The sequence below is a fragment of the Rhinoraja longicauda genome, chromosome 3 (assembly GCF_053455715.1).
Source record: "Rhinoraja longicauda isolate Sanriku21f chromosome 3, sRhiLon1.1, whole genome shotgun sequence".
In the NCBI taxonomy this organism is placed as follows: domain Eukaryota; kingdom Metazoa; phylum Chordata; class Chondrichthyes; order Rajiformes; family Arhynchobatidae; genus Rhinoraja; species Rhinoraja longicauda.
The window spans coordinates 38,595,412-38,739,590 of record NC_135955.1 but is presented as its reverse complement, the minus strand read 5'-3'; the positions used below and the strand labels follow the sequence as shown (position 1 = coordinate 38,739,590).

The 144,179-nt window shown below is 41.5% G+C and overlaps 2 protein-coding genes across 2 annotated transcripts; both read right to left on the bottom strand.

Annotated features, from left to right (window-relative positions):
• Positions 1–24,348: 24,348 nt before the first annotated feature.
• LOC144592366 (putative pancreatic secretory proteinase inhibitor) lies at positions 24,349–29,404 on the bottom strand. Its single transcript, XM_078396922.1, has 4 exons — positions 29,350–29,404; positions 26,958–26,986; positions 26,752–26,864; positions 24,349–24,394 (listed from the first exon to the last, which is right to left on the bottom strand). Exons 1-4 carry the CDS (start codon positions 29,402–29,404, stop codon positions 24,349–24,351), a joined length of 243 nt encoding a protein of 80 aa, XP_078253048.1.
• An 18,757-nt stretch (positions 29,405–48,161) lies between these two features.
• Positions 48,162–137,436, bottom strand: cenpe (centromere protein E). Its single transcript, XM_078395958.1, has 51 exons — positions 137,140–137,436; positions 133,910–134,013; positions 131,630–131,719; positions 129,041–129,159; positions 127,360–127,476; positions 126,940–127,021; positions 122,527–122,594; positions 118,742–118,792; positions 118,117–118,168; positions 115,165–115,252; positions 112,375–112,507; positions 110,584–110,703; positions 108,344–108,493; positions 105,680–105,800; positions 101,284–101,440; positions 99,256–99,373; positions 96,921–96,992; positions 96,593–96,829; positions 96,102–96,176; positions 95,848–95,976; positions 94,240–94,347; positions 91,863–92,040; positions 89,830–89,984; positions 88,247–88,450; positions 87,421–87,589; positions 85,997–86,127; positions 83,786–83,977; positions 82,290–82,415; positions 80,459–80,605; positions 76,567–76,821; positions 76,094–76,354; positions 75,630–75,890; positions 75,221–75,481; positions 74,775–75,035; positions 73,689–73,946; positions 73,248–73,508; positions 72,811–73,071; positions 72,368–72,619; positions 71,904–72,164; positions 71,441–71,695; positions 69,661–69,834; positions 67,542–67,763; positions 66,140–66,370; positions 60,272–60,487; positions 58,999–59,220; positions 55,900–56,103; positions 54,234–54,346; positions 54,042–54,139; positions 53,438–53,603; positions 52,131–52,498; positions 48,162–49,939 (listed from the first exon to the last, which is right to left on the bottom strand). The coding sequence occupies exons 1-51, from the start codon at positions 137,193–137,195 to the stop codon at positions 49,842–49,844; spliced, it is 8,508 nt and encodes a 2,835-aa protein (XP_078252084.1). The 5' UTR covers positions 137,196–137,436; the 3' UTR covers positions 48,162–49,841.
• Between the last annotated feature and the right edge of the window lie 6,743 nt (positions 137,437–144,179).

Here is a 144,179-nt window from a genome sequence, read left to right as displayed (position 1 = left end):
CTTTAATCGGACTTTGTCAGACTTAATCATGCATTAAATAAGATACGCTTTATCCTGCATCTGTCCACCGTGGACGGCTTGATTGTCATCATGTATAGTCTTTTCGTTAACTGGATAGCACGAAACAAATAAAACTTTCACTGTAACAATGTACATGTGGATAATAATAATGAATTAAAGTAAACCATTGATTCACTTTAGGAATGGGACTTAGAAATAGTCAACCGCCTTGTATATATAATATAAGACTTCTCTCGTGTGGATACAGTGCGGCCAAACGCAAAGTCCGACCACCGATATTCGCGTTGTCAGTCTAATCCGTGTATCAATCACTGGCTGTGTGTGATTCGCTGAGAACAGGATGAAGGATGGGAGTGCTCGCTGTGCGCGGATACATAAGGAGCCCCGGAGATCGCCGCTCAAACTGCACCCGTGGAGTGAAGATGAAGTTCCTGCTAACGTTGACCATCTGCGCTTCAGGTACCGGCTCCTGGTGGCGGCTGTCTGAGCGGACAGCTCCGGGACGGGAGATGCACAGCCGGGACTGAAATCTATTTCATCTCAGCGCTGCATCCGCAAATACCATTCTTTACAGAAGTTGGGGAGTTTTATTATGTTTAATGGTTCATAGAGCAATATAGACCAGGTCTGTGAAATTACAAGGATATCAGTACCCGACCTGTGTGCCCATTGAACTCGGAGGTAGTATAATGCAATTCTCGATAAATGGGGTTAGGTGCTTTTCAGATCCAGGTGTGATTCTTTCTGAATGCTTTGAAGAGTGCGGTTTACAAAGATACTAATGAACATTTTGACTGTTTTCCAGCATTCTTTGCTCAACGAGTCGCCACTGTGACAGCCGTAAGTTACTGAGCCTTATACTTTACAATGGACTGATGTAGAGTTTGGGCGCTAGTGGTGGACAGGACAGGCAGGGTTAGTGGGAGGGAACGGAATGTTTCAGGTAGGTGACCTCTCATGGAAAACCAGGGTTGAAATGCAGAGAGAACTGGGAATTGTAGAAAGAAGGAAACGACAAGGGGGTGGTGGTGGTGGTGAGGGGTGGGGGGCGTGGGGGTGGGGGGTGGTGAGGGGTGGGGGGCGTGGGGGTGGGGGGGTGGGGGGTGGTGGTGAGGGGTGGTGGGGGTGGGGGGGTGGTGGTGAGTGGTGGGGGGTGGGGGGATGGGTGGTGGTGTGGGTGGTGGTGGGGGGATGGGGGTGGTGAGGGATGGGGGGCGTGGGGTGGGGGGTGGTGAGGGGTGGGGGGCGTGGGGGTGGGGTGGTGGTGGGGGGTGGTGAGGGGTGGGGGGCGTGGGGGTGTGGTGGGGGGGTGGGGTGGGTGGTGGGGGTGGGGTGGGTGGTGGGGGGGGGGTGGAGGGGTGGTGAGGGGTGGGGGACGTGGGGGTGGGGTGGTGGTGGGTGGGGTGGGTGGTGGGGGTGGTGAGGGATGGTGGGGTGGGGGGGGGGTTGGTGAGGGGTGGGGGGCGTGGTGGTGGGGGTGGGTGGTGGGGGGGGGTGGGTGGTGGTGCGGGTATAAAGGAAAGTTAGAGTCAAAAGAGTTACAGTGAAAGATAAGAGATCAGTTATATACACTAAAACTCTCATTTGTTTGTTTGTTCGTTCCTGAACTACAGCCAAAACGGTACACGATAGCGTGACAATTTTAGGCCCACCTTACTCACCATCGTCCCTTTGGTGCGAATGGAAGAAGTTTCATTGAAATCAGTGTTATATTTTTAGTTATTCACATTTTAAAGTTTAAATATCTCCTCGAGAAGGAGGGGGAGGGGGGAGGGAGGGGAGGGAGGGAGGGAGGAGGAGGATAAGGGGAGTTGAGTGGGGGGTAGGGAAGGGGGAGGGAGGGGTGGAGGGAGGGAGGGTGGAGCGGAGGGTAGAGCGAAGGAGGGGAGGGAGGGGGGAGTGAGGGAGGGGGAAAGGGGGGAGGGGATAGAGGGGGAAAGGGGAGGGAGGGGAGGGATGTGGGGAGGAGGCGAGAGGTGGAGAGAAGGGGGGGGGGGAGGAGGGGAGGAGAGGAGGAGAGGAGGAGAGGAGGAGAGGGTGCTGCACCAATGCAGGAGAGGTTTGGGCCCAAGGGGTCCACTTAGTCTAATAAGTATATAAAACGTCCTGAAATTGTAGCGCAACGTTAAATTTTACTGCGTTAAAAGTACTCTATAAATGCATGTTGCAATTGATCTGAAGACACGAGATTGGACCAATATTAGTTTCTTGTCAGATGCCACTTCATTTAGGTGACTGCTTTTATTTATAATGCTCACTTTGTTATTTGTTTACTAATGTAGTAAGCGTTTGTGTGGTTTCAGCCTGACTGCGGGAAATATTCTGCCCCTATGTGTTCCTTGGCTATCAATCAAGTCTGTGGAACTAATGGCGTCGTTTTTGGCAATGAGTGCTTGCTGTGTACGTACAACCGGTAAGAAACCCTTTTGTTTTTAATTCAGTCTTTCGATATGAGCTTTCATGGCAAGTCTACCTATGCTTCCTTTGAGAAGGTGGCAGTGAGGTGCCATCTTTAACCACTGTCGTTCATGTAGGGAAGATGAACTTCCAGTGTACAATCCAACAGCAAGGGAGAACAGGTGATGATCGTGATGCTTTGGTAGCCTCTCTAATGCTACTATCGTATCTCCCTACTCCACTACCACTGGAAGTGCTTTCCAGGCACCCGTTTCACTGTGTTTAAAAATGAATGCCCTGGACATTCCCCTTTAACATTGCCCCTCCCACCTTAAAGCAATGCTCTTTCATGTTTGACATTTAAAACCTGCGAAATAGGTTCTGTCTACCATTTCTATGCCTCTCCTAATTACATATTCTCAACCTCCAACGTTCCTGCGAAAGCAATCCAAGTTTGTCCAACCATTCCATAATGCGAATACCTCTAACCCAGGTAGCATTCTGCTAAATCTCTTCGACACGCTCCCCAAAGCTTCCACATCCTTCCTGTAACGGGTAACGAAAACTACACAAAATACTCCCAATACAGTCTAACAAAAGCCCTATAAAGCTGCAACATGACTTTCTGACTCTGAAAACTCAATGCCTCGATCGATGAAGGCAAGCATACCACATGCATTTTTTTACCACTTTTGCCAAGGAAGTTCAGGAGGATTATTTTTTGGTACAGCAGGTTCTCGTAAGCAGTGTCAAATTAATTTATATGTCTTTAAGTAAAGTTGTGTCATCGTTTTATGCCAGCAAATAATTCCAGGTATTGTTTCAAGATCATTGTCCAAGCCGAGTCAGTCCTTTGATGTTTTGTTTTGGTTTCCTCTGCCTCCAGCGAGAAGAATAAAAATGTTAAAATTAAGAACCACGGATCCTGTTAAAGTGAAAATGCTGGAACCAGGACACTGGAGAACTTTGCGTTATCACATGAAGATTGATGCCGTTTAGTCGATGGGCGACAGTCTACCGACTCTATCCCTTTAACATGTTGAGCTTTTCTTCAGAACAGGAGGTGGATTTGCTGACTAGGTGTCCATGGAGAGCTGATGAAGACAGTAGTTGTCCTCATGTTCTACCTGATCAGGGAATCAGCCCTCGCATAGCGTTTGCAAAGAGTGAACAGGTCTTTCAATAAATAATGTCAAAACACTTGTCATTCGTGTGAACAAATACTTCCTTCAATGGTATTATAAATAAATGAGAGGTAATGGCCAAGTGTCCCTCCACACAACTCTACTTTTCTTTCTTCAGAATTATCGATTATTTAAAACCTGGAAGGAGGCCATTTGGCCCAATGAGAGTATAGCAGTTCGTCCCACATCCCGGCCCTCCAGATTCTAGTAATCTTTTCCTTTCAAGTCTTTATCCGTCAGTCTTTGAATACCATAATCAAACCAGTCTTCACTGTGAGAACATGAACATAGAGGAGCACGAAGCAGGAACAGGCTCTTCAGTCCATGATGTCTGCGGTGAACATGAAGCCAAGTTAAAATAATCCCCCGTCCCCTTTTGACTTCTTCCCATCTCTGGCCTTTGTCTCTTCATCTACCAATCAAAATCTCCCTCACCTGCATCCACCTATCACTTGCCAAGCTTCGTCGTGCCTCCACCCCTCTTGCCCTTTACTCCCCTCCACTGCAATCAGTCTGAAGAAGGGTCCCAATCCCAAATGCTACCTATCCATTTTCTTTGGAGATGCTGCCTGGCACGCTGAGTTGATCCAGCACTTTGTGTCTTTTCCAAATAATTCCCTTCTGTCTACCCATGATCCACTTTCGTCCATTACCTGAATTTTCATGTATTTCCGTCAAAGCCTCTCAAACACCATGATCATATCTGCTTCCAGCAACACCTTCCAGACACCCACCACCGTCGGAATAAAATAGTAAACCTTGCACATCTCTTTTACGCTTTCACCCTCTGACTTTAAAGCTATGCCCTCTAGTTTTTGACATTTCCACCCTGGGAAAAATATTCTGACTGTCTACACTATCTATGCCCCTCATAATTTTATAATTCAATTAGGTTCTATTGGGAAAACCATCCCAAGATTGTGCAACATCTCCTTATAGTTAACACCCTCTGGTGTTAAATATCTTCTGACGCCTTTCCAAAGCCTCCAGCTCCTTGTAAAGTGGTGACCAGAACTGCACATAATACATGACAGACTCCAGCCACACACTGTGTAAAAGATCTTTTAGGTTTTCTTATGTCACTTCTGATTCTTTTGACAGTCACCTTTGTTCTCTGTCCTCTGGTCCATTAGCCTATGTGAGTGATCAATTTTTGGACATTATTGATTTTTAAAACATCCATTAAAGCCCCTCTCAACCGGGACTAGCCAGCTTTTCCATGCTTTTGAATCTTCTGCCCGACAGGAGCAGTGGAAAAGGAAATATCCAGGTGAAAAAAAGGTCAATGATTATGTTGGCTGTTTTCCCAAGGCAGCATGAAGTATAGATGGAGTTAATGATGGGGAGGGCTGGTCTTTTTGATGGACAGAGCTACATCCAAAACTACATTACAGACAGTAATAGTTGTGGGTTTGGCCAGAGCTATTACTAAGCCAATCTGTGATGCATTCTAAAAGTATGCTTTCTACTGTGCATCTGTGGCACTTGAGTAAGAGTTGTTTGGGACATGCTGATTTCTGAGGGAGTAAAGATATTGGTGTGCCTTCTTCACCGTAACTTAAATGTGGTTAGTCCAGGCCAAATTGTTTGTTGTATTTATGCACCAAGCTTTTGACCATCTCCTCTGAGGCACCAGTGGGTGGTAAATATTCATGTGTGATAGAATGGGGAAAATGGAATTGATGCGATTGCACTGAAACCTGGCATAGACCCAATGGGCTGAATGGCCTCTTATGTCATAACTAAATCTGAATTATTGTATGAAAATATATAAATCTGTCCTAATTGGTCTATGAGACTGTAGACAGTAAGTACTGCTGGGCATGTACTGTAGGAAAATAATTGCAGATGCTGGTACAAATCAAAGGTATCACAAAATGCTGGAGTAACTCAGCGGGTCAGGCAGCATCTCTGGAGAGAAGGAATGGGTGAGGTACTGCTGGACGGTTCCTTGAGACTGACACTGTCATTGAAATGCCTCATTACCAGTATGTTGATGCTGAGGAGATTCTGGCTGAAGGCTGAGTCAGACCTTGCCTAACTTGAACTATTTTTCAAATTGAAACAGGGCAAATTAAATATAAATAGTAAGATCAGCAGCAAATTAAATGTAAATAGTAAGATCTTTTTTTGTAGAGAAATACCTATGTCGTTAAACCTGTTGAAAATGCTGCACAGTGGTCCCTTCGGGTTTGTCAGGCTAATTAATGCTGACTATTTCACTATTGTTGACCACAGATCTTATGTTCATTGGCAATGTCAGGCTGCTCCCTGCCCTGAAGCAAGAGCAAGATGGATCCTTAACTCCCTGGTCCACTCGTCCCTTCCTACCCAAACCACCCCATCCCCGGGCACTTTCCCCTACAACCGCAGGAGATGCAACACCTGTTCTTCCTCTATCTTCCTGCCTCCACCTATATCCTTCCTTTGTCCCGCCCCCCTGACATCAGTCTGAAGAAGGGTCTCGACCCGAAATGTCACCCATTCCTTCTCTCCTGAGATGCTGCCTGACCTGCTGAGTATTCCAGCATTTTGTGAAATAAATACCAGTGTTGTAGTGCTATTTCTTTAGATGCTGGAGCTGTCAAACAGGTGTCATTTCAGATTTTGCTGGGGGTGGGGTGGGGCAAGCTAGTCTCCCAAGAGGGTCAAACAAGATTATAGCCTATCACTACATCCCAGTGTATAACTAGTACAATAAAACATATAATACTGAATTTAATAATATGACAAAATATTGCAAGGTTGCACTCACTAATTATCAATAGATGCTCAGCAATAGTTGCAGCATCTATTTCAAAAAAACTATTAGGGCGGTCTTGCTGCTTCGGCTTGTTATATCATCAATAAGAACAGAAATTGTTCAACATGTAGAGCAGCAGTGTGAGCTTTTGATATTTTGTGATTAACAATTTTTTTTCTGAGAGCATGTACTTCGATCGGCTCCATAAGACGATATTTGGTACATTTGCCATCCCTTTGACAGCCTCAAACCCTCAGAGGTGAAAAGTGTCAGATTTGCTTATGTTTGCACATACTTTACACCCAAGTTTATCATTCTTGAAGTCTAATTGGGGATAAAGTTTCTTTCTTTTTTCTTCTTCCACATTTCTTCAGTCCAAACACCTGAAGAGGGATACAAGCTTGACTTTGAAACATCATTACTTTCAGAACTACATTTGGACCCGGTTAGAAAATTTGAACTAGAAGCAGGCGAAACACAGCTTTTATCACTTTTACTATTATCAGTCTCTTGTACGTTATTCTTGTTACACTCCTCAGCTTCTTTACAAAAGAAAGAAGTTAACGTTGTTTGCGTAGAAGCCATAGGGTTGTTAGTGAGAAAAATTAACTTTAGTATTAGAAAGTAATCTACGGAGTGGCAGGGCCTACCACAGATGTAGCCTTACTAATGAGACTGAGTCAGAGCAGACAGCAGGGCCTGCAACGCTTAGCTGTCTTGCTAAGCTGCAGTTATAAAAGTAACAGAATTTACCGAAATAAAGCAAATACGTTTTTTTGCATTTTAGCCACCTAAATTGGAACCAACTCAACCAAGTAATCAAGTATGAAAAAAGAACGTCTAATGAACTATTGCTAATGTCACGAATATCGCAGAGTATTAGTATCAAAAGCGGTAGGTTGGCAACTCTGCCTCGTACCATTTCTCTCACAGAAATGTTTGGACAGGAAGAGTATGTGTCGATACTCATAATATCCTCACACGTGGGGTATCACATGGTTAGTAGACCAATACAAATCCTGTTTCGTTTTTAGATTTGTAAGAAGTTAAAGAAGGTTGAATCTTTACATAAATTATTATCTTATCTACCCCAACCTTCCCTTCCGTGAAATCCCCTTTATTTAATATGCGGCCGCTGTTAAATTCCCTGCTAGTTAAAATATCCCGCTGTTTATTTTGGCTTTTTTTTTACAGAGGTGCCGGAGCCGCGCTCCGGTGAGCTCCGGCAGCACTGCACCCCTGATGTACACCAAGATCCTTTGTTCCTCAATACTCTATAGGCCTCCACCATTCATTGTGAAAGCCCAAGTTTTATCACTCCTCACAAAACGCATCACCTCGCACTGATCTGAAATAACTTGCATCTGCCAGTGCTCTGCCTCTCTTAAAAACTGACAACTTTATTTTGTACCAAAGCCAATCCACTTCACTATCCACAACACAATGAATCTTTGACTCATCTGTGAACTTACTATTCTTACCATCTACATTAGCTTCCAGCTAGATGCAACAAACTGCAAGGGTCTCAGTACTGATCACTGCAGCATACCACTGGTCACGGGCCAAAGCACTCAATTACATCACCCACTGCCTCTATCAGCAGCCAATGTCATGTTCAATTTGCCAAATTGTCCTCTATTTCATGGGCTCTTACTTTCTGGACCAGTCTCTCAACAATCTTGTTGCAGTCCATGTAGATTACATCAACTGCACTACCCTGATCAACACATTAAATCAACTGTTCAAAAAAAATTAATTATATTAAACTGACAGAAATTATCCTTAACAAAGTCATGCTGACCATCCCTGATCAACCCCTGCCTCTCCAACATGCACATTAAACCTCACAATTTTTTGTAATGATTTATGTTAGACTCACAGGCCTGTAATTACCTGACATATTCCTGGTGATCTTATTGGTTTTCTTCTTTTAGTCACTTCTTGCCAGAAGATATCAAACAATCTGAGTCCCAGCAATCTCCTCCATTGTCTAATGGGACAGTCTGGGATAAATCGCATCGGGCCCTGGGATATATCCAACCTTAATCTACTAAGGCATCTAATACCATTGTCTTTATGATGGTAATTTGTTTCAATATTTCTCTGTCATTCTGTCTAAATTTTCCAAATGCAATATCTTTCCCGCGTAGCTACCTGACAAAACAGGTTCTACACCTATGGAACTTATACATGAACCCCTAATTATTTAATTCAAGTAGTCTAATTACATGGGTAGAGGGGAGTACTTCACAAACACTAAAAACTGCAAATGCTGGAATTTTGAACAAAACACAAAATTACTGGGGGACCTCAACAGATCAGGCAGCATCTGTGGAGGGAATGACAGACAATGTTCTGGGCTGGGACCCTTCTTCAGACTGATGGAGTTGGGGATAGAAAGCTGTGAACGAGAGGTGCGTCTGAGATGGTGGGAGATATGTCTATTGCATTTGGTGCTCCTGATTTGGCATCCCTTATGTTGGCGAGATCAAGCTCAGTTTAGTTTAGTTCAGTTTATTGTCATGTGTACCGAGGTACAGTGAAAAGCTTTTGTTGCTTGCTATCCAGTCAGCGGAAAGACAATACATGATTACAATTCAGCCATTTACATTGTAAAGGGAATAACATTCAGTGCAAGGTAAAGCCAGCAAAGTCTGATCAAGGATAGTCCGAGGGTCACCAATGGGGTAGATAGTAGTTCAGTACTGCTCTCTGCAGTGGGATGATTCAGTTGCCTGATAACAGCTGGGAAGAAACTATCCCTGAATCTGGAAGTGTGTTTTTTCACGCTTCCATTCCTTTTGCCTGATGGGAGAGGGGAAAAGAGGGAGTGGCCAGGGTGTGACTTGTCCTTGATTGTGCTGCTGACCTTGCTGAGGTAGCGTGAAGTATAAATGGCGTGAGCAGAGGCTGTTTTACCAAACTCTTGTGTTCTGTCGGTCAAGGAATGGTGGAGTTCTCAGTTGACAACCATTTTTATTCCACTTTTTATTCCCATTCCCATTCGGACATCTCTGACCTTGGCCTCCTCCATTGCCAGAGTGAGGCCGCACACAAACTGGAAGGACAGCATCTCGTACTCCATTGGGCTAGCCTACAACCCAACAATGAATTCTCCAACTTCAACTACCTCCTACCATCTCTTTCTCTCCTGTCCCCCACCCCCAGCCTGGTGAGCACCATCTCCCACCACCCTGGTCACCCTGCTCCTTTTCCATCATCATTACACTCATCTCCCATCCCAAGCCCCACATTTCCCCTTTTATTCCACCCTCTTTCCCCTCTCCCCTTGCCCCCTTGCCCCCTTCTACCCATATCCCTCTCTGGCTTTTCATTTCACTTCTGCTCTTCTCTCCTTATGTCCCTTTTGTCTCCTTTTCACCTCCAGCCTTATTCCACCAAGGGAATGGACAAGATGGCTGACATCTTTGACAATAGTTCCAGACTTCACTGTGAAAATGGAGTAGATGGATGGGAGTGACTAACCCGTGATGGACTGGGCTGTGTTCACGACCCTTCACAAGTTCAGGCAATCAGGAGCAGCGCAGTTGCCGTACCAACTTGATGTGCATTCCCTCTGAATGTTTTTTTAGCGCATCCAGAAGTTTGAGAGAATGCTTGTTGGCATGCCAACTCCTCAAAGATGCCTGAGATAGTAAATACCGCAGCACTGTAATGGGAGCAGGATGTGTTGCTGATGATATGGTGCCTAGCAAACGGAAGTTGCTAATCTCTACAGAAACTCTGCTGATGAGGACAGGGATGTATATTCACCCCCTTGTTGCATTAAGTCAACAACCAACTCTTTAGTCTTGCTTATATTAAGAGCTAGGCTGTGGTCCTGACACCATGCTACCTGACCTATTGTGTGCTTCCAGCATTTTCTGTTTTTTTTAAATTTCAAAGCTACACCTTGGGTGATTCACTGGCAGATTCCACATTAAGTCATCCTCTCTGAACTGTTTCAAGAGCCTGTAACATGGGAGCCATGATGGTGCAGGACAGGAGGCATGGGTGGGCCAGGTGAATGTAGACAGCAGGCTGCCTTCTCTTGATACTGAGCTGCATGTGTGGGTAGGGCAGTGAAGCACAGGCTGCATCCTCCAATACTCAGTAGGCACAGTATAAACATACATGTGTGGATGGCATGTTAGTTTTTATATACGAGAGGGGTTCACCGACGGGCTAACTAACTTACTGATGGCATACTGGCACCTAAGAAATCAGCCGTTGAGATAACCGCCAGTAAGTCCTGGCTCTAAAGGGGCTGCTCCTTGCCTTTTGGCTGCATTTTTCACCCACCATCCTCATCTTTGGACACCCTGTGCGTAGGGGAGAGGGTAGGGCTGAGGATGTCCTGGTTGGGTTGCTCCTGAGCCTGGCCAAGCTGGCCATCCGCGACTCGCGGCGCCAGGCAGAAGAGGGCTCTGCCCGAGCCAGCTGCCTACCCCTTTTCCGGGGTTACGTCCGCGCCCGGGTGGTGTTGGAGAGGGACTACGTGCTGTTCACTGGCACCCTGGAGGATTTCCGGGACCGCGGGGGATTGGATGTATCCTGGATGGGGGATTGTAATATAATTGTATAATAGTTTCAATTGGTATATTTGTTTGTATAATATTCTGGTGGTGGGTTCTGTTTTGGTTTTATTGTATTGTATATATTATTTTATTATTTGAATAAATATTTTTGATTTTAAATTTTTTAAAAAAAAGTAAGTCCTGGCCAATAACGCTGCTCCCAAATTCAAGCTATAACCAATGGCAGGGGACTGCATCCCAGTCACCCCCCGCGGGGGAAAAAGCGCGATCAGCCGCAGATTGATAAAGCAATACACAGCGCTGCAGACGGCGCACAAAGCAATACCACAAAGGTTCACACAGAGCGCTGTCGGCTTAGTGCCTGGGAATGTAAACAAAGAGCTGTCGGCTGCAGAGCAATGGGCTTTAAATATAGCGCTAAGGGCCACAGCGCTATGGGCTTTAAACATAACGCTATGGGCTTTAAACATAATGCTATGGCCACAGCGCTATGGGCTTTAAACATAACGCTATGGGCTTTAAACATAATGCTATGGCCACAGCGCTATGGGCTTTAAACATAACGCTATGGGCTTTAAACATAGTGCTATGGCCACAGCGCTATGGGCTTTAAACATAATGCTATGGGCTTTAAATATAGCGCTAAGGGCCACAGCGCTATGGGCTTTAAACATAATGCTATGGGCTTTAAACATAATGCTATGGCCACAGCGCTATGGGCTTTAAACATAACGCTATGGGCTTTAAACATAGTGCTATGGCCACAGCGCTATGGGTCACAGACTGTTCGGGCAAAATTGTCGTATAACAATACCCTACAAAGTGGCAGGCATAGCTGGGGCCCATGGCCCGATGTGATGTACTACCCCTACTGCAGATCTAAATCAAGTGTCTGGATCCCCACTGCCATGCCAACCAGTCTTTCAATGGGCAACGTTTATAAGTCATAGAGCCGCACAGCATGGAGACTTCTTTCGGCTCAACCAAGCCACGCCGACCAACACGCCTCATCGTGGCTACTCCTATTTCCCCACATTTGACTCGTGTTCCTCTAAACTTTTCCAATCCATTAACCTGTTCAAATGTCTTTTAAATGTTGATATTGTACCTCCATCAACTACATCCTCTGGCCACTTGTTTCATATACCCACCACACTGTTGAAGGAGTTGGCCCTCAGGTTCCTATTAAATATATTCTACTTCTTCTTCTTAAGCCCTTTGCTCCTCTAGGGAGCATAGGCCATTGACAAATGTCCTCCACCTCACTCAGTTGTTGGCGGTTCTTTCAAGATCTCCCCAGTTGAGCCTACTCCCACTTAAATATATTCTCTCTCATGTGAAATCTATGCGCTCTTGTTCTTGATTCCCCCATTCTGGGATAAAAATGATGTACATTCACTGTACCTATGCCTCTCATGATTTTATGATCGCCTCAGTCTCCTGAACTGGAATAAAGTCCTAGCCTGCCCAACCTCTCCCTATAGCTCAAGTCCTGGCAAAATCTTTGTATATCCTCTCTGCACTCTTTCCAAATTAATTACATCTTTCGTAGAGTGACCAAAACTGAACACAATACTCCATGCAACCTCACCAACGTCTTCTACCACTGTAACATGAAGTCCCAATTTCTATACTCAGTTCCCTGAATTATGAAGATCAGTGTAAAAAAGCTTTCTTCACCACCTGTGACTCTACTTTCAGAGAACAATGTATGGGTTCGCCTAGATCCCTCTGCTCCACAATATTCCCCAGGTCACTGTCAAGGTCCTGTTATTGTTTGACTTCTCAAAATGCAATACTTCACACTTACTTGAATTAAACTCAATTTGCCCTTCCTTAGCCCACTCGCTGGCTGGTCAAGATCCTGCTATACTACTTGATAATCAACTTCACTGTCTACGATATCAACTATTTTTTGTATCATATGCAAACTAATCTGTCCTTGAACATTTCCAATAACTTCTTCATAACCTCATAATTCTGCCTGACCTGCTGAGTATTTCAACATTTGCCCTTTTCATGCAAAATTTCTTACATCTGCATTAAAAATATTTTTTTGGGACAACTTTTCAGCATTGTGCACCACATTCCTTTGCTTCTTCTCACTGTGTTGTCACTGACAAATGCAGTCATTCTGTGCACTAAATGGTAATGTTAATTTGAACCTGTGTGCAATACTGGGTGGCACACAATCAGCACTCAAAGACCCAACAGCAACATACATGACAGTGCCAGTCCCAGTCCCAGTTCCAATTGTTGCCAATTTGCCCAGAGTACACAGGGTGCTTTCAATGGGAAAATGCTTCATCAGCACTTTATACACAAGGATACAGCCAGTTGTTACTATTTGTTACATTCAGCATTAGATGCACAAAGCTCACTCTGTACTGTACTCCAATGAAGAGAATGTGTTTCTAAACGACCCTCAAGAGATTGTATCCTTGTAGATTCATGTTGTGCTTGGACATATACACTGTTTAATACTGTAGCACTTGTCCAAGAGTGTTAATGTTAACTGTTGCCTCAATTACACTCTGGGCCATCCTTGTCCATCTTCACCGTATGTGTGATTCACATTGTTCAATGAGTCACACGGCAGCCATCCCTTTATATAAACCAGCTCCACCCTGTGCTGTGCAACAGAGTCAAGTGTCGAAATAAGGCGAGGACGGGACATCACCGACACAGGTTTCTGCTGCAGGAGAATGAAACCATTCTCAGTGTGTGCTCTTCTCCCCCTCTGCCTCCTCTCCACGTTGGGTAAATTACGCTTTGTACCATTTTTTATAGTCCAGGACTTCCACTGCCTCCCTTACTAGATTACTTTGCTTTCCGATTTTCATTTACCCAAGGCAAGGAGTGACTTATCTGTGAGCTACTTCCAGGAGCAGATGCAGGAAGTTGGTTTTAAATTGAGACTGTGAATGCAAGTGCTATGAGATGGCCTTGCCTATGGTCAAGCAGTGGGAGATGCTCAAAGACAGAGAAGGTACCAACGAATTAGGGCCAGGCTAAGGTTAGATTTGGAGATGGTGACTTCACTACCATACACAGTTGGGGTAGTTGCTGGAAGTTATAGTCAGATAAGGAGGTTTCATTATGGTTTTGACATGACCAATAGGCTAAGTTTTCACCAAGCAAATAAATAGGTCCATGGCATTGCAAATGGATCGTGCAGAGGCAGATTGACATTTTGAGGGACATGTCGAGGAATTATTGAGCTGCGGGCAGGGTGATCAGTGGGAGATGTGAATGGGATTGGATTTGAAGGGATTAGTCCATTGCAGGAGAGAAGAGAACAGTGAATTTGACATACTATTTGAAAGCATCGACAAGTACTTTTATTGGTAGATTAATTCTAACAATAACCTGTGAAAACTTTGTTTAAATAATTTTGCATAATTTTGACATTTTTGCAAAGTGATTACAATTTCATATATGCATTTATCTGATGGAAGTAAATGTCAATTGTGCAATAATTTGTCATTATTTTGTTTCTTTCAGTTGCAACGAGTGATCTAAAAATGGAGGTAAGATGTGCAAATGTTATTGCTTGCTTCGAATGTTTATATTGCCAGCCTGGATTTTGATATGACAGTTGCCTCTCTCTTTAGATCCAACCGTATTGTAAAGACATTCCAAAGAAAATCCCGCTGTGTGAGCAAATCTACGCACCAGTCTGTGGAACTAATGGCGTGACCTATGGCAATGAATGTCGACTGTGTGCTGCTGTTTGGTAAAACAACATCTTTCATGTCCTTTTGGAAGCAGGAACTTGAAGGGGATCTTTACACAGCTCAGAACGTACCCAGCATTGTAAGGGAGTGTTGATCAGATGCAAGGTTAAATCAATGGTTCCAGTGACTAGCACTAAAGCCAGGGGAATGAAAGCAGGTAGAATATTCACAAAATGCTACCAAATCACTACTATCTTAATTAAATAATTTCCCATGGCTTATTCCAACTTCAAAGTGACATGGTCCTAAAGGAATTATTTGATTGGCAGGAGAACAGACTGAAAATACAGTATTACTGCTCCACTCCCAGCCCATGATATATTTACATTTCTCAGGCAGTGCTCTTCTTATTTCCTTATGGCATAAAAGGAGGTATTCAGCCCAGTGAGTGTATGCCAGGTATCAGTGCTACCCCATCAATGCCATTCCACCAATTATTTCCCCACTAACCACTTTCTCCCACCTGCCCATCAACTATCCCATAATTCTCTTTCCACCCAACAATAACCAATTTACCTTCCAAGGCGTGTACCTTTGGGATGTGGGGGGAAACCAGAGCTTACTGAAAAAAAATCAGGGACAACATGCAAACTCCACACTTGCAGCGCATGAGGTTGGGATTGAACTTGGGTTTCTGGTGCTGTGGATACCCCACGTGGTCACAGGGAGAACGTGCAAACTCTACACTGACAGCAACTGAGGTCAGGATCAAACCCGAGTGTCTGACGCTGAGAAGTAGCAGCTCTACCAGCTCTGCCACTATGCCACCCTTCAATCAACCGTTAGCAACTGTCTTGCTACAATCATTGAACACCACTGGTGCCACCTTACTCAGCACTGCAATATTCTCCAACATCCTACATCTACCTTCTTTAGAATCAGTCAAATCCTTCAGATGTACGGCATATTTGGAATTATAAGACATTCTGGCTGCAGCTAAATTAATCTTCTCCAATAAAGAAATCAGTGTCAAAACGCTATTGTTGTTAACACCATTGGGTCCTGTTAATCTGGGGGCATGAATTGAAATTCTGCCTAGGTAACTGAGAAACCTAATTGCAAGCCGTTACATTTATCTGAGTTAAGAAGCTAATGTTTACCATACAAGATTGTCAGAAAATAAAACCTGAGTAACTCAGCGGGTCAGGCAGTTTCCTGAACCGCTCAGTTACTCCAGCTTTTTGTGTCTATCTTCAGTTTAAATTAACATCTGCAGTTCCTTCCTACACAAGACTGTCAGGAAGCAAAGTTCACTGATGTCCTTCAGGGAAGGTAATCTATCTTCCCTTAACTATTCTGAGCTATATGTGCCTTCATACCGGTGGCACAGCGGTAGAGTTGCTGCCTTACAGCGCTTGCAGCGCCGGAGACCTGGGTTCAATCCCGACTACGGGTGCTGTCTGTACGGAGTTTGTACGTTCTCCCCGTGACCTGCGTGGTTTTTTCTCCAAGAACTTTGGTTTTCTCCCACACTCTAAAGACGTACAGGTTTGTAGGTTAATTGGCTTGGGTTTGTATACTTGGTATAATTGTAAATTGTCCCTAGTGTGTGTAGGATAGCGTTAATGTGCAGGGATCGCTGGATGGTGTCTGCACTGTATCTCTAAACTAAACTATACCCACGGCGAAAGTATTTATTCACAAAATGCTGGAGTAACTCAGCAGGTCAGGCAGCATCTCAGGAGAGAATGAATGGGTGATATTTCGACCCGAAACATCACCCATTCCTTCTCTCCTGAGATGCTGCCTGACCTGCTGAGTTACTCCAGCATTTTGTGAATAAATACCTTCGATTTGTACCAGCATCTGCAGTTATTTTCGTACACTTACTATACCCACAGCGAGGCTCCTGACTTCAAACTGGCTTTTCAGATATATTAATAAGCCATGGAGGTCATGGGACACAACAATAGGGAATGAATGCTGAAATAATCAGCAACACACACATCTCCTCAAGGAATAAATAAAACAATTTAAAAGATCATCATTACAAGATGCTTTGTACAGCTCAGCTTGCGTTCCATGAAATTCCCTGTAAAGCCAAGGTCAGATGAAAGCTGCAGCCAGGAGGAAGCTGCTCATACTTTCCTGTGACCACTTTTTTGTATTAACTTTGTGCACTTTACTCTGCATGAATGTGCTATCAGGGTCAGCCTCCGGTCCTCATGGCAAGACCTTACATGCTGACTGGTCTTCCATGATTCGATGTGATCAGGTTTGAGTGATCAGAAGAAGCCTTGCCCACTAATGAGCTGAAAGAATCCTCAGCTGCCAGCGAAATGAGGGCAACATAGTGGCGCAGCGAGTGGAGCTGCTGCATTACAGCTCTGGCGATCCAAGTTCAATCCCGGCCTAGATCTCATTCAATCTCCCAACTGGACCACAGCTCAAAAGGACTGTAAGGGAAGCTCTGGCTGCTAGTTGCTCTTAGCTCTGCAGCGAAGCCAACTTGCCACAATTCCAATGTTAACTGTATTTAATTTCTTCTCTGATTTCTTTGTTTCCAAAGACTGTTAAGATGAGCATTCGTGCATAAATCTTAGACTGCTTCCACAATCTTTGAGTTACAACTACATGAAAGTTTGACATTTTGCAAAAACACACCATTGGAATAGCTTGTGTAAGAAGGAACTGTAGATGCTGGTTTAAACTGAAGATAGACATAAAACGCTGGAGTAACTCAGCGGGACAGGCAACATCTCTGGATAGAAGGAATGGGTGACGAATTGGGTCAAGACCCTTCTTCAGACCTTGACCGATTAGGGCAAGGTAGATTAATGCCAGTTTAAATGCCAAACTGGCACTAAACGTCACATGTGCTTTTGACCTCAGAAAATCTGATAATCATTTACTTTACAGGGCTACGAGAGTGAAAATCAAGATTCAAAAGTACGGGAATTGTTGAATTCTTTTCACTTAGATGAGTGAGAACTCCTATCAAAACATCAAATTGATGTGATCAATCCAATTGGCAACCATTTGTTCTTCAACAACGAATTAATGACAACAACAGTGAACACTCAATCAAAACCCTGTACAGATGGTTCAATGAAAACATTTTAGATATTGTTTATTTCTTAACATACACATTTATACCATTGTTGTTAATTGTTAGATACCTTTCCGGCATTGATTTGTAATTTATTTGTATGCACTGTTTAAAAAAAATTAAATCTTTGACAGAAGTTACTGTTTCAATAACAAGAGAAGGAACTGATCTGGGTGTATCATATTTCAGATATTTTTCACAAATCCTCTAACTTTTTCATTTACAATGAGCTACAGTCTCTATTTGCATTTGATGCATTTACAAGGCCATACAAACAGTTTATGATCTGAGTAAGATGTTCATCTGTTCGTGGTGTTGGTCCAGGAAATTCAAGCATTCCCAAACCTTCTTCAAATAAAATGGAGACACAAGAGACTGCGGATGCTGAAATCTTGAGCAAAAACAGAAAGTGCAGGAGGAATACAGCAGGTCAGGCAGCGTCTGTGGAAAGAAAAGGGCAGACAGTGCTTTGGATCGGGGTCCAGACTGATCTGAAGGAGGATCTCTACCCAAAACATCATCTGCCCTTTTACCTTCACAAATTCTGCCTGGCCTGCTGAGTTCCTCCAACACTTTCTTTGTTGATCTTCCTCAAATAATTCTGGGGCTCCTTTAATTACTTGAACTACACTTTGGAGCCAATAGAATGAAGTTTAGATAATGTTCTGTGGTTGTGGAAGCTGATTAAAGTGAAACGATCCATGGTGTAATAAACCATTTTTAACTATGTAGCTGACTGAATGGTTGAATAACAATGACTCGTTGATCTGCCACATTCTTTTGAAGTGTAGTCACTAGTGGGAAATTCACCACGCATTGTACCCACAACACAGTCCTCAATTGCATTCCCAGATAATTAATTGTGGTGATTTTGATTGAGGAATAAATATCAGTCACAACATTTGGGGATAATTCCCTTGCTCTTCTTCCAAATACCGTCAATACCTGACTTACTGGGTTCCTCCAGCGCTTTGGATCTAGGAGGATTGTTGGGTGTGTCCCTTTAAATGAAAGCATGGATTAAGTAATGGGCAACAATAGAACTATTGTCATTGATGTCCACAGTTCTGAGATTTACAAGTTCACAAGTTATGGGAGTATAATTAGGCCATTTGGCCCATCGAGTACTCTGCCATTTAATCATGGCTGATCTCTGCTTCCTAATGGCATTAGAAGTCTATAAGCACAATCTCTGGATTGACAAAAAGCAGACTGAGTTTTACCTCTGCGGCATTGTTTCTCTCAATTTCCTTAAAACCTACCTCTTGCTGAAACCCTCAAATTTGCCTTTCTCACCTCCAGATTTAAGTGTTTCCTCTTCTCTATTACAACCTCCATAAGTTCAAGGCCATTTGCAAAATCCTATTTTTTGCTGTCACTTCGCCCATCACCACTCCTGCTCTGATGCCTGAGATTTAAGATTCACCAAATGCCTTCAAGACTGCAGTAGTTTTAACTAAAAGTCATGGGCCTGCTAACTCTGTGTTCATTATCTGTGGATATTTCTTAGTCAGCTGATTGTTTCAACAATTTCCATTTTATTTCAGATTGATAGCATCAGCAGTATTGTGCTTTTGATTCCATAGCTCTTCCACAAAATATCTAAAGATTTGTTACTAGTCATTTGTGAGCTCTTTTTACTTACCATCTCCATGAAGCCCTTCAGCTCAACAATCCACTAAGGATGCAGTGTCCTTCCAAACAATTTAGTGCTGAAACAATTCCCTTCAACACACCACTGCTATTGTTTCAGCCATCGAGGCATTACATTCTGGAATTCCATTCCAAAACCTCTCCATCTCTCTGTTCATAGCGGCCCACCTTGTGCGTCACCATGACTTAGATGGTAGTGCTCTTGATTCTGCATTGAAAGTGCTAGGGAAATCCCATTACAGCGATGTGGGCACAAGAACAAAGACATAAAACATCAGTGCAACAGTGAGGAAAGAGCTGCCTTGAGAATGAGACCCCAAATTAGTGGCTCTTAGCTGCCTCAGCTGGATGTAAATGTTTCCATTGCTATTAATTCAAAGAAGAACAAAGAAATTAGATCCAGTATCCTGATCAATATTTATCCTTCAATCAAAATATCTAAAGATTTGTTACTAGTCATTTGTGGGCTCTTTCTGATGATCAATTGAGTGCATCCATTCTTCCATTCCAAAATAACATGTTGGTTGTAAAGTGTTTTGTGATGTTTTGAAAGGAATGCGAAAATAAATACAAGTTTTTTGCCATTCCTTTTTCTCTCAGGAAGTTATCATAAAGCACCTCAGATATTAGCTTGTGTTGAAGGAATTGTGTATTTGGAAATAAATGTAGCTCCATGACCTCCATCAGCATTTGCAATGGCAACAATCCTGTTAAATCGGAAGGGCTTTGGAAAAGTTTCACATGAAATGTTATAAGGTCAGAGTTGTTGGGACTTGCTGGGTAAATTTTAGTAGAGTTCCATCAGGCTAAAAGGAGGCAATAGCACATTGCCTTACATTTTAATCATAGTTGCAGTTTTGTATTTAAGTTCTTAGGTTTAAGTTTTAACTCCCACTCCAAAATAAATGAGGACTGTAAATCTAGTGCTCAGGAAATCCGCAAGCGAGTTTTGAAGAAATCCTCCCTACACTATTCAACCGACTGGAGTAAAGGCAGTAAACAACCAGAGACAATGTGTAAAATGTGTTGCATTAGTTCAGAACTAGTACGACAAGGTTGAGTTTCCGGTTGCACATAATTTCAACTCCCCTCCCCATTCCCACACTGACTAGTTTGTCTTCAGCTTTCTCCACTGCCACAGTGAAGCCAAATGCATACTAGAAGAACAACACCTCCGATTCCACTTAGGGAGCCTGCAACCCAATGTTGTAAACATTGAAGTTTCCAGGTTCAGGTAACCTTCACTCTATGTTTCTTTCTACTCCTGCCCTACCCACCCCCATGCCCTTCACCTTTTTGTAGATTTATTACTTTCTCCCACATGGTTCCATCTGTCCATTCACCCACACACTGATCGACCTGGGTTTCTTTCCCCTTGGCCTACTTTTCCTACCACCTTCTTTATCAGGTTCAATCTACCTCTCATCCCCTCCTTATCAGGATGTGCTTATCACCTTCCAGCCTCTGTCTCTACCTGCCCGATCCACTGCCCCACCTCGCTTTATCTGCCCATCATCCTCCCAGCTCATACGGTTCCACATTTCACTCCCTCCAGCTCCTGCTTCACCTCCTTTCAGCTCTTTCCACTGTCTCTCTTCCCTACATTCCCAGTCCTGATGCAGGGTGTTGACCATTGAAATGTTGACCATCTTTCCGCCTCCACAAATACTGTTCGACTTGCTGAATTCATCCAGCAGGTTGTTTTTAGGACCTGATGTTGAAAGCCAACTGAAGTTGAAGTCTTTACAAGCGTACATAGTAAAGTCTTTATTTCACTATGCTTCCTAATATGAATGTAGCAAATAATCACTATGTCATGCATCAAATGGCAATGAGGCTCACCGATACTACAATATATGTTGCCCAGCCATCTGGTTCAGCAAAGATATTGTGTTCCTTCATTTGTTGTTTTCAAAGAAACATAAAAATAATGAACAACAGTTGGCTATTCAGCTCTTCGAGCCTGATCTACATTCAACATTATCATTCCAATCGTTCTTACTTTATCTTCATGTATCAAGATATCTTTAATCATTAGGCATCTATAGCCCACTGGGATACAGTAGCTAGTCGAACTGGTGTCTCACAGCTCCAGTGACCTAGGAGCAACCCCACCTCTGAACTGTTTGCGTGCTACTGTATGTTTCATTTTTTTCCTTAGTACCTAATCAGATGTACAGCACTTTGGTCAACATGGGTTGTTTTTAAATGTGCTATACAAATAAAATTGACTTGACTTGACTTGACTTGATGCTTCCCATGTCCCATTCCCATTTCCTCTGTGTGCTCCATGTTGATGGGTTAATTGGCCATAATATGCAGGTGAGTGTTAGAATCTGTGGGGAGTTGAGGGGCATAAAATTAGATTAGGGTGGACAGGCTTCATGGTTGGCACAGCCTTAGAGGGCCATAGAGCCTGATGGTCGGATACACTGTTTTCCATGCTGTATGGTAATCTTTGACTCCACTGTACTTAATATCAGACTTCACATTATGAATTTTATATCAAAATCCTTCTTGAATATATTTAATGTTCTGGCCTGAAGCTCCTTCTCTGGTAGAATATTCCACAGGTTCACCTCTCTTTGGATGAAAACATCTCTCGTCATTTAGATTCTAAATGGCCAACTCTGCATCCTTAGGCTGTGATCCGTCATTCTGGACTTCCCCGCTACTGGCAGCATCTTTCCTGCAACTTGTCTGTCCAGTCCTGTCAGGATTTTTCTAGTTTCATTGAGGTCTGTCTCATTCTTCTAAAGGCTACTGAATATTAGCCCAATTATTCTGATCTCTTTTCAGACCTAACGCCTGATATCCCCAGGAATCAGTCTGCTGAAACCATTGCTGCAGTCCCTCCCAAGCAAGAACATCCGTCCTCAGATACGGATTTCCAAGCTATAGTCTCATCAAGGCCCTGTGCAATTACATTATCTGCACAATACGCTAAGTCTGAAGATAGACCGACATCTCCACAAGAACTGTGGAGACCCTCTTGTCAAAAATGTTATAAAATGATGCATCTCAGATAACTGTTTGATAAATATGGGATCAAAAAGACCTTTCCTTTCATTTTGCATCTCTGACCATCTGACACAGAACCAGTGTGGCCACAGTATCTTTCAGAATGCAACCGGCTTGCTTGGTGGTGGTGTTACAGAGTCACTGGTGGTGATGGTCACTCAAGACTTCACCTGTGTCCTTTCAGCCCTCAACAATTTTTCCATGTGATGTTCAACATAACAGTTAGTGAAGGGAGGAAAGAGTGGACAGAAGGCGGGTGACCATCCAGCAGTCACAGAGTCACAAACAGAAACAGGCGCATTTGCTCAACTCATCCAAGATGACCAATATGGCTAATCCCATTTGCACATGTTTGACCCATATCTCTCCAAACCTTTCCTGTCCATGTCCTGTCCAAAGGTCTTTTACATATTGTTATTTTACCTGCCTCATCTACTTCCTCTGGCAGCTCGTTCAATATACCCACCACATTCTGTGGAAAAGGTTATCCCTCAGATTCTTATTAAATCTTTTCCCTCTCTCCAAACTATACTTTCCAGTTCTTGATTCCCCAACCTTGGATAAAAGCTGAGTGCATTCACTCTATCTATGCCCCTCATGTTATTATACTTTATAAGATCACTTCCTGCATCGGTTATGCTCCTAGGAATAATGCCCGAGCTTGCCCAACCTCTCCCTATAACTCAGTCCTTTGAGAGCTGGCAACATTTTATTGCCTTTGTTGGTCCTACCTTTATAGATCTAGGGTTGATGTAGAGGATACCCAGGTCCCTCTCTCCGGATTGTGCTGACACTTGTTATTATTTTAACATGTCTCTTGCAGGTGGTGTGAATCAATTTTTATATGGCCTGCATTTTACTGCCAGGAACTAATTGTCCGTGTCTGATAGAAATTGACAGCAATTAATTTTCCTGGTCCATATTTGAAGACAGAATGGGTCTCATTTCAAATTGGCCCATATGGTGTCAGTTCATCTTTCAGCCCTTGGAAGTTCTTGTAAAATAAGCTCAACATTTTCCAAACTTCTAAAGCTTGCACTGAGTTTGTTTGTCCAGAATCAATCCTATCACTGGTCCTGGTTGATGGAAACACCACACTGGAAGACTAAAAGAGACAATTTTAGTCCCAAAAGTCTCCAAGGATGCTACATAAACAAATAGGCCTTTGGGTAGAGCCATTCTCGACATCAGTAGTCATCCTGGTAAAGGAACTCCCAGGATTGGAGTATGGAGTTTGTGAAACTAAGCCCAGTGAAGGAATGATAATATAGCTCCAAGATAAGGAAGGGAACCTGCTGGTGATATTATTTCCATGCATCCACTGGCATTGCCCTTCTTGGTGGTAGATGTCATAGGTTTGGGAGATGCTGCTGGAGTAGCCTTGGGAAGAACCTCATGGGATTGCTCCGGGATCAGACAGGTGAAGGTGTCTGGAATACAGGTGGACTCTACTTGTGATAGACTTTGGTATAACGTGACATTGGAATGTATTCCCAGATGTTAGAAAGGAAAACTGGAAATGTCGATTGGGTTCATTGCTTAACTTTGTTGAATATGATGCGTAGATTGATGCTGGTAAGGCAAGTTTAAAATGATTTCATCATGCATTTCCATTCATAGGAATCTGCACACCACAAGGAAGGTTAGACAGAAGGTTGTTTAATAAAGAGGGTAGCTGAGCCATTGATCATTCTACTAAAGATGGCCAGACATCTGAAGCAAAGTAAGATACAGGGAGAGAACAAGACAGGATCATTACATATTGCAATAGAAAAAAGACACTGATTTTGGAAAATTGTGCTATAAATTTCAATGGTTTGTCTTTTAATATTACATTTAATATTGAAACTCGTAGATTAAAGGTCAAGGAATTTTCCTCAGCTTGACAATATGTAACTTTCCCATATACACTGAAGAATGAATCTTTCATTCTCAGTTGGATCTGGCCGGAGTGATGTCAGTTCATCGTTCAGCTGAATGCTTAGATGTTCTTGCAAAACTGGGTTCAACATTCTTCAAACTTCTGAATTTTGATCTGAGATTTGGTTGCCCTGAAATGCAAGGATCACACATTACACTGGAGTCAGTCATTTAGGCTTGAATAGAAGTGGACTATTAAACAGCAGAGGGGAGGAGGGAGGTCAAAAGTCTCCCCACCAACAGGAAGGTTGTCCTGCAAAACCAAGCACGATCAGCTAGAAGTGCAGAGTCCCCCATCGGCCTCCTCCTGGGCTCCCCAGCGTCACAGAACCATTCTTCAGCAAATGTGATTCACTCCACTTGAAAAAACCATTGCCAGCATAACCATTTCTAACCATTACCAGCAATGGAACAAGAAAACATCCCAGCTGAGGTACTTAGAATTGTGTTCCAGAACTAGCTGCCCCTCCAGCCCAGCTGCTAACAAATGTAATGTATCCACTTAGTCTATTTTCAATTTCATCACTATGGTTTTTGGTAACTCTTGCTCTCTAATAGCCTACTCACCAATGTCAAATGTGGGATTCATCAGGACCACTCAACTTCAGACCTCATCACAACTTTGGTCTAAACATGGCCCAGAGTTGAGGTGAGAGTTACAGCCCTTGACTTTGAGGCAGTATTTAATTGAGTGTGGTGTCAAAGAGCTCTCATAAATCTATGGTCAATGGACATTAAGTTAACATCAGTTAATGGAGTCGTCCTTTGTACAAAGGAAGATGGTTCTGGTTATTGGAGGATAATCGTCCCAACCCTAGACTGAAGGGTCTGTTCCTGTGCTTTACTGTTCTACATGTTGTATATTCTATGTTCCCCTCCAAGTCCTTACTTTGCCAGGCTTCCACCATCACTTGATCTATATCCTGGAACTCCCTTCCAACAGCACGAAGGGAGCATCTTCAGCAGAAGGATTGTGACTGTTTAAGAAGGCGGCTCGCCACCCCTTTCTCAAGGATATTTAAGAATCTGCAATAAACGTTGGCCTTTCCACTAATGCCCAGATCACAAAACTGGATAAATAAAAATGGAGGCACAAGGAGACAGTAGAATCCTGATAGGGAAAGTCAACATTTACCCTCAGTGTCTCCAGGGATATCAGTGAGACATTGGAACATAAGAAAATAGGAACATGAGTAGATCACTCAGCCCCTCAAGCCTGCCCGATCATTCAATGTGATCATGGCTGACCTGCCCAGGTCTCATCTCAACTTCTGTGTCAGTTTCACATGCCCTCAATTCCCTGACCCTTCAGAAAATTATGTATTTCCTCTTAAAATACTCCCATGACATTCTAGAGTAGTGAATTCCAGAGATCCATTGCCCTCAGTAAGAATGTTTGGTTGCTGCTACCCTTTAGTCACACCAACTGGCAAAGATTTTCAACAGGATCACCTTTCAAACATTCGCCCAGAATAACTAATCTTGGGCAGCCAACACAGACAGCAAATGTGGCATATTGGTGCCTTCATGCAAACGTGGCCTTGCAAAACACCCAATTTATGATGGACATCATCAACAGTTTGACCAATACACTGGCCATATGTTTTTGGAGCTCGAGACTGATGACAATGAAAGGTCAATTGGGAAGCCCTGTTGCTACTCCTTAGTTAGCATTGCACCTGCTGGTCAAGTTGGAGCAGGGAGTGAGGAAAAGCTTTTGTGGATATAGTAGAGTGGGGAGATGGGGGAAGTTGCAAGCTTTTGAGGACATGGAGCAGAGAGGAGCTTGGAGTGGATTAGATTGATGAAGGAAATATGATGGAAGAGTTGGCCAGGAAACATGATGGAAGAAAGAAAGGAGAACCTATAACCCACATGTCACATCCAATATTCACTATGCATCAGTGCCCCTTTCCATGGGTCGGTAAAGAGCTCTTCACAACAATGGTCCCAGCTGATCTGAACATTATTATGGTATTATTCACAGAGTCGGAAAAACTTTCAGTAGTACGATATAATATCTACAATAATTAGATAAACATTGTTTTACATTTATAGAGTAGAAGTACAACAGTAAGATAAAGCTTGTTTAAAAAAATGCCTAATTTCATTGCCCAACTTACCTTTTCGACCCACAGAGTGTTGGAACTGTAGGAAGTAGGAAGAAATGTGAATTCTGCACAGGATAGAAAAATGTCCTGCTTTTGATAAAATATTTAACAAAAGTAGAGAGGGCAAGTACTGTATATTCCAAAGAGATGTTGTGGAAAGAATTACATGCAAATGACCAGAATCTAGGGGAATTGAAGAAGGGCCTCCTAAATCGCTGCAGTCCTTCCTGTATCCAGTGCATTTTGCTGGCACGTGCTGGAGTTCTTGAGGGGTGGAAGAACACATGAGGATCCTGCATGCTCAATTTTCACTTTGCCCTCCCATATTACATTAACCCGCGATTGCAAAAAGAACAAGTGCAAGAACATGTCCATACTTGATTTCGAGGCACAGGAAGCATTCGTTTTTGTGTGTTACCCCATCAGAATCACACACCGGTTCATATTTGGTGGGACATTTTGTATCACTTTGGATCCTCCCACAGAGTGGCTGAAACAGAGAAGAGAATCAATTACATCACCCAATCTCTCCAGAATGATAAATTCATGATGAAACTGAGATGTAAACATATTTTTAATTTACCTCTACGTAATTTCCAGAAGTTTCAACAGCTGCAGATAAAAGAGGCAAATAGTTAGGTGATTGGTACAGTGTCACTTTGCAGATAAATTTAATAAAATATATCTAAGGGAAAGGAAGGAAGACAGAAGAAAGGAAGCAAAATAGGAAATAAACCATTAAATAATTCAAATCCACATCAGTGTTTTTGGATATCAGTATCCAGTGTGTAACAGGAAATATGGCAACTAATTTATGCTATGTTCGAGAACCTGATGGCTGTGGGAAGCTGTTACAAGACCATAAGACCACTGCAAGCATCGAAATATAGCAATGTGATAATGACCAGATAATGGCTGTGAACTGTGTAAACAGTGACCAGTGCAGTTGGACGAGCTTTATTTCCTTTCTTCAGCATTATGCCATGTGCTCTAACTAGATAGAGATAATGGGCACCTATTGAACGTCTCACCTGAAATACATCACCTCCCTCGGAGTTGAAATCAAGAATGTTAATTTGCCACATGCGCCAGATATGAACCGGACAATGAAATTCTTACTTGTTGCAGCTTCACGGGCACATTAGACGCAACAGCAGCAACAATAAAAGATCAGTTTTTGTAAGTAAATTAGACCATGATAATGCAAAAGCCAAAGTACATAGAGCAATGAAAGTCATGCAAAATGCGTAATAGTTCAGTAGGGTTGAGGTGTTTAATGTAGGGTTATGGTAACATTTATGCATGATGGTTCAAGAACCTGATGGGTGATAGAAACATAGAAACATAGAAAATAGGTGCAGGAGGAGGCCATTCGGCCCTTCGAGCCAGCACCGCCATTTATTGTGATCATGGCTGATCGTCCACAATCAATAACCCATTTTCAATAATCAATTTTCCTCATCCCCTTATTCTTAAACTGTGGCCCCTGGTTCTGGACTGATGTTTTGCATCAGGACCCTTCTTCAGGCTGATTGTGGTTGGGGATGGAGTAGAAAGCTGGAAGAGAGGGACAGGCCAAAGTCCAGCAAGGGATAGGTGGATACAGGTGAGGGTGGTTTTTGATAGGCAGATGGTTGAACAAGGCCAGATATGAAAATCTGTGAAATAAGGATTAAAGAATTGTGAATTGTGAAGCAGGAAAAAGGAATGTAGATGGAAGGGGAGGGGGAGGGGAGAAATAGATGTGAGTGTAGGTGGAGCACAGGGAAGAGAGGAGCAGAAAAAAAAGAAAGGGGGGGAGGGGGGGTGTTTGGTAAGTTACCTAAATTTGAGAATTCAGTGTTCGTACCGTTGGGTTGTAATCTAATCAACGGAATATAAGTTGCTGTTCTTCCAGATTGCGTGCGGCCTCACTCTAACAAAGGAGGAAGCCCGTGGATCTAGTTTGCCAACATTGCATTTCCGAGAATGTGATTTTCTGCAATGATACAATGTGGCTTGAAACTGCTAGAATTTTTCATTTACTTAAAACTGCTCAATTACATTCAATATCCAATCTGATGAATGCAAGGAAGCTCTTTTACATGCTCTCGCTGAAGCAGAGTTTTACAACAATGTTTCTACTGGTTGCTTGTTCATTTGCTGCTTGTGGCATCTTGCAGTTAGCAAGTTTTAGTTTAGTTTAGTTTAGTTTAGTTTAGTTTAGTTTAGTTTAGTTTAGTTTAGTTTAGTTTAGTTTAGTTTAGTTTAGTTTAGTTTAGTTTAGTTTAGTTTAGTTTAGTTTAGTTTAGTTTAGTTTAGTTTAGTTTAGTTTAGTTTAGTTTAGTTTAGTTTAGTTTAGTTTAGTTTAGTTCGTGGAAACAGGCCGAGTCCGTGCCGACCAGCAATCCCCACACACTAACACTATCCTACAGACACTAGGGACAATTTACAATTACACCAAGCCAATCATCCTGCAAACCTGTACTTCGTTAGAGTGCGGGAGGAAACCGGATATCCCAGAAAACACCCATGTAGGTCATGGAAAGAACGTACAAACCCTGTACAGACAGCACCCTTAGACAGGATTGAACCCGGTTCTCATGGGCTGTTAGGTAGCAACTCCACCGCTGCGTTACCGTGCCTCCAGATGCCTTAAGCCAGACGTCAGATGCCTTATTTTCCCATGTAATAACAATGAGTGAGAGTCATTGGTGGCAAACCATGTACAGGTGGTAAAGCAAAGGAGTTACCGCAAGGGTAGGTTTGAGACTCCATCAGGATGAGTTGATTCTGTTTGTTAGAAGCATAGACGTCCATGATCAAGTAAAAGCTGCCAGAGACTGCAATGAAAGTCCAAAACCTTAACCATAATAACACAAAAAGTTAAAATCAAACAGCTGGGACCAGGCAGCGTCTGTGGAGAGTAAGATAGATATTTTTGGGGGGTCGGGCCAACCTCTTCGGACTGAAGAAGACTACAAATAACAACTTACCCAGAATGGAGAGGAGGCAGAGGGAAATAAGAGCAAATGCTGAGATTAATTTCATTTTTCTGCAGCCGAGACCTGTGTTCGTGATGTCCAGTCCTCGTCTTGTTTCAACACTTGCCTCTGTGTTGCACAGCCTAGGGTGAAGCTGGTTTATATAAAGGGACATCTGCCCAGTGACTCATTGAACAATGTGAATCGCACTGAGAGTGAAGATGGACTAGGATGGTTCAGAATGTGAGTGAGGCACCAGTTAACAATAACTCTCTGGGACAAGTCCTACAGTGTTAGTGCAAATGTTCAAGCACAACATGAACCTACAAAGACACAATCACTTGAAGGTCAGTCATCTTTCCTTTGGGTACACAGTGAGCTTTTCGAATCTCTGCACTACTCCTTAAAGTTGTAGGTAACAAATAATGACAACTTGCAGTGTCCTTCGTCCAAAGTGTCAATAAAGCATTCCTACTGCCCTTAGCTCCCAGTGTCAAGGAGCTGGAGCTCAAACTAATGTCTGAAATGTCACTATCCATTTTCTCCTGGGATGCTGCCTGACCCGCTAATTACTCCACCACTTTCTGTCTATTTATGGAGCTGAAACGAAGATGAGCTGTATCGCAAGGGCCTTACAGTAGCTGGTATTAGGACCAGGGTAGGATTAAGGTTAGGATTAAGATTACAAAGTGTTAATACCACACATTAGATGATTAGTATAACCTTCAAACATGGGAGCACACTGAGGGAGTGTTTCCTCTGTGCATTCCTTGAAGTGAATCTGGAGAGGGCTCACTGCATAGTCAGGCCACAATCTGGAGAGGGCTCACTGCATGGTCAGGCCACAATCTGGAGAGGGCTCACTGCATGGTCAAGCCACAATCTGGAGAGGGCTCACTGCATGGCCAAGCCACAATCTGGAGAGAGCTCATTGCATGGTCAGGCCACAATCTGGAGAGGGCTCACTGCATGGTCAGGCCACAATCTTCTTGAGCCTTGTGTTGGATCTCACAAAATCATCTGGAAGCACAGAAGTGGAGGGTGGGTTGTGCTGGGAGTGGGAAGTCATGAAAAGTGAAAGAGACAAATGAGGAATTGTGAGAAAGGAAGGGGATGGTGTTACTGTGAGGCTAGCCTTTTTATTGAAGTCCAAAGAGCTTGTTGAGTTTTGGGTAAGAAAGAGACTCCTGTGAATGGATTAGACAGGGTGGGTCAAGCACGCCATGTGGAGCTGTGATCTTCTAACCTCATTGAACTTCAAGCTTCACCTTGTAGCTTCACTGAGCTTCCCTTCACTGAAAATAAAACTTACTGGGAAATCAGTAAACACTAAATCAGTAATTACTCTCGGGATGTGATGTGGGAACATGTAAGCAAATTTTTTTAAGTGCAGCTCACGCTTCGAAGACTGTTTAAAAAGCAGATTAGGTCTCTTGCTTTATACGCTGAAACATATGGAATCGACTAGGCACAGTTTAGGCATCATTCAAATTCTGAGCAGCACATTTTAAGAAGTAAAAACTAAGTCTGAAGTAGGATCTCGACCCAAAATGTCACCTATCATGTTCTCTAGGGATGCTGCCTGAGCTGCTGAATTGCTCTAGCACATTGTGAACTTCAATGACACTTTCAGAAGGATATCTTAGTCTTAGAGATTTAGTTGGAAACAGCGATTGTTCTTAGCACAGAAGCCATCAATGGGATATGCTGATGCGGATGTTGGAAATGGCGAATCATTTTGATTGAAAAAAATAAAGAAAAAAATATTCCACTGGCTAGGGATTTTGTTTGCATGTGACTGAGGCTCTTCTTGGCTGGTGATTTCAGACTGCTGGTTCGGTCATCTGGCAGTGACTCTGGTATTCTAAGAAACTGGTTTCACAAGGTCTGTCTCTGCTCAAGAATGTCGACCCACCTCTCTCCAGAGAGCTGGTACATGGAGGTACCAGAGGCAAGATAAGGACTTCTCTATTGCAACAAGTTGTGATGACCTGTTTGAAAGAATTTTGGAGAAACCTTTGTTTAATAAGTCTTCCAAACAATCACTAAAATCACTTAGTAAGCACAATTTAAAAATATTAAATTTTGTTCCATATTCTTCCTACTAAAGTGAATTACCTCTATTTCCCATTGAAGCCTGATTTAGGGGTGTTTTAATAATGTGGAAAGGCAATAGAAACTAAATGATATCACTTTGAAGTGGAAGTGATGAAGGCACAAAAAACAAAATAGCCTTCTTCTGCATAGTTTTGTTCAATGCTACTATGATACTATTTAAGAATCAAAGCGGCAAATGCCCATAATTTCAATTCCCAATTAACCCCATGTGGTTTAGACACAAGGCCATGGCCACTTGTCATGATTTGTAACAATCAGCTTCAGGGAGACAAAGTGCTCACTGTTCTACTTCAATAAAGACAGGGCATTTTGGATGACCCTCAAGAGATTGTGTCCTCGGATGTTTGTGCTGTGCCCAGACCTGAGTGTTGCTTTATATGTTTCAGCTTACTCATTGTTAGTTGTTGCTTCAGACCCTCTCCCACACACACACACACACACACACACACACACACACACACATTCACACATGGACGCAAGTATACATATACACATACACGTGCACTCTGGGCTGTCCTAGTCCAGCTTCACCCTATGTGCGATCCACATTGCTCAATGAGTCACTGGTCAGCTGTCCCTTGATATAAACCAGCTCCACCCAAGGCTGTGCGACGCTGAGACAAGGGTCGAAACAAGGCGAGGACTGCACATCACCGACACTGGTCTCTGCTGTGGGAGAATGAAACCATTCTCAGCGTTTGCTCTCATCTCCCTCTTTCTCCTCTCCACTCTGGGTAAGTTACTCTTGGTGTCACAGTTGGACTTTCATTTCTCCTGTATCTGACTCAATTCTTTCAGCTGGTGCCTTAAACTTTCTGATCCAGATTCAGATTGAAATGGACTTTGATATTTGGTGAACTTTGAAAATACAGGAATGTATCCAGACCGTGACACCCTGAACAGAAAAAAACCGAACATAGAACAGTACAGCACAAGAACAGACCCTTCGGCTCACAATGCCTGTGCCTAATGTGATATCAAGATGTCTCTTATCTACCTGCGCCTACTCCACCATTTTGTTTAGAGATATAGCACGGAAACAGGTCCTTCGGCTCACTAGGTCCACATCGGCCAACGATACCTAGATTCAAAAACTATCCTACACACTAGGGACAATTTACAATTTTTTACTGAAGCCAATTAACCTCCAAACCTGTGCATCTTGGGAGTGTGGGTGGAAACCGGATCATCCAGGAAAACCCTCGTGGTCACAGGGTGAACGTACAAACTCCGTACAAACAGCATCTGTATTCAGGATCGAACCCAGGTTTCTGGCGCTGTAAGGCTACAACTCTACCGCTGCGCAACTGTGCAGCCCCATATTTCCATATGCTTATCCAAAAGCCCCTTAAATGTCACTATCGTATCTGCCTCAACCACCAAACCCTGGTAGCATGTGTTGGGCACTCACCACCCTCTATGCAAAAAGGTGGCCCTGCATATCTCCTTTGTTATTTAGCTCCGCACCTTAAAGCCAAGGAAGAAAATGTCCTCTGGTATTTGATTTCTCCATCCTGGGAAAATGGTTCTTATTGTCTACCCTGTCTGTGCTTCTCATTTTTATATAAACTATCAGCTAAGTTACGAGAAAGTATTCCAAGGGATAGATATACATGCAATTAGATGGACAAGGACTGATTAGGGATAGTCAGCATGGTTTTATATATGGGAGGTCATGTCTCATGAACATGATTAAGTTTTTTGAAGATGTGACCAAAAAAGGTTGATGAGGGTAGAGTTTTTAGATGTATATATGAATTTCAGTAGAGCATTCGACAGTTCCGCATGGTAGGCTGCTCCGAAAAGTTAGATTGCATGGGATCCAAGGAGAGATAGTTGAATGGATAGAAAATTGGCTTCATGGAAGGAAGCATAGGCTGAGGGTGGAAGGATGTTTTTCACCCTGTAACTTGCGATGTGCCTCAGGGTTTGGTGAGGTCACATTTATAGTATTGTGTTCAGTTTGGTCACCATGTTAAGGAAAGATGTTGTCAAGCTTGAAAAGGTTCTGAGAAGATTTACCAGGATATTGCCAGAAGTCGATGGATTGAGCTATAGGGAGAGGTTGAGCAGGCTAATGTTTTATTCCATGGAGTGCAGGAGGATGAAGAGTGATCTTACAGAGGTGTACAAAATTATGAGGGAAATAGATCGGGTAAATGCACAGAGTCTTTTGCGAGCACATAGGTTTAAGGTGAGGGGGAAACGATTTAATGGGAACCAGAGAGGTAACTTTTTTACACATAGGTTGGTGGGTGTATGAAACAAGCTGTCGAAGGAGGTAGTTGAGGCAGGTACTATCCCAAACGTTAAGAAACATTTAGGCAGGTACAAGGATTAGGGGGGGGGTTAGTGGGATATGGCCCAAAAGCAGACAGGTGGGACTAGTGTAGAAGGGACATGTTGGTCTGGGCGGGCAAAACTGGGCCGAAGGGCTTGTTTCCACATTATGTGACTCTCTAGGTCTCCCCGCAACCTCCAATATTCCGGAGAAAACAATCCAAGTCTGTCCAACCTTTTCCTGTAGCTAATACCCCCTAATCCTTGGCATAATTCTGGTAAACCGCCTCTGCACCCTTTCCAAAGAGAAGATGTCCATGTGCCAACATAGCTGCACAAACTGCAAAAAATGCTGATAGGAGTCCATGAAGTTGACTGTGAAACAGGTACCTACCGGGTTTTGTCATGCAATTTGTTGATATGCATCATCTTTCAGATGAAAGAAAACATAAGCATGTGAAAACTTGAGGGAGGGTTGCGCTGTTGAAAGGCAAAATTGGCAACATATTTCTGGGCTTTTTGGAAATCAGGGTCTTATAAAGCTGGAAATTGAAAAGGTTAATATATATTTTTTTCTTTAAACATTTTCATAGGATCAGAGAAACAGGAATAATCCATTTTGCCCATCAAACTAACTATTCAATTACAAACATAACTGAGCTGAAGCCAAATTCACTTTCTCACGTTTATTTCAATTTCCTTTAAGTGTTGGGCAGTGAAGAAAATCTTGCCATTTTATTCTTGTAAACCCTCATAAGCATAGTACTCACCATCTTTCGTGGAATAACATCCATCCAAATGATGCTTTATGAGACCACACTTGAAGAACCAGAAACATATTTGGTTCCTTTACCTTAGAATGGATGTGGTGAAACAGTTTTACGACATTGAGTGCAGGAATGATGGATTGAACCCGTAATCTCTGGAGATTAGAAGACTGAGGTGATTGTAAGATATACAAAAGTCTTAGAAGATGTGAAAGAGTAGACTTTGGCAAGCCGTTTCCCCCGCTGAGGTGTCCAGATTGAAGGATAAATGGCAGATCATTTAGAACTGAGATGAAAAAAATTATTTCCCAATTTGAATCTTTGGAATCTTCTGCCCCAGCAGGATGTGGATGGTAAGACTGATATAATTTGGTGACCAAGGGAATCAAGGATGCGGAATCCTGGTGGGAAAATGGAGTTGAGTCTTTAGATCATTCATGGTATTAGTAGATGCTGAAAGAGGCTTACAAATCTACCCTACTCCTATTTCATGTGTTCTCATTCTTTAGAAGAGAAAAAGTTTCCTGGTTTAATTCCTGAATCTTCTAACTCTACTGTTAAAGCTAAGGTCCTTCTTCATGGTTGTGTTTCTGTACATTTCTGTTCATTCATCATCTGATTCCAATCATCACTCAACCTTGTACTCTGGGCAATACACGTCAAAACCAGGAGTGTTGTCCTGCCGGCACGAACCGTCCTCAGGTCTGCTATTATTCTGCTGAACTTGCACTGCATCCACTCTGCTGTCAACCTGTTCTTCCAATGGTGCCATAATCAGTACCCTGTGTGGAGTGTGAACAAAACTCTGTACAACTTCTTAAATATCAAAATAAAGGAAAAAATAAAGTGATATTTTGAATTTTTAATAACTGTAGGTGGATTCTCCTTCTCCAGTACAAAACCCAAAGACCCCTTCCTGGGAAGTTACAATGTTGTGAATTGTTGTGGGTTTGGGAGTTGGCAGTTAGTAGTGGGAGTGTGATATTGTTAGATACACATAATATTTGTTTATTCCTTGTGATCCTAAGGGCTTTAAGAATCAGCCTTGCGCCATGATACAGAAGTCAAGTTTTACAGAAGGCCAGATAGAAGTGTTATGTTTCTTTCCCTTTAGAACATTACAGAAATTATTCAGAGTTATTGTAAACACCCAGAATGATTGACTTCCTGTACCTGGTTTCACCTTCAAGCATACCTGAGTGGATGAGGAGTTGAGCGGAGAGGGTCTGTGTTGATATTTGTCCATCTGTTCAACAAGGGCAATATGTTGTCAGGAAGACACACCTAAAATTAGAAAATATCATGCTTCGTGCTCCTTCATTATGTTCCACAGACTCTCAACACCATCCTGTGACTCAAGTGATGTACATCTTCAATGTGTAGGAAGGAACTGCAGATGCTGGTTTACACCGACGATACACAAAATGCTGGAGTAACTCAGTGGGCAGCATCCCTGGAGAAAAGGAATAGGTGACATTTCGGGTCAAGACCCTTCATCAGACTGATGGGTGAGAGGGAAGCGTGGTATGAAAAGGCTCAGAATAAGTCAGAGGCGGCACCGATGACCAAGGAAAGGTGAAGCCCACAATGGTCCATTGTTGGCTGTGGATGAGGTGATTACGAAGGGATACAAACAGTGAAACTAGCAGGATGACCAGGGTGGGGGAGGGACACAGAGATAGAGAGAGAGAGAGAGAGAGAGAGAGAGAGAGAGAGAGGGAATGCAAGTTACTTGAAATTAGAGAAATCAATATTCATACCGCTGGGTTGTAAGCTGCTCAAACAAAATATAGGGTGCTATTCCTTCAATTTGCATGTGGCCCCACTCTGACAGTGGAGGAGGCCCAGGACAGAAAGGTCAGTATGGGAATTGAAAGGGGAGTTAAAATGTTTGGCAACTGGGAGGTCGTGTAGACCAAGATGGACTGAACATAGTGATCTGTGAAACAATTGACAAGTCTACATTTGTTTTTGCCGATATATAGGAGTCAAGAGTGTTTTATTGTCATAGGTCCCAGATAGAACAATGAAATTCTTACTTGCTGCAGCACAACAGAATATGTAAAAACAGTACACTGTAAACAATATAATAAATGAGAGAAAAAAAGGTTCAGTGTGTCCAAACAGAACAGATTCAGTAGATGAGGTTGGAGGAGGTGCAAGTGAACCTTTGCCTCACATGAAAGGACTGTCGGGGTCCCTGGATGGAGTAGAGGGAGGAGGTATTGCGACAGGTGGTCCATCTCCTGCGGTTGCAGGAGATGTACCTGGGGAGAGGGTGGTTTGGGTGGGAAGGGATGCGTGAACCAGGGAGTTGCAGAGGGAGCGGTCTCTGCAGAAAGCGGAAAGGGATGGACTTGGGAAGATGTGACTAACGGTGGGATCCCGTTGGAGGTGACGAAAATGTTGGAGGATTATGTGCTGTATGCGACGGCTGATGGGGTGAAAGGTGAGGACCCAGTGCAAGAAGGAAATGAAGATTGAGCAGCAGATGGGGAAGAGTGGGATAGAGTGAGGTCGGATGGGAAAGGTGAGGGAGGTTGGGAAACATGGGGAGGTGGGAGAGGTAGGGATAGTGAAGGAAGGTGGGGGGGAGGTAGGGTGGAGTAGGGTGGGAAAGTGTGGAGGATGTCAGAGGAAGGACCATGTGTGAAAAGGTGGAAGAGGCTGGGAGGAGGGAGAAGTTGGGAGAGGTGAAAGAGGGCAGGGTGAGGAGCAAGTGAAGGAGAGAGGGAAGATGGGGGAATTGGGAAGGGTGGGTGGGTGGGGAAACATGGGGGAGGTGGTGGGGAGTGCAGAGGGAAAGGGTGAGAGAGATTGGCGCCCTCTCAATTGAAGCAAGAATTCATCAAAAGAGAGCGCAGTTTAACCGTGGGAAGTTCTAGTTCAGATTTACAAAGAACTGTCATTGGATCTTTACACAAATAAATCCCTTAGCCTGAAACTTATTAAAATATTAATATTCAGCAAAATCCCAGCTGGCCAGCAGAGGAGTAGGTGGTGTAGAATTTGGGAGAGGCTTGGCATGAATGGAAGGGAATGGACGCTGAGATGTGAGCAGGATCATGCATCCTTTCAGTAGTCACTATAGGAATCACTGCATTATCCAGAGCCCCTTCCAAGCACACTATTGCCCAAGGGGTTGCGTAAGTGGGGAGAGGGAAGGTTCAATTTTAAAGAAAGGTTAGTTGAGGGGCATTTAGGGGGCGTGGCTGCGCCCTGCAGCTGCGGCTCACCGGCAGTCTCTCTGTCTTTTTTGTCTTTGTCTATTGTTATCGTTTAAATGTATGTTTTGATTTATTTTTAGCTCTGTATATGTGGGGGGTGGTGGGGGAAACCTTTTTTTATAATCTCCTCCTCAACGGAGATGTGACCTTTATCGTGTCGTATCTCCGTTCGCGCTACGGCCTAACACTGTGGAGTCGGCGGCCTCCAGCTGGGATCGACCTTGAAGACTCCGGTCGCAGGGCCTGGACTTACCATCTCGGAGGCTTCGGCCGTGGGCCCTGCAGACCGCAACATCGGGAGCTCGCAGGTCCCTGGCTGGCGACCGGCTTTCGGGAGCTCCAGCCGTAGCAGCTTCGACCGCCCCGAAGCGCGAGGTTCGATCGACCCGCTCGCAGGCCCTTCATCGCCCTGCGTGGCTCGGCCGCGGCACTTTCCATCGCCTGGTGGGGGCTTAGGACCTTCATCGGCCTGCTCGGCACGGCTCGGCCTGGGACTTTCCATCGCCCGGCGGGGGCTTCAAAAGTCGGGAGCCTCGATCGCCTCGAGGCAGCAGTTTGACTGCCTGACCACGGGAGAAGAATGAGGAGATAAGACTTTCTTTGCCTTCCATCACAGTGAGGGTGTGCCTGGAGCAATCACTGTGATGGTTGTTTATGTTAAATTGTAATTGTGTGTCTTGTGTTCTTTATTGTTTACTGCCGGACCCTGACGTGAGAGGACGCTGACGCTATTTGTTCGCCGCTTCTCCGTCAGGACAAATCTTTTGTTTGTTTGTTTGTTTTTATGTCTTGTTTGCTTGTAAGCGTCTTTGAGTATCTTGAAAAGCGCTACATAAAATAAATGTATTATTATTATAATTTAATTGTGATGCTGTAGCGACCATGGAGAATGGTCTAGGTCGTCGAACCCTCGGATTGGCCAGCGAGGTCACGTGGGAACGCGACCATGGGGATTGGTCCAGGGAAGGACATCGCTGATTGGTCAGCGATGTCATGGGTGCGTTTGGCGCCCGATTTAGTTAGTTCGTCTGAGTCTTCAAGGAAGACAGTAAGTTTATATTGGTTGTCCTGCGACTTGTTGTTTTGATTCTGTATTCGTGTATTGCGGTTGCAATAAACTTCATCTACAACTACAAGTCTCGGACTCGCCATATTGGTGACCCCGAACGTGATCTGGACGATCACCGACTGAGAAAAACCCGACGCCTCGTTGACGATGACTGAGCAGGGCACACCGGAGTCAAGCGCGGCGGACGTTCATCTTCCGTTATTTTGGACGTACGCACCGCAAGCTTGGTTTATCCACGCCGAGGCCCAATTCCATATAAAGGTGTCGGATGATTCCACGAAGTATTTCTACCTCGTCAGCGCACTATCGCCGGACACAACCAAGCGCGTGATGCGGTTCATAATAAATTCACCTGCGGAAGACAAGTATGAAACCATGAAGAAGGTATTACTGCGGACCTTCGGGTTAAAAAAGCATGGTGGTGCGGCAAAACTTCTGCACCTACCGGAGCTTGGAGACAAACTGCCTTCCGTCCTCATGGCCGAAATGATGGTGCTAGCCGGTGAGCATACGGATTGCCCGATGTTTGAGCAGGCATTCCGCGAAAAACTCCCCGAGGATGTCCGATTGCTGCTTACGGATTGTTCTTTTAAGGACCCCGAAGCATATGCAGCGAAAGCGGACGCGCTCATAGCAGGAAAAAACAAGGCAGGGGATTCCATCAACAAAGTCTCGACATCGGTGACCACGCCACAGCGACGACAAGATGGCGCCACGTCTCCCGCCAATTCTCCGAAAGCCCGCCAAAAAGATCCGCACAAGCGCGGCTGGTGCTATTACCACCTACGATGGGGTAACGAATCCCGCAACTGCCGCTTGCCTTGTACCTTCGCGGGAAATGCCTCGGCCGATCGTACATAGGGGCAGTTACGATTGGCCAGAACCGGCGCCTCTATGTCCATGATCGATTCACGGACACAGAATTTTTGGTGGACACCGGAGCCATTGTCAGCATAGTGCCGCCGACCGACCTCGAAACCAGATCGGGTAAGACAGGTCCCACCCTCATCGCGGTTAATGGCAGCCCAATTCGCACTTTCGGCACACGGAAGATGTCCCTTGCGTTAGGCCTACGCACGTACGAATGGCCATTCATCATAGCCGACGTCAAACAAGCGATCCTGGGCGCAGATTTTCTCTGGGCTTTTTCACTGGTTCCTGATGTCCGCGGTAACGACCTCCGACCCGCTGCTGAAGACGAGCACGTCGCTCCGGCAATCGCCTCCTCGCCCAGCCCTACTGTCCAGGCCGTCGTCGCGGCCCCCGACTCGTATGCTGCGATTCTGGCAGAGTTCCCAGAGCTGCTCGTCCAACGTTTCGACGCGCCTTCAGCTAAGCACGGTGTGGTCCATCACATCCGCACCGAAGGCCCTCCCGTTTTCGCCCGGGCCAGGAGACTACCGCCAGACAAACTGGTGGTGGCACGGGCGGAGTTCAGGAAGATGGAGGAAATGGGAATTGTTCGTCAGTCTGACAGCCCGTGGGCCTCGCCGTTACACATGGTCTCCAAGGCATCTGGGGGGTGGAGACCATGTGGCGATTATCGGCGTCTCAATGCTGTCACCACGGCTGATCGCTACCCCATACCGCACCTACAGGACTTTTCATCTGGAGCGGTAGTGTTTTCCAAAATCGATTTGGTGCGAGGATACCACCAGATTCCGGTGCGACCGGAGGACATACAAAAAACTGCAACTATTACTCCGTTCGGGTTGTTTGAATGGTTGCGTATGCCTTTCGGTTTAAAGAACGCGGCACAGGCTTTCCAGCGACTGATGGACCGCGTGGGCAGGGGTTTACCCTTTGTGTTTATTTATTTAGACGACATCCTGGTAGCTAGCCCCTCAGTGCAAGAACACCAGGCCCATTTGCGGACCGTGTTCCAGCGGCTCCAAGACCACGGGCTCATTATTCAACCCTCCAAATGTCAATTCGGCCTCCCTGCTCTCGATTTTCTAGGGCACAGAATTACCCCTGCCGGCGCTGCCCCTTTGCCAGAGAAGGTGGAGGCTATTCGGGCTTTCCCCAGGCCCACCACAGTAAAAGGGCTGCAGGAGTTCGTTGGCATGGTTAATTTCTACCATAGATTCGTTCCGGCAGCGGCGCGAGTCCTGCGCCCGCTTTTCCAATGCCTTGCAGGTAATCCAGTAGAATTGTTGTGGTCCCCGGCCGCAGAGTCGGCTTTTACGGCAGCTAAGGCAGCCTTGGCAGACGCCACCATGTTGGTCCATCCGAGCCCCTCAGCCCCCACGGCCCTGACGGTCGACGCCTCTGACGTGGCGGTGGGTGGAGTTCTGGAGCAGCAGGTTGGTGGCCGTTGGCAGCCTTTAGCGTTTTTCAGCCGGCAACTAAATTCGGCCGAGCTGAAATATAGCGCATTTGACCGAGAGCTTCTAGCTCTCCATTTAGCTGTCCGTCATTTCAGGTATTTCCTCGAGGGCCGCCCATTTGTGGCATTTACGGACCACAAGCCATTAACATTCGCTTTTTTGAAATTGTCTGACCCATGGTCGGCCCGCCAGCAGCGGCACCTCACTGCTATCTCAGAATTTACCACAGATGTCCGTCATATCGCGGGTAAGCTGAATGCCGTTGCTGACGCCCTGTCTAGACCTGCTTTTCCCCCTATTTCGGCGGTGGACTGCGAAGTGGATCCCCAGGAGCTTGCGGAGGCACAGCTCCTGGCGGATACCGTTTCGACGTACCAGTCCACCACTTCGGGATTGAAGTTGGCCCAGGTAGCTTGTGGTTCGGAGGGCACGAAAGTCTGGTGCGATGTTTCTCTTCCTCGCCCCAGGCCGGTAGTACCGCCCTCCCTTCAGCGCCGGGTTTTCGATGCCATTCATGGGCTGGCGCACCCGTCCATCCGCTCCACCTCTGCTTTGGTAGCAGCTCGGTTTGTCTGGCATGGCCTACGGAAACAGGTAGCGGGTTGGGCACGTTCCTGCGTTCCCTGTCAGACCGCTAAAGTCCAGCGCCATGTCCAGCCCCCCGTACAGGATTTCGAAGTCCCGGCTTTTCGTTTTTTTCACATCCACGTGGATTTGGTCGGGCCTTTGCCTTCCTCCCAGGGCTACACCCACCTCCTCACGGTGGTGGATCGGTTCACCCGGTGGCCAGAGGCTTTCCCATTGTCTGACATCTCGTCAGCGTCTTGTGCTAGGACTTTGGCCCTTCATTGGGTAGCCCGTTTCGGGGTTGCCAAACTGCCGAAGAACTAGTATGGGACAGAATTTTAATGTTCACTTGAATTTTCTCCCAAGCGTTTAAAAAAAAACTTTATCACAGAAAACTCTGGGAATGTTTGAAAAACAGCAAATGCTGGAAATACTCAGCAGGTCAGGCAGCACTTGTAGAGAGGAAAGGAGAGTTAATGGTGCAAGTAGCTGAATTGACAAAGTCTATACTGTAAGTCCCCATTGTCTTGTGGACTCAGTCTGCTATGTTTCTCCGAGCTCTGGAATAGGCTCTTGTGAAATTTCAGACCTTGAGGGGGTTTTTGTGATTTTTGTATTACAATGTTTTGTTGCCACATTGATGATCTGACCCTCACTTTTTGCATTTCAGCTGCAGAATTTTCATTTTCGGATGAGGCCACCGAGGTTAGTTGCGACGTTTTACTTTGCGTCTGTCTCTCTCGCTAGTTTGCTTTTGCTTTGTGGCATTAAGCGACTGCAACTGATTATCTTCTGTGTTTCAGCCGATTTGTGAGCAGCTCAGAGAGTTGTTCCAAGTTTGCCCAAAAAGTTACATACCCGTGTGTGGAACTGATGGCATCACCTACGACAACGAATGCCATCTTTGCAATGCAGCGCAGTAAGTGTTACTTCAGGGATATGACAGAACTTATGGTCAGAAAAGTAAGCTGTTGTCACATCTTAGTACCACTTATTTATTAATGGGGGTGTCATTGCCACCATGTGATTGTGTACTATAATAACCATACAATTATTAAATGATTTGGCAGCTTGGCTGCCAGAGACCAGGCCATTGATTCAGCTGGTAGTGCTGATTGATGCCTCACAGCGCCAAAGACCTGGGTTCAATCCTGACCTTGGACACTGTCTGTGTGGAGTTTGCACGTTCTCCCTGTGACCGTGTGGGTTTTTGCTGGGTGCTTTAGTTTCCTCCCACATCCCAAAGATGTGCAAGTTTGTAGGTTAATTGGCCTCTGTAAAAATTATCTCTAGTGTGCAGGAAGTGGATGAGAAAGTGGGATAATTAGTGTAATTAGGTGATCGCTGGTTGGCATGGACGGTGGACGAAAGGGCTTGTTTCCATGCAGTATCTCTAAACTAAAACTGTGATTCTGAATTCCTTGTGGAGGTTGAAGAATTTACATTGAAGTAATTAAAGGAAACTGGGATGGAATGTTTTGGGATCATGGGTTGCTGTGAAAACTAGTCTGGATCAAGGAACAAAATCTGCCATGCTATGTGGCTGTAACTCCAGCTCCAATTTGGTTTGCTCTCCAATGCCTTCTGAGATTACCTCATTTGCCATTCAGTCCAGGGTCAATAGGTCGAGACCCTTCTTCAGACCTGGCCCAAAACGTCACCCATTCCTTCTCTCCAGAAATGCTGCTTGTCCGGCTGAGTTACTCCAGCATTTTGTGTCTATCTTTGGTTTAAACCATTTAGAACTGAGATGAGGAAAACTTTTTCAGTCAGAGAGTTGTGAATCTGTGGAATTCTCTGCCTCAGAAGGCAGTGGAGGCCAATTCTCTGAATGCATTCAAGAGAGAGCTGGATAGAGCTCTTAAGGATAGCGGAGTCAGGGGGTATGGGGAGAAGGCAGGAACGGGGTACTGATTGAGAATGATCAGCCATGATCACATTGAATGGTGGTGCTGGCACGAAGGGCCGAATGGCCTCCTCCTGCACCTATTGTCTAAACCAGCATCTGCAGTTCCTTCCTACACACAGGGTCAATGAGTGACCAACAGGAACACCCTCATCCCACAACAGAATATATTTCAAGATCCGTACAATGGCAATCAGGAACAACTGTTGCATACATTAGCAAAGTGACAGAATTTATCCCCTAAGGTACATCATTCTATCTTTTGGGGGGCAGATATCCATATGTTTAAGCTGCCTGATCTTCTACTTTATCTGTACTGCTGCTCTGCTGACTCCCTCTCACCTCAAACCATTACAAAATAAAAACTAAATGACATAGAAATACACAATAGGTCAGGTGAAATCTGGGTGAGAGACCTTCATAAACCTGAAATGTTATCCTGGTTTTTCTCTCTGCAGATCCTGCCCAACCTGCTTGGTGTTTCCAGCATTCTCTGTTTTTATTTCATATTTCCAGCACCTGTGGTATTTTGGATTCTTTGTATACTCAGCTCCACGCAATGTGACAATGACATAGGCTTTCTTCAGTGAATGTTACAGAGTTCCTTCCATTTGTTTCTTTCTGTTTTTTCGTTTCAGTCATTGGGACACAATTTAATTGGGCACAATGTACAATTAGTTGGAATTGAAGGCTCCTACACACCGAGCCTTGAACCTGTCTTTTCATTCCCCCCACTACGGTCAGCCATGACACCTGCAACCACACTCTAAAATTGTATCTCTTAACTCCTCACCATTCTTTCCTCTTGTAGGACCCAAAATATGATTACATCTTGGACATACTTCATTGGATATAGGCTCCCTCAGGGTCTCCTGAGGAACCGTGCTAATGTACACATGCTCTACCTTCCCTAAATATTCACCTGTGGCCAAGCTTTGTAGCAGTTTGAAGAATAATCATAAATTCATTCACTTTCTTTGGATATATAGTACTCCCATAACCACAGAGTTAATGGTTGAAAGAGACCCGAGGGGATTTAGAACACATGAAGCCATGTATTTCCATATTGGTACAACTTGGATAAATCAGTGACAGGCTCACACACTGTGTTTCAATAATCCCGTTTCAGGATAACAATCTTAGTGTAGCTGATGTTTTTTTTTTATATTCCAGAAAAGACCAAACTGAAATTTTGATTCAGAAATTCGGACCATGCGGAAATCAACGTCGCATCGATTAACCAGGTTCCACTAATTTGGTCAAATTAACATCATTATTGTCAGTTGTATTTATGTGCCAACGATAGGGAAAATAGAGACAATCAAAGCATTTATCTGCTGGAAATGGTGCCTTTAAAAATTTTAAAGCTATTAAAGTGTTTTTTTGTATGCGAGCCAAATATTGTTCGTACTTTTAATGACTGAAACAAGCCATTTTAACTATAGCATAACATCCTTGACAAAATGAAATATCCTAAGGTGCTTCACAAACACATTCAGACAAACATTATAAAAGCAGACATAGGCAAGGTCAGTAGAAGTCGCTGATTATAAAGATATACAAAGAGAGGGTAATGAAGAGGTGGAGAGATGTAGAGAGGAAACTTCAAATTCCTAGGAGTAAATATCACCAGCAACTTGTTCCTGACCACCCATATTGAAACAATGGCCAAGAAAGCACACCATACCTTTACTTCCTTGGAAGGTTTAGACAGTTTGGCATGTCCCCAACAACCCTCACCAACTTCTACAGATGCGCCATAGAAAGCATTTTATCGGGATGCATCACAGCTTGGTTTGGGAACAGCTCCATCCAAGACCGCAAGAAATTGCAGAGAATTGTGGACACAGCCCAGACCATCACACAAACCAACCTCCCCACACTGCCTCAGCAAGGCCAGCAGCATAATCAAGGATGAGTCGCACCCTGGCCATTCCCTCTTCTCCCCTTTCCCTTCGGGCAAAAGGTATATGAAGTGTGAAAACATACACCTCCAGATTCAGGGATAGTTTCTTCCCATATGCTATCAGGCAACTAAACCATCCTACCAACAACTAGAGAGGCCTGAGCTACTATCTACCTCATTGGAGAAACTCGGACTATCTTTGATCGGACTTTACTGGACTTTATCTTGCACTAAACATTATTCACGTTATCCCCTTTATCATGTATTTGTACAGTGTGAATGGCTCGATTATAATCATGTATTGTCTTTCTGCTGACTGGTTAGCACACAACAAAAAAGCTTTTCACTGTACATCGGTACACATGACAATACCTAAACTCAAAGTACATAGCCTATTGTCCTGCAATTGATGTTGTAGCCATTAATAGAAAGTGGAAAGGACTTTAAACTGCAGATACTAGAATCTAGTGCAAAAAACCCCCCACAAACACTGGAGGAACTCAATGGGTTGGGCAGCATCTGTGGAGGGGATGAACAGATGACATTTAGGGTCAGGACCCATACAAGTCATATTTTGGATCCTACAATATAGAGTGGAAGATCAGAGATGGAGGAAAGCTAACCACATTTTGTAATGCAGGCCTGGATTATGAAGAATGACATCCGGTAGAGATTTACACATAGGAGATGAGTGATATTTGGAGTATGTAATGCAGCTCTGGTCGCCCCATTAAAGGAAAGACGTGGAGGCTTTGAAGAGGGTTCACCAGAATGCTGCCTGAATTAGAGGGTTTCAGCTACAGGAAGGGGTTGGAAAGACAGATTATTTTCTTTGGAACCCTTGGAGTTTGAAGGGAGATTTGATTATTAGTATGTAAAATGATGAGAGGCGACATTAGGATAGACAGTGAGAACCATTTGTCCCAGAGTAGAAATGGGCAACACTGTTTAATGAGTGGAAATGTTTAATGGAGATGTGCAGGGCACGATTTTCACAGAGTGGTGGGGGCCTGGAACACATTGCCAAGGATGGTGGTGGAGGCAGATAAGATAGTGGCTTTAAAGAAGCTATTAGATAGGTACATGGAAGTGCAGGGATGAGAGGGATATGGATCATGTACAGGCAGATAAGAGCAGTTTGGCATAAATTCAGCACAAGCATTGTGTGTCGAAGGGCCCATTCTTATGCTGTACTGTTCTATGCTCTATATAACTGCAGGAGAAGTAGGGTCTCAGTGATGGAGAGGACAAGGGGCCAGAAGCTAAGTTGAAGAGACCACAATCAATCTATTTTATTAAAAGCAATGAGCATGCATCATGTTATAATCACGTCAAAATTTGAGAGAACTCTGAAATTAACAGTGTTGATACTTGAATGCATAGACATAATCCATCAATACAGAGGCAATCATACTGAGAATAGTGCAAGCCAAGAAAAATTAAATTGACAAAAGAGCTAAAGATGAAACTTCCAAGAGTGGTGATCAAAAGCTTGATCAGCCAAGCAGGGTTTAAGGAGGAAAGCAGGTGGAGAGATGAACACGAGAAGAGATGGAATTGCTTATTAGGGAGCATTGACAAATAGTCACTAAAAATAAAGAGAAGATGTGCAAGAGCCTGTTAAAGACCAGAGAGTTCAGAGTTTGCAGGTCAAAGGGAGGGTGCACAGAGGGGCAGGGGTGCACCCATGAAGAGATTTAAACACAAGGATGGGAGTTTTAAAACATACCAGATCCTGCCATTGTAGGTCTGTGCAAACAGGAATGATGGGTGTTGAGGATATGCTGCTCCACAGAAGACCTTTGGGTCAGGTCAAGTTTACTGACCTTCAAAGGAGGGAGACCATCAGGAAGGGTCTGCCTTGAATAACACGTTGGTTCTTGCCATACCTTTTTTTGGCAAGAAGGAACTAATGGGAAAATAAAGAGCAGGGTTAGTCACAGGGGTGGATTGTGTGAGAAGCAGAAGGTGCTGATGAAGTGGACAAGAGTTTAGGGCAGGGTTGTGGACAAGTAGATCTTGGCTATTCACAAGGTCATTGGGGGAGCAGGGCCAGTTTATAAAGGGTGGCAGAAATGTAGCTGAACTTTAAAGTCAGATTCCTGGAGCAACTTAAAATTCAGGCTTCATCTGAAAACCAAGCTTGGGACTTGAAGTTGATTAAAATGCGTGCAGCAGAGTTGTGATTAACCACTATCAGGACTCACATCTAGCTTAACAAGCAAATGGTCATTTCAGCAGCAGACATGCTGAGGCAGGGGTAGACTCAGGCAACATTATCGAGGTGGAGGTAGTCAGGCTGGACTGCCTGGGTTTTATAGGGAGTAGGCTGACGGGATTCAGGTGGCCAATCAGATGTCAGTTAATTGGCCCCAGCTGCTACCAATGATGCTGGGATTGGCCTCTCCTGTCGCGTCGGCCAGTGATAGGGATCAGTCCCATCCGAGGGAGGGGGTATTAACAAATTTCCCATCCCATCCCATATTTCTTTTACAAAGAGTATGCACATTTGGGAATTCTCTGGAATATTCTGGAAAGATAACTGGTCATGAGCTGTACTGGAGTCCCACACAAATATATTATCCTATGGATGGGAATGTCACCTTGCATAACATTCCACTGTACAACACTCCATTATTATTATTTTCGAAGGTTCCAGCATCCAGGCATTGTTAGACACCACTCATGTTGGCTTTATCATTCTCCTTTATTAATGTTAGATTCTTGCATTGTACAGTTTTAAAATGTTTGTGAGGTACATTCACTATCCAGGCTGAAAAGGCTTTTTGGTAATTTACAGTTTTCTAATCCTAGAGCTCTTAGCACAACAGTTGAAGCAGGACCTAAATTCAAATGGCTTATCATGGATTAATACAAGTGTAATTTTTTCCCCCTATCAAGAGAAACATTGTTAACCAATTAAGTAATTTAGAATAGATCTATCATGCACCAAGGGCCGATAGAAAAATAAGATGTCAATTTAATTAAGCCATATCTTTCACTTGGTCTGGCCAATATAAAAATAGTACAAAAATGAGAAGGGGTATTTTGAGTCGAAAAAGAGTTACAGAGAAAGACACAGAATGCACTCCTCAGCCTCCTTTTTCCCCAGATGGCTTGTTTGTCGACCACTCATTGGCATCTTTTTCTAGTATTACAATAATTGTGCTGGTGCTTTTGAAATCTTTGTAAAGTATAACATTTGCATTAAATCCTTTGTAAATTACCCGTACGAGTCTTGTAGAAATTAAACATAATCAAACTTGCTTTATTTAAAAATACAACTGCGCTTAAAACTACTTTGATAGCTGGGAGTAGCTTCTTCATGGTTGGGAGAGGGAACCCATGGTTCGAAATAGTGATTATTGACAGCTTAGGTGTAGTTGTGCAAGATGTTGGTGAGGCTGTACTTGAAATATTGTGTCCTGTTTTGGTCACCAAGCTATAGGAAATATGCCATTAAGCTCGAAAGTGTGAAGAGAAGATCTATGAGGATGTTGCCAAGACTCAAGGGACCAACTTAAATGGATAGATTGGGCAGGCTATGACTTTATTCCTTGAAGCACACAAAACTGAGGGGCAGTCTTGCAGAGGTGTATAAAATCTAAGCAGCATAGACAAGATGAACCCTTTTCCTCGGGTCAGGGAATCAAGAACTGGAATGTGACAGAAAGATTTAATGGGAACTTGAGGCAACTTTTTCCATCCAGAAGGTGGTATGTATATAGAACAAATACCAGAGTGGTTGAGGAAGGCGTAATACCAATATTTAAGAGACATATGGACAGGTACACAGATAGGAAACAATGAGGGGCATGTGGGCCAAAAGCGAGCAAATGGGGTTGACTTTGATGGGCACACTAATTGGATAAAGGGTTTCTTTCCACGCTGCATGTCTATGGGAATCATATTCTCCTTGTCATAGCATCATACTGCACTAAACAGCCCCTTTTTACTACCAAAAGTTGTATAAATATTGCTACCTTAAGTGATACAGAAATATTTCACACAATTCAACATTTACCCTTGTTCATTTGACATGTTGCTGCCGCTATTCCTTTTAAGAAAGTAGAATCAGAAACAAGAAATACCAATGTTGGAAGGAGAAAGATATTCCAAATCTGAGCATTGTGTGTTCTTCATTTGTTTTCTTGTTCACCACAGTTAACAGGAAAATAACCTCTTTTTTTGCAACATCATTGATAATCTGAGCTACAAACTACAATTGAAAGTGTACAATCTAATTACAGTTCAGTGAGCAACAAACAATAGTTGTACAATAGTGAGTCCACCTGATGGATTTTAACCCATTTACACTCCCCATCAGACACAATTCATTGCATTTTACATTGAGGATCGGATGCAGAAGGTTTGGGCCACCAGTCATCACGTTCATTCCCCTCAGATTTAGGTTTTCGTTGAGGACTTTCAGCTAAAGACAAAAACATTCAAAATTAAGATCCAAACTATATTTTTCTCCAATGACTACTTCAGATGAAAAAAATGGTTCCACAGTACTGAGGAATAAATTTAAACCAAATGAAATGCTTCAAAAATGACCCTTTCTCCAGTCCATTGCATTAGGATTAGAAATCATGATGCCATTAAAGCCTGTTTGCTGGCCCAGTGTTTTTATCCTTCTCAGAATAATTGATTATGCCTCAGAGTTTCTCAAGGTCCAAGAAAATCTCAATTTCAACACTATGTAGAACAAGATAAAATTGCAGATTTATATCAAGATTTCACTTGTAATAAAACTTCACCTGCACTGGTTTCTTCATGTTGCAGCTGTTTCTGGAACATATAGCACAGAAACAAGCTAATTGACCCACAATGTCGGTGTTGACCATGATGCCAATTTATCATCTGTCTTTACATGGATCATATCCCTAGCCTATTCTGTGTCTGTTCAAAATGCCTTTAAAGTATTACCATGGTATCTACTTCCAGCACATCCGCTAGCAACACTTTTCAGTAATTTACCACTCTAAAATATCTGCCCCGTGAACCTGGTTGCATCAGTGAGGGGACGGAAGCTGAATACAGAGGTATAGTCAACGACTTTATTGAGTGGTGTGGGCGGACTCACCTGCAGCTCAATACTGACAAGGCAAAGGAGTTAGTGGTGGACGTTTGGAGGAGTGGAACACCCCTGTCCCCTGTCTCCATCAATGGAGTGGATGTGCAGTTTACCAGGGAGTACAAATACCTTGTAGTGTACCTGGACAGTAAACTGGACTGGTCCAGGAACACTGAAGCCCTGTACAAGAGGGGACAGGGCCGACTGTACATTTGAGAAGGCTCCACTCCTTCAACGTCTGCAGTAAGATGTTGCAGATGTTCTACCAATCGGTGGTAGCCAGTGCCATCTTCTTCACTGTCGTGTGCTGGGGCAGCAGGGCGAAGCCTGTGGACGCCAATAGGATTAACAAACTCATCAGGAATGCTGGCTCCATCCTGGGGGTGGAGTTGGATTCATGGGAGGTGGTCTTGGAGGGGAGAATGCTCCTCAAACTGTGGAGCAATCCTGGACAATACAGCTCACCCCCTCCATAACACACTGGACAATCTGAGGAGTACTTTCAGCAACAGACTGGTTCCACCAAGATGCAGGACAGGACACCACAGGAGATCCTTCTTCCCTGTGGCTATCAATCTGTACAACTCGTCCCCCTTCTGTCGTGAGGTAGACTGACTCTTAAAGTTTGATACAGCTGCAACAGCAACTCTTGACTTTTATACACAATGGCCTGACCGATGAAGGCAAGTATAATGTCTGCCTTCTTTATGACCCTATCTGCTTGTAAAAAATAAAGAATGAAATGAAATGTGTTGCTATTTGAAGGGAGTTATGGATTTGCACCCTAGTCAATGAGGTTTCTGCCATTTACTGCATTCTTTCCAGTTACATGTTCAACATCTTACATTTATCGGAAATATGTATAAGAAACTAAGGGATGATCTAATTTCCTCAGTAGCTGGAGTGTTTTTTAGGCTCACTGAATTAAATGGGAAAAACATTTCCATTCTGTATGTGGCTTATTTTAAGTTCAAAGTAGTGCAGCTCCAAACTCATTACAATTCAGAAGGAGGAAGAAAACTTTGGCTGTTTTTAAGGATGAAACCAAGTGGGGAAGATAGTTGGAGTTAATGTTTTCTAGCTGACGACTTCTCTGATGCTACACAGGTCGATATTGTACACAAATTTCAGGAGGTATAATAATCTTTGACAATTTAGTTCAATCCAGCAAAGACTACAAAAAGCACATATTGTATTACCTAAGGTGCAAAGTAACGCCATCAAGTTGAAAATAAAGAACTTTGTAAATTTTGTCCGAAACTTAAAAACAGGAAAACTTAAGTATTGTGACCTTAATTACATTTTACATCCTAATCAAATTATCATGAAGCATTTATGTTAAGACTCTTCCGCACCACTCTAAACTTGGCCCACTATTTATAGATATTGTGGAACATACTTTTTTTCACAAATTGCTGCATTCTAGTTTTGTTCACATTTACCGAATGTCCTACAGCCAAAATTGAACTCAATCTAATAGGTTCTCATTAATTAATTAGAAAACCCACAGATCCATTTCAATCATAAAGGTGAAGGCACTTACCTGCCGGGAAACCCAGTTGGGAGTTATCGAAAATTTTGGAACTAGGCAATTGCCACTTGGACTCAGTCCCAAAAGATGACACTTTAGAAGAATAAACTGGTAGCATGTTTTCTGAAGTGAGTGACGTTTCATCAGTTTTGGCACCAGTTTTCACTTCAGGAGGAAATAAAGCCGTTGAAATTTCAGTTTTTTGTGACACTGGTGTGCACTCTGTGAATGAACAGGGAGTAATGCTCTCTTCTAGACTTGGAGTCAAAGTACACGGAATATTTTCACATTGATGTCCTGATGATGCTATCTCCTTTTCTTTAAGTCTTAATGATCTATCTTTCCATTTAGTATTTTCATATTTTAGCTCAGACATAGTTCTAAAAGAGAAAAAGACAAAGTCTGAAACATTCAGAACATTTCCCTTGAAGATTACAAGTTTACAATACTTCACAAATTTTGGCATGAATATTAAGCAGCAACGTGGGAAACCAAAGCCTAAGTTTAACATTAGAACACCAAACCGAAAGACAGTTTATCTTATCTTCTATACTATGAAAGTTTATGAAGTTACATCGACCATAATTTTCACAAAGGGCAATACTGAAAAATTAATGATTTTGTTGTATGACATTCATGGCAGAAAATTAAGATTCTGAACTGCTGCATCTTAAAACCAAATTAGCTCCCTAATTCCAGACTCAGTCTGGTTGATAGATCTTCCAGATCAGTGCAAATCAGAATATTAAGCATTTCCATCACATACAGTTTAGGTATTTGCACAAGCACAGCAATTTTATTTCATTTTTCCCAGTAGAGGTGTATGTTACTGGATACTGCCGCAGCATTTATTGGCCATGAAGATCATGGTTAGTCACCCTCGGGAACATCCATTGGTATTCCAATGAAGGTACACCTAAAGCGATAATTGACTGTTCCAGGATATTGCCTCAGTATTGAAGGAACAGCAATTTCTGAGTCAGGACAGCTTGCAGCTTGGAAAAGAATCTACAGATAGTCGTTCCACCGCACTTTGTCATTCTCATCAGTCAAAACTCATGTACTGCAGAATATACTTTGATGTAGCCTGGGCAAGTAATTGCAGTTTATTTTGTACACAGAGCAAGACAAGTGAATCCCAGAAAAATGGCGGAAATATTTTGGGTGTTAGATGGGCCAAGGGATTTTTTAAACTTTAGTTCAAGGCTCATTGTTGTAAGATCCATCTACCTATCAAAGCACATTACTATAAGAAAACTAGTGTTTTATTTTAGTATCTCAACAGGATAAAGATAATGTACGTGAACGCATGAAATTACCTTACAAGACGTGCATTTTCCTTCTTGACACGATTTAGGTCTTCATGAAGTTTAGCCTTCTCACACTTTAACACAAGTAAAAGTGCATTCTGAACTATTCCACTTCCTGCACTGCATGTCAGAGATGCTTCATTGGAACACATCTTATTACTATTTTCAACTACAACTGGAAGAAATTTTAAAAGTGAACTATTAAAATGTTTGGTATTCTGAAAAATGCTACTTACATTCAATTATAACCTTTAGCGGTAAGGGGATGGGGAAATAGATTTGACAACATTGGAAAGTCTAATGCTGCCCATTTCTGGAATATTTTATCTATCTCATTTGCATGAGTTTCTCACTCCTTTTCAAGTTTTATCAATTATTTTTTGAAAGTCAATCTGAATTTTAATGCTTTTCCTTTCCTGGCATCTGTCCTTTTTCACACCATCATCTGCAAATAATTGATATTACTATCCGAGCTCAGTGCAATTTTCAAAACTTGATCTATTTGAGTAAATAATCATAACACCTGAATTTCAGTGCATACAATTAAAATATTATGGTGTGATAGGGTTGGTGATTTTGCCTTGTTCCTTGAAAAATGAATTAAGAAACTAACTTGTGGTGTCCTGTTCTTGTTGGTATCTTCGTAATTTTTCCTTTGTTTCTCGCATCAGCTCTTCTTTATGTTCCAAACTGGCCTTTAGAGTACTAATCCTACAATTTAAAAAAAAATCACATTAGTTTCAATGTCATCTCAAAAAATCTGATAAATTAACTAAAAGCAGCACAAAAGAATGGATATCCTTACTGATTTTCAAGACTTTTGCTTTCTTTAAGCTTCTCCATCTCCGAGGTAAACAAGCGATTTTTCAGCTCATTCATCTCCTCCTTGAAGGGCTGAGCTCCCACGTCCAGCTTACACTGCAAGTTCAGAAAATTAATGCAAAAGATAACCATATGATTACTTTCTTGCTTCAGTATAATGTAGACATTAAACTTGCCTGCATAATTTTGTCATACTTTGAAAATGCTACTGCTTTTGAAAAAGTTTTTTCTGAACCATTGTCTTTTAATTCAGTGTTACAAGTACTCTTACCATCATTCCCAAATTTGAAATAAACAATTTGTTGTCATCACCAGTCATGAACCAAATCAGAAAGTTGGAAGCACTAGAGACTGCAGTTGCTGTAATCTGGAGCAAAAAGCACACTGCTGGGGAAAATCAGCTGATAGGTTCTGATGCATGGTCTCGACCCAAAATGTTGACCATCCCTTTGTTCCATAGATGCTGCCTGATCTGCCGAGTTCCTCCAGCTGTTTGTTTTAAGAAAGTTCTCTTCAACTTGAGCTCAAATAGAAACATGCTCAAAAGCAGAGAATTTCAAAACAAAGTGCCCAGACTTTCAGTAAAGGTGTTCCACTAATTTTTTAACTGCTATTAGTCGCAGCTTGACTGCATTTCTGTTATTTTTTTGTGCCAAGTATTGATTCCTCAATTATTAGGCATTGCTTGTGTACCATCATATCTTATAACACAGTTAGAGCCAGGCACTATTCGGACTGGTAGTGGTAATCAGCAAATTCAAGTCCTTCGTTATCAATATATTTTGGTCATTATTAAGAGAAACATATATTTTGGTCATTATTAAGAGAAACATAATTGACTAAAAACATAAATGTTGCAATTATTTGAACAGGTCAGAAGCTATCATTTCCCAGAATGACGCACCCCAATGTTAATTTTGTCTACTAGGCACAAGTGAGGTCTGAGATGGAATGCTTTCCATTTCCCCAGATGACAGCAGCTCCACTAATACCATAAAAGACAAAGACACCTATTTGATTTGCAAAATAATGTCCATTTAAAAACATTTACTTCCTCCAATGGCAACATATCACCCTCAAGATGCATTAAAGCAAGCTGCTGATTCTTCAGCAACACCTTCTAAACCTGTTACCCCCACTATCAAGGACGAGGGCAGAAGGGGCATGGGAATATTCACATTTTAATATCACAAGTCAGAGCAAATTAGAAATTAATTGCCCTTGGCATTTCTGCCTGATTGAAATCCTAGACTTTTCCCAAACAACACATGTCAGACGATCCTTACCACATAAATTCCAGTGAAACAAATAAGCCACCATCTGCTCAGGAACACAAAGTAATGGACAATAAATGTTGGCCTTAGCTGCAATGCACACATTCCATGTAGGTAGAAAAATTGTATGCATGACTGTGTGTAAATTACAAAACAATTTCATCTTGTCGCTACCTCATTCTCAATGGTGAATCAATGCTTGTGCTGTTAAATTTGTTGTTTGGAGAAATCTGATCTTAGTTTTTATCTATCCCTGGATAATCAAGTTAAGGAAATACAACTTTAACAAAAAATAATTTTGATGTTTAACTGAAATGGTTTAGTAGAGTGCCCACATTTTATAATTCACATCAACATATCAATTTTGCCTCAAACCTGCAACTTCTTTAGAGTTTCTTCCAAACTATTAATGTGGGTGTCCTTCATAGATAATGTTGTCTGGAGATCTTCAAGTTTGTTCTCTAATGTTTTGGAGTTCAACTCTGTCTGCAAATGCGTAACTTTATCTTCTTGCCGTTTGTTTATTTCTTGGCTTGTGGTCAACGCATTTTCTAATTCTTGAACTTTTATTCCCATCTCCTGAAATTATAGGGTGAGGATAACCAGTTTACCTTTTTCAATTTACTTCATAATTCTGCATTTCAAGATGTTGTCATATGATTTTATTCATAATATCTACACATATATAATGCAGCGTCCTACAGCAGCATGAAATTAACTTTCCATTCGCAAATTCCATGAGTGAGAAATCCAAGGGCACTTTATCTAGGGTCCAGTCCCTCAGTTGCAACACAGACCCATCTTCAACTACAGCAGTTGGACAAAGCTTTAATGCGTGTCTCAAGGCATAGTCCCAGACCATGGAATGAGCATGTCTACACTAAAGCAGGCATGCACATCTTTGCATTGGGAGACCACTGGACAGCATAGAAAGCACATTTCACCATGTTGATCATGTATCAGTAGCAGTATGTACCAGTCAATTCTCCAGGAACATGTGAAATCTGAGTCCCGAATTATGCAGCTGTACAGAATGAACTTCACAAAAAAACAGCAGAAGCCCAAAAGAGCATTATGGTCACAGCTGATCTATGCTGGCATAATCAGATTTATACGGCATGGAAATTGGCACTTCAGCCCAACTCATGAATACCACTCAACAGGTCTTCCTGAGATAGGCCCAATTACCTATCGTTGGGCCATATCCCTCTAAAACGTTCCTATCCATGAAGCTGTCTAAATGTATTTTAAACATTGTAATCATGCCCCACCTTTACCACTTCCTCTGGTAGCTCATTCCATATATCCATCTTCCTTCATGTGAAACATATATGACTTAGATCTCCTTTAAATCTATCCCCTCACTTAAAACAGGTAATCTTTAGACTCCCCTTAATTCCCCTTCTGTGGCAGTTCCCCATAGTTTGGTTTACCAATCATCTTCTAGATTAAACACTGGCAACAAATGTAGTTCCCTTCAAACTTGTCCTGAATAGTTTCCTATTTCTGCTCTATCCTATCACAAGATCCTCTTATGCGCGTGTCTATAGATTACTCCTCACAATCAGATCTTCATCCCCCTGTTTTCATGATTTCAACCCAACCAATTGCACATTACTATCCACTGCCTCAAATAAAGGCAGTTAAACATTGATATATATATATTTTTTTCTGGATTTATTGTGCTGCATACTTTCTTGACATTTTCTGCCCCAGCCCATCACAATTTGCTTGTCGAATTCTCTTTCACTGCCTCTTGCTCATTTCTTTGTGATTTATTACACATGGTTTTCTTGGAGCCCTCCAACTCCCATTAATTTACAGCCTTGTCTGCAACCCTTGAGACTAGCCAGGACATTGGCCCCAGTACAGTTCAGATGAACCCAATCCCTAAAGAACTGCTCTTTCTATCCCCAGTGCTGATGCTAGTACTCCATGAATTGGATTCCTTTCAACCTCAGTACTTTGAGCCATGTATTTACTTTTATAATCCTATTTATCCATTGTCAATATAAATGTGGTTTAGGTAATAATCAAGAGATTAATTGCCCATGTGCTTCTGCTTCTCAATGAGTAAAGACTATAAATTTATTTGGCACTTCTTTGCAACGAGACATTACAATAGGGAATAGATGGTGGTAAAATGGCCACCGTAGCTGCCGTGACGGAAATATGGAGTGAAAGTGAGACTTGGGCTGTACACAATGGATCTGACAGAGACCTCCCTGCCATCACCGGCAAAGCCGTTGAAAGTTCTAGTAATGAGGTATCGTGGCCAGTGCCTTTGACAGCATGTCTGGCAATCATCTAATAGCCTTCTGCTTTCCTTTTCTCAAACTGTCAAAGTATGTATGGGTCACACATGTATCATGCCACACAGAACACTTGCATCAGAGGACCATGTTCGTTTTGCCAAAGATGGACAGTTACTCCCACATTCTCAATTTTGCCAGATACTGTAACATGCTCCAGCCAACTCTTGGTGCATCTATCATAATTCTAAACTAAATTTTCAGGATCAGATAATCTGATCTGACAATGGAAAAAACATGGGACCACTCAGACCAGTTGCCAAAGAAGATGGCTTTGATTTTCTGTAATTCACTTTGACCCAAGGTCAGTTCAAACTGATCAGAGATGCTCCAAATGCAGACCTACAGTCAAACAGAGCAGAAGACAGTGAAATTGTCCACATTTTAACCAGAGCTCTTCCACTACCCCATATGTAACACATAAGCAAGACAGCAAGAAGGCATTCTTGTCAAACTCCAGTTTGAAAAGGAAGCTTTTAGTTTTCCACCCATTAGTTAGAACTAAATAACAAATGCACAGAAACAGCACATCATATCCAATTGCAGAGCACATCCATATTCCACCATAGACCAACTGTTTAAGTAAGCATCTACCCTCCCAATCCAACTGGAAGGAAATCAGTCCTTGGACAGCACAAGGCCGTCAAGAGATCTTACTGCTGGAATGCCACACAAATCACTAGCCCCAGAGCAGATTTAACTTGATTGGTAATGATTTTAAACCAAATAATGTAATCAGTGAGATAGGTCACCAATTTCTGATCTCTTCCTTTAACTCCTTCCGACCGTTGAGGGATGATACCCTTCTCCTTGTGGATTCTAGTATGTTGCCATCTGAAGGCAGGTCTGGACCAATCCAATCTATAGAGTGCAACTTGGCTATCTTTCAGGATTATCATACCAAGTACAGATTTGCACTGATATCATACATGGTAGGTGCACCAAAACCAAGTGAAGACTATTCAATGAGTACAAGCATTTTTAGTGATTATGAGCAATTCAGAGTTTTATTGGTCCCAGTCCAAATTTACAAGGTTCTTAAATTCCAACTACCAAATTCTACTCAATAATTACAGTGATTTAACAATCATAGTTATTAATTGTTTTGGTATTTCAGAAGCCTGCAAAATGAATTCAGAATTAAAAAATAATGTTTACATACCTGAAGCAATTGTTCGTCCACCGTCACTTTTTTCTTCAGGTTTTGGTTTTCCATAGCCAATAGTGGATCACAGCCATTTTTGTTGAATAATTGTTGTCTAAAAGTAACAATTTCCAAAAGCAGCCTCTCATTCTTTTTCTTCTCGTTAGCCATCTCATTACAAGAATTCCTGATGTACTTTACATAGCCAGTTTGCATTGACTTAAAAAATGTCACTTCATTCTGAAGGCACAGAAAAGAGAAATACACTTCCAGCAACATAATATCATATCATATCATATATATACAGCCGGAAACAGGCCTTTTCGGCCCTCCAAGTCCGTGCCGCCCAGTGATCCCCGTACATTAACACTATCCTACACCCACTAGGGACAATTTTTACATTTACCCAGCCAATTAACCTACATACCTGTACGTCTTAGGAGTGTGGGAGGAAACCGAAGATCTCGGAGAAAACCCACGCAGGTCACGGGGAGAACGTACAAACTCCTTACAGTGCAGCACCCGTAGTCAGGATCGAACCTGAGTCTCCGGCGCTGCATTCGCTGTAAAGCAGCAACTCTACCGCTGCGCTACCGTGCCGCCCTAATACACCAAGGCGACTGTACAGAAAGACTTCAAAATAGTACTCACAATTTTAGTGTCTATAGTTAAATACTCAGCACACCACAGACTCCGTTTTTCTGATTGTGTGTGGTTTGTCCTCAATGTACAATTGGATTTGTAATTAGCAAAATAGGTGAAGTCTGAGAGAAATTACGTGTGGACTTTGAAAAAATATTCAATTAATGTTAATCATTTTAATAGCTTAATTGAATTGCAATGCTATTAATTCTTTAATGGTGAAATCATATGGCCCACTGAAATCAAAACATCAATGATTCATGTATGTCCTCGTCTATTATGCTAAATACAATTGATATTTTCTGTATAACTCATTTTAAAGAATGCTAAATAAAATGGAATGTAGTCACCCTCGATTGCATTTATAGCAGTCAATTCTACCAAACAATGCAAGATCCTGCTGCAAAGAGTCTTTGATATCAGACTATGTGGATGTGATAAAATATGATCCACTGATGATCACTAAAGGCTCATACATTGCACATGCTTTTAAAATGGAATTGCACAATGCTCTACGCCAAAAGCAAGACCATAATTTAAAATATCAGCTTTTCGATTTAGATTACTAAGTATATCATTCACAGTTGAACATGGCCTTTTAGGAAATACCATACACTATTGCCAATCTTGAAGCAGACAAAAATTATACCTGAAGTGCTTCATTTTTAAGTTGAAAGTCACGATTCAGTGTTTGCATTTCATGTTCAATTTCTTGAATTGTCTTCCAAACATTCGTACAAGACACAACAGAAATTCTTTCCATGAGAAGATTTCGAGCTTTTGTCTTGGAAGATAATCCATTCTTAGTGCTTCTCAGGTAGTTTTGGTATTTTAGCTTCAAGTCAGACAAGGTTTGCTGTGTATTCTGAATGAGAGAATATGTGAAAAGAAAATGTAAAGCATCTAAATTAAATTGTGGGAGTATAGTCTTATTAACTTTAAATAAAAATGACTATAAATGCAGGCAACTGCAAACTAATGTTTCAGTGGAATTTTTAGTTTAGTTTAGAGATACAGCGTGGAAACAGGCCCCTCAGCCCACCGAGTCCGCACCGACCAGCAATCCCCGCACATGAACACTATCCTGCATACACACTAGGGACAATTTACATTTATACCAAACCAATTAACCTACAAACCTGTACGTCTTTGGAGTGTGAGAGGAAATTGATATCTCGAAGAAAACCCACGTAGGTCACAGGGAGAACGTACAAACTCCATAAAGACAGCATCCATAGTTAGGATTGAACCTGGGTCTCTGGCGCTGTAAGGCAGTGTAAAGCACTGCGCCACCATGCAGGATAATTGTATATGTAATAGATACAGGAAAATTAAAATTCAGCATTAGATTTGAAAACAATACTTTGTGCTGTATAGAACAATGCTGCTACCGTAGACATGAAATTTTAGCTATACCACTCCAGAATGCTTTCCATTAACACATTATGGTCGAACTGTAAAATAAACTTTATTGCTACTTTTTGAAGTGAAAGAATATCGTGAAGCCAGGCATATTAACTATGTAAATAATTGCTGTGCTAATTTGCTTAACTGCACCGTATGTTGACATTGACATAGACATTTGAGAATTAGAGAATTTGTCTCTAAAGACAAACTGATGATTCTCCCCCCCCCCCCCCCACACCCCGCCCCGCCCCCTCCACTCAGTGGTCAAATTATTCAGGCTTAACCTTTACCCCACACTTTCACTGAGCTTTCAAGTGGAATGTGAAATTGCATAATGGTGGAAGATGTTACAAATAAAAGATAAATGATTTAAATTCCTTTGTCCAATTAAAATTTAAAGTAAAACAGTGTTCACAAGTAAAATTTTCAAAGCTACATTGAGGGCCTCAGTCCAGCCAATCACAGGCACAGTTGCATCTTTCATCAAGGATTCCCCATCTTTCATGTCATGCCCTCCTCTCGCCCCTACCATCAGACAGGTGGTACAGAGGTCCAAACAGAGCAGCTTTTCTTACAACCATTAGGTTCTTGGACTGACCTGCAATAGAATACTACGGTCCACCTCTTACACTAACATGAACTTGTTTTCTAATTTTGGTTTGTAATATTTTTTGAGGCTGTGACAAGTAAAATGGATGAAGGAGAGCCACTGGATGTCGTGTATCTAGACTTTCAGAATGCCTTTGATAAGGTACCACACGGGAGGTTGGTGAGCAAAATTAGAGCACATGGTATTGGGGGTAGGGTATTGACATGGATAGAAAATTGGTTGGCAGACGGGAAGTAAAGAGTAGGAATAAACGGGTCCTTTTATGAATGGCAGGCAGTGCCGCAAGGCTCGGTGCTGGGGGTGCATCTATTTACAATATATATTAATGATTTGGATGATGGAATTACAAGTAACACGAGCAAGTTTGAAGATGACACAAAGCTGGGTGGCAGTGTGAACTACGAAGGAGATGTTAGGAGGTTGCAGGGTGACTTGGACAGGTTGAGTGAGTGGGCAGATGCAGTATAATGTAGATTAATGTGAGGTTATCCACTGGCGGCAAAAATAAAGAGACAGATTATTATCTCAATGGTGTCAGATTAGGTAAAGGGGAAGTGCATCGAGACCTTGGTGGCCTTGTACAACTGAATGCAAGCATGCAGGTATAGCAGGCAGTGAAGAAAGCAAATGGCATGTTGGCCTTCATAACGAGGATTTGAGTACAGAAGCAAATAAGTCCTTCTGCAGTTGTATAGGGCCCTGGTGAGACCACATCTGGAGTATTGTGTGCAGTTTTGGTCTCCTAATTTGAGGATGTCCTTGTTATTGAGGCAGTGCAGCATAGGTTCATAAGGTTAATCCCTGGGATGGAGGGACTGTCATATGAGGAAAGATTGGAAAGACTAGGCTTGTATTCACTGGAGTTTTTGGAAGGATGAGAGGGGATCTTATAGAGACGTATAAAATTATAAAAGGACTGGACAAGCTAGATGCAGGAAAAATGTTCCCAATGTTGGGGGAGTCCAGAACCAAGGGACACAGTCCAAGAATAAAGGGGAGGCCATTTAAAACTGAGGTGAGAAGAATTTTTTCACCCAGAGAGTTGTGAATTTGTGGAATTCTCTGCCACAGAAGGCAGTGGAGGCTAATTCACGGGATGAATTTAAAAGAGAGTTAGATAGAGCTCTAGAGGCTCGTGAAATCAAGGGATATGGGGAGAAAGCAGGCACAGGTTACTGATTGTAGATGATCAGTCATGATCACAATGAATGGCGGTGCTGGCTCGAAGGGCCAAATTGCCTCCTCCTGCATCTATTTTCTATGTTTCTATGATATCTTGTTTTTGCAAATATTCTTGCATAATTTGTTTGTGAATTGTCTAGGGCTGGAACCAAGATCCTCATTGTACCTGCATCTCACCAACATTTTAGAAACAAAAATTAACTTGGGTTACAATAAATTTCAAGTCGACGATATGCTTGAAAATTAGTCAGAATGTTAAGTGCAAAAAGGAAAATGACAAGTCAAGTCAAGTTTATTTGTCACATACACATACACGATGTGCAGTGAAATGAAAGTGGCAATGCCTGCGGATTGTGCAAAAAAAAAGTTACAATTACAGCATATAAATTAAAATTAATACAGTAAATTAAATTAGTCCCTGGAGTTATAATAGTTAACAGTCCTGATGGCCTGTGGGAAGAAACTCCGTCTCATCCTCTCTGTTTTCACAGTGTGATAGCGGAGGTGTTTGCCTGATCGTAGCAGCTGGAACAGTCCTTTGCTGGGGTGGTAGGGGTCCCTCATAATCTTGCTTGCTCTTGATCTGCACCTGATGTATAGGTCCTGCACGGGGGCGAGTGTAGTTCCCATGGTGCGTTCAGCCGAACGCACTACTCTCTGCAGGGCCTTCCTGTTCTGGACAGAGCTGTTCCCAAACCAGACTGTGATGTTGCCAGACAGGATGCTTCCTACAGCCCCAGAGTAGAAGCATTGAAGGATCCTCAGAGATACTCTGAATTTCCTCAGCTGTCTAAGGTGGTAAAGGCGCTGCTTTGCCTTACCCACCAGTGCGGCAATGTATGTTGTCCATGTCAGATCCTCTTTGATGTGGACTCCCAGGTATTTAAAGCTGCTCACCCTATCCACAGTAGACCCACTTATTTCCAGTGGCGTGTACGTCCTTGGATGTTGAGCCCTTCTAAAGTCCACAATCAGCTCCTTAGTTTTTTTTACATTCAAGGGGAGGCTATTGTCCCGACACCAGAATGCCAGATCAGCCACCTCCTCCCGGTAGGCCTTCTCATCGTTGTCGGAGATCCGGCCCACCACTTCAGCAAACTTGATGGAGTTTGAGCGGAACCTGGCCACACAGTCATGTGTGTACAGGGAGTATAGTAGGGGGCTAAGGACGCAACCCTGGGGGGATCCTGTGTTCATTGTGAGGGGGCTAGATGTGTGTTCCCCCATCCTGACCACTTGGGGCCTGGCGGTGAGAATGTCCAGGACCCAGGCACACAGAGGAGTGTTAAGCCCCAGTTCCAGCAGCTTCTCAGCAAGTCTGGTGGGGACTATGGTATTGAAAGCTGAACTAATGTCACTGAACAGCATCCTCACATAGCCCCCCTTCTGGCTGTCCAGATGAGAGAGAGCAGTGTGCAGAACCTGGGAGACCGCATCATTAGTGGATCTGTTCGGACGGTATGCGGACTGTAGTGGGTCCATGTTACGAGGAAGGAGGGCACAGATGTGGATCTTGATTCATTGGATACAATAAAGTTAAGTTAAGGTCATAAGTAATAGGAGCAGAATTAGGCCATTAGGCCCATCAGGTCTACTCAGTCATTCAATCATGGCTGACCTCTCTTCCTCCTAACTCCATATAAAATTCTTAAGGGATTGGACAGGCTAGATGCAGGAAAACTGTTCCCGATGTTGGGGGAGTCCAGAACCAAGGGTCACCGTTTAAGAATTAGGGGTAGGCCATTTAGGACTGAGATGGGGAAAAACATTTTCAGCCAGAGAGTTGTGAATCTGTGGAATTCTCTGCCACAGAAGGCAGTGGAGGCCAATTCACTGGATGGCTTCAAGAGTGAGTTAGATATAGCTCTTAGGGCTAACGGAACCAAGGGATATGGGGAGAAAGCAGGAATGGGCTACTGATTTTGGATAATCAGCCATGATCATATTGAATGATGGAGCTGGTTCGAAGGGCCGAATGGCCTCCTCCTGTACCTAATTTCTATATTTTTTATGTTTTTCATTAACCAGCCTAGGGAGTTAGGGAGATACTAATGAGTCAGGACAACAAGAAAGGACATAGTGAAAGGATTTTAAAAAACCTGTTATATTGTTCTTACATTTTCAAGATTGAGAATGATCACAAACACAAATCTTGACGTGCTTTTGGTTTGAATTCAATATTTTGATGCTTCCCAGTTGAATGAAGACCCTGCCCTCGATGCCTTCAAAGGTACTCACTTATCTTGAGGTTACTTTCAAATATCAGAAATTATAACCAGGCAATTATTTTAAATGATGATTCTCAAAACTTGCAACATATTTCGAAATGTAGATATTCAATTAATTTTATAACAAAGTACCCAAGATATAATCCTGTGAAATGAGCATGGAATAAGAAAATAACTGCAGATGCTGGTACAAATCGATTTATTCACAAAATGCTGGAGTAACTCAGCAGGGCAGGCAGCATCTCGGGAGAGAAGGAATGGGTGACGTTTCGGGTCGAGACCGTTCTTCAGACTGATGTCGGGGGTGGGACAAAGGAAGGATATAGGTGGAGACAGGAAGATAGAGGGAGATCTGCGAAGGAGGAGGGGAAGGGAGGGACAGAGGAGCTATCTGAAGTTGGAGAAGTCGACGTTCATACCACCGGGCCGCAAACTGCCCAGGCGAAATATGAGGTGCTGCTCCTCCAATTTCCGGCGGGCCTCACTATGGCACTGGAGGAGGCCCATGACAGAGAGGTCAGACTGGGAATGGGAGGGGGAGTTAAAGTGCTGGGCCACCGGGCATGAGCATGGAAAATGTTTTCATTTCACTTTCAGTATAGATAATGGTTTCATACTTCAAAATCAGTTAGACAACAAACATCAGTGGATGGTTCCTGCTGAGTTAGGTTCCAATAATATTGCTGTAAACCTTAAATTGTTTTACTTTGCAATTATCCTCCAACAAAGCTTTGGATTTACAACCTTTCAATTCACTGATATCTATATACTAAAACCCTTGTTTGTTTGTTCCTGAACTACAGCCAAAACGGTACACGATAGCGCGACAATTTTAGGCCCACCTTACTCACCGTTGTCCCTTTAGTGCTAATGGAAGTTTCATTGAAATCGTTTTATATTTTTAAAGTTATTCAAATTTTAAAGTTTAAATCTATCTTCTAGGGAGGGAAGAGGAAGTGGGGGGGGGGGGAAGGAGGATAAGAGGGGTTGAGAGGGATGGAGTTGGGGAGGGGGGAGAGGGGAGGGGGGCAGGAGAGGTTTGGGCCCAACAGGTCCACAGTCTAGTTTTCTATAAAATAGTGATACGGACCTTCAAGTGGGTTTCTTTGTATTCAATTAAAGTGGAAAGTCGCAGTATTTCAGGATTCTTCTCTTCCGATATAAACTCTTGCAAAGGTGAATCAGAAACCTGCTTTTTCATAGTCTGTAACTGTATACACAATTCTGCATTCTTCTTTTTCTCATCTGCTAGACCCACGTCACATTTAGTTATTGGGATTTGATACCTCTTTACATTCTGAGGAACTGTGTTCAAAACTCTCTGTTAAAAAACCGTGAAAACAAGACATGTTCAGAAATGAACAGAAACAAACACACTTCATCTTGTATAGTAATATTAGATTAGCCCCTTTACTTTTTGCATGTTCAATATTGATCAGGTCCTGACAAATATAGAAATTTTTGAATGCTTTAAATTTATACTGAACCTTCGATGGTCTCTTATCACATCACCCCTTTCTTATAATCGGCTACATGATAAGTTAACACAGACAAGCAAAGCAGTCATTAGCTTATAGACCTTCCTAGACTCTGGGAAAGGTTTATATAGTGAATCAATCGAAAAATTAGATGGTTGAACAACTACACTGTGCAAGTCAATGGTTTTGATGTAGTGCCATAAAGTAGCCTCAATGGAAAATTGGGTAGATTTTGATCAAAGACAGGGAAGAGAAAATAGGATATCTAAAATGGTATAAATATAACATCAATCCACTTTTTTTAAAAACTTGTGTTCTTCTCGAAAGATTTATTACATAGCATGTTCTGCGATTGTTTCATATTTTACAAGATTTCTTCACAAAACTATTTTACTGTTTGAACTTGAAACATTTGTACTTAAAAGTTATACTTTGATTAATGACTTCATTTGACCATTTATCAAACACTGCAAACCACATTGAATTGTTCTATACCAATTATCCTTGAGTTTACTCCCCACTGCCATCCCAAATACCCAACAGCATTTCATCCCATTCAGTCATAACTGGAGTCAAAGAGTTAGGGATAACATATTTGCTGAAGAAAGGTCCCAACCCAATAGGGCATCTACTCATGTCCTCCAGAGATGCGACTAGCACTCCAGCACTGTGTTCCATGCAAGGTTCCAGCAACTGCAGTTCCTTGTATCCTCATACTTAACTACCAAAGTAAATTGAGACTATAAAGAGAAAATGTTGGAAACATTTAGCTGGTTAGACTGAACACAAAGACAAATCAAAGTTTTAAGTTCAGGACTTTCCGCTTTTTCAGATGATTAACACAACATATTAAGCTACTTTATACTGATATTTGACCTGCTGTTTCCTGAAGTTCATATTATTTCCAGATTCTAAAGTTTGCAGTGCTTTACTTTGTAAATATAAACCACGTTGTCCTTGTTGACCATGCCATCCTATTCACAGAAAACGATGGCACTTCTAAATTGCACTTACCATAAAATGATCCCTCCACAACACAAGTTGTTCATACAGTTTTTGGTTCTCTTCTTGTAGCTTCTTAATACTTATCGACTCCGATGATTCCGCAGGGAATTTAGCGGAGAATTTGACCAGTAGTTCATTCCATGCTTCTCCCTCTCTTGAAAACTGTTGGTTAGTTTCATCTAAATCAATCTTGTACTCATCTTCCAATTGGAATAAATTTTGAATTGTTTCCTAAATAATGAAAAAATATAAAATTTGTCTCAGAGAACTAGAGAAAAATTTAGTGGCATCAATGCTGCTGGCAACCAGCTGACAGGAATACAGAACAAGGACAGACCTCGCTGGCACACTGTAGAATGGTAAGAATTCACATCACAATTGAAATTCCATTATCTTGGTGCATATTAATTCAATCTGAACAAACTCCACTTTATCAATCTTGAAATTAGCCTCACAATGAAATTGAATTAATTTAATTTTGGGCTATAGTCTGTAAATTATTTGCCATGCATACATAGGATTTTATTATTATGTGCACACCAGAATTAAATACTCATCTCTAATTGTCCTGGTGCAGATTGTAGTGAGTTGCTTTTTTACACCATAAAACATAGGAGCAGAATTAGGCCATTCGGCCCATTGAGTTTACTCCACCATTCAACCACAGCTGATCTATTTTTCTCTCTTAACCCCATTATTTTGCCTTCTCACTGTAACCTTTGATACCCTTACTAATCAAGAACCTATTAATTTCTGGTTTAAAAATGTTCAATGTCTTTGCCTCTACAGCCGTTTGTGACAACGAACTTCACAGATTCACCACCCACTGGCTAAAGAAATTCCTCTTCATCTATCTCTAAAGGTACATCCTTTTATTTTAAGGCTGTGCCCTCCGGTTATGGATTCTTCCATTACTGGAAACATCCTTTCCATGTCCACTCTTTCGATTTTTGAAATGTAATAACATGAGCAAGTACTCCCAGTCTTTCCCAAGCTACTAGTAGCTCAAGTTTATACTGAAGACTTGCAGCGAACAAATACAAAAGGGATCTTCTGATTTAGCTGCCCCCATTGGTGATAATCTCACAACCTTATATTTTAAGAGAAAAATCCTAACTTAGTCAGTCTATCCAATTAACTAAAGTTAATTATTCCTAACACCACTAATAATTTTTTTCTGAAAGCTTCAGGATCTTTATATAATTTCCATTGTGCTATAACAAATATGAGTTGCAACACTTTAATGCACAGTTTCAATACAAACTACTTAATTTAGCATTTGTATCTGTATTATAATGGCCTATACTTTATATTGATTTTTAAAACATTTAAAGAATCATGCACAGATACATCCACAGTCCTGCAATCTCTCAGAAATATACTTCAAATATCAATTAGTTTTAAAATACTAAATACTGAAATTTGTTTAATTAAAACAATAGAATGCAAAATGCCCTAAAATTTAGAACCGACAGTATTTTTATACCATTAGCTTTATACACATGATGATTTTGGTGTATAACAAAATACTGCATATTAGTCAGTTCTGTATATGTACCCCTAATTATTGCATTGTTAATATTCAATGTTTTCTCACTATTTTTGTCTCAATAACCCAGGATCTCTCATTTTGTCTGTTGAGGTTCAATGTTCAACCTTGGAACAGTGGTGCTACTACTATTCATGAAGACTGGGACATATTTCCAGATGTGTAGGAAATACCACATAATTAAATTATGGCCTTGTATAAAAGCTAATCTAAAGGAACATCTTCCAGCACCTTTGTGAGGTACCCAAGGACTGAAAACTATAACATCCAATATACTGAATTTCTACACTAATTGTAGAAATCTTTGAGACATGTAAAAGATATGTGAAAGGCATTATATTAATCCAAGACTTTCACATCACAATAAACGGGAAATTAGCTCTTCAAAATGTATGTAGCATTTAAATTTTGTGACATTGATAAATAGAAACAAGGAAATATACTTCTGAGTTCCACATCAAGTCAGTCCTCAAAGGAAAACGCAATTTACTCAAAAATATCCAAACCTCCAGACTTATCAAATACACCACATTGCTTTTTTCTGCTATTGCCAGTAAAACAGTATTGTTTAAATCTTACCTGCAAAAGAAGATCTTTCTCCTCGAGATGGTTAGAAAGCTTCTTAATTTCGGTTTCAAGTTCCTGATTTTCGGGAGTAATGGATTCAATTTGCATCTGCTCCTCTTTTAAAGTAGCAATTTGTTTCTCCAAGCTTGCGACGAGTTCAGTAAGCTCTTTATTTCTTCTTTCTTCCTGTTGACCAAAATTCATGCATTTACAATCCCATGCAAGGTAGAGGGAATTTAAACATGCTTTGACTTTTTCAAAAGCATTATTGTATATTGTACTGATAGTTTCAGTTCTCTAATTGGTAAAGAACCAGAGCAACACATTTTTGACATTATTTTCAAGTCAACTAGAGCATTGGAGTACATATACTTGGGGATTAGAGGTTAGCAGAGGGGTATAAAGTAAAGAGAGGGTTTGCAACGGAAGAAATGAATGAAATTAGTAATTTTGCTTAAAATTATGGTTTCATTTGCCAAGAATTATGGCCATTATAATAGATACAAATACAAAACTAAGTAATTTGCATTGATGCTACTTGCAGATAAAGCAGTGCATTGAAGCATCTAATTTTTTCTCACAGCACTATGAAAATGTAAATTATGGTTTCATAAAATAATTTAAAGCCAGATTTTCAGAATACTAATGACAATGAATAAAATAAATTGTTCAGCACGACTACTTTATGAAAATATGAAAAATATGAAATATGAAAATACTTTGATATTCAGTAATGTCTAGCATTCAATTGACCATAGTTATGAGCTTCACACCCTCCTGCGTCTGTTCAACTTCAGTTGGTAGTTTCTCACGGCTTTACACCACAGTCACTGTCCATCAAAGCAACTGTCAGAAATATTTTACAAATTATACATAGAAACTGCTGCATGATTGAGAGCAAAACATTGAAATGTCTTCAATTTGCATTCCCACTCAATCAAAAGGAGATATCCAATTTCAGCCCCATCTGCTTAACCCATCGTCAAGTCAAACCATAATTTATATAGCTAGTTAGTACACCATAGTTACAGCAGTATTTCCCAGAGGCGTTTGAAACGCCTTGCATACATGGTGGGCAGCAATAATAATAGCCATTATTTGGAACAAAACACTTAAAATTTTAAAAATGGATCAGTTAAGGAAAATTGCTTTTTATTTAAATTGAATCAGGAGGAGGGATACAGCAGGAAACTAAGCAAGCCAGAAATTGATACAAACTCATAAGTTGGCAGTAATCACCAGTATTCTCAACATTGAGACCGGAAGCCATGAAAGGTTCTTGAATCAACATCAAGACTTGCAGGATTTTTGCCAGCTAATTTTGCATATCTACCACACTTTCAGGTAGGGCCACCAAAAGTGGAAGTCATGTGTTAGATTTTACTTAATGGATGGGATTTATGATGTGGAGCACACTGATTTGGGGAACATTTTATTCACTTTAACCACCTTATTGATCTTGATCTCGTATAATGCTGGAGTCATTCAACACTGTCAACTTCACTCTTTTCTTTTTAAGATAACTTTAGGATATTTTACTTCCATTTGCATTTGTAAGAGACTCATCAAACATGGGCCGGAGAAGATGAGGATATCAAGTTACTCTTTCAAGGGTTAAAGAAAGCATCAGTTATGTATTTAAAATTATCCAATACTCAGTTACTTCCTGTTCATTACATCAATTAGCAACCTGCATCTCAAGTTCTATATTTAGCCCTTCAACCACATGGGTACTGCAACATTTTGTGACAATAACTAAACATAAGTATGTTGTTTACAATCAGTGTCTTGCCTTAGTGTTTTCCTTCCGTGTTCTCTTAATTTCATCCCTTTCGACCTTGACATGCTCTAGTTTTTCTTGGAGCACAGCCATCTCCTTGACCATGGCCGACTTTTCATCTTTTAGCTGCTGCAGCTGCTGGCTGAATCCCATTTCCAGAATGTTTCTATGCCGATCTTTTGAAACAACTCTTAGCTCTTTGATCTCAGAAAGCAGCATGTCACGCTCAGAAATCACGCTGTTCAGTTCTTTAGTTTGAACTTGTATCTAATGGAAGCATTAGAAATGAGAATGGAACTGTTATTATCAGTTGTCTATTGCAGTGAAATCTTCCTCCATGCTTTCATTAAATTACACTGTAGTCAATAGGAAGCTATACCGCAGTAAACATAACTCATGAATTTATCAAGGATATAAAGAAAGAAAAAAAAAAAGTATTTTCACTATAGTCATTAGAACATACAGTATAACTCACCGCATCAATGTTTTCTTGCAGGGTTCCCTTCATTTCATCCTTTTGTAATTGAATCCGCTCTAGCATCTCCAGTAACTTGTCCTTCTCCTTTACAATGGCTGTTTTCTCATCGTCTAATTGCTGAAGATGCAGGTTGAACTTTTCTTCTAAAACTTGCAGATTCTGCTCTTTGGAAGCACATGTTCTTAACTCTTCAATACCTTTGAGCAGCAGGTCTCGCTGAGATGTTAACTGATGGAGCTCTTCAGCCTGCTCTTGCATCTAATGAACGCAATACATTGAAAACATAGAATCACTGGACAACAGTAAAATCTCCACAAACATTTGAGCTTACATTGTACAAAGCAAAATTGGCTAACACTTATGTAAGATACAAATGCAAGCAAAATTGGCTAACACTTATGTAAGATACAAGTGCTTAATTAAAAACTATTATATTGAATTTACTGATTTACAATCCCAACCTTTTCTTGCAATGCTCTCTTCATTTCATCACTTTCTATTTTGACACAAGCCAGTGATTCATGAAAATAATTTCTCTCTTTCATTATGGACAATTTTTCATCCTCAAGCTGCTGGAACCGCTGATTGAATTTGTCCTCCTGAATTTCTGCTTTCTGTTCTTTGGAAACACGAGTTCTCAACTCCTCAGTCTCAGCTAGCAACATGTCACGCTGAGATGCTACCTGGCGTAGTTCCTCATCTTGATTTTGTATCTAATAGCAAGGGAGAACTTTATTGCTTGATGGCACAACTTGGAAAAATTGTCAATTAAATTTTCAGAAGATTATCCTGGGCAAGTCGGAAGCTGTAGTGCAGCAGATCTGCTTACTAAACTCAGCACCAACATAGAAGTCCATCATTACTAGCTATTATTCCTTACATGTATGAAGAATTCATAACTCACTATTTCAGTGTTTCCCTGCAAGGTTTTCTTCATTCCATCCCTTTCTGCCATGATACTCTTCAATTTCTCCTCAAGCTCGTTCTTCTCTTTTACTATTGATAATTTTTCATTTGCGAGTTGCTGGAACTGCTGGTTGAACTCCTTCTCTTGAATTTCTGCTTTTGGTTCCTTGGAAGCACTTACCCTCAGATCTTCTACCTCAACAAGTAATGCATCTCGCTGAGAAACCAGGCAGCTTAGCTCTTCACCTTGCTTTTGCATCTAATAAAAACAAAATTTTACATTAGAAGCTAAAAGCACGCTGATATTTTCCTCACATTATGATCCATATATAGGCCAGAAGCCATTTTACACTGTTTGTTATTCATAGATATTACATTCGCTGTAACCTATCCTAAATGTCCATTTAGTTATGAAACAAATAAATCACATCTCACCTTGCTGTTTTTTTCTTGCAGTATTCTTATCATTTCATCTTTGTCAGCGTTGATGCATTTCAGTGTCTCCTGGAGTTTGTCCATTTCCTTTACCAAGGAAGATTTTTCATCCTCCAGCTGATGGAACCGCTGATTGAATTCCTCCTCCCGAATTTCTGCTTTCTGTTCTTTGGAAACACGAATTCTCAACTCAACAGTCTCAGCGAGCAACATGTCACGCTGAGATGCTACCTGGCGTAGTTCTTCGTCGTGATTTTGTTCCTAATAGCAAGGGAGAACTTTATTGCTTGATGGCACAACTTGGAAAAATTGTCAATTAAATTTTCAGAAGATAATCCTGGGCAAGTCAGAAGCTGTAGTGCAGCAGATCTGCTTACTAAACTCAGCACCAACATAGATTATGCTATTATTCCATATATGTATGAAGAATTCATAACTCACTATTTCAGTGTTTCCCTGCAAGGTTTTCTTCATTCCATCCCTTTCTGCCATGATACTCTTCAATTTCTCCTCAAGCTCGTTCTTCTCTTTTACTATTGATAATTTTTCATTTGCGAGTTGCTGAAACTGCTGGTTGAACTCCTCTTGAATTTCTGCTTTTGGTTCCTTGGAAGCACTTACCCTCAGATCTTCTACCTCAACAAGTAATGCATCTCGCTGAGAAACCAGGCAGCTTAGCTCTTCACCTTGCTTTTGCATCTAATAAAAACAAAATTTTACATTAGAAGCATTTTACATTACAAGAGGATTTCAGTATAGGAGCAAAGAGGTTCTTCTGCAGTTGTATAGGGCCCTGATAAGACCACATCTGGAGTATTGTGTACAGTTTTGGTCGCCTAATTTGAGGAAAGACATCCTTGTAATTGAGGCAGTGCAGCGTAGGTTCACGAGATTGATCCCTGGGATGGCGGGACTGTCATACGAGGAAAGACTGAAAAGACTAGGCTTGTATTCACTGGAGTTTAGAAGGATGAGAGGGGATCTTATAGAAACATATAAAATTATAAAAGGACTGGACAAGCTAGATGCAGGAAAAATGTTCCCAATGTTGGGCGTCCAGAACCAGGGGCCACAGTCTTAGAATAAAGGGGAGGCCATTTAACACTGAGGTGAGAAGGAACTTTTTCACCCAGAGAGTTGTGAATTTGTGGAATTCTCTGCCACAGAGGGCAGTGGAAGCCAAATCATTGGATGGATTTAAGAGAGTTAGATAGAGCTCTAGGGGCTAGTGGATAGCAAGGGATATGGGGAGAAGGCAGGCACGGGTTATTGATTGTCGACGATCAGCCATGATCACGATGAATTGCGGTGCTGGCTCGAAGGGCCGAATGGCCTCCTCCTGCACCTATTTTCTATGTTTCTATGTTTTCTAAGCTAAAAGCACACTGATATTTTCCTCACATTTTATGATCCATATATAGGGCCAGAAGCCATTTTACACTAACTTTGTTATTCATAGATATTACATTCGCTGTAACCTATCCTTAATGTCCATTTAGTTATGAAACAAAAAATATCACATCTCACCATGTTGGTTTTTTCTTGCAGTGTTCTTATCATTTCATCTTTTTCTGCATTGATGCATTTCAGTGTCTCTTGGAGTTTGTCTTTTTTCTTTACCAAGGAAGATTTTTCATCCTCCAGCTGATGGAACCGCTGGTTGTATTCCTCTTCCCGAATTTCTACCTCCTGTTCTTTTGAAATACGAGTTCTCAGCTCTTCGACATCAGCAAGCAACATGTCACATTGAGACAATGTGCAGTGAAGTTCTTCTCTTTGTTTTTGCACCTAATTTAGAAAAAAGTTACTGTATGTTAAATTACACAATATGCAAGCGACAAAATTAATAGAGCTCATTAGTTACCCTAATCATGTCCTATACATGCCAAGTCAAACTACAGTAAAATTGGCAAATACATTTATTAAAGGGACAGGCTTCTTATTCCACGTAACTTCTTAAATGTATTACTCACCACCTCAGAGTTTTCTTGCAGAACCTTTTTCATTTCATCTTTTTCAGCTTTGTTACATTTTAGTGTCTCCTGAAGTTCGTTCTTTTCCTTTAGTAAGGATGATCTTTTATCCTCCAGCTGCTGGAACTGCTGGTTGAATTCCTCTTCATTAATTTCTACCTCCTGTTCTTTGAAAACACGAGTTCTGAGCACTTCCATCTCAGCAAGCAACACGTCATGCTGAAAATTCACACGGCAGAGTTCTTCAGTTTGCTTTTGCATCTAAAAGAAATAGGAAAGTGTTTTCAAGATAGCACCCTGTGTTATTCATTCTGCTTTAATATTTGTTAAGTTAATAGACATTGCACGGAACTCACCATTTAAAGCTATTGTATACATCCATTTACTTAATTAAAAAATTACAACTCACAGTTTCACAATTTTCTTGCAGGATTCTCTTCATTTCATCCCTTTCTATTTTTACACTCTTCACTGTCTCCTGGAGCTCATCCTTGCCCTTTAGAATAGATGCATTTTCATTTTCTAGTTGCTGGAACATCAGATTGCATTTCTCCTCTTGAATTTGTGTTTTTGGTTGGTTGGAAGCACGAGCTTGCATTTCTTCAATCTCAGCAAGCAGCACGTCACGTTGAGACAACATGCAACCAAGATCCTCGCCTTGCTTTTCCATCTAATCAAAACAGTTACCGAATCAGCTTAATAGCATACATTGGTAGGTAAACATTTCACACATTGACAAAGGATTATCTTCTAAATATCTGAAAATATACTAAGATAAACCTGACTGATAAATTCATTGACAATGCATTAGAAGGTTCCATTAGAAACCATTCAACAGAGTCTACAGTAATTATTAAATAAATCATTACTTACCACCTTAGTATTTTCTTGCAGTGTTTTCTTCATTTCATCTTTTTCCTCTTCAATACATCTGAGTTTTTCCTGGAGCTCGTCCCTTTCCTCAATCAAAGATGATTTTTCATTTTCCAGTTGCTGGAACCGTTGGTTGAATTTCTCTTCACAAATTTCTACTTCCTGTTCTTTGGAAATGCCATGTCTCAGTTCTTCGATCTCAGCAAGCAATATGTCACGCTGAGCTACTGTATGGTGAAGTTCGTCATCTTGCTTTTGTGTCTAATAACAAAAACAGAGGTGTATTGCTCAACTGCACAAAAATATTAATATAGAACAGTTTTGCTGGATTGCACGAAATGCCCGTGATTATTTTAGATCAGGTGAATTAGTTATTCTATACATACCAAGCTAAACTACAGTTAAATCAACTAAAAGATTAATTGACTATATTCAAACCTATTCCAGGTACCTACTTAAAATTTATAACTCACCACCTCAGTCTTTTCTTCCAGGGCTCTTTTCATTTCATAATTTTCTGCTTTGATACATTTCAGTGTCTCCTGGAACTCATACTTCTCCTTTAGCAAGTTTGATTTTGCTTCCTCCAATTGCTGGAACCGCAGGTTAAATTCCTCTACCTGAATTTCTGTTTCCTTTTGTTTGGAAACACAAGCTCTCAGCTCTTCAATCTCAGCAACCAATGCATCATGCTGAGCCACCAGACAGAGTTCATCAACCTGCTTTTGCTTACAATTAAAAAGATGCCAGAAGTTAGCATATTTTCTAACCATGGTTGTATGGTATACCATTGGTTGTATTTTAACGAATATTTCATATAGACCGAAAATTTACATTAGAACCTAATGCAAGCATGGAAAACTAGCTAATTGAAATTGTAAAGACTAAGGTACTATATAAATAATCGAACCATTAAAAATTCATAATTCTTCATCTCTACAATTTTTCTTTTCATTCTTTGATCAGTATTTTTGCATCCAGCAGGATCACCTCAAGTTCATTGTTCACGATTTTTCATCCTCTGTTTGCTGGATGCACTGGTTGAACTCTTGAATCTTTGTAGGTAGACACAAAAAGCTGAAGTGGCTCTGAGTTTTTTTCTCCAGAGATGCTGCCTGGCCCACTGAGTTACATCAGCTTTTTGTATCTATCTTGAATCTGTGTTTCGCTTCCCCAAAATATGAACAAGCAGCTCTTGCTTCTCATCCTCCCGATCATATTGAGACACCACATTTTGGAGTTGTTCAATTAACTCTTGTATTCAATTAAAATTTATTTGCCATTTAATATTTCAGTATTACATTCATCCAGGATACAGCATTCCTCCTGTTTGCAATCATTAGAAACCTCTCCTAGTTTCCTGAATCTCTGCTGTTATCTGCCCGAGGGTTGAAGGCCAGTTCACAAGATAGACTTAAGTGGAGATAAGCAAACATTTAATAAATTAAGAGATTGAGGGTTATAGGAACCGGCATAGAAGAGGAAGAGTTGAGGCCAACATAGATCAGCTATGGTTATATAGAATGGTAGGGTGGTCTTGAGGGGCCAGATGGCCTGCTCCCGCTACAGTTTTTGTGTGTTCTCATACAATAATGACTGCTGTCTATGCACTAATCTGAGGAACAGGTTATACACCAACCAACTTACAATTCATTCCTCACCCTAATCATCTTTGGCAAAAACAAATGTTAGAATTTTGATGAATTGCTTTAAATATAATCTTTTAAATCCACAAGTATTATGCACAAACTCCCTTGCAAAAGCAATGAGTTGTGTGATATCATCAACTTGATCTGTGAAGTGACACTGAATAGTCGTTTTTATCTCCCTTTTCAACTGATACACAGCCACTGGAATACTTGTAACTTGAGCTTATACGTCATAGCCAGATTTATTTCAAACCACGCTCTCTAAAAGAGGGTTCTCATTGGTTGAGATCATTTGGTTGTGTGGTATACACTTCAATAATCCTGCACTTTGCCTTCAATCCAAATCCATCACATAAAGAAAAAGGATGAAGTTCAAATTTGACTGTTGACTTTTCCAGAGCTTAACTCAGTATCAGAATTTTGATAACTTAGTATCAACCAGAATTGGAACGATACCAATCAGAAAAGATTCAGGCTGGCTACTGGTGTTGAAATCAACAGTCAAATTTGAATTTAGTATCAGGCAAGAAATACAAAGTTCTCAATGTAGGCGATTTATAGAAACACAGAAGCGGCGCCTAACGGCAGCGGCTGACTAGCAGTCTGTCCGTCTTTTTTTTGTTGTGTGTCGGTGTTGGGATGGTTTTTATATATATTTTTTTGGTCGTGTATGTGTGGGAGGGGGTGGTGGTGGGGGTGGAACTTTTCTCTTCCTCACGGCGCGGGGTGCGGCTCGGCTGCGGGGCCTAACATCGCCCGCTGCGGCTCGGCCGCTGGACTTTACATCCCGGTGCGGCTTGGCCGCTGGACTTTACATCCCGGTGCGGCTTGGCCGCTGGACTTTACATCCCGGTGCGGCTTGGCCGCTGGACTTTACATCCCGGTGCGGCTTGGCCGCTGGACTTTACATCCCGGTGCGGCTTGGCCGCTGGACTTAACAGTGCCCGGTGCAGCTCGGCTGCGGGGCTTAACATCGCCCGGTGCAGCTCGGCTGCGGGGCTTTTCATCGCTGGTGCGGCTCGACTGCGGACTTGACATCGCCCGGTGCGGCTCGACCACGGGACTTAGCTGCGCAAGGCTTGGTCGCGGGCCTTTCATCGCCCGGTTCGGCCGCGGGACGTTTCAGCGCCCGGTGCGGGGACTGTGCGGGTCGGTCGGGGACGAGCTGTCTGTCCGTGGGCGTGGGGAAGAGAGTGGAAGTTTTGTTGCCTCCATCACAGTGAGGGGGTGTTTGGAGTCACTGTGATGGACGTTTGTGTTGGGGTTATGTGTCTTGTGTTCTTTTTTTTTCTATGACTGCTATGTAGTTTCGTTCGGTACTTCGGTACCGAACGACAAATAAAGCTCTGTTATTTAAGCAGACGACAGACAAGGTCAATGATAGTCACCGTTGCGGTCTCATTTACCAATGATGATCATTTGGCAACCTTTTAATCATAAAAGTTAAAGGATTAGTCATGCTAGAGTGCTAGATAAAGATAACAGAATTGTGTAATGCCATATTTTGTGTCCCCACTGCAATCTTCCTTCTTTCAAACATTGTGTAGATGTTTGGGCAGATAATTGTCCTTCAATTATCTGCCCAAACATCTACACAATGTTTGAAAGAAGGAAGATTGCAGTGGGGACACAAAATATGGCATTACACAATTCTGTTATCTTTATCTAGCACTCTAGCATGACTAATCCTTTAACTTTTATGATTAAAAGGTTGCCAAATGAACGGAGCTCATGGGCATTCACCATCATGAATTGAATATTAAGTTCAAACCGCAAGCCAAGTGTATGCATGGTTATCAAAAATGACAACAGGATCTTGATCAGTTGGTCACATGGGCTGAAGAATGTTTAATAGAGTTTATGCAGATAAGCACGAGGTGTTGCATTACAGGGAGTCAAACTAGGGCAAGACCTATAGAGTGAATGGCAGGGGTTGGAGTAGTGTTATAGAGCAGAGGGATCTAGGTGTGCAAGATTCCTTGAAAGTGGCATCACAGATAGTTATGGTGTTAAAGGTGGTTTTCAGCACATTGGCCTTCATCAGTCAGGGTATTGAGTATAGAAGTTGGGATGTTATGCTACAGTTGTAAAACGAGTTGGTGAGGCTGTTTTGGGAATATTGTGTACAGTTTTGGTCACTCTGCTATAAGGATATTAAGTTGGAACGAGTGCACAGAAAATTTACACGGATATTGCCAGGTCTTGAGGACATGAGGTTTAGGGAGCAGTTGGGTACACTTTATTCCTTGGAGCACAGGAGGGAGGCCAAGGGATAATTTTATAGAGATGTACAAGATCACAAGGGAAATAGATAGGATGAATTAACAGTCTTTTACCAAGATTAGGGGAATCATGAACCAGCGGACATAGGTTTAAGGAGAGGGGAAAGATTGAATAGGAAACTGATGGGCAACTTTTTCCACACAGAGGTAGGTGAGTATATGGAGCAAGTTGCCAGAGGAGGCAACTGTGGTCGGGACTATAACAACAGTTAAAAGGTATTTGGAAAGGTACATGGATAGGAAAGGCTTAGAGGGACAGGCGGGCATGTGAGACTAGTGTAGATGGGGCATCTTGGTCAGTCTGGGCAAGATGGGCTCAAGGACCCGTTTCCATGATGTATGAGATGGGTGTGTGTATATGTGCATGAGTAAAAATTACAGCAGAAAATTAGTACTTGAACTGGAGTCAGTTAGCATTCCTCCTTCAAGCTCACCTTTTTATCAACTATTTCAGGAAGGTTTTCTTGAATGCTGAACATATCTTTCTTTTCATGAATTTCTGTTTTCATTTCATTCACCAGCTGCTGCTCGTATCGCAGTTCCTCTTGGGCAACATCCAATGCCTGACTGGCCTGCATGAACTGGATGAACAGCCAAATTTCAATTAGCCCAAACGATTTAGTTTCTAAATCAACTTTCAAGTCCTACTCGATACAGAAATCTACTGTGTAATGCAACTCGATGGATAATCCAGAAACACTTATTTGAACAAATGGTCCAGGGCATTTCTTGAATTGAAATACATTATATTGAGAATGACTCAATTTTACAAAACTGTGGCAATAAGAGAAAAAACCATTAAAAAATCCAATGGATGAGCAACAATGAAGAGAATAAGAATAATGATTCCTTATTTGTAAGGAACTGACTCTGTAATAAGAAATTCCTTATCCAAGCGAGTCCAGTCAGAAAATGCGATGTTGACATTTTAAATTTAATTGAATTTTTAGAATTTGTGCACTTTTACTCGTGATTAAATTTTGCGTATTCCCAATATTATAAAAAATCTTCCCCACATTTCATTGCTCGCAAAGGATTACACAAAGGATTAGTCAGGAAGGTCATTGGAAAAAGGAAGCCCTTAAAAAAGGAAGTAATTCAGCCTATTAAATCCATCCTGCTCTCACAGTACGATTTTATTAATCCCAATTCACCCTCTTTATTTCTCTCCAGCCTGCAATTTATTTTTTCACATGCCCATCAATTCTTTGATTATTTTGCCACTTAACTGCTAAGGATTACTTAAATAACCCAATTAATTTAGCAGCATATTTTTGAGATGTCGGAGGAATCAGAACACACAATAGAAATGCAGTCATGCAATTGCCGATTAGACATCATAGGCCAGGACTGATTTAAGACTGGAGCTGTGAGGCAGCAATACCCTGCGGCACTGTGCCAAAGACAGGTTTTGACAGAATAACAGAAAATATATTACCATTTCTTATAGAACCAAATAAATACAGACCACAAAATTACTTTCGGTTTAGGAGTAATGTCTATGGCAAGAATATGAATCTCGTAAACATATTGCTATTTATGATAAAAAAATAAAATGTTGAAGATTTTGCTAAAGAGTTTGGGAGAAGGCTAGTGTGGATTGGCAAGGTGAGTGGGAGGCTAGTGCCAGATGTGCCAAATGAACATAAATTCTACTCGGATTTTGTTCAGTAACAGAATTCATGGAGGTTATTTAAAAACATCCAATTAAAGAGATAAAGCACATAAGGTAAATAATGATACCTGTATAAAATGTAGTAGATTGGGGGAAGTTTATGCCCCTTTGCCTCTGGCGAATAAATATAAATTCTTTCAAAGCTACGCTCCACAAGAAAACTTGTGTGCCTCAGAATTTACAATAGATTCTTGAGGAGTAATTGTCTGGCCTGTTATGCAGAAATACTAACACAGAAAATCTTAAAATATTCTCTTCAAATGAAGAGCAAAATATAAATCGGTAGTGATGTTTATATTTTCTGGAAACAGGCAGAAAAAATAGACAAGGCAGTTTTTCATAAACAATAGATTACAAACGGAAAAAAATGTAAACAAGGAATTCTGAAATTAATGACAAGCAAAGTCGCATCAGTTTTGGAAAGGTTAACAAATTTATTGCAGGAATAAAGGAAATAGGGAAACAGGAAGAGTATTAGGAGAAAAACCATTGCTTGTTGGCAGAAGATTATAAACATGGACTAATCAAACAACTATTTTTTGTACTGCAATTACTATCTCTTGTAAATATAGAAAAACAAATGTATGAACCTTTTCCTTCTCATCGTTTAACAAGCACTCTTTTTCAGCCAAACTTTTCTTTAGTTCCATCTCCACATTTTGCTTCTTTTTCAGTTTGTCATATAGGCTTCTCAATTCTGCTTGGTTCTCTATACACTAATATAAAAATACAAATAGAATAACTTGACCTTGTATTCACATCTGTAAAGAAATTAACCCATCTGTAAAAAACAGCACCTTATTTTGCAATATCAGAAACAAACACCGAAGAGTTTAATAACGAAAGCATTAGAAGCTTGGAAAGTTACTACATTGTTTTTTTCTCTATATATATTCTTGTTTATTATCCAGCAAATAAGGAAATGAACAGTGGAGGTATCCCAATTTTCTCTTTACTCATAGGTTACCAAACAAAATATACTTTAATGATCAACGTGTGCAGATTTTAAAATGAAATATCATCTGGACATTCGAGGGGAACAAAGGGGGTAGGGGGACAACGAAGGAGGGAGTAATATTTGACACAGAAGCACAAAAGTACGATAAAATAAAGCAATGCATGTTCTAATAGAATTAAAATTAAGATGGAAAAAAATGTTCTCCATTCCTGTATACTAAAGTCTGGGCAGCAGGTTAACACCAATCAATTAGCAAAATCTTGTCATAGATAACTACCTGCAAAGCAAAAATGATTTGATGGCTACTTTAGAGTAATTTGTTTAAAAATAAAAATAAATTCATTTAATGTAATTCATAGTAGCCATAGGGGCAGTTTGATTATCAGCTAAATGGCCTCAATCTTGTTAAAATAGTCAGTTGAAGAGTTAAATACATGATTAATCCAAATTTCCAGTTACAATCACACTTTTTGATAGCTAAATGATGATATGAATGTATTTGCAGATATCAAAAACTGGAGACAGTGGGTCGGGGGAGCAAGAGTGGCAGACGTTAGCTCTTAACAGGGATAATTGTAATTGACATTGTGAACTTCACTAGTCCAACAAACTGCAAAGCACTGCAAAGCTCTGTACAGCTAATGAAATATATTTTAAACATGGTGACTGTCCATAACGAACAGAACAAAAAGGCTTCTGAAATCTACATTGTAGCAATTAAAAACTCATGACCCACTGTGATTTAATTTAGTCTGGCTGAACTTACTAAATGCTTCACTCTGATCATCTAGGCCAGCAGTATCATGATCCCGTCTGATTTTAAGCAGCTTCTGCACCTGCGATAAGCAAAATAACTCACCGTCTCAAGGTGGAACCCAAATATCCTGACAAAAGTAATATTGGAACATTCAAACTACTGTCTATCAGTTCAAAGAAAAATCGAGTTGTTTTCATTTGTAAACAAAAAGGCATTGAAACTTTTAGATCGTCTTACTTCAAGATTTTTATTTAACAAAATTTTAAACCTAAATATATCTATATAGTATCTATATGACAATATGTCTAATTGTCATATGGATACTATTAAATTATATCTTTCTGTTTAGCTAATTGATAGATTTAAATTACCATTTCAATATTTTCTTGAAGATCACATTTCAATTGATCCCTCTCAGTTTGAAGATTCAACAATTCTTCATGCAACTTCTCTTTCTCATCACTGACTTCCGTGTAATTTTTCTGAAGTACGACAAGTTCTTCAGATAAATGCTTTGTCTCAGTTGTTTCAGCTTCAGTGGTCACATTTAGAGGTTCTTTATCCTGGTCACAAAATGCATAACTAATTTCAAATTCCTGTTCTTTAAATATTTGGTATCAATAATTACATTTTATTTTAATATTCACTTGAGCATATTAATAACATCACCGTAAGAAAATCCTTTGGAGCTGACAATTAGAAAGTAAGTAATAAACTTTAAGAAAAGGCAAGAAAATTGATAATAGTCTACACAACTGCTAGTGCTGAAGAATCCCAGCTTATGTCCCAGCAGAATTTATTTTTATTTTTAAACTAGCAATTTGAGGGCTGTTAAAAAACATTTAAATAGCAAACATCATAATAAGACCAGAACCTAAAGGGATCTAAATCACTTCTGTATAATCTTTCTTCCAAATATGTATGGGCACCTACACTGTGCACCAAATGATAAGTTTGACAATAGACAATAGGTGCAGGAGTAGGCCATTCCGCCCTTCGAGCCAGCACCGCCATTCAATGTGATCATGGCTGATCATTCTAAATCAGTACCCCGTTCCTGCCTTCTCCCCATACCCCCTGTCTCCGCTATCCTTAAGAGCTCTATCTAGCTCTCTCTTGAATGTATTCAGAGAATTGGCCTCCACTGCCCTCTGAGGCAGAGAATTCCACAGATTCACAACTCTCTGACTAAAAAAGTCAGACGACACAAAGCTGGGTGGCAGTGTGAGCTGCGAGGAGGATGCTATGAGGCTGCAGAGTGACTTGGCTAGGTTGGGTGAGTGGGCAGATATATGACAGATGCAGTATAATGTGGATAAATGTGAGGTTATCCACTTTGGTGGCAAGAACAGGAAGGCAGATTATTATCTGAATGGTAGGGAGACACAAAATGCTGGAGTAGCTCAGCGGGGCAGACAGCATCACTGGAGAGAAGGAATGGATGATGTTTTGGGTCGAGACCCTTCTTCAGACATTATCTAAATGGTGTTAGATTAGAAAAAGGGGAGGTGCAATGAGACCTGGGTGTGTTTGTACATCAGTCACTGAAAGTAAGCATGCAGGCACAGCAGGCAGTGAAGAAAGCTAATGGTATGTTGGCCTTCATTGCAAGAGGATTTGAGTTCAGAAGCAAGGAGGTCCTTCTGCAGTTGTACAGGGCCCTGGTGAGACCGCACCTGGAGTATTGTGTGCAATTTTGGTCTCCTAATTTGAGGAAGGACATTATTGCTATTGTGGGAGTGCAGCGTAGATTCACCAGGTAAATTCCCAGGATGGCGGGACTGACATATGATGAAAGAATGGGTCGACTGGGCTTGTAATCACTGGAATTTAGAAGGATGAGAGGGGATCTTATAGTAGAAACATATTAAATTCTTTAAGGATTGGACAGGCTAGATGCAGAAAAAATGTAGCCGATGTTGGGGAGTCCAGAACCAGGAGTCACAGTTTAAGAATAAGGGGTAGGTCATTTAGGACTGAGATGAGGAAAAAGCTTCTTCACCCAGAGAGTTGTGAATCTGTGGAATTGGCACAAAGGCAGTGGAGGCCAATTTACTGGATGTTTTCAAGAGAGTTAGATTTAGCTTAGGGCTAATGGAATCAAGGGGTATGGGGAAAAAGCAGGAACGGGGTAATGATTTTAGATGATCAGCCATGATCATATTGAATCACGGTGGTGGCTCGATGGGCCGAACGGCCTACTCCTGCACCTATTTTTCTGTTTCTATAACAGCAAAAATAGGTGCAGGAGGAGGTCTTAATTTAATAACACTTGGTCTTAATTTATGTTTAACATGAGAGAATTACAAGAATCTATATTTTTCCCAAATCAATGAATAGACACGGTCAGGAAAATGACCGGAAACACCAGTACATGAAGTTCATCTTTAACTTGGGCATCATCTCAGAGGAAAGGCGAGTGTCATTTTTATGGAATGAACAGAGGAATAAATATCAATTTACAAAAACATTGATATTAACCAAACTAGACTTCCTAAAATGAATCTTAATTTTGTTATGTACATAATTGAAAAACTTTCAGCGAAGTTTGAAGCAAATTCAAGTTGCTTAATTAAACAAACCTTATTAGGTCTAGTTCGTGACATTGTCACTTCGTCATTGGCTTCTGTTAAAATGTGCAATTTAGTCATCAGCTCTTCTTTTTCATTGTTAAGGATTTGAACTTTTTCTGACATTTCAGAAAACCTATTATCTGTTAAGAAAGAAGCAAAGGATAAATTGCATTTCCAAATAACAAAAGTTTGTTTATATACCATTTATGTGATCCCTATTATGATGAATGTCATTTTGTTTTGTTGAGTGGAAGCTATGCTGGATGCCTTATTGCTGCTGCACATCTAGTTAACAAAGCAATTTATTGTAATATGAATTGTTTTGAAATGTTCATGTATAATTAGATGTTGTAGAAATACAAACCCTTCTTTTCATAACCACCCCAACACCCTCTTCATAGGTGAAACAATGGCAGTAATTGCAGTTTTGCCCAAATAGTTTAGGTTTCAAGAGGTGACTTTATTGAATGAATGCAATGGTCTGTCAAAATAGACAATTATGGGTTTACCAAGGAGATACGTGCCTCCACTTGCAATCTCAATTTAGCTGATACTTCTAACCACTGTACCTGAATGCATGTTCACCTGTTGGCATGTCTTTCCTGCAATAGAAAAATCTTAATGACAATGGAACACACTACAGTCATAAGGCGGATTGTTAAATTTAGAACCCAAACATCTGTCATGGAATTAATATTTACACTGATGTTTCAACTAAAACCCCCACCGAAACTATACCTGTCTAATGGTACATTACATCTCCAGCCACTAATTATTGCTACAGGTTGACTTTACATTCCAAACTGGACACAGCTATAACAAGGGAGCATCCTAATTTATTTCACTGGTCATGTGCCCATTGCAAGCTCTCCTGCGTTCAGTATACTAATAGTGACAAACATGTACCCAAGTTCCAGCTATAACCCGGCAACTTCAAAATAATGCCCGTGTGGTGCACTTGGTGCAAGACAGGCCAGGCCCAGGTGGGACAAAAGTTACTATCAACCAACTGAGGCAAGAAAGTCAACTTCCAATAGAGGCCAATTTTATTTTTCCTTTTTGACCACCATAGTCAAATCTTAATCCATTTATCAAGCTCTTCCTCTCAATGTAACTCAATGCAACATCCGCATTTAAAATGAAAATAGCAGATTAGGGCAGTTTGTAAAAAAAATATTTGAACATGGATAATCAAAATCTTGCCATTGGAAAATCATCAAATTTAAAATAAAAGACTCAGAAAGCATCATATTTGGAATACAGACAATTTGTGAACATAGCACCCTATACCCTCTTTAATTAATTATACTTTTCCCAAGTTAATCTATTGGCAAATGAAAAATGTAAACTACTATTTCCTGCAATGACATGAATCACAAAATCCAATGTAAAAATTCTCAATGTAATAATTCATAAAACATAATTAATCTCACCCAATTCCTTTTGATTCACACGCTCCAGCATTAGTTGTTGCTCCAGCTCTTTAACTTTCTCTTCTTTGTCTTCAATATTATGCCGAAGTTGTAAACATTTAACTCTCTCTTCTTCAAGCTGTGAGCAGCATAATTCTAATTCCATTTTGAGCCTTGCCTGTACTTCATTCTGCAGGATGCACAGGAAACATGGGGCAATGAATCAAGCACGTTATTTTCTGAAAATGTACAGAAACATCAATTGCTATTTCAACCAACCGTTTTCTTGAAATGCCCGAGTACTAAATTAACACACATATACACTTTGCTAATATCTTTCTCAAAACAAAAATGTTAGCCTATGTTTCAAATGTGAATTGATAAAATTACAACTCCTTTCAAACTAATCCATATATATTTAGCATACCCAAAGAAGCTACCTCATTACTGAATTATGAAGAAAAATCCATTTACAAACACATTTCTATATAGCAGATCATATAGCAATTCGCTAGAAGGAGACAGAAATACTGAGTCATGACTTAAAAAAAAATCATCAAATTAACCAAAGGAAGCTTTGGCATTTTTGACGAATTAAAGACATCGAGTTCAGAGACAAGTTTAATTAATAAGCAGGGCAATGATGAAAATGCCATTACTATTTTTACTTTTAAATAGAGAGGTGAACATCTATTGCTGTTTGTATTTTCTACTGCATCAAAATAGGCCTGTTCTGTTGAAAAGAACCATTTAATTCCTTCAAGAAGAAAAGAGAGTTCCTGATGAGCTGTTTCTTTAAAAGAATGCAAATGACTTAACATTTAATGATTTCTCAATTTTATTTTACCTGTTGCTCAGCTTTCAAATTGTCCTGATGATCCCTCTCAGATTGAAGGCTCATTAATGCTTCTTGGAGTTTGTCTCTTTCTTGACCAATTAATGACATTTCTCCCTGCAAGCTCTCAAGTTGTTTGACATTTCTTTCTCTGCCCACCAACAAGTCATCACGTTCAGAGGTAACGCCATTCAGTTCTTCTGTTAACTTTGACACCTATATGCACATTTAACAATAAACTTTCTCACAAAGGATTGGCAGTTTTGTCTATCTATCTATATACGTATACATATACACACACACACATATATAAATATATATATATATATGTATTATATTACTAAAATTCTCATCTTGTTCATGTGTTTGTGGATATATTTGTTCTCGAAATACAGCCAAAACGGTACATGATAGCGCAACAATTTTAGGCCCACCTTACTCACCATTGTCCTGCGGTTTAAATGTTATATTTTAAAAGTTTTTCACCTTTTGAACTTTAAAAATCACTTTTTAAACCTTAATAAATCTCTTTTCCACTTGCACTGCCTGTCAGCCATGTTCGACGTCACAATGGGAACTCAACATGTCCGCGTGCTCTACGTCACAATGGGAACACAACACATCCGCGCCTGTGCAGTTGGGGCCCATTGATCTAATACTTACATAAGATGGCTGTTGGATCCGTGCGTGCGTAGTTGGGGGAGAGTTGTTGCTCGGAGGGGTGTGGGACCCACCTGAGTTACGGGAGTGCCAGCCAATGAGGGGGTGGGGGTGAGGAGAGCTCTCCTGCTGTTGGTCGCCCATGGCAGGGGTGAGTGGCTCCCTCTCCCCTTTCCTCTCCCTCCTCGCCCGCCCCCAGGTAGACTCCCCCGCTGGCAACAGGTCCATGGGTCGTCAGTTGGGGAGGGTTGCCAGGCCCGCAGGAGCGGTTTGGACACAGCGGGGATTGCCGCGCCCGCAGGAGGGGTTTGCACGGATGGTTGCTAGGCCCGCAGGAGAGGTTTGGACGCAACAGGGGTTGCCAGGCCTGCGGGAGAGGTTTGGGCCCAACAGGTGAGTATTAATATAAACTCAGCTTTAGAGCCACCAATTTCACCTGCAATCTTTGAGCCTTTTGTGTTAATCACTTGTCCAAGGGTGACCTATGTTGCAAGAACCAAGCCTTTAATTATGCAAGTACATTCTGCACTTGCACACCTGTAACCCAACCATCGAATTTTCACTAAATCTACCCTAGCCTTTAATTTCTCCTCAGGTTTTTTCACAATGTATTTTTTAAATTGCGTGTTTTATAACATACTCATCGATAGAATAGTTACCAGGAACAAGTTAAATATTATTACTCATAGAGTCATCAGTTGGGTGAGGGAGCGGAATTAAAATAAATTTAAAATGGTATCCAAGACATCTTTGAAATTTGGCATCGGATTATGACAATAAAAGAAAGGAGAAAACCGGAAGTCTCTAAAATTTACTTGCACAACAATAGTTATTGCAATTTAAAAGTAATTCACTGGTCTTTTGGACCCAAAGCTATGGTATGTATCCAAGTTCTTCCTTTCCAATGTAGAGGTATAGAACTATTCTACCTTTACCTGTTTTTCAAATTCATCTACTTTTTCTGGGAACATTTTTTCCTGAGATAAAATGGCCACTTCTTGATGCAGACTGATATTTTCTTTTTCTGCTTTTCCTAATTGTTGATTAAGATCAGCAATGTTCTTTTCCAGATAATAACGATCCAATAGATCTAAGATCAAAAAGAAAAAAAACTGCTTTAAAGTTTCACATCTCAAAGATCTGGATTTAATATTAGAAACTAATGTACTTGTTCCTGCCACAAGTACTTAGAAAAAAAATTGGGTGTCCTTCTATAAATACACTCACTCTCTATTGTGTGCAGTTCTGGTCACACCACTACAGGAAGGATGTGCAGGCTTGGGAGAAGATGCAGAAGAGGTTTGGCACAATACTGCCTGGATTGGACAAACTGGGAGGAGTTGGCTGCGCCTAACGGCTGCGGCTCTCTGGCAGTCTGTTGTCTTTTTTTCTTTTTTTTTGTTTGTGTCGGTGTTGGGATGGTTTTTGTTTCTGTTTTTGGCTGTGTATTTGTGGTGGGGGTGTGGGGTGGGGGGAAACCTTTATTTTATTAGGTCTCTTCCCCGGGGCGCAGCTCGCCCGCGGGGCCTTCCATCGCCCGGCGCGGCTCAGCTGCGGGACTTAACATCGCCGGCGCGGCTCGGCCGCGGGACGTTTCAGTGCCCGGTGCGGCTCGGTCGCTGGACTTAACATCGCCCGGTGCGGCCGCGGGACGTTTCAGTGCCCGGCGCGGCTTGGCCGCTGGACTTAACATCGCCCGGTGCGGCTCGGCCGCGGGACGTTTCGGTGCCCGGTGTGGCTCGGCCGCTGGACTTAACATCGCCCGGTGCGGCCGCGGGACGTTTCAGTGCCCGGTGCGGCTCCGCCGCTGGACTTAACATCGCCCGGTGCGGCTCGGCCGCGGGACGTTTCGGTGCCCGGTGTGGCTCGGCCGCTGGACTTAACATCGCCCGGTGCGGCCGCGGGACGTTTCAGTGCCCGGTGCGGCTCGGCCGCGGGACGTTTCAGTGCCCGGCGCGGCTTGGCCGCTGGACTTAACATCGCCAGCGCGGCTCGGCCGCGGGACGTTTCAGTGCCCGGTGCGGCTCGGCCGCTGGACTTAACATCGCCCGGTGCGGCCGCGGGACGTTTCGGTGCCCGGGGCGGCTCGGCCGCGGGGCCTTCCATCCCCTTGCGGGGGCTGTGCGTGTCGTTTGCCTCGGTAGGGGTCGAGCTGCCTGTCCGTGGGTGCGGGGGGAAGAGAGGGGAAGTTTTGTTGCCTCCATCACAGTGAGGGGGTGTTTGGAGTCACTGTGATGGATGTTTGTGTTGGGGTTGGGTGTCCTATGTTCTTTTCTTTTTTGCTGTGTCTTGTGACTGCTGAAATTTCGTTCGGTATTTATACCGAATGACAATAAAGTGTTGTTATACTGTTATATGTTATATTAGCTACAGGAAGAGGTTGGACAACCTTGGATTATTTTCTCTGGAGTGTCAGAGGCAGAGGGAAGACGTATGTTAGAAGTATGCAAAATTCTGAGAGGCATAGATAGGATAGACAGCCAGAAGCTTTATTTTCCGGGTGGAGGTGACAAAGGAATCTGAGGGGTGACCTTTTCACACAAAGGGTGGTGGGGGTATGGAACAAGCTGCCAGAGGAGGTAGTTGAGGCAGGGACTATCCCAATGTTTAAGCAACAGTTAGACAGGTACATGGATAGGACAGGTTTGGATGGATATGAAGCAAACGCGGGCAGGTAGGACACGTTGGCCAGTGTAAATTGGGCCGAAGGGCCTGTTTCGATGCTGTAACACTCTATGCCAAATTGAGCGTATAAAAATAATTAATCACTTTCAAATTTGCAGGAGTCTGGAGAATTCACAAAGAACCTGAGAACGTGTTTATCCATTAGGGATAGATTTTCAGAATAATGGATGTCCATTTAAGATGAAGAAATGTATTTTCTCAAAAGGCTGTGAATCCACTCCAGACTTGTGGACTCGTGGTGAAATGTTTTCTGTAAATGTCAAATATATTACAGTAACAATACCTTTCGGAACTTTCCCATCCAGAAGTGAAATTAGTTTGATATTTTCACTGTAAACATATTTCAATTCTTTCTGCAAATCAGATTGCATTTGTTTATAGCGCAATCGTTCAGTATCTAGCTTAGTGCAGTACAACTGAACATCCTTTTCCATCTGTTGATAGTTCACTTTCATTTCCTTCTGCAGTTCATAAAAGTTAAAGGGAAAAGAAAAACAGATTTAGAACAGAATGCAGTTTTCATTAGTTCATCATTATTGCACATTGGAAGCACTCTATAAATGGCATTTTGATTTTTTGTAGTCTCCAGAAATAATGTACAGCCAATGGAGATTTTTTCTTCTTCCAAAAGCAAGTATTTAAAACTTAGAATTAGTTTCCATCAGGGTGACAATGAAGACTGCAAATTTAAATATACGTTTAGTATAGATTACATCCTTATTACTTGATATAAATTACATTCAATAATTTGCATCTACATGGAAGCGTTTACAACCACAGAACATTTCAAAATTATTTAATTGACTATGGAATGTTTGAAGAATAATCACCGTTAAAGGAAATATTAGTCTATTTCTATGCAATATCCCAAAAGTAATATGATAATGACACATTATCTTGTTTTAAGCGTAGAAACATGAAACTGCAGATGCTGATTTACAAAAAGCCACAAAGTACGGGAGTAACTCAACAGGTCAGGCAACATCTCTAGACAACATGGATAGGTGACCCTTCTTCACTGTAGGGACCAAACCCAAAACAGCACCTATCCATGTTCTCCACTGATGATGCCTGGTCTGCTGAGTTACTCCAGCACTTTGCGTCTTATCCTGTTTTAAGTACTTGATTAAATACATATATTTTAGGCAGCTAAAAAAATAGAAGCCAAAAATTCATATACTTCATTTTATTTAACTTCATTTTAAAGGACAGGCATTTCAAAATTGCTCATTTATGGACTGGAAGACAATCGTGAAGGTTGCTGGGTGAAGTCTGGGCAATCTGCATCGAAAGGTCGGAAACTGCACCCACACTGCTGTGCCAGGAGGATATATTCTTAAATTATGCAACTTCAATCTGATCTAAATTCAGTTTCTCAGAGCTATTCCTCCTCCTGTAACTATAGTTCTTACTTGATCCACAGATTTGCACATAATGACCTAGTCAACAACAGCAATTCATTAAGGATGCTGGTAAGCTTGTACAGTTTTACTTATGTTGTATCAAGCGGAGCATGATGAAAAACAAGGGTGGAATGTGCAATGATTCCTACACCCATCAGTTTTTTTTCCATTCAGATCCACATTTAACGAACACGCTGCTGATAGGAATAGTTGTCCCATAAATAAAGAAAATATTACTTGCATTATAATATGGAGCCTCTTGCATGTGGGATCAGTGGACTATTTCTGTACAGTTTGCTAATCAGAGGTGTACTTGGGTGTGGCAATACCCCACTGGACTGTTTGTAATAAAAGAACTTTGCTGTGCGTTTGGCATATGTGACAATAAAAGCACCATTGAACCATAAAAGCACCATTGAAAAGTCATAAGAACAATGAGTTCATTTAAAAAATATATTACACAGTAACATTTCAACATACCCAATAGGTTTAGTTTAGAATAAAGCATGGAAACAGGCACTTCACCCAATGCTGACCGTTGGTCACCAATTCACACTAGTTCTAAGTTCTCACTTTCTCAACCACTCCTTGCACACTAGCAGCAATTTACAGTGGCCGATTAACCTACAAATCCATTCTAATTCATTTAGTTTAGAAAGAGCATGGGAGCCAGGACTCCAGTCGATAGGATGTGGAGAGTGGGAGCTGGGACCTCTGTCAAGAGTGGGAAGCAAGGCAATCGCCACTTGGTAAGCCACATGTCAAATCCTTCGATTTCCTAATGACCGGATAGACTGGAATTGGAGTTTTACCATAATGTGATTGCAGGGATGATATCAATTGTAAAACTTATGACTTGAAACCACCTTTAGAAAAAAGGTTAATTTTCTCAGTGTAATGAGCAGCCCGACTTTATTTTCTATCTCACCCCTTTTCATCTTTCTTATTCTCCATTGTTGCATCTTACATCCTTGGCAAATCTGTTAACCACTTGGTTCATTGTTTTGCTAATCTCTTATCACATGTCCTTCTGTTTCCCATAGTTTTGCACCTTTTTCTCCATCTTCTCTTACATTCCTGAATTTGTCCAGCACAATGCCAGTTCTGTTAATTCTCTACTCCCTTCAACTTCTCTACCCACTACATTAATTCCACATCATTAGTGATATGTAGACAGCCCAGTGAAAGTGAAAAATTTGATTAATGTCTGCATCTTAATCGCCCTGCAATGTGCTTTACTAAAAAATCTTTCATTACCATGATTTCTTTGAGCTCCAAATTTTCACTTCTGAGAAAAGCAGAGTCTTTCTTTGCATCACAGGTTACAACCTCTGCATCATTCAATGACCGTTGCAGTTGTTTGATCTGAAATGTAAATCAGCAGAAAGAGTAAAGAAAAACGGTAAACTAAAATTAAGGACTATTTGAAGGCACACAGCATTCATTAACAAAGATAAATTGACAATACAAATATAAATAAATATGGTTGACCTGATGGTCATTACGGACATGGTTTTAAGATGACCAAGGAGGTGAACTGAACACTCAGGAGATACTTGACATTTCAGAATAGGCATGAAGGAAAATGGGAAGAGGAAGATTATTAACAACAGGTGAGGTCACTGCAGTGGTGAAGAATGACATTCAGTCAACAGCTTCAGATAGAGAATGTTTGGTGGAGATAAGAAATAGTAAGGAAAGTAGTAAATAAGGAAAGTAATACTGTAGGACAGGTGAAAGTAAATAAATAACAGTAACTTATAAAACAGGTACATTAATAATCTGAGACTATATTCATTGCCATATAAATCAGACAAAACAAATTGGCAGTGACCTTAAAGAATGTACGTGGAATAATTTCTTAAAACTAGGTGAGGAACCAACCATGAAAAGGCTGTATTAGATCTGGTATTAAGTAATAATTTCATTGCGCAAGACCAAGATAGAAAGGAGAACTATAGCTTGGGAGAATTGCAAGTTCAAATATGTGGGTAGGAAACTTGTATCTAAAACAAGAGTCAAAAACATAGATAAAGGCAATTACAATATCATGTTGATAAAGGACAGGCCTAAGATAGACCCCATTCCTTCTCTCCAGAGATGCTGCCTGTCCCGCTGCGCTACTCCAGCTTTTTTTGTCTATCTTTGGTTTAAACCAGCACCTGCAGTTCCTTCTTACACAAAGAGGACAGGCCTATCCTCAAAGAGCAATGGTTTCAGTGAAGCACACAAGAATCGATAGGAAAAGACGGCGCGGGAGTAACTCAGCAGGTCAGGTAGCATCCCTGAAGAATGTGGATGGATGACATTTGTGCCGGGACTCTTCCTCAGATTGATTGTTGTGGTTGTGGGGAGAGGGATAAACTGGGGGAGGATGCAGACGCAATAGGATGTTTACCATGAGCCTGATTTTTCTAGTCAAAGAGTTTAGAACCAACAAAAGGTGGTAGCTATTTCAGATTGAGAGATGTTCTTTTACTCAGGATGCTGTATTTCTTCAGAATTCTCCATCCAAGAGGAGGCTCAGCTGTACATTCAAGGTATTAAAGAATTGTTGGACATTAAGGAAATAGAAGATTATGGAAATAAGGTAGGAAAGCTATTGGAGGTGCAGTATCAGCCATGAGCAGTGCAGCTCGGTTTTCCATTAAACGGACTATTTCTAATGCTCTACTCTACTGTGATGGCAATGTGTTGAAGCTGGTTCAACTTTGAAATATGCAAAACAATATTGCACAGAATACTTTTCATTAAATCCTCAAATCAACTGTGTAAAATTCTACTATCTTACCTATGTAATAAGGAAGGTCTCAAAAATGTAAAACAAGAAATAAACTCATGTCACAAATCATATTGCACCAATACCTGGATCGTTAATGTCTCAAGATCTATTTGGCCATCCGAAATTTCTTTTATTTGATCTAGTCGCTGTTGAAGAACAAGGCGACTCTGCTCCTGGTCTTTTAATTGTTTCGTTTTGGCCTTTAGTTCAGCCTATAAAGAAATTGATGCGTTTCATAATGAATTGAATTACTCATGACATATCTGCACATGTTATTCCAATGCGAACACCCCACTCTAGCATGACTTAAAATGGGATTACATTTAAATCAACATACCTCAAGTTCCTGGTTAAAAATCTCAGAATTGTGAACCAATTGTTTTAACTTTGCAATTTCATGCTTTTGCTGTGCCTGCAATCAAATATAGAGATGGATTAGAAATGATAATTATTAGCTGGTAGAATGATGGTATACCTTAATTCCCTTTATTTTTTTAATTTAGATGCTACCTATTGGCAACATTATTCCAAAACACATCATAATCAGATGACTCATATTTCTATCTCACCACTTCAGTTGTTGTATTGCTTCCAGTCTACCTCTGCAAGAGGCAAGTGATTCTTTTCTATCCACTCTGTGCATTGTATAATTTGCATCAAAGTGTAAAAGCAAGCGAAAGTTTAAATTAATCTCTACATTCTTTATTAAAGAAATTAATAGAACTTTGCTAAAAATAAAATACTTTCCTAAGCTGCTGCTTTTTGTAATGCATATCCTACTAAATTACATGTTATTTTCAAACTTCACTCCAGATATTTGCTCAATACCTTTTCTTGTTTCACAACTTCTTGTTCCAAGAATTCAAACTCTTCAATGTCACGTCTCTCTTTTAACTCTGCAAGCCCATCTCTCAGCTTTTCTAGTTCTTGAATTTTAATTTTTTGTTTTTCATCTTCCATTTTGAAGTATTTTTCATTTCTCTGTTTTTCTTCCAGAAGTTTTTTTAATTCTTGGATCTCTTCCTTGTGTTTCTCATTTTCTATTTTTAAACTCTCTGCATCAAACTGTAAAGCAAACACATTACTGACATCCTTTCAGGAAAGCTGACATCTAACTAGTATATTGACAAGGAGATCAAATTAAAATCACAAATACCTTTTCTGAATAGAGTAGTTCACAAAGTTCAACACTCTCCTTTAACTGTTTCTCAAAGTGCTTAGCATTATTCTGTTAATAAAAGCCAAAAAATTGCAAAGTTAATAATACAACATATTTTTTGTAAGTGCAAGCCTCGATCTCTTAGAGTTGAATTAAAAATTCAACCCGAGACTCTCCCCCGCTCACAGCACACTAATAATCTCTAATCAAATACATATACTATGGTTTCAGAAGATAACTGAGTCTTGAGAAATTGAATTATCGACGAGGGACAAGGGGAGGAATCAGGGGGGTGCAAGATGCAAGGCAAAGAAGAATGCGCGGTGAGAGGTAAACAAACCAGAATTAATAAGGGTTAGCAATGTTCTGCAATTCTGGTTAGGGAAAGCAGTGGTGTTATGTCTCAGGGGAAATTTTATAGAAACAGAATTTAAGACAAAAATCTTCATTGCTTAGAAGGTTGCATATAATTGCTATTCACAAATGCAAGATTACTTCTCCAGCCATAGAGCAACCACATACAAGCATCTTTAACATACAAACTTACCGTACACTTCTATGAAAGTAATACCAAGGACCTTTAGTAGAATGTGGCATGATATTATTAAAGGGAATTTCATAAGGAGCTGAAGTTCCTACTTTCAGCAGTTGAGTGGGTGGTTTGCTCAAAAAGACACTGGAGTAGGAAGGAAAACAGTCCCAGAAGAGTTGTAGAACCAGTATTGAGCAAAAGTAATTACCAATTAGAAGGCAACGACAAGAAATTCAATTAAACATCAGGCAGTCCCTTGTGCTGAAGGTAGGCGTAATGGATAAGTAAAACTACATGCTTTTGAAAGAAATCAGAGCTGGGTTATAAAATATGAAGCAGGAATAAGTTTTGGCAAAGGAAAGAATCAAGATGGAAACGGATTATAATGGAGCTCTATGATTTCATACAATTTAAAGCACATAAAAAATGGACACAACCACAATAAAAAATCTATGCCAGTTACTTACATTCGCAATGGGCCTCTACTTAATGTACTGCAATAAGTTTATTTTTCTATTATTTTTCACTGTTTGCATTTCCCCTTAATGCAACAATGCTATGAACCCCAAGGTTGTGACACAGTCTACATTCTAATCCCTCGGTGGATTAACTGTTTTTCCCCAAATTCCACATTTATTAATGAGATCTTGACTTCATGACCACTAGTTTTAAACACTCACATAAGTAGAAATGCTCCTTGAATGTCATCCTGTCAAATTTTCATAGCTTAAAAAACAGGTCAGCCCCTTTCTACAGGGAACAAAATATCAGACAGGGCCATCTTGTCCAATTTTGGGTATCTATTTTGCAAAATTTTCAATGATTCTAACATTTTTCCCAAAGACAGAAGTGGCCGCATCATATTAGCGTGAAAATATGGCAAGTGGCCGCATCATATTAGCGTGAAAATTCAACAGAATCAATTTTTCTTGCACTTTCACGAGGTGGACACAGTGTTACAGTTGGTAGAATTGCTTCCTCAGAGTTTCACCAACTCGAGTGCAATCGTGATTGGGTGCTTTCTATACAGTTTGCATTTTCCCGGGTGGTCCTGTGCCAGCATGGACTTGGTAGGAAAAAGTCTCATGCTCCATGATTATCTGCGCCAACTTTAAAAGTTGACAACTTCACTATATTCTTCATAATATCATGCTCATATTTTGTGGAGACACCTCTATTTCAAAAACATACTAGTCTGACTGCTGCACCTCATTTAACTTGTATTTATGCCGAGCCAGCCACATCAAATATAAGAATAGAATTCCACAGATTCACAACTTAGGCCATTTAGGACTGAGACGAAGAAAAACTGTTTCACCCAGAAGCAGGAACGGGGTACTGATTTTGGATGATCAGCCATGATCATATTGAATGGCAGTGCTGGCTCGAAGGGCCGAATGGCCTGCCCCTGCATTCTATGTTACCACATATTCTTAAACTGTGACCCATGGTTCTGGACTGGCCCAACATTGGTAACATTTTTCCTGCATCAAGCCTGTTCAATCCCTTAAGAATTTTATATGTTTCTATAAAATCCCTTCTCATTGTTCTAAATTCCAGTAAATACAAGCTAAGTCGATCCATTCTTTGAACATTTTATTCCAGGTAATATTAGATTCAAAGCAGAAATTTAAAGAACTTTCTATGAATTTATTATGATCAACTTCTTGCCCAGAAATCAAAACTGTGTTTAATAATTTCCATCACTTGTTGAAAGATGAGCTCTTACGGTAATTCTAGCACACTACTTTGATACAATAAAAGGAAATGGACCATTTTCTGGATTTTAATAGCACTCACCTTTAACTGTATATTTTCCTTTTCTCTCTCCTCTGTTAGGACTTCTTTCTCTTTCTCTTTCTCCTGCTCAGAAATTCTTTTTTCATATTCATCCTTTGCAGATCTATCATGCCACATGCTGTGCAAAAAATTGAAATATTTAAAAACTGGCCACAAAATATTATTTAAGGCAAGCTGAGGACTGATCTGTTTCACAATCAAATCATAATTATATTTGATCAACTACAGTTGCTCCCCGGGTTATGATTTACGGAAATTGGTCTTCCACAAACTATCCCTTAAATTTTTTAATATTTTTTTCAAGATAGTACAATTAGTTATAGAAATACAAACATCTTAGTGGTGTAGAAACATAGAAAAATAGGTGCAGGAGTAGGCCATTCGGCCCTTCGAGCCAGTACTGCCATTCAATATGATCACGGGTGATCATCGAAAATCAGTACCCCGTTCCTGCTTTTTCCCCATATCCCTTGATTCCTTTAGTCCCAAGAGCTAAATTTAACTCTCTCTTGAAAACATCCAGTGAATTGGCCTCCACTGCCGTCTGTGGCAGAGAATTCCACAGATTTACAACTCTCAGGGTGAAGAAGTTTTTCCTCATCTCAGTCCTATATGGTTCACCCCTTATTCTTAAACTGTGACCCCTGGTTCTGGACTCGCCCAACATAGGCAACATTTTTCCTGCATCGAGCCTGTCCAATCCTTTAAAAATTATATATGTTTCAAAAGGATCCCTTCTCGTCCTTCTAAATTCCAGTGAATACAAGCCCAGTCGACCCATTCTTTCATCACATGTCAGTCCTGTCAGCCCAGGAATTAACCTGGATTCCCTCAATAGCAATAATGTTCTTCCTCAGATTAGGAGACCAAAATTGCACACAATACTCCACGGCCATGTACATCTGCAATAGGACCTTCTTGCTCCTAAACTCAAATCCTCTCGCACTGAAGTCCAACATGCCATTAGCTTTCTTCACTGCCTGTTGTACCCGCATGCTTACTTTCGGTGACTGATGTACAAGCACACCCAGGTCTTGTTGCACCTCCCCTTTTCCTAATCTGACCCCATTCAGATAATAATCTTGCCACCAAAGTGGATAACCTCACATTTACCCACATTATACTGCATCCCACTCACCCAACCTATCCAAGTCACCCTGCAGCCTCAGCATCCTCATCGCAGCTCACACTGCCACCCGGCTTTGTGTCATCCACAAATTTGGAGATGTCACATTTAATTCCCTTGTCTAAATCATTAAATACATCTTTTAATAACTAGGGTCCCAGCACCGAGCCTTGTTGCACCCCACTAGTCACTGCCTGCCATTCTGAAAAGGACCCGTTAATTCCTACTCTTTGCTTCTTGTCTGCCAACCAGTTCTCTAACCATGTCAATACCCTACCCCCAATACCATGTGCTCTAATTTTGCACACGAATCTCTCGTATGGGACCTTGTCAAAGGCTTTTTGAAAGTCGAGATACACCACCTCCACTGGCTCTCCCTTATCCATTCTACTTGTTACATCCTCAAAAAATTCCAGAAGATTTGTCAGACATGATTTCCCCTTCATAAATCCATGCTGACTTTGACCGATCGTATCACTGCTTTCCAAATGCAATGCTATAACATCTTTAACAATCGACTCAAGCATCTTCCCCACTACTGATGCAAGACTAACTGGTCTATAATTCCCTGTTTTCTCCCTCCCTCCTTTCTTAAAAAGTAGGGTTATATTGGCTACCGTCCAGTCCACAGGAACTGATCAAGAGACGAGAGAACATTGGAATTATTAAACTGAAGCAGAGGTAGATGACCAGCCACAAATCTCACTCAATATTGTTGCTTCTAACAGTTAATGGAAAGGACCAAATTCAAGGATATGAACTGCACTTCAACATATGTCTATCCCTTTATAAGATTACGTCTTAAGTATGAAAGACAATAGGGTTTGTTTGAAGGTAAGCTTAACAGATAATATTGTATCAAGGAGAAAAAATGCTTTTTCTATGTTCAAAACATACTTTACCTAGTACAGGAGCTTTCTCTCAATGGGCTTTGATCACTTAACTGTGAAGAATGATCAAATGGCAGTATCTGGTAGTTAAAACTTCTTCCTCTTATTGTGATTTGACTATTGCACCCCAACGTCGTATCTGATTGATCATCTGGAAATTCTTCATGAACTATTAAAATAAAAGTCAAAATTCGGAAGGTTTACAGCAAAAAAGCACCTGGGGCCTTTTACAACACTTGGATTGCTAATTATGCCAAATAACTGACATTAGAGTTGTTGATAGAACAAGAGAGGCTAGTATTAAAGAGGATCTAATTACTCAAGAGTGGTGGGGTAACAACTTCACAATTGTCAAAGACCTTATGAAAGGCAACATCTACATTTAGATATTTACCACCCTGCGCTCGTCTGTCTTCTTTGTCACTCAAAACAAATGGGCATCAAATCTCAGGATGTCAAGATCTTGGCAATGGAACAGAAGATATTTATTATGATAGAGATGCAGAATTTAAGCACAGAGATTGGAAAAGCTGGAATGGCCGTGCAGGCTGATGCACTCGAGGGTGCAATACTGCTTTAAGGTTACTATTCATCAGATCAACATTAAATTGAGACACTGCCTGCCACTAGTTAAGGAGAGCCCAAAGAAAACTCTAGGAACTATAGACCAGTAAGCCTGACATGCATGGGAGGTAAGTTACTGGAAGGGATTCTGATAAAGATATAGGTGCATTTGGAGAGAAATTGGTTGACTGGGGATAGCCAGCATGGCTGGGGTTTGATTAACATATTTTTTAAGCAACCACGGTTAAGATAAACATAGCCCATACGGATTTCAGCAAGGCCTTCGATAAGGTTCCCCAAGTACACCGGTCTAGAAGGTTAGATGGCATGGGATCCAGGGAGAGCTAGCTAATTACAATAGACAATAGGTGTAGGAGTAGGCCATTCGGCCCTTTGAGCCAGCTCCACAATCAGTACCCCGTTCCTGCCTACTCCCCATATCCCTTGACGCCGCTATCATTAGGAGCTCTATCTAACTCTCTCTTGAAAGCATCCAGGGAATTGGCTTCCACTGCCTTCTGAGGCAGAGTGTTCCACAGCTTCACAACTCTCTGAGTGAAAAAGTTTTTCTTCATCTCCGTTTTAAATGGCCTACCCCTTATTCTTAAACTGTGGCCCCTGGTTCGGGACTTCCCCAATATCGGGAACATGTTTCCTGCCCATAGTGTGTCCAATCCCTTAATAATCTTATATGTTTCAATAAGATCCCCTCTCATCCTTCTAAATTCCAGAGTATACAAGCCCAGTTGCTCCAGTCTTTCAACATACGACAGTCCTGGCATTCCAGGAATTAACCTCATGAACCTACGCTGCACTCCCTCAATAGTAAGAATGTCCTTCCTCAAATTTGGAGACCAGAACTGCACACAATACTCCAGGGCTAGAGCACTGCACAAGGCCCTCTTTGCGCCTATACTCAACTCTTCTTGTTATGAAGGCCAACATTCCATTGGCTTTCTTCACTGCCTGCTGTACCTGCATGCTTCCTTTCAGTGACTGGTGCACTAGGACACCCAGATCTCGTTGTACGTCCCATTTTCCTAACTTGACACCATTCAGATAATAATCTGCCTTCCTGTTCTTACCACCAAACTGAATAACCTCACATTCATCCACATTAAACTGCATCTGCCCACTCACACAACCTGTCCAAGTCACCCTGCATCCTCATAGCATCCTCCTCACACTTCACATTGCCACCCAGCTTTGTGTCATCTGCATATGCTAATGTTACTTTTAATCCGTTCATCTGTCATTAATGTATATCGTAAGTAGCTGCGGTTCCAGCACAGAGCCTTGCGGTACCCCACTAGTCACTGCCTTCCATTCTGAAAGGGACCCATTGATCCCTACTCTTTGTTTCCTGTCTGCCAACCAATTTTCTATCCATGTCAGTACCCTACCCCCAAAACCATGTGCTCTAATTTTGCCCACTGATCTCCTATGTGGGACCTTATCAAAGGCTTTCTGAAAGTCCAGGTACACTACATCCACTGGCTCTCCCTTGTCCATTTTCCTAGTTACATCCTCAAAAAATTCCAAAAGACTAGTCAAGCATGATTTCCTCTTCGTAAATCCGTGCTGACTTGGAATTATCCTTTTATTGCTATCTAAAAGTTCCGCAATTTCTTCTTTTATAATTGACTCCAGCATCTTCTCCACCACCAATGTCAGGCTAACTGGTCTACAATTTCCTGTTTTCTCTCTCCCTTCTTTCTTAAAAAGTGGGATAACGTTAGCTACCTTCCAATCCACAGGAACTGATCCTGAATCTACAGAACATTGGAAAATGATCACCAATGCGTCCACGATTTCTAGAGCCACTTCCTTAAGTACCCTCAGATGCAGACCATCAGGCCCCGGGAATTTATCAACTTTCAGTCCCATCAGTCTACCCAACACCATTTCCCACCTAATGTGAATTTCCTTCAGTTCTTCCGTCACCCTAGGATATCTGGCCACTAGAACATCTGATAGATTGTTTGTGTCTTCCTTAGTGAAGACAGATCCAAAGTACCTGTTCAACTCGTCTGCCATTTCCTTGTTTCCCATAATAAATACACCTGCTTCTGTCTTCAAGGGACCCACATTTGTCTTAACTATTTTTTTCCTCTTCACATACCTAAAGAAGCTTTTACTATCCTCCTTTATATTCTTGGCTACCTTGCCTTCGTACCTCATCTTTTCTCTCCATATTGCCTTTTTAGTTATCTTCTGATGTTCTTTAAAAGAGTCCCAATCCTCTGGCTTCCCGCTCATCTTTGCTATGTTATGCTTCTCTTTTATTTTTATACTGTCCTTGACTTCCCTTGTCACCAGGGTCGCCTCTTACTCCCCATAGAAATTCTTCCTCTTTGGAATGAACTGATCCTGCACCTTCTGTATTATTCCCAGAAAAACCTGCCATTGTTGTTCCACCGTCTTCCCTGCTAGGGTCTTGTTCCAGTCAACTCTGACCAGCTACTCCTTCATGCCTCCATAGTCCCCTTTGTTCAACTGTAATGCTGACACTTCCGATTTTCCCTTCTCTCTCTCAAATTGTAGATTAAAACTTATCATATTATGATCACTACCTCAAAATGGCTCTTTTACCTTGAGTTCCCTTTATCAAATCCGGTTCATTACACAACACTAAATCCAGAATTGCCTTCTCCCTGGTAGGCTCTAGTACAAACTGCTCTAAGAATCCATCTCGGAGGCACTCCACAAACTCCCTTTCTTGGAGTCCAATACTAACCTGATTTTCTCAGTCTACCTGCATGTTGAAATCTCCCATAACCACCGTAGCATTACCGTTACAACATGCCAATTTTAACTCTCGATTAAACTTGCACCTACATACAGAACAGAAAACAGAGATGGCGGAATCTTTTGAACTGGGCATCTGTGACTAATGCTGTGTCTCAGGGATGATGCCAGGCTTAAAACTGATGTCAACCCAAACCATTGAGTATCCATATCGTCCAGAAATGCTACCTGAACCGCTGAGTTACTCCAGCAATTTGTGTCCTTTTTGGGATAGGTACATGGATAAGACAGGTTTAAAGGGATGTAGGTCAAGCACATGAAAATGGGACTAGCTTAAATGGGCCTATTTCCATGCTGCAAGACTGACTCTAATCAAATTTAATAGACTTGACAAAACAAATATGCAAAACCATATTTTGCTTGCCAAATTGATCAGTAACTGGAGAACAGATTTGAAATAATTTGCAATAAAATTAAAGTCAAGATTTATTTCACACAAAGGGCTGCAAAGATCTGGAATGAATAATAAAAAATATATTGAACTGTTGATGTTTAATATATTTTAATGTTTTCCTATAGACCTGGCTTGTCTAGCCTTCATCATATCAAATCCCACTCACATTTGGGACTATTCTTTCCCGATTCTCATGCCGCCCCCCCCCCCCCCCCCCCCCAAGGTCAGTTTTTAAACGAGATCAGAAATGCATCCAACATTAAATGTTTGTCCTGTACTTCACAAAACACCAGATACATTTAAGTTTTAAATTATGCCTCAAAGGTGAAGGTTATGGGCTAGGAGGCCTTCTTAATTGTCTACTTGTGCTGTCATCTTGATGGGTCATTGGACATGCACCAATATCCCTTCAGTCTTTAGTGTCCACGGAGCTTTACATTTATTGTGGATTCTATCCTTATCAACTATTCACCTATAAAATATTCCATGGATCCAAAAAAGCCCAATTTCCCCAAATAAACTGATCAATTGTGCTTTTCCGAAGGAATATTTGGGAACAGTCACTTGTTTTTGGATTCATTTTCAATAGCCGTTAGTGAAGTAGCAGTTGAATTAAAGATCCATAGAAAAAAACCAACTTACTTTCATCTAGCTCTTGAAAGGCTTGATCTAATTTAATAATTTTTGCATCATTATCTGTTGCAGTATTCAAGCTGGTTCGCAATTTTCCAGGAGCCCAGGTATATCTCCTTTTCCTTCTGGCCTTAAAAATAAAGGCAGATATTGTACCGCATACAGCTGACATAAATGCCAACTCCCAGCACCCAGTTAGTCTCAAGTACATTTATTTCAATTGCATTTACTGCTTGCTCTACACCTGTTCTGAACTTACCTTCTACCCATTATTTTACATAACCTTTACTCACAATCATTTTATGACTTCATGAAACCCATTTTCAAAGACAAAAGAAAATATTTAGAAAAATATTAGATCATGATTATGGTTTCTTCTGCAGATTTGGAGTTACCAAACAGTTTCAAAGAAAATGATCCAACCAGTTCTGATAGCAGCCCCATCATAAGCAATATACAAAGCATGAGGGCAACCAAAAATGAGCTGCAAGCATATGCTTGAGCAAAACACAAGGTTCTGGAAGAACTCAGCAGCATGTCGTGAAAGGAATCGGCAGATAATGTTTCAGGTATGGAAAGATCTTCAGACCAATGTTAAATAATCATATTCATGAAAATTTCTAGATAGTATCTTTGGGGAAGAGGTAAATGGGGATGCTTTGAGGCTCCATGCAGTTGCCAGCCATGTTTTATTTTATAGTTATTTGAAATAAAGGCCAAACCCCGCCTCTAATTCCTTTACCCATTTCTGTTTCATACCTTAGGATAAAAACCACCGGGTCATGAAAGTTTGGAATATGTTGAGACGTTTCTTAGATCAGCTTCAATCCAAGACAAATGATGAAAAAGCCAGGGAGAATTACAGTCACAGCTGGTTGACGGCATTTAAGTTAGGTTCAAGTTTCCAACTCCAGGAACCTGAGCATAAACCCTATCCCCAATAACCTGACACAATGAGGTGGTGGATGGTGGTACACCTCCTGTTATTCTTGCTGGAATTCTTTGAAGTAAATAGCAGGACAGACATAGGAGAGTCAGTAGATGTTGTATACCTGGATTTTCAGAAAGCCTTTGATAAGGTGCCACGTGGGAGGCTGCCAAGGAAGATGAGAGCCCATCGTATGAAAGGGCAGAGACCAGCATGGATATCAGGTTGGCTGGATGGCACAAGGCAAAAAAACGGGGTCTTTACTGGTTGGCTGACCATGAATAGCGGAGTTCTGCAGGGTTCGGAGTTGGGGTCGCTGCTCTTCATGTTGTATATTAATGATTTGGATGAGGGGATTGAAGGGTTTGTGGCCAAGTTTGCAGATGATACGAAAATAGGTGAAAAGGCAAGTAGTGTAGAGGAAGCAGGGACTCTGCAGAAGGAGTTGGATAGGTTGGGAAAGTGGGCAGAGAAGTGGTAGATGGAGTATAGTATAGCAAAATGAAGTCATGCATTTTGGTAGTAGGAATAAAGGCGTAGATTATTTTCTAAATTTGGAGAGAATCCAGAAAACGGAGGTGCAAAGGGACGGGAGTGCTGGTGCAGGATTCCCAAAAAGTGAATCTGCAAGTCGAATCAGTAGAAAAGAAAGCAAATGCAATATATACAAAAACAGGGATGTAATGCTGAGGCTCTATAAGGCGCTGGTCAGGCCGCATTTGGAATATTGTGTGCGATTTTGGACACCCATATCCGAGGAAGGATGTGCTGCCTTTGGAGAGGGTCGAAGGTGGTTTACAAGAATGAGTAAGTTAACATATGAAGAGCATTTGACGGCACTGGGCCTATATTCGCTGGAGTTTAAAAGAATGAAGGGGATCTCATTGAAAGTTACAGAATAGTGAAAGGCTTGGATAGAGTGCATGTGGAGAGGATGTTTCCACTAATGGTAGATCAGCCATGATTGAATGGTAGAGTCTGCTTGATGGGCTGAATGGCCTAATTCCACTCCTGTCACTTATGATGTTATGATCTTGTGTTGTTGTTTTCAACTATTTCTGTGTTCTTGAAAACAATTTAAAACAAAGACTAAGATCTAGTATGCTTTTTTAACTCCCTCATGTCAAGCAGTTGAGTCCGAGAGGTGGATGGCAATTCCCTTATGCAAGCAATACCTGGTATTTTCTGCAACGGACTGACTCCAAGCAAACGAACATCTGCTGCACCTGCTAGATGAAGTCACTAAAGTAGAAACAGCAACTCACCTTTACCTCGAGACTCATGAAACTAGTGAATTTGCAGGTTAATTGCCAAATTAACTCAAGTTAGGATTCAAAGTACAAGATTTTTTCCAAAGGACAAAACTTAAATTCCTGCAATGAACAAATTCACAGGCCAAAAGTGAATAACTGGAACTGGGTCCCATTCTTCTGGGTAATACATTTAAAATATTTTTAACAACTTAAAAAACTCCCCACAAATTCTGGTCTAATTCATGCAGACAGATGAAGATTCCACTTTGAAGTGTTGGAAGAGGGTGGCATATCTGCAGTCTCATTATCACCACCTAATTCAGTGGGACTGCAGTCACCTGGTTCCATTCTTGTCAACTCATCATAGCCAGAAAGTCATCCCCATTTATTTTCACTCCCAAAGTTGAATGCACAGAGACACATCATAAAACGTACTCAAATTAACACCAAGTAAATGCAAGATGGCTTGTTTGTAAAATATATTTTATTTACCTCTGTATTTAGCGGCTTCTTCTCAGGCGAAACTCTGACAAGCATCTTTGTCAAGTTCTTTATCTTTTCTTCATGCTCCTGCTTAAGGTGGTGTTTTTCTGCCAAAATTTGAGCTTTCTCCAATTCATGAACACGTGTTTCTGAAGCAAGCTGACCAACAACAGATTTTTTAATATGTCTGCTATGATTGTAAAAGTCAATTTATCCATGGAGAAAACTCTAGGACATGAATCCCCACAAAGGCTAAGATGAGAGACAATTATATGCTAAAAACATAGTACCTCCAGCATTAACTTTTGAACATACAGTAAACCCTCACCGGGTCAGAATCCTGGAGCCGAGTTGCTCAATTGGACCTCCCTTACCACAGGAAGGCAGCGGCCCAAGAAGGCTGCCTGACACCACCACGCCCAGCACAGCTGGGCATCGGCAATAACTGCTGCCCCTGCTGCTGATTCCAGCATTCAGAGATTGAGAGCAAAATGGGAGGTCTGGGGTGTTGGGATAAGTAGCCCTGTGTCACTCTCTATGAGACTCCCACAACCAATTGCCTGTCCACAGTTCAAGGTGAAAGGTCATCAGCCTCCGTTTCTCCTTACAAAGACACTGCCTAACCGGTTGAGTACTCATATAATAAGTACTTATAAAGTACTTTATGATAACTAAAAATGCTTTTTGTTACTGCAAGCTAAAACTACTAAAGTCTGTTACATTGTTTAATAAGGTTATGTGTCAATCGAACCAATTGCTTGTCCTCTGCAATGTAACTAGCAGTCTGTGTTCTTTAAGAGAGAGTGATGTCCCATTACTCTGGGGACGCTCCATTCACTCTTAACTGAAATCTGTTATAAAGAGGCTCGCAATAACACCTGTATAATCAAAACAAACTGTGACTGATTATGTATTGAATTGCTGACTGTAGGCTCATCAAAACATTAGACGAAAAGTTAATACATCTGTTGCAAAAGTTTAGTCCACATTCATCTCGTTATCACTGGTCATCAAGCAATATTAACACAAGTTTTAATATCACCCAATAGATTGAATGCTCCACTCATTAATTTCAAATCAATAATCTAAATAGAAAATTGCCAGAAGCTGTAAATTGTTTATGATCCAAATGTTGCCAAACTATTGTTGTATCTATCTGTTTTAATGAATGGAGACCAACTGGATACTACTCGAACCAGATAGCACGTCATTTTTCCCCTTGCACCATTCCCACCATTAAAATGGTCCCCCTTTTTAAATTTAGAAGCCAGCGTGAGAAACAGAAAATGAAAATCTCAATAACCATTTACATAATAAGCTGCAGATAAGACTTTTCTTTGCCTTCCATCACAGTGAGGGTGTACCTGGAGCAATCACTGTGATGGCTGTTTGTGTTAAAAATTGTAATTGTGTGACTTGTGTTCTTTATTGTCTACTGCCGGACCCTGACGTGAGAGGACGCTGGCGCTATTTGTTCGCCGCTTCTCCGTCAGGACAGTTCGTCTGTTTGTTTTTATGTCTTGACCGTTTTTGTAAAGCGTCTTTGAGTACTTGGAAAAGCGCTATATAAAATAAATGTTTATTATTATTATTATTATTATTATATAAGCTATGGATGACTTGCATAGAAAAAGATAGACGACTACATTCAAGTTGCCAGGCAGAAAAAATAGAAATTGCATTTGTGTAGTTCCACAGGATATCAAAGCATTTGAGCCAATGGAATACATTCAAATATTATCATTTAAAATGATGGGATTTCAGGAATCAAACTGCTTGCAAGTCTCCACAATTAGCGATAAATAGGAAGGATAATTCATTGTAATGTTTATTGAGAATACAATTTAGCTTAAAAAAAGAAATTCTCTCTTCAAAAAATACCATGAGATTTTCTGTCCCACTGAGTCACAATGCCTTGACATCTCATCCAATGATACAACTCCTCTATTAATACTACAGTAAAATATATATTAGTCTTAATTATGAGATCCCAGAAATATGACCATGAATCAAGTACACCCGATTGAATTGAGAATGCTGGCACAGGACCAATTAAAAACGAGTAAAAAATACACAATTAGGAGCCTGGATTTATTTTATTTCATTTGAAGAAACAAATACTTTAAAATATTTTTGCAATTTCCACAGCAATTAATTTTTCCAAATTGTAAAAATGTTTATAGCTCGTGTAGTAACAGAAAACCCCCCCAATAACTTAGAACTCCATATAGCATTCAACAATAACTTACCTCTTCCAGATGATTTTTCAGATCCATTATTTCTTTGCGACATCGTTTCAACATTGCTTGGTCATCCAACACTTCATTCACATGAGGCGTGTTCTTCATGAATTTAGCAGTGCTTGCGAACTAATAAGAAGGGAATGATTTACTCATTTAGTTTGCTTCTGTTAATTAGAAAAGTTCCATGCCCTCACTAAACAGTAAAAAAAAAAAAAAAAGTACTTTTACTGATGAGAAATGACAGCAGTTTCACAGGAAGATCCAAACCAATCAATGCCTGAACTGTTAAAACTTTCATAATTGCAGTTATTTTAAAATGTAAGCATCAACATTCTGCAACCGTGCCAAAACGAACATATGATGAAACTTTTGTCCCAATACTTTAGATACTTTGTATGACCAAAACAATACCAATCTGTACATCTTCCCTCCACTTTGTTTCAACAAAGAATACCTTGAACACCCAGTGTAATAACTTTCACAAAGCGACCAGACAAGCTAAAATTTCCACTATAGTTAAGAGAACAAAATGCAATTAATATTTGAGGAAAGAATAATGAAAAATACACCCAAGGATAAACCATGACTGCAAAACATTTAAATACAAATAAATTACTGCTGTCTTAAAGATGAAAAGGAAACAGAGAAGATTGGAAGCATTTCAAAAGGCAAGGATGCCACGGTTTTGCTTAATATCAAGGCAGTAAAGATTGTCAGTGCTGAGGGCGAACTGCAAACTTGCACTCAACTAATCAGTTGGACTTTTTTCTTGACTATCAATGCAATAAGGGAGGCTAAGCAGTTCTGAAAATTACGCATGTTAATGACTCTTCCTACAACAATTGCTCCTGCGGTAAAGAAGGGGCTCAAGTCAATACCCAAAAGCACCTAGCAGGAAAATATAATACTGTTACTTAAGTGTTCCTCACACTAAATTTTAACAGACTACGTAAGAAATCACAGTAAAATAGGAATGAGAGTGGAATACAAAATTAAATTGGCAAATCACAGGTGTCAAGGAGGATCATCCATCTACATTGCTTCCCATGTGCTGCATGAGTCATGAGAAACCATAAAGATGCTGGGATTTGCATCAATTAGCGAGCAAAGGGACATAAATTGTTTATTTTTGTAGAAACAAGGAACTGCAGATGCTGGTTTACAAAAAAAAGACTGCGAGAGTGACTCAGTGGGTCAGGCAACATCTCTGGAGAACATGGATAGGTGGCATTTTGGGTCAGGACCCTCTTTCAGTTTGATAAAACATCACCTCTCCATATTCTCCAGAGCGATTGCCTGACTGGTTGAGTTACTCCAGCACTGTGTCACAATTGCTTTCAATATCCTTTACATATAAAATTACGTAGTAAAGATTTTGTTGTTTACTTCATTTCAAAAAAGCCATTTAATTTCAATTATGTCAAGGTAAGCTGTAATATACTTGCAGGAGTTTAAATAAGAAATCCCAGTCAGTCTACAAGAGGCTGGTACCCAAAGCAAAGTAATGCACAAGCAACGTTCCTGGCTGCTTTCATCATTATGGCACCCTTCATCATGAACGTCCAGAACATTTAGTTGATGAGTGCTTGGCATTTTAGTAGTTCAGGTTGTGGCAGAAATGCCAGAAAACGTCCCTATTTTGTATCCGCAAGTACTGTACCAATTGTAAATTCTTCCTCCCTCATTGATAAGCAGGCTTGAGGAGTTAAAGGATCACAAGCACCAACATAGCAAAGTTATGCAGTGGTAGTTCATATAAAAGGGCTCATTACAGAATAGAAAAGTGGATTATCTTACCTGAAGAGTACTGAGAGTTTCCTCAAAAGCAGCTGGAGAAATTGTGCAAATAATTAGTGTCCTTGCATTGCCTCCTAATGAGTTCTGGAGGATTCGAGTCAGCTTACTGTCTCTGTAATTTACAAATCCACTGCTAAAATAGAAAAATAAATCAGAATGAGGAGATAAAAATGAAAACACAAGGCTAGATCACATGAAACGCTTCCACTACTTCCACTATCTCTTTTCATGTTAAAAGGTTGCTGGACTGGCAGTGTCATTCACTATTAAGGCAGCAACAATCAACACGCTCTTCAGTCCCATGCCAGACCCCCAGTACAGGGAATCATCTTAACACTGGCTGGAGACTCGTGTTGAAACATCCCATAATCTACCAAGATTTTTGTTTGTTGTACGTTAGGAAACCTCAGACTTTGGGACACTTTAGTCCATATTCCACCACCTCCAGTTTAAATTCCATTTGGAATATTTTGGAGGACCAAGAACCAAGACACCCCGAGAAGAAACATACTCTCTGGTTCAATTCAGGGTTCAGATTATGAATTCTACTTAATGGTTTACTGTATTCTAACAGTAATTTTTAGTAGAATTTTGTACTATTTTATTTAGTACATTCTATTTTTAGTAGAATGTAATATTCACCCAAGAAACTGTACACACTAGAAGTAGACAACGGTAAGAGAGGGTTAAATAAGCAATTCCCTGTTTTGCTCTTTGCCCAAACATCCCACCCGTCTGCAGAGGAATGGGGATGTCCAAATTCAGGAAATGCCAAGATCAGGCCAGGTAGTATTTGTAATCTACAGGTATCTATTTGCTCAAAACCTTGCACAGTACAGTTTATAAGGAATAAGAAACAAGGTACATCTGAAGAAGGGCCCTGACCCAAAACATCACCTATCCATGTTCTCCGAGATGCTGCTTGACCCGCTGAGTTACTTCAGCACTTTGTTATTATAAAAATACAATTAGTCAACTCTTGCTATTTTTAATCAATGCTAAAATCTTATATCACAAATTATTCCTATAATTTAGGTGTCACAATGATCAAATAATTAAATGTCAGAACCTGAAAAAGAAACCAGGTGCTTTTAAATGCTTTCCTCTAAATTTCACGATATAATCACATAATAAAATTACTCATTTTCATTTCCATGCAGATAAAATTGAATGCAATGATCATGTATCTCCAAAGGAATAATGAAATGTTACATAGTCACCTAAAAATATGACTAATAGCACAGTAGCTGAATACTTACTTGGGGGAATCTGAAAATTACTGTGGGCTGCAGGGAGGGGCAAGGACAAGGACCATAGGTTTATGAAAGAGACTGTGATTCGGAGATCAGGTTGGACAGATGATCATGGTGCCATCCAGGGGGGGTCACCCAGGTCATTTGGCTTGGTAGATGACCAAAAGTCACATCAGGAGTCTCCTACCAGTGTGAAACAAGGGCTCAAAAGTGTCTTTGAAGGGTGGAAACAAAGGAAAAGCAGAGGGGCTTGAGTAACCTGCTATATACAAGATGCAGTAAAACACCGATAATCTGTTATCTAACTTTGGAAATTCCGATGGTTTGGCATCAGACTGTAAAGTTTTTAGTGATCCCCTCCCACTTCCTGATGTTCTGATTACCACGGTCGCTTTCAACATACACGGCTCACTGGAAAATATCATCCAGTGTAATATCCATAAAGAAAAGTGAAAAAGTCTGGAAAATATGCCACTGTGACATTTGGCTTCTGAGCATACTGATATAGTTATACTGCAATGATAAGATTTGAAAATTTCTTGAAACCAATGAGCCGGATCATTTATTCTACCAAGAAGAAACTACACAGACCTATTTGTCATTTGATGATCAAAATGTCAAGTTTTTTATGGATACTTTAAAGATCGAGAGTAATATTAAAGGATAGAGAGGAGATGCGGGTGAGGCATCCATCTATGAAAGCATTCAAAAATAACGTTTACTAAAAAAAGATGACATTTTGGTGGTCCTAGAAAAGCAACATCGAGTAGATGCAGCAGAGACAAAAGAATTGTGAGAAGATAGTGTCTTAACTGTGGGAGTTCGTAGGTCTGTAGAAGATGTCAATCGATATTCTGCTCCCTGTGATGGAGACAGAGAAATCCAGAAAAGGGAGAGAGGTGTCAGAGATAGTCCAGGTGAACCTGAGGGATTGGTGAAAGTTAGTAGTGAAGTTAACAACAATGAGTTCTGCACGAGTACAGGATGTGGCTCTGATGTGGGCATCGATGTAGCAGAGAAAAATTAGGGATTTTGGCAGTGTATGCTTGATCTTATTTTAGTTAGTTATATTACTGTTACTGAAATACCATTTCGTTTAGGTTTTAAACATTCTACTATGGTCATATACTGGCAGTGGTAAAACACAACAAGATATTTGTTATCCCATATTCTTTTACGTTATTGAAATGAATGGAAATTTTGTGGTATTATTACACAAGCTAAAAACATTTTTTGTAGTAGCAGGGGCAAGTTATTTTTGCTGCTGGCTTCATCAATGTTCAAAGAGACAGACAAATGAGCTTCAGTCTTATCAGCATAGCTCGTTTTGTTGGGGGGAGAGACTGCTCAATTCTATCAGAAATTTGGCAGGGCCAATGAGGCTTTGCCATAGGGAATGCACTGATGTGCATTGCAGCCACTGCTTCCAGATACCAGTGAATATTGGGTAAGACAAATGGGTAATTTAAGCATGTTGGGCTGCACATGTTAAATGTCCCGTCTGCAGAATATTCAGAACAGTTAAGCAGCTTCTTACCCAACTTGTCCATCACTGAGCTTCTTAATAACTTGACCGAGTACAAACAAACTACGGTTGATATTGCATCCTTCCTTTAAACGAACACCTATTATAAAAAGAGAAAACTTTATTTTCACAGAAAAACGAGCAAGCAACAATAATACCATTCGAATAGATGAAAAGCAATACAAAGAAACGTAAACAGTGGAGCAAAGTGATAATTTCCTTAACTGGCAAGAATCCATAGAGCACCAGAACAGGAATACACATAGAACTCCATAGTGGGGGCAAGCAAAAAAAAACCTAGTAATAGCTGGAGGCAATAATTACATTGGTGTTAAGAATTATAAAAAAGGATAGACTTTCTGTGGTATGACTTGGAAAACTAATTTCTAATAGCTTACTTACCTCCTTTTTTTGCCATATTTGTTTCTTCTCAGTCTGCTTTACTCATTCATTTCAAATCATTTTGGGGCAGTTCAGGACATCTCCATAAAATTTATTTATCTTTAGCCTTGTATAAATATTAACCGATTGTTCCATTTGCAATTTGAATTTCCAATTTGCATAAAGTAAATAACAAATTATTCTTTTTTGTCAATTTCAAAGTTAAAATTGTTTTTAAAAAAACGATGTGGCTCTGTTGTATCTGCAATTATATTTTGGCAACTGTGCAGTGTTAATGATTTATTGTGATGACATAATTCACTGATATAAACTTGGTGAACATTTCACATTAGTTTTTTGAAATTCCCAGTACTTTTGAGCTTTGCAAACTGCAACATTGCTGGTTACACCTCGAAAAAGGAGACTCCCAGTCAGAATCTGAGATAAAACCAAGATTGCCAGCACACAAAATGTCCAAAGGAGTTTGTGTAAATGCTTGTATCACCACAGAACACAGAGTTGCTATGCCCAAGCGAGAAGGATCACATGAAAGGCATTTGCAAACAGTGCCCTCCATAATGTTTAGGATAAAGACCCATAATTTATTTAATTGCCTCTGTACTCCACAATTTGAGATTTGTAATAGAAAAAAAAAAATCACATGTGGTTAAAGTGCACATTGTCAGATTTTATTAAAGCCCATTTTTATACATTTTGGTTTCACCATGTAGAAATTACAGCTGTGTTTATACATAGTCCCCCCCATTTCAGGACACCATAATGTTTGGGACACATGGCCTCACAGGTGTCTGTAATTGCTCAGGTGCGTTTAATTGCCTCCTTAATGCAGGTAAAAGAGAGCTCAGCACCTAGTCTTTCCTCCAGTCTTTCTATCACCTTTGGAAACTTTTATTGCTGTTTAATCAACATGAGGACCAAAGGTGTGCCAATGAAAGTCAAAGAAGCCATTATGAGACTGAGAAACACGAATAAAACTGTTCAGCCAAACCTTAGGCTTACCAAAATCAACTGTTTGGAACATCATTAAGAAGAAGGAGAGCACTGGTGAGCTTACTAATCGCAAAGGGACTGGCAGACCAAGGAAGACCTCCACAGCTGATAACAGAATTCTCTCTATAATAAAGAAAAGTCCCCAAACACCTGTCCAACAGATCAGAAACACTCTTCAGGAGTCAGGTGTGGATTTGTCAATGACCACTGCCCGCAGAAGACTTCATGAACAGAAATACAGAGGCTACACTGCAAGATGCAAACCACTGGTTAGTCGCATTAATAGGATGGCCAGGTTACAGTTTGCCAAGAAGTACTTAAAAGAGCAACCACAGTTCTGGAAAAAGATCTTGTGGACAGATTAGACGAAGATTAACTTGTATCAGAGTGATGGCAAGAGCAAAGTATGGAGGAGTGAATGAACTGCCCAAGATCCAAAGCATACCACCTCATCTGCAAAACACAGTGGTGGGGGTGTTATGGCCTGGGCATGTATGGCTGCTGAAGGTACTGGCTCACTTATCTTCATTGATGATACAATTGCTGATGATAGTAGCATAATGAATTCTGAAGTGCAGACACATCCTATCTGCTCAAGTTCAAACAAATGCTTCAAAACTCATTGGCTGGCAGTTCATTTTACAGCAAGACAATGATCCCAAACGTACTGCTAAAGCAACAAAGGAGTTTTTCAAAGATATAAAATGGTAAATTCTGAGTGGCCAAGTCAATCACCCGATCTGAACCCAATTGAGCATGCCTTTTATATGCTGAAGCGAAAACTCAAGAGGGCTACCCCCAAAACAAACATAAGCTATAGATGGCTGCAATACAGGCTTGGCAGAGCATCACCAGAGAAGACACCCAGCAACTGATGATGACCATGAATCGCAGACTTCAAGCAGTCATTGCATGCAAAGGAGATGCAACTAAATACGAAACATGACTATCTTCATTTACATGACATTGCTGTGTCCCAAACATTATGGTGCCCTGAAATGGGGGGGGGGGGGATTATGTATAAACACTGCTGTAATTTCTACATGGTGAAACCAAAATGTATAAAAATGTCCTTTGTTAAAATCTGCCAATGTCCACTTTAACCACATGTGATTTTTTCTATTACAAATCTCAAATTGTGGAGTAAAGAGGCAAAGAAAGTTTGTCCCAAACATTATGGAGGCCACTGTAAACGTTATTGGCAGCTCCATATTTTTTTTTACAAAACCTGGAGTATTCTTCCCATGATATGGCGCCACAGATGCTTCGTCAGAGACTTGCAAGATAATTCTAGGACACAGATGTATTGATATATTAACACTTTATACCAACCACAAGGTTATGAATATGTTTTTAAATAAAGGGTTGCTCATATAATTTGAAGAGCAATATTTTCAAATATAATTTAAACTGATTTAACAGATTAGACTTTAGGCATATAAATAGGACTTTTATAGCTAGGGGCATGGAGACTAAAAGAAAGTTAAACATTATAAAATGTTTGACAATATGAAGAATAAAAAGAATAGGATGGAGATGAATTCTTCAACATTTAACTAAAAGTTTAAGTACCTTCTGCTCCTGTTTGACTGGCCCGTTCACTGCCTGCCAGATCGACCAAATTCTACAAAACAAAGAGTTTCCTATTTAACTAATTTAAGCTGCAGTTTGTGACAACAGTAAAAGGAAACTTATTCGCCTATATGATTAATTGAAGTTATACATTCTGATTAAATTTCCAGTTCAATAATTCAAATCTAGTCTATCTAATGGGCAAACCCCCAAAAAGCATTCTTGCAATAACAGTAGACCAGCATTCAACAATATTCTCACCTTCATCTGACATTCAGAGACATTATATTACATTCCTCTATCTTCAAAGATTAATGAATGGAAATAAAAAAATTGAAATAAAGTTCACCAGCAATGCACAAATCATTTACAAATAATTTAAAAAATGCAACTCAGAAATTCCCATCTTGGAAGAAATCAAGCTTTGTTTAAGATTGGAAAGTAATGGAGCAAAATCTCAACAATCCCACATTTCAGCTGCTACTGCGGGACTTCATGTGAAATGGGGTAAAAGGCTGAACACCAGCCACAGCCAGAAATATCATATTTCTGATTAAACACAATATAAAAGTTAACCGAGTAAGATGGGGACCCCATTAACTTCAGAAAATGTTCCAAATCTCACCAGATGGGCAACCATAACTGCTTCATTGTTTTTATGCCTGCTTTCCACAATCTGAAATGAAAAAGGTTCATTAAATCAGAGATCTTCAAAATGAATGACTCAAAATTAACAAGCAAAAACAAAAAAGGTTCCAGACACTTCTATAAAAATATGGAATGGTCAATTCTACAAAGCACAGCAAAATAGCCAAATCATTGATTAAAAACCCATTTCAAAATCAAGCATTAAAATTCTACTATTTAAAGTAAAACCATACTAATTAATGTAAACCATTCATAGTATTGGTACACATGCGTGGCTTAGCAACAACTGGGATTATCAGTAACAGAAATTGTTGTTCTCTTCACAGTAGACAGAGAAATGAAACAATTTTCTAAATTAGTGCATCAATGACCATTACTTATTCCATTCAAAGACATCACATTATCCTCACTTTCAATTCCCAACAAAGCAAGCTGAAGTACATTTCCCAATATGCCAGAAATAAGTTATGATGGTTATCTACAGACCTTTGTACATTCCATATTTCATTTAGTTTAAATAAACAATTTTAATGGAAATTAAAGCACTAACATCTAAAAATTGAACCATTTGGGTCTTTAAATCAGACAAATATGAAACAGAAAGGTATATCATCTCTCTCCACAGATGTTGTCAGTTAAAGGCATTTTCAAGGCCTTAGTTGCTTCAGATGTCCTGCATTCAAGTAATTCACTTCAGTATTATTTTATTGTATTGTTTTTCCAGTTCCTCATAAAAAGGCCCCATGTTACGAAAGACAAAGTGCCCTTCTCACTTTAGTATTATTTAATTTTATTGTTCTTTTGCCCTTCAGGGAAAAAAAGAGGGCTCTTTATTACTGAAGACAAGTGCCCCTCTTATTTTTAAGACTGGATGCCAGTATATCCTTATTTGAGGCCCCAAGTACCAGATAATCCTGTGCATCAATATCAAATTCTGCCAATTTGTTCAAAAGACATTTTGAAATTAAGACTGTATGTTGGAGGAATAAGTGGGATTCAGATCAATTTTTGGAGCAAGAACAAAATCTCCCAAGGAGCAATGAGAAAATACAGTATGGCAGCATTCTGGAAAGTCGTGAAACTCAAGGACTTGTATCAGGAACACAAAGAATACCAGTATAAATGGCAAAAGGAGTGCACCAGCTTACAAACTAGATACCCACTCACACTATGAGGCAACACGTCTCACTTGTGCAAGGGTATGCAATTTCCAATTTGGTCTAATTAGCAAAGCCAGGGAAGAAACAAATAACCCGTCACATTTCACCAGATACTGTGCAAAGGGGGCTTCAAACTTTTGACTCTAAGAAATGACACTCTCTCTCCAAGTTCTGGATGTCAAGCTCGAAGTAATTATGTTCTCTTAATGCCCTTGTCCTACCAGGCAATAGAAATGCTCTCGCTTACAGAATGTTATAACGTGGTCACATTTCCCCTCTCAGCTGGACATAAAAAGAATTCCTCGGCAGTATTTAATTACAAGGTGGATCTCACTCATTTATTTTACCTGAAGCAAAAACTATCATGCCCATCATAGAGCTATTGATGTGTAAATATATTATCGAATTTTAAAATAATTGAGGCTTGCAGTGTAGAATTCACTTTTGAATGAAGATTACATGCAAAAAGATTTCATTGGCCATCATGAAGTTTTATAGAACTCGGTGCGGTCCCAGTGACGCAGCAGTAGAGTTGCGGCCTTACAGAACCAGTAGACCTGGGTTCAATCCGGACTACAGGTGTTGTCTGTACGGAGTTTGTACGTTCTTCTTCCTCCCCCTCCCCTCTCTCCCTTCCCCTCCCCCCCACTACATCCCCCTCACACTCCCTTACCCTCCCTCCATCCCCCCCCTCCCTCCCTCCACCCCACTCCCTCCCTCCACCCCACTCCCTCCCTCCCTCCACCCCACTCCCTCCCTCCCTCCCTCTCCCCTCCTTCCCTGGAAGATAGATTTAAACTTTAAAATGTGAATAACTTTAAAAATATAACCGATTTCAATGAAACTTCTTCCATTAGCACCAAAGGGACGACGATGAGTAAGTTGGGCCTAAAATTGTCGCGCTATCATGTACCATTTTGGCAGCAGTTCAGGAACAAACGAGTTTTATTATCTAGATGTCTTATTCATGTTCCTTGTCTTTTGTGCAAGATATCTTGAGATACATTATTCCTGTGAACTACCTATGCATAATAGTTATATGCCTTTTTAATATTTTATTTCATATGATTATAGAGGATGGAGATTATTATTGATGTGGAACACAGTAAAAGTAGAACATGTGTGTTGTCTACCTCAATGCACTGAAATAACCCTTTCAACTCCCCTTCCATTTCCTTACCAACCTTTCTGTCTTGGGCCTCCTTCGTGGCCAGAGTGAGGCCACACGCAAATGGGAACAACAACTCATATTTTGCCTGGGTAACTTACAACCCAGTGGTATGAACGTTGAATTCTCTAATTTTACAAAACTTCTACTAACACTTCCCTCGTCTCCACCCTTGCCCCCTTCCTCCACCCTAGTTGTATAACTAGTTCTACAGTTCACCACGTTGTATACCTTTTGAGGTCACACCTTCTGCAGCCAACAATTCACCTGTCAGGTCACCACCCTGCCTTCAGTTATCTGTTGCCATGCCTCATTTGTCCTCATTTGTATTTTCTCGCCTCCAGCTCTTCCCCCCCCTCCCCACCTACTTTCAGTCTGAAGAAAGATCCCGACTTGCAACCTATCCTTTTTCACCAGAGATGTTGCCTGACCCATTGAGTTACTCCAGCACTTTGTGTGTATTAATGCATTGTAATCGGTCATGCTGCTGTTGAGATATACCTTGACAAATATGCTTCAGAATTAGATGACTTCCGTTTGCTCTTTGTTCTGATTCATTCTGTCATCGTGGGGAATAATAGCGGAGTCAGGGGGTATGGGGAGAAGGCAGGAACGGGGTACTGATTGAGAATGATCAGCCATGATCACATTGAATGGTGGTGCTGGCTCGAAGGGCCGAATGGCCTACTCCTGCACCTATTGTCTATTGTCTATTGTGACCTGCGTGGGCTTCCTCCAAGATTTTCTTTTTCCACCCACATTCCAAAGACGTACAGGTTGTCCCTAATGTGGGTAGGATAGTGTTAATGTGCGGGGTTCGCTGGGTGAAGGGCCTGTTTCCGCGCTGCATCTCTAACCTAAACTTTGGTTAGGCCGTATTTGGAGCATTGTGTGCAGTTCTAGTCGCCCCATTACCGGTAGAACGTGGAAAATTTGGAAAGAATGCAGAGATTTACCAGAATGATGCCTCAATCAGAGAGCATTAGCTAGAGGGAGAATGGACAGATGTGGGTTGTTTTCACTGGAACACTGGAGGCTGAGGGGAGATGCAATAGAAGTATGTAAAATTATGAGAGGCATTGACAGGTCAGACAGTCAGAACCTACTTCCCAGCATGGGAATATCAAATACTAGAAGGCTTTAAGGTGAGAAGTGCAAAGTTTAAAGGAGATGGGCAGGGCAAGATTTTGTTTGTTGTTTTGTTAGAGTGTGACGAGTGTCTGGAACTCTCTTTTAAGGCTGGTGGTGGAGACGGACATAACAGTGGCATTTAAGAGACTTTTGCCAGATAAGGATTGATCTTGGCATCATGTTCTGCACAGACATTGTGGGCCGAAGGGCCTCTTCCTATGCTTCACTGTTCTATGTTCTAATGCACATTCTTCGGCATAACTGAAACATAATACATTTCGGATCTGGACAGCTGTATCTTACCACTCTAAAAATTGTATGTGATCGGCTACTCCGTTCATTCATTTTCGTTTCTCCATAATGCCTGTTTTCTGCAGAGATAAAAATATTGTAACAACATGAAGGATTGCCACTGTCATAGAATGATAAAACAAATTATTGCAGCTAACCATTACTAGTTTTTTTCTGAACCAACAGTCTGAGACGCAATTAAAATGAAGACCTATTCCAGAGGCCATTTTCAATGGGGCTGTTTTGAGGATGAAGGACCACATGTTGGTAAAAGTTTGGGCTTAGATGAATACCAGACTTTGGTAAAGAGGGAACGTCAAGATAGGTGTCTAAGGTTTACTTCTCCAAAGTTCTGTATATTTAATTTTAAGTGTGTATATTAGGGGGCAGTTATGGAAGTCAGAGAGGTGATATGCTTCTCCTGTCAGATGAGGGAAATCAGGGAAAAGTCAAGGTTGTAGGAGGTATGTCAAATGCAGCTCCTCTCAGACTGGATTAGTTGGAGCAGCAGTTGGACAGACTGAGTATACACGGCAGAGGGAGTTATATACTAGTTTCAGGTAGCTGGAACAAAATAGAAAAGTGATTGCCACGAGAGGCAGGCAGGCAGTGCAGAATACTCTTGTGACCATCTCCCTCTAAAGCAAGTATACCATTTAGAGGCAATGGCGTCTCAGGAGCAAATAATAACAGCAGCCACGACAGTGGTACCACATCTTGGGGTAGGGCTCAATCTAGGCTAGCCACAATGATTGGGGACTTGATAATGAGCCATACAGCGAGGCATTTCTGTGGCTGCAAGCCAATCTCCACGATGGTCTTTTGCATGCCTGGTGCCAATGTCAATGATGTATTGGAGAACGAACAACCAGAAGTCGTGATCCATATTGCTTCCAATGACATATGTTTGAAGGGAAATGAAGTTCTACAAAAATAATTTAGGGAGTTAGTTGGTACGTTATAGGACAAGACTTCCAGGATTGCGATTGCAGGATTATTACCCATGCTGCGTGCCAGTGGGGGCAAGTAGACAGGATAGTCCATTTGAATACGTGACTTTGAAGCTGGTGCAGGACGGAAAGCTTCTGATGTATGGGTCACAGGTCACTAATTCCAGAACATGGATGTGTTGCACCTGAACTGGAAGGGAAGCAACATCCTTGCAAGGTTTACTAGTGCTAATCAGGAGGGATTAAACTAGAATGGCAAGGGTTGGGAACAAGAGCAAGTCAACAAATGGGAGATCTGAAGGGAAGGTATGGGTTATGACCAGTAAATCTCAAGAGGCAGGAAGAGATTACTGAACAGTGAAATGGATAGGCTGAAGTGTGTTTATTTTGATGCAAGTAGTAGCATGGGTAAAGTGGATGAAGCTAGAGCCTGGATCAATGCATGGAGATATGATGCTGTGGCCATTATAGAGACTTGGTTCTGAGAGTGACAAGACTAGTTAACATTCCAGGGTTTCATAAGTGATAGAAGAGGAGGTAAAAGAGTTAGAAGAGAGGTAGAGGAGTTGCATTGCAAATCAGGGAGAATATCACAGCAGCACTCAGGAGTGCAGGCAGAAAGGTCCATCTACTGAAGCAATACAAGTTGAGCTACAAAAATAGTACAATCTATCTCATGAAATTATCCGTCAGGCCCCAATAGTCAGCAGGAGATTGAGGAATAGATATGTAGACAGAATTATGAGGTAGGAGGTGACTTTAACTTCCCCAATACTGACTGGAACTTCATGTGCAAAAGATTGAGAAAGAGCATAATATGTTAGGTGTCTTCAAGCATGTTTCATGAAACAGTAAATGGATAGTCAATTCGAGGAGGGACCTTGTATTGGGAAACAAGCTTGGCCAGGTGTCTGATGAGATCCTTGGGTACAATGATAGTTCAATAGTCAATAGTCAATAGTCGTTTATTTGTCACATACACATAAATGTGTAGTGAAATGAAACATTACCCGCAGTTAAACAATAAGACCGATAAGAATAATCAATAAAAATGCAATAACACATACAATCACAACTAACACCAAACAAAAAGAAACATCCATCACAGTGAGTCTCCTCCAGTCCCTCCTCACTGTGATGGAAGGCCAAAAATGTCTTTTTCTCTTCCCTGCCGTCTTCTCCCGCGGTCAGGCTGTTGGAGTTGCCACGTCGGGGCGGTCGGTGAAAGGTCCACGGTCTATTCCAGGCCGCGCCGGACGGTGAAAGGTCCGTGGCGGGCCGACCCAAGCCCCGCGATTCAGGGCGGGCAAAGACGCTGCCTCTGCCGCTGCCGGAGCTCCCGATGTCGGCCCCCACCCAGGGGCCTGCGGGCTTCCGACATCCACGCGGCCCGCGCCGGAGCCTCGTCGCAGCCGCTCCCGCAGCATCCGCAGGCAGCCGGCGCCGCAGGTGGTGAGTCCGGGCCGTGGGCTCTGCGAACCAGAGCCCCAGGTGGTCCCAGGTGCATGGCCGGTGGTAGGCCGCAACGGGAACGGAGACACGACACAGAAACAAAGGTCGCGTCTCCGTTCGGGAGAGAGAATTTTACAGTTCCCGTTCCCTCCCACCCCCTCCCCCCCACATAACATACAAAAACTACACCATATTAAAACTACAATTCAGACAAAAACAACAAAAAACACAAAAGACAGACGGACTGCAGGCAAGCCTGCAAGTTCATAATAAAGTTATGAATAAGGACGTCTGGATCTTGGTAAAAGGTACTAAATTGGAGGCAAGGTAGAGTACAACTTTAGCCAGGAGCTAGGGAGAGTAAATTGGGAGCAGGGTAAATTCAGACATGGAGTCAATTAAGATCAACTGGTCAGAGTTCAGGACGGACATGTTCCAGTAAGGAAGTAGGATAAGGATCGCAAGGTAAGGAACCCTGGTTGACCAGAGTGTTTATAAACTTGGTCAAGAAAAAAAAAGGAAGCATATGCAAGCTTCAGCAAGAGTGCTTAATTCTTCCAATTAAACATTAAATTGATATATCGTCTGCTCCCTATTTAAGAAAAGCTATAAAGAAAATCCTGTGAGTCATATATCAGTAAGCCTGACTTTAGTGGTAGATAAGTTTCTGAAAGGAATTCTGAGGGGTAAGATATACATGCATTTGGAAAGACTGGGATTGTTTAGAGATGGTCAGCACGGCATTGTGCTTGGGAGATCATGACACTAAAATGGTGATATCATTGACAGTGAAGAGGATTATCCAGAACTTTTGATCAGCTGCACAAATTGATTGAGGAATGGCAAATGGAATTCCCCGATTAATTCAGGGAAGTATTTTTAAACCAGAGAAAGATTCTCTCAGTGAATATTGGGGACATTGGAACACAAGTACAGTTCCATGAAAGTGGTACCACAGGTGGCCAGGATGGTGATGGAGGCTTTTAACACTCATTATTAGTAAGGGTAATGAGTATATAAATTGGGATGTTATATTGCAGTTGTACAAGATGATGGTAAGGCCACACTTGGAAAATTATATTTAGTCTTGGTCACATCATGAAGCGGGAAAAAGTGCAGAAAAGGATAAGAGGATGTTGCCAGAATCCAAGGGCCTGATCTATAAGGAGAGGTTAGGCAGGCTAGAACTTTAATCCTTGGAGTACAGGGGACCAAGTGACCTTATAGTGGTATATAAAATCACAAGAGACATAGATAGGGTGGGGTGAATGCAGTTGTTTTTTGTTGCAGTATTGGGGAATCTAGGATAAGAAGGACATAGGTTTAAGGGGAGGAGAAAGATTTAATTGGAACTCAAGAAGCAACTTCTTCCACACAGACAGCCATACACATATGAAATAAGATATTTGGACAGATATACAAATAGGGACGGTTTAAATGGATATGGGACAAACATTGGCAAATTGGACTTGAATAAATGGACATCTTGTCCGGCATGGACGAGTTAGGCAGAAGGGTCTTTTTTGTTTGGTATGGAAAAAAAAATCAATGGCATTATTTGAAGAGCAGGGAGCCCCTACTTGCAGGACAATATTTATCCAACAAAGAACATCTGAAAATGCATATCTCTCTTGTAGCTGATGAAAGTAAAGCCAATGTTACTCAAGCAATGTTATCACATCTTCGGGATTTTGCATAGACAGAATATTGAACCATCAGTTAACATGCATCTTGGCGGCGTTAATTAAAGGGAGTAGTAACCATAAATTATTATTTTTTGAATAGCATGATGAGATCCTTGATATTTGCCTGGATGGATGCATAGAGGAGAAATTGACCTCTTATCTAGAGGGCAGTATTACACCATTCCCTTGGTGTTGCATTGAAATAATAAGCCAGAATTACGAGCTTACATCTTGAAGCGAGGTTAAATGTGCAAGTTAAGTGAAAGTACGACTAACTTGTGCCAGCACACTATACCATTGAAATTTATCCATGCAAAAAATTACAACTTTCATCTTACTTTCTCCTTTCTTGACCCATTTTATTACATCCTCGTAAGTTACAGCTACTTCTTCAATCAGATCAGCGACATAAATCATTCTCTGAAAAAAAGAGCATGTACGAGTTGACAAAAGAATGAGATTCAATACCATTTCCATGTCAGGATATTGGTCTTTAATGTCAAGATTATAAAATTCTTAAACCAGTCACATAGAGCACTTGTGCTTCTCGGGTCTCTGATTGAAATGAGGAAATGTTTGCGTAAGGTTTTGCTTTTTGAAAATGACCATATGCTTATGAAAAAGTTTACAACATACGAGGATGAAATTTCAAATTAGCAAAGAATTAATAGAAAATTAATAGTTTACTGACACAAAAATGAAAGTGAATGTCAGTGCATTTAGAAGCACCATTTAAAAGCATAATTAGATATACTTGCCTCCATATCTTCCCTAACTTCCAGAGGTCTTCGTTTTGAATCATTAAGTAAATCTGATACGGATTCATTGTAAATTTCCATGTAAGAAACACGCAACAGAAATTCTCTATTTTGCATCTGAAAAAGAAACAATCAGCAACACCGATCATCACAAAAAGCTGTGATGAGACATGTAAGTGAAGCAAAGTAAAAAAACAAGAACATTGGCATTTATGAAACAAATGAGTACAAATATTCCTAGGATATTCAAAAGAGTATTTCAGCCAATTATTTTTGTCTTTCATAAGATGATATCTGTAAGTTAAGTCCACGGATCAGAGCTAACCTGGGCATTCAGAGCTTTGATTTTCTATCCTTGCCACCTTTCAAATTGCTGTCAATATCATACAGAAATGACAGCCAGTCTCTGCACAGAACTTTTATTAAAAATTAATTCAAAATATTTCTGTTAGTTGGTCAAGAAACAAGAGGATGAAATCTAAATATTTGGGAATTAGAGGATATTCATGCAAACCTGTTACAAAAGTACATGACCTCCCAACATTTGATTTTACAAATTCATAATTTTGATGTCCAAAATTCATATGGTGCGTAATGCAACTTTTCAGCAAAAAAAAGTACGCATGTCAAATGCACACACGCTTTGCACTACACTCATGTGTGAAAAACGACTATTATTTCCAACAGTCTGTAGTTCTTGGACTACATGTACAATGTCAGGCCTCTCGTGAATATATTCTGCTATTTATAGAAAGGTTATGTAAACAGAAATACTTTTTGCAACACAAAGAAAAATTTGTTTTGTTTTTTTCTATTTTGCTTTTTCCTTACACATCCCAATTCTCTAGGTATTGAATAAAAGAACAATGGTCATAAAATGTATGATTAAGTTATGAAGAAAGAGTTGATATATATGTGACTCGACTAAGCATACGGAAGTATTTGTTGAAGCAAATTCGCACATTAATTGATAATCAGCCCAAAAAGATGGTAATTGGCTTTTCTGCTGTGTTTTATGTTTTAACCCCGTCTTAATTAATTAATATAGTTATATAATCTTGCACTTAAATTTAATATTTACTTATTATAGTTCCACCACCGATTTTCAGGCACTCTTGGTTCGAGAGCTTTGCTGGTTTATCGAGCCGGCCAAGGAAGTCAGCTATGGGGATAGATGTGCTGGCTCCAGCTGGGCTGGAGTTCCAGAGCCCCGGCCGCAGGTTGCAAATTCAACCCACCCAAACCACGCTAGTCCCGATGAGGTCGAGTTTGGCTGCCTTGCCCAACCTAGTTGCCACATTTTCGGGGAAACTTCCAGGAGATTTCTCACGGAACCCCCTAGCGGCCGAGCTGACAAATTGCAATCACCGACTGTTTTGCGGAAAAATGTGAGGCGAAATCGGAATGGCGGAAATGAAAAAAGAAAGCGGAAACTTTCCGCCAAATTCGGAAGGGTTGAGAGGGGTGCTTAACCCATCAATGAAAGGTCCCGATGGAAATTACACAAATGCATATTTAAAATAATGAATGTCTTACTGGAGAACTGTGGATATGCTGACATTGCAAGAAAGATGATTCATCACAACTGGAAGAGCCAGCTTCAGCACTAAAAATTGTCACATTTCCAAAGCACAAAATTTTTCCAGCAGTAATCTTGTAAAAACACTTAAGTGTTGCTTACATCGTTAATAACATTGAATAAATTACAGATGGCCAAAGGAATAAGACCAGGAGCATTTTCATTTCCCATCATCGTATAAGTCTTTCCAGAAGACGTCTGTCCATATGCAAAAATAGTGCCTAATAAACAAAAATATATAGACTTAATACCAAACCCATCCTCCTCCATTATTGCCATTTTGCATCTTAATCCATTCCAGTCTCAGTTAAAATATTACCAGTTTTCCCTCTCTTGAAGGATTCATCAAATTAAAATCCCTTCAAAGGTGAATCCGGCGAAATGGTGAAATTTAAAAAAAAACTATATTAAAAATCATGCCAGAGGTGGCTGTATTCTGCCCATGTTGAACATCTATGGTGTTCTTTTCATGGCAAGGTTAATTCAATTTGATATTTAAACAGTAAATATTTCAAGAAATCGATAAAATCATTTCAAATAGAAATTTGGTCTATAAAATACAGGATTGCATCAAATGTATTAATAAAATCCTACCCCAGCACACTGAGGATTTGAGCTGTCACAACCCGTCAAATTTTAAGGCATCTTATCCAAAAATGTATGTGATTATAACTTGGGCTTAAAACTATTCGTAAAATTATGTCCATGAAGGAGAAAAGTCAAAAGCTGACAGCTGAAGAGTAATGAACGTTCAATTCTCATTGTTACCAAAACAGAACAATTAAATTCTTACTTGCAGCAGCACAGCTGGCCTGTAAATACAGTACTCAATAGATTACAAAATTAAAAACAAACATAAAGTTCAACGAATTAAAAAAAAGATTAGTGCCAAACAAAGTAAAAACACAAGTGCAACCAAGACATTCGTAGTTCAAAGTTTAGTTGGTGTTTATAGTGTTCAATAACCTGTTGTTCAGAAGAAGCTATTCCTGAACCAAGAGTTTGTACTTTTCAGACTCCCTATGCCTTCTTCCCGAAGGCAGTAGTGAAATGAGACCATGGTGGTGTGAGTCCTTGATGATGCGAGCTGCCTCTTTGAGGCAGTGCATCCTATAGAATACTTCGATGATGGGGATATCACAAAATGCTGGAGTAACTCAGCAGGTCAGGGAGCATCTAGGAGAGAGGGAATGGGTGACATTTCGGGTCGTGACCCTTCTTCAGACCGATGATGGGGAAGTCAGCACGCATGATAGACCGGGCATTGTCAACCACTTTTGGTAAACTCCTTCGTTCATGTGCAAGCTGCCGAAACAGGCAGTGATGCAGCCAGTCAATATGCTCTCTGCAGTACATCTGTCAAGGTTCAAGAGAGTATTTGTTAACATACCAAATCTCCTCAATATTCTACAGCCAGACACATGTGTTTTTATTGACCAAGTGGCTCAGTGCAGAGTGGCGAGCCAGTGTCATTGCATCCCTGTTGATCTAATGTGACGGTATGCAAGTCGTAGTTGGTCCAGGTTCTTACAAAGGAAGAAACAAAGAAGATTGTAAAAAGTGGTGCACGCTGCCCAGTCTATCACAGGTACTGACTTCCACACCATCAAACGGATCTACAGAAGTCGCTGCCTCAAAAAGGCAGCCAGCAACATCACCCACACCATGCTGACATTTCTCATTTTACTCCTGTCATCGGGAAAAAGTAACAATAGACAATAGATAATAGACAATAGGTGCAGGAGTAGGCCATTCAGCCCTTCGAGCCAGCACCGCCATTCAATGCGATCATGGCTGATCACTCTCAATCAGTACCCCGTTCCTGCCTTCTCCCCATACCCCCTCACTCCGCTATCCTTAAGAGCTCTATCCAGCTCTCTCTTGAAAGCATCCAACGAACTGGCTTCCACTGCCTTCTGAGGCAGAGAATTCCACACCTTCACCACTCTCTGACTGAAAAAGTTCTTCCTCATCTCCGTTCTAAATGGCCTACCCCTTATTCTTAAACTGTGGCCCCTTGTTATCATATCATATATCATATACATACAGCCGGAAACAGGCCTTTTCGGCCCTCCAAGTCCGTGCCGCCCAGTGATCCCCGTACATTAACACTATCCCTAACCCTATCCTGCCTGACCTGCTCCTGAACACCCAGGTTCAGGAGCAGCTCTTCCCAACATCCATCCGGGGGGGAAGAGGGGATGGGTGGGGGAGAAGGGAGGGACGGAGGGGTGATGGGGAGGAGAGGCCGCTGCACCAATGCAGGAGAGGTTTGGACCCAACGGGTCCACTTGGTATAGTAGTTTATTATTGTCAAGTGTACCAAGGTACAGCAAAAGGTTTTGCTCTGTCAACAAAAAAGACTACAATCAAGCTGACCACAGTGTGCAGATGCAGGATAAAGGATATTATATTTCGTGCAGGCTGCTGTTGAAATAAAGATTTAACAGAGCAGAGCGATTGGAATATACGATAGCAGACCCACTTTGGGATCAGCATGCAAAGAGTAGCCTGGCTTCAGTGCCTTGTTGTGCTGCTGTAAATTAGAATTTTATTTTCCATTTTGGGACACATGACAATAAAACACTTTCGACTCTTGAGTTGATGTGCATCATAACAAACCTAACAAAGTACTCCATCACCAGCTTTCTTCCATCAGAAATTTAAAATTAGAGGGTGAAATATACTCACCATTATACCCTTCAGTTATAGAACACACAATCGAATGTGCAATGTCACCATAAATTGTTTGCGTTGTTTCATTTGCATGGTATACTCGGTCTGGAAAACATTTGTCCAGCACAGAATAAAAAGTTAACTACCCAAGAGCAACATTTTCTCATTCTATAACAAGTCAGTCACTGGGTGGTGCCAGCAGTGAGTGCCTTGCCAATAGTCTGTCTCTTCCTTCTTTTGTTGTTTGTTTGCATGTGTTAAATGTATATTTTTAGTGTTCTTTAGTTTGTTTTATGTGGGGGAAACTTTTTCTAATCTCTTACCTCGATCCAATTTTTTTTCCCTATCGTATCTCCGTCTGCACTGCAGCCTAACATCGAGGAGTTGCCGGCCTTTACTGGAGACCGACTTTTGAGAGCTCCACCACAGTTGCCTGCGGATTTAACATCACGGAGCCCGCAATCCCTTTGTCAGGGATCGACCCCGGAGCTCCAACCTTAGGTGCCTGTGGACTTAACATCACAGAGCTTGCGGTCTTTGGTCAGAGACCGACTTCGGGAACTTCAAGCTGCAGGAGCTTCGACCGCCCCGAGGCAGGGGCTTCGACTGCCATCTGCGGGAGCTTCAATGGATGGTTCGACTCCCACGACTACAGGAGAATAAAGAGGAAGAAGTTTGGACTTTTTTGCCTTCCATTACATTGAGGAATGTGGAATCCGCTGTGGTGAATGTTTATGTTAACTTGTATGTAGTTGTGTGTCTTGTTGCTTTTTTTTCCGGATGGCTGTATGATAATTCGCATACCACTGTATCTTAATTGGTACTTGTGATAATAAAAGACCTTTGAAACCTTTTGAACCATACACAATCAGCCAGGGAAATTTAAATTCTAACTCACAAAATGGCAATGACAAAAGATGCATTAAATGGGCATCATCTAATCTGACTTTGACAATTAATGCTGCTAAATCAGTAAATAGTGACACTTAAAATTGTCATGACCTGAATAGTGGCCTGAAAATTTTATTTCTTTTACAGATATGTTGACATTATTTGCCTCACCCATTTCAATACCTGCATCAATCAACTGCACCAAGACGATGTCTTTATTATTCCCAGAACTGAGCCATGGATAAGACATATAGTTAGTGATTTATGCTTATTAAAAATAAACTTGTCAGAAACAATTGAGCTCCAAGCTATATGCTTCTGTATTTAGATTCACTAATCAGTAAATCGCCGAGTTAGGAAACAAGCATTACATTGTTACCTTTCAAACTTATGGGATCTGCAACAAAAACATTTATTAAACCTATTGCTTTCCCTCGCCAAGGCTACACCTCAGGACTCATCTCCACGCCATTATGCAAGGATTGAGACCTAAACTCCTTTTGCAGATAATTCGGTTGGACTCCTATTGTTAGATCTGACTAGATCACATTAAACATTGTTGGTCCTGTTCTTTTTCACCAAAACTGCACAATTTCAGGATTTGCATGGAATACAAAAGTAATCCAATCGCCTTTTCTCTACTACAAACTGTCTTCTTAAAACTCTTACCCTGACTCTTCCACTTTTCCTCCAAGAAGTGTAACGATCTCATGAAATCTTTGACATAGAGATGAACTGCCTCTTGTCCTTTCTCTCATCTAAACCACCAGCCCAGATAACACTCTGGGCTTTTGACCTCAACTCAATATCTCTCCTTTCTCCCTCCAGGTCCTTTGGAAAATCTATGAGGCCCATCTACTTTCTCAACCCTATTCTTATGCTGACTACCTAAATTTCCTCCCTGGCTTCCATGCTAGATGATATTGTCAACAGTTTTCTCTCCTTAGGTACTGCATCCTTAACTTTTGATCTGCCATCATCACCCACTCCTTAAGATAGCACCACTTCATGCTTTAGGCACATGCACATTAATAGTCTGAAATAGGTTGTCGGCTCCAAAATCCAAGCCATTCTTTCCAGGAACTCCATGTTAGAATCTCTTCAAGTACACTTCAACCAAAAGAACTTAGATCAAAATGACAAATTATATCCTATGCGGTGTGACATAGTTATTCTTTCTTCCCTTATTCACAAAATGCTGGAGTAACTCAACAGGTCAGGCAGCATCTCGGGAGAGAAGGAATGGGTGACGTTTCGGGTCGAGACCCTTCTTCAGTCACCCATTCCTTCTCTCCCGAGATGCTGCCTGACCTGTTGAGTTACTCCAGCATTTTGTGAATAAATCGATTTGTACCAGCATCTGCAGTTATTTTCTTATGCAACAAAAACATCTTGGGTACTTACCAAAACTGAACGATTTGCCCCCATTAATCTGGGAAATAGTTTGGTTGTCTGTTTTCCAAAGAAGTTCAGAGCCTTCAACAGATCCTCCTTGTGAAAATGTCTCTCTGATGATGAATACAGAGAGGTTTGTGAGAAGATCTGAATTGGTGTTCAGGTGAAGAGATACATGTAGTGTATTGGAATCACATCTTTGAATCTAGTGGGCTTCCATTTTGTCTCTTACATGCATCGTTTTACATCTCCCAACAATTACCATATTTACAGATACTAAGGTACTAAATCTAAACACATTTATTCAGAAATTAACGTTTATGTCAGAAAGGGCCATTTGCTGAACAGATCTTTGTGTCACCATTACCCAGATCAGACATGAACATTCACAAAATATTGTTCTAAGACAATGAATGATATCTTACAAGGGCACTCATTTGCATAGTGTGTGAATCATACGAAGCATTATTGTGCTTTACTAACATTGCCCACCATTCCAAGATAACATTGGAATACATCAAATACCCCAGCTTCTTTATCAAAGAGTATTTATTTTGACAATAATGGAATACAGCAATATTGGAAGGAAGCGATGATCAGTTTTTTTGGGGGGAGGGGGGAAGGCACATGACCTACTAAGAAAGTTGTAAGACTAAGGGGTGTTTTTTTGATCCACTCGCATATAAAGTCGGGGAAAAGTAGAATAAATAATTTCTGTGGGGTCAACATGCTGAATTCTAGAGGACAGGGCTCTGGATGTATGGAAGATAATAATAGTGAAATTTAAGTTGAGGATACTATGTGGGGAAATATAGAAATCAATACATGATGTTTGTAAATGTCTTGGAAAAGGCTGAACGTTCTGTGCTGTTGTCATGATGCAAGCAAACATAAGGCTGGGTGAGCATTCTTTTAGGGTTTGTTTGCCAAACCAGCAAACAGGTGGTGGTGGAAGGAAAAGGAACTGGAGAATTCAATGTTCGTGCAGAACGGTCCTGACCCAAAACATCATCTGTAGTCCCTTCACCCACTGAGTTCATCCTGCACTTTGCATTTTGTATAATCTTTGTATCGTTGGCTTGTAAACTGCCCAAGGGGAATTTGAGGTGCTGTTCCTCCAGTCTGCCTGTGGTCTCACTCTGGTAATGGAGGTGACCCAGGACAGGTCGGTATGAAAAGATGAGTTAAACTGGCAAGCAACCGGGAGATCCAAAGAGGAAGAAAGATTCTAAGGGGAGTAAGAGGCAACCGTGGCTGACAAGGGAAGTTAGGGACAGTATAAAACTAAAATAAAAGCTGTATAACATAGCAAAGATTAGCAGGAAGCCAGAGGATTGGGAAACTTTCAAAAGACATCAGAAGGTAACAACAAGGGCAATACATGGTGAAAAGATGAAGTATGAAGGTAAGCTCGCCATGAATATAAAGAAGGAAAAGTTTTCTTTAGGTATGTTAAGAGAAAAAGGTGAGTAAACACAAATGTGGGTCCCTTGAAGGCAGAAACAGATGAAATTATTACAGGGAACAAGGAAATGGCAGAAGAGTTCAACAGATACTTCGGTTCTGTCTTCACTAAGGAAGACACAAACAATCTCCCAGATGTACTAGAGGACAGATGATCTGGGGAGACAGAGGAACTGAAATAAATTTGCATTAGGTGAGAAATCGTATTGAAACATATAAGATTATTAAGGGGTTGGACACGTTAGAGGCAGGAAACATGTTCCCAATGTTGGGGGAGTCCAGAACCAGGGGCCACAGTTTAAGAATGAGTGGTAGACCATTTAGAACGGAGATGAGGAAAAACTTTTTCAGTCAGAGTTATAAATCTGTGGAATTCACTCCTGCACCTATTGTCTAAATAGTATTGGGTATACTGATGGGACTGAAGGCTGGTAAATCCCCAGAGCCTGATGGTCTGCATCCAAAGGTACCCAAGGAGGTGGCTCGAGAAATCAGCATTGATGATCATTTTCCAATGTTCTATAGATTCAGGATCAGTTCCTGTGGATTGGAGGGTAGCAAATGTTAGCCCACTTTTCAAGAAAGGAGCCAGATAAATGTGTGGTTATCCACTTTGGCAGCAAGATCAAGGAGGCAGATTATTGATTGTCAGATTGGGAAAAAGGGAAGTGCAACGAGACCTGGGTGTCCATGTACACCAGTCACTGAAAGTAAACATGCATGTACAGCAGGCAGTGAAGAAAGCTAATGGCATGTTGGCCTTCATTACAAGAGAATTTGAGTATAGGAGTACAGAGGTCCTTCTGCAGTTGTACGGGGCCCTGGTGAGACCACATCTGGAGTATTGTGTGCAGTTTTGGTCTCCTAATTTGAGGAAGGACACCCTTGTTATTGAGGCAGTGCAGCGTCGGTTCACGAGGTTAATCCCCAGGACGGTGGGATGAGAAAAGATTAGAAAGACGGGGCTTGTATTCACTGGAATTTAGGATGTGAGGGGATCTTATAGAAACATATAAAATTATAAAAGGCCAGGACAAGCTGGATGCAGGAAAAATGCTCCCAATGTTGGGGGAGTCCAGAACCAGGGGCCACAGTCTGAGAATAAAGACGAGGCCATTTAAAACTGAGATGAGAAAAAAACTGTTTCACCCAGAGTTGTGAATTTATGGAATTCTCTGCCACAGAAGGCAGTGGAGGCCAATTTACTGGATGAATTTAAACGAGAGTTGGATGGAACTCTTGGGGCTAGTGGATGAAGGGATATGGGGAGAAGGCAGACAAAGGTTACCGATTGTGGATGATCAGATATGATCACAATGAATGGCGTTGCTGGCTCGAAGGGCCGAATGGAATCCTCCTGCTATTTTCTAAGTTTCTGTCCAGTGGGCATTGGCAGATCGAACGCAAGCCTTCAGCAAAACTGTCGCCGAGGCTGCACATGGTCTTGTCAATGTCTCATCGGCAATAGTCTTGAAACAGCAACCACGCATAGTCCAGGCGACTACTGGGAGATGGACAATTAACGCGATCCACGCGGGCAAATTATAACATCAACCCGCAAACGTAATGTTTACTTAATGTTGAGTGTTTCCGGCATTTTCTTTTCCATTCACCGCTGGATCCCAAGGCAGCGCCAGGGCAGGGTGGGACCAGCCGCCTTGGAGGTTCGGCGGCAGGTCCTCCCGTTCACACATTCAACCCCCGTGTAAAAGCCTGTAGTTCCTGAGATCTTTCCGCTCTTCTCTGTACTTTGATTGAAATAACATCAGACTCACCGAGAGTTGGAGGGTCTGAGGCGGACGCACACCTGAACCGCACCCTCCTCCGCCATCCTATCGATTCAGGTTGTCCCTTCCTCTTCACACCGCGATGCCCCTCTCTCTCTCCCTCCCTCTTTCCGGGGCCGCTCCGCCAGACTCACTCTCTGCGCTCCGGGTGTCCCTCCTGCTCTCTCTCTTTCCGTGCACCGGGACCAGGTGCACTCCGGGCCTCTCTCTCTCTTTCCCTGTCTCCCTCTCTCCCTGTCTCTCTGCGGCGGGTCCAGGCCCACTCTGATACCTCCCTCTCTCTCTCTCTCTCTCTCTCTCTCTGCGGCGGGTCCAGGCCCACTCTGATACCTCTCTCTCTCTCTCTCTCTCTGCGGCGGGTCCAGGCCCACTCTGATACCTCTCTCTCTCTCTCTCTCTCTCTCTGCGGCGGGTCCAGGCCCACTCTGATACCTCTCTCTCTCTGCGGCGGGTCCAGGCCCACTCTGATACCTCTCTCTCTCTCTCTCTCTCTCTCTCTCTGCGGCGGGTCCAGGCCCACTCTGATACCTCTCTCTCTCTGCGGCGGGTCCAGGCCCACTCTGATACCTCTCTCTCTCTCTCTCTCTCTCTCTGCGGCGGGTCCAGGCCCACTCTGATACCTCTCTCTCTCTGCGGCGGGTCCAGGCCCACTCTGATACCTCTCTCTCTCTCTCTCTCTCTGCGGCGGGTCCAGGCCCACTCTGATACCTCTCTCTCTCTGCGGCGGGTCCAGGCCCACTCTGATACCTCTCTCTCTCTCTCTCTCTCTGCGGCGGGTCCAGGCCCACTCTGATACCTCTCTCTCTGCGGCGGGTCCAGGCCCACTCTGATACCTCGCTCTCGCTCTCTCTCTCTCTCTCTCTCTCTCTCTCTCTGCGGCGGGTCCAGGCCCACTCTGATATCTCTCTCTCTCTGCGCCGCTCGCGGGATCGCTCTCCGGTTTGAATTTGCCAGATTCGACCTGATTGGCCAACGTCCCCTATTCCGTTGATGACATAGCGCGGGATGGTGGGCGGAGCGCGTGCGCTGCTGACTTCCCTCATAAACGGGGGGAGGGTCGTTTCTTCTCCAGTCTCAATGTATTTGATCTCACTCTTTGAACATCCTAACTCGATCGCAGACCAACGACCAACATCCTGCGCCAATGCCTAATTTTTAAACCCAGACTATAAACTCAATATGCCAAATACACCGACTTCGTTAACTTTCAAAATCCAAGTCATGGCTGCAGTTTAAGTTGTTCAGGAATCATGCATGGACAAGGTGGGAAGAGCATGCTTACTATAGTGAATACAGGAGTAAATGAATCTTTGAGAAGCAAATGCATCATGTCTGTGGGCTTGAATACTTTGCTGTTGATTGAGAGTTTGCTGTTTTTATCAACATAATTGGAGGAGCCCAGAACCTGCATTTGTAGTATTATCTGAAAAACAGGACAATAAAGTGAGGAAGATTCTAAGTGATTACAAAATGCAAGAAGGAATGATAAAGCTGGAAATGGCGGACTAGGTAGTCCAATCTCAATGTTGGCATGATACTGAAATTTGTTACTGTGGACAGTGATCTAGCATTTGGACAACGCATTTTGGATTTACAGCAGGATTGATCTGAAAAGATAAGTCATTTTTAGCAAACTTTTTTTGATGTGGTAACGAGCACTATGTATGCACATGTTTATAAATGATATTTATCTTAACCACATAAGCTATTTGTTGAAGATTAAAGCATTAGAGACGTAAAAATAACCCACATGGAATTGGAAGCAGCCTAATTACTTGAATTGAGAGTTCGTTGAGTGATAAGATGCAAAGAATGGAGATAAAGTGTGCCCATTCATATTGGTAGGATGTCTCTTATGCTCCAGGAATTGGAATGGGAGTCTCTTTTTTTTTTTTTTACTGTACTATGACATTACTTGGATGGAAGAGCAGCATTCACAACGACTCCTCACACCCCTGCAATAGTCTGCTCGATCTTCTACCATCTGGCAGACGCTACAAGGCCTTCTACGCCCGCACCTCCGGACTCAGGAACAGCTTCATCCCCAGGGCCATAGCTGCTCTGAACCGGTCCTGCTGAGTCGGATGGTCACGTCGCACAGCGACCCGGCACAGACCTATTTGCACTTTATTCTGTTTTAAAACTGTTTCTAATTTTGTTTCTCTGGGTTGTCTAAATTTATGTTGATTAGCTAACTAATTTATTGCATCGTATGGAAGTCGCATTCCCAATCTCATTGTACCCCTGTACAATGACCCATAAAGATATATTGTATTGTATTGTAGTACCGTGTGCAGTTCTGGACGCCCAGCCACAAGAAGGATTTGCAGACTTGAATTACAGGGAGAAGTTGGATAGGCTGGGATTTTTTCTTTGGAGTGTAGGAGCCTAATGGGTTGTGGTGTACAAGATCGTGAGGGGCATGGTTAAAGTGTTTTTCTCAGGGCAGAGGATTTCCAAGGGCATAGGCTTAAAGTGAGAGGGAAGAGATTTAACAGGGTCATTGTTTTCGCAGAGGATGGTCCGTATCGAGAATGAGCTGCCAGTGGAAGCCATAGGGAGCATTTAGAGGGTTATGGTCTAATGCAGCAAATGGGTTGAGTCCAATATGCCAACTTGGTCTGTAGGACATGTTGGGCTGAAGGGCCTCTTTCCATGATGTTCAGCTTTATGACTCTGTGCAGGTATGACATTCTGAAGGCCATTGCAAGGGTCAATTACGGACTAGATTAGAGGCACAGACGGATACTTAACAGCTGCGGCACACTGTCATCTCATGCAAGGTGAAACTGGGTAGCATAGCGGCAATGACACATCACTTCTGTGTGAGCTTAGTGCCTTTTATGCACGCTTTGAAACGGAGAATAATGACACACCTACACGAGACCCCACAATTCTTGATAACCACATGATCTCAGTCTCTGAGGGTAATGGCACAGAATCCTTCAAAAGTGTGAATCAATGCAAAGCTTCCAGCCCAGAACGCATATCTGGCTGAGTGTTAAAAGCCTGTGTGGGGCAACTAGCTGGAGTATTTAGGGACATCTTCAACTTCTCGCTTCTGTGGAAAGAAAAAGTCAGGAGTCAACATGCCAATTTTTAGTTTATTTAGTTTAGATTATTATTATTGTCATGTGTACCAAGGTACATTGAAAAGCTTTTCATGCATGCTATGCAGTCAGCAGAAAGACAATATATGATTACAATCGATCCATTTACAGTGTAAAGATACATGTTAAGGAATAAAGTTTAGTGCAAGGTAAAGCCAGCAAAGTCTGATCAAGGAAAGTCCAAGGGTCACTTGGCAGTCAGGAGGCAATAGTAGTTCAGCACTGCTCTCTGGTTGTGGTAGGATGATTCAGTTGCCTGATAACAGCTGGGAAGAAACTGTCCCTGAATCTGGAGGTATTCGTTTTCACACTTCTATACCATATGCCTGATGGGAGAGGAGAGAAGAGGGAGTGGCCAGGATGCGACTTGTCCTTGATTTTGCTACTGGTCTTGCCGAGGCAGCATGAGGTATAAATGGAGTGAATGGACGGGAGTTGGTTTGTGCGATGGTCTGGGCTGCGTTCCGCTGCCACTGCTGAGGCTCCCATCCCTGCCACCACTGAGGCTCCTTTGGCCCAGACAGGCCAGGCTTCACCACAGTCCCGTGGGGCGAGTCGGGCCTACCGGGGTGCGTTCCGGTCTCTGGCCGTCATTCTGGTGTGGGACAGTCATTGTGGAAACACATTTGTGAGAGAAGAAGAAGCAAGACAACTGGAGCAGTTTTCCTCCTGCTCATTTAATAGACATTTGGACAGGTACGTGGAACGGAAAGGCTTGGAGAGTGAGAGGGATGTTGGTGAAAGTGAAGGCCATCAGAGTGAAGGCCATCAGAGAGCCGTCACCCATGTGAGTGCCGGCGGTCGGCTGAGGACGGGCCCGCGTGAGTCCCGGCAATCGGTGGAGGACAGGCTGCCGAGATCAAGCCAGCATGGGGGTGGCGGGGGGGGGGTGCTGAGAATAAAGAGGAACCCGGAGTGGGGGGAGGTGGGGGGCGCTGATAACAGAGAAAGACTGGGGATGGGGGGGGGGGGTTGGGGGAGAAGGAAGAGGGACTATATTGAATATTTTTTGTGACTTTGTTGGTGCCCTTTAGGTGGCGATCCTTTCATACTTGTACTGTATGCAAACAAAGAATCTTACTGTACCAAATACATGTCACAATAAAATATCAATCAACCAATCAATGAAGAGGAATATGGGCCAAATGCAGGTAGGTGGGACTAGAGTCGATGGGGCATAAAAACTGTTGGGCCGAAGGGACTGTTTCCGTGCTGCATGACGCTATGTTTCCATCTATGACTCTATAAAGGCTCTTTGTGAGCAAGTGGCTGCCTGATGAGAGCTTATCCTGCTAAGACAAGTGGATCCAGTCTGATTTGGGGCAAAATCTAACACCTCTTTCCAGCTTAAAAAAATAGCTATAACCAGGTTGAGCAGGATGGTTGTAGGATGGTTGCGGCTTTGATTACTTCAGGATGTCAAGGGATTTTGGACCCGCTCAGGAGGCTGGTGAATGATCTTAGCAAAGGGAACCCCATCACCAGGCAGGTCTTGAGTAAGATTCTTCTGGAAACCTGCAGGTTTGAGGCTAAGGACATCTTCGACCTCCAGGATAACAGTACTTCAACATTACATTCAAGCACTCTGTGAGATGTAGAAGCTATTCCAGGACTTCTGGGAGCAGAGGAATGAAACTCTACTGTTGCTGCTGAAGGTGCAGCCATTCTTCACCCATCCCACCCAGATGGAATATGTGATTACAGTGCACATGTGCTGGTTATGAATGTCTTCACCTTCCTGGCTTGTTACATTGAGGGAACGAAAAGCTGCGTCAACATAAAAGATCGGTTCGAGATCTGGACCAGCAATTGCCAGGTCACTGTCATGCTGAGGATGGATGACAAAGGAGCTATCATCCCAACCCCCCCTTGGTGTTTGCTATCGGAGGGAACTGAAGGTTTATGTTGTACGCAGAAACAGTTCAGGGTGAGTCGCAACTGCAACAAACCCGGTCATGTGTCGGCCTAATGCAGTGCAAGAACTGCAAGTAGGAAGACCACTTGGCCATTTAAGGAAAGCAAACTGTATGGGGAAGCAGGCCATTCCTACAGGACCTGCCCTAAACAGGCCTGCACCTATACAAAGGCGGTAAGAGGGTAAGTTGACAGCAAAAGTCCCAGAAATGTCAACACACGCTGCACCATGACTGGGACCCCAGGAGTAACTGAGATGAGGAGAAGTAAAGATAGCCTGACCATCTTCCCAAGCTCCAGACATGAATCACCAACCTCCTCTCCAGAGGGAGAGGTGATAGAAGAGGGAGTTGGGGAAGAATGAGAGGGGGTGTGACAGATGGTGGTGATGATGAGAAAAAGGCCACAGAGGATACCACCAAAAAGTCAAAGGGCCGATGATAACAATGACAGTGGCAAGAAAGTAATTATGCCACAGACTAGCATGCAACCTTTCCTCTTTAGAGAACGAATTGAACTCAAGAATCCATAAACAGGCAGGAGAAGCACCAATAACGCAGAGGTCTGAAAGGAGATTGACAGCCAACTAATAAGCAAGTGCAAGAAGACAAATCTGCGCATCGCACCCCAGCTCTGGGGGACTGGGAACTATGAAGAATGCAGTGCACCCCAGCTCCAGGAGACCAGGAGCAGTAAAGAGGCCAACAACTTCCAGATTTGGGACACCAGGAGCAGTGAAGCACCTAACACACACCAGGTCAGGGCGACGGAGGATACAGAGGATACTTTCGGAGGAGAGAAGATCAAGGAGGGAAGGAGCTCCAGCAACACCACGAACATTGCCATAAGAAACCTCTCTACCGGATGTAGACGACATCCAGTACCTGAGCCTGGACTGTGTGTAGTTGGTGAACCCTGAACACCAAGACACCAATGGAGATAAAACTAGTGTCACTAAACGTGTGCAGTGTAAAAAGCACTGTGCAATGTGTTAACACCTTGCAGGCCATGCCACGGTCAAGGCAGATGTGAGTTTAGTACAAGAGTGTGGGCTGCCACACCTCTGCAACTATCGGAGGTGGCCATGATAGTGGCCCCACGGACTATCGGCACGGTTGGGGGACAACGACTGTCGTGCTTCTGGCCTTGGGATACTTGCTCCAGCTGATTAATGTGTGCATCTCAACTGTGTAGAGCAAGCTGTCTCCAGCAACTCCTATTGCTGCTGCTGATGATCAGGCCGGTCATTCTGGCTGATAACCTTTACTACGACTGGATCCAGTGGTGCTGACAGCAGGCTGGGCAGCACCTCCATGCCCTTGATGGAGTCGGTCAGAGACGCAAGGCTTCAGCAACTCTGCAGGTGGAACACAGCTGCAATTCACCTGGATGAGACCAGATGGCTCAGCTGGGCCCTGGATAGACTTCCTCTTTGTGCTGAAGGCCGTCACAATTAGACATATCAATGTCTTGCTGGTGTTCTCTGACCACTGTCTCCTTTGGGGTTCCTGTCACCTACCGGGCGACCAGAAGGCAGGTGGTGGGGGGGAGGGGGGGGGGCAAAGGGGGGGGGGGGGGTAGGGGGGTCGGGGGGGGGGGGTGATGGTGAGTGGGCGAGTGAGTCAAACTGCTGGCCCCAGAGAACATCGAGGAACTAAAGAGGGACTAAGCAGATTGGAAAAATGTGAAGTCCCTTTTTTACACCTTGATACAATCCCGGAAGCAACCAAAGAGAACATTAAGGTTTCAAAAGTATTTTATTGTCATGTGTACCAATTAAGGTACAGTGATATGCAAATTACCATACATCCATACTAAAAAAAAGCAACAAGACACACAACTACATAAAAGTTAACATAAACATCCACCACAGTGGATTCCCCACATTCCTCACTGTGATGGAATGCAATAAAGTCCAATCCTCTTCCTCTTAGGAAAGTTCATCAATGGTTCTACTTCCTTAGAAGAGTGAGGAGATTAGGTATGTTGAAGAATACTTTCTTA

What these genes read in the sequence shown, in the direction of transcription:
- cenpe (XM_078395958.1), bottom strand. Translation starts at nt 137,195, where the DNA reads ATGGCGGAGGAGGGTGCGGTTCAGGTGTGCGTCCGCCTCAGACCCTCC. An exon ending in TGAAAAATCATCTGGAAGAG is followed by an intron (nt 108,494 to 110,583) that starts GTAAGTTATTGT and finishes GTTGTTGGTCAG; the next exon opens with CTTGCTTCAGAAACACGTGT. An exon ending in ACAAAGAAACCCACTTGAAG is followed by an intron (nt 60,488 to 66,139) that starts GTCCGTATCACT and finishes TCTCTCATTCAG; the next exon opens with AATACACAGCAAACCTTGTC.
- LOC144592366 (XM_078396922.1), bottom strand. Translation starts at nt 29,404, where the DNA reads ATGAAATTAATCTCAGCATTTGCTCTTATTTCCCTCTGCCTCCTCTCC. An exon ending in CTTCTGGAAATTACGTAGAG is followed by an intron (nt 26,865 to 26,957) that starts GTAAATTAAAAA and finishes TCTCTGTTTCAG; the next exon opens with CCACTCTGTGGGAGGATCCA. An exon ending in TTCCTGTGCCTCGAAATCAA is followed by an intron (nt 24,395 to 26,751) that starts GTATGGACATGT and finishes CTTGCATTTCAG; the next exon opens with GGCAACCAAATCTCAGATCA.